The sequence below is a fragment of the Poecile atricapillus genome, chromosome Z (assembly GCF_030490865.1).
Source record: "Poecile atricapillus isolate bPoeAtr1 chromosome Z, bPoeAtr1.hap1, whole genome shotgun sequence".
Classification (NCBI taxonomy): domain Eukaryota; kingdom Metazoa; phylum Chordata; class Aves; order Passeriformes; family Paridae; genus Poecile; species Poecile atricapillus.
In genome coordinates, this window is record NC_081289.1 from 145,512,291 (window position 1) to 145,656,469 (window position 144,179).

The following is a 144,179-nucleotide window of genomic DNA, read 5'->3' on the forward strand; positions in this document are numbered from 1 at the left end:
TCATTCAGAAATCCTAGGTGTCTTTGAAGTTATCAGATATTGATGTTGTATCTCATTTGGCCACAGGGTTTGGGAAGTCAACATGTATCCTCTGTAGCACAGCACAGCCAGCTACTGCTTCATCATGTTTTTTTAGGTCCTAGGTTATTTCATACCAGCACAGAATGGTTTGGGTTCGAAGGGACCTTGCAGATCATCTTGTTCCACGGGCAGGGACACCTTCCACTAAACCAAATTGCTCAACCTCCTTTGTTCTATTTAGCAGACAGATGACAGATACCACTGAGATGTTGCTGTCTCTGCACATGAACGTCCTTGTGAGGATGCTGAACCCCTCACACACATTCAGAAACCTTAAGGGAGATGCTTACGTTCTCATACTGCAGCCTCAAATCCAAATGGGACTGGCAGCCATTTGTACCTAACTGCTAATGTCCAAAATGTGCTGAGCTACATGGTTTGAGAAACATGTGGACCTGGAGCGAGTCCAGAGGAGGTGATGGAGCTGCTGCCAGGGCTGGAGCCCTTCTGCTCTGGTGCCAGCCTGGGAGAGCTGGGAGTGTTCACCTGGAGAAGAGAATGCTCCAAGGAGACCTCACTGAAGGCTTTCAGTACCTAAGGGGATATTACAAAAAGATGGAGAGCAACTTTTTGCACAGCAGATAGTGAAAGGACAAGGGGAGATTGTTTTAAACTACAAAAAGAAAATATTTAGATTAGACTTTTGGAAGAAATCATTCCCTTCGAGGGTGGGCAGGCCCTAGCACAGGTTTCCCAGAGAAGCTGTGGATGCCCCTGGATCCCTGGAAGTGTCTAAGGCTGGGTTGGACAGGGCTTGGAGCAACCTGGGATAGTGGAAGGTGTCCCTGCCCATGTCAGGGGAGTGGAATGAGATGAACTTCCAACCTTCTAGCCCAGACCATTCTAGGATTCTGTGATTAATTAATAGGACATAGCAATATCCAGCTTTGGTGTCAGGGATCAAGTTTTACAATTTCTTTTACTAAAATCAAGTATTATTTCACAGAATTGTAAAATAGTTGGATTTGGATTTGGATGAGACCTTTAAAAGTCATCCAGTCTAACTCCCCTGCCAAAGGCAGGGATATCTTCAATGAGATTAGGTGTCTGAAAGCCCAGTCGAACCTGACCTTGAATGTTTCTAGGGTTGCAGCATCCACCAGCTCTCTGGCCAACCTGTGCCAGTGCTTCATCACCCTCATAAAAAAAACTTCTAATAACCCATCTAAATCAATGCTCTTCCTGGAGGTGCAGGCATCAGCTGGGAGCTCTTTCTAGAGCATTTGCACATCCTGCCTGCCTGCCTTCTCCACAACCACCCTGCTTCTCAGGTATCTTCTGGGCTCTGGGACTTCCAGCCCTGATGCTGCCTTCTTCCATTCACTTTCTTCCTCCTGCTGCTCGCAATTTCCTTTCCTAGAGAAAGGTTTATGCAAATGTTGGATTTTTGTGTGTGGGTGTGGGTGTGTTAGGGTCCCCCAGTACAAGCTGGCCAACCTTTTGACTGATTTCCACCACACCTGAAAGAGAAGCAGAGCTTCTGGAAATACAAAGTCAGTCTAGCTCCACGGCAAACAGCAGCTGCATTAGAGAAGACACGTGTTGTTAAGTGCTCTGCCAGGGAGAAAGGCAGGGAGAGCTCAGCCCTTATCAGCACTGCTTGGCTTCCTTGGCAGTAGATAAGGGGCAGGCAGCTGGCCAGCCAGAGTATACACATCCCTCAACCAGGCACAGCATGTGCTGCTCCAGACAGGAGGCCAAGACAAGTAGGCTGGGGACATAGAAGGGAGATTTGGATGTATCAGGAATCAGCCTTGGAGATAGGAGGAGAGGGAGCCACGAATCTGTTGCAGAGGAGAGGTGAAGGGAATGTCTGACGCAAATCCATATGAAAACTGAGCTTAATTAACTTACTCTTCATAGGAAAAAAAAAAAAAATCTCCCTGAATGCAGTGAAACCTCCACAAAACAAGTGCTGTGCTGGCTGAATAGTCTGTATACGTTTCCAGGCACAACAGGACTGGAACACCTTATCTTTCAAAAACATGATGGCAATCTCTCAGATGCTTTGCTTTGTCTGCAGAGGGGATCTTCTCCATTTCACTTCGCTGTTAATTTCATGACTAGCTTGAATCTCTAACGTTTGGGACTGGGTGAAAATGCTACCAAAAAATTAAGCCACATATCTGGAAAATCCAGGCACAAAAGAGGCAAGAGTGGGATTTTTGTGAGTCCACATTCTGTAGAAGGGCTAAATACTGTGAGGTGTTTCACCTGGCTGCTGGGAATGCCAACCCTGTTGAGGTGGGACCTGTGCCCAAGACACTGAATCATAACACCTACATCACTGAGTCCAGAAACCCTTTCAGTCTAGAAGATGAGCATGACTCTGGAGAGACAACTGCTGCGTTAGGGAGATGTGACCTCAGGTATAAAGGAAGTGGCTTGAAGTGGAGAAAAAAGATTATATATATCAAGTATCAAAAAGGCAAAAGCAAAAAAACCCCAGAGGATCGCAAACAGAGCAAATCCAGAATTGACCTTCTCACCCCAAAAAAACCCATTAAACTCCCATCTTGTGGCCTCCCACTCATAAAATCATAGAATGTTAAGGAGTTAGAAGTGACCTTAGAGTTCATCTAGTCCTGACCCCCACTGCCATGAGCAGGGACACCTTCCACTAGACCAGGCTGCCCCAAGCCCCATCCAGCCTGGCTTTGAGCACTTCCAGGGTTGGGGCATCCATGACCTCTTTGGGCAATATGCCCCAGTGTCTCACCACCCTCATAGAAAAGAATTCCTTTCTAATATCTAACCTAAAGATCACCTCTTTCAATTTCTACTCACTCCCCCTTGTCCTGTCACTGCAGTTTCTGACAGAGAGGCCCCCTCTGGCTTCCTCGTGGGCCCTTTTGGATACTGGAAGGTGCTGTGAGGTCTCCATACAACCTTCTCTCTTCCAGGCTGAACAGCCCCAGGGAACCTGCTGAGCATCACTGCAAGGGTCTCTGCAGGCAGAACAACCATGGCTTTCACAGACTGACGGATCCCCAAACATGCACTGTCCCAAACATTCCCTTGTGGTGACCCTGGGTCCCTGATGAGGTGAAGGAATTTGGTTTTCTTTCACCATTACCTCAACACAAATGATTAAAGCTTTGCAGAGACTGTTGAAGGCAGAAGCTAAAACCACCCCCAAGCCATGGGGGAAAAGAGCTGTGTTAAGAGTTACTGAGGATGGGGTGCACACAGCAGAGAGAGGCTGGCAAGTATCCGGGGCTGCCTTGTGGCCGTGTAACACCTCAGGACGCCTGGCCTGGAACTGTTGTGGGACATGGAGATTTGGGCATTTTGAATATATTTAGAACCACAAAATCGTTTAGGCTGGTGAAGCCCTCCAAGACCAGTGAGTCCTACCATTCCCTCAGCACTGCCAAGGCCACCACTGACCCATGTCCCACACATCCACATCCACATGGCTTTCAAATCCCTCCAGGGATGAAGATTCCACCACTGCCCTGGGCAGCTGTGCCAGGGCTGGACAAGCCTTCCCTGAAGGAATTTTCTCAATATCCAACCTCAACTTCGCCTGAGGCCGTTCCCTCTCCTCCTGTCCCTGTTCCCTGGCAGCACAGCCCGACCCCCCCGGCTGTCCCCTCCTGCCAGGGACTTGTGCAGAGCCACAAGGGCCCCCTGAGCCTCCTTTTCTCCAGGCTGAGCCCCTTTCCCAGCTCCCTCAGCCGCTCCTGGGGCTCCAGCCCCTTCCCCAGCTCCGTTCCCTGCCCTGGACACGCTCCAGCCCCTCGGTGTCTCTCCTGTGCTGAGGGGCCCAGAGCTGTCCCAGCACTGGAGGTGCCTCAGCAGCGCCGGCACAGGGAGGCAGTGGCTGCCCCGGTCACGGCGTGACACTATTGCCGGTAGGAGCCAGGTACCAGTGCCCACCCGTGCAGACCCCAGCTGGAGTCCAGCGGCAATTCCCACCGGGAATCGACGCACTTTTTCTCGGCTCGCACCGTGCCCGCCGCGGAAGGATACGGAGCCGGAGCGCCGCACTGCGGCTGCGCTGCTGCAGTTCACCCAAACCTCCGATAAGCCTCGATCAACCTCCCGCGGCGGGCGCGCGGGCTGTGACTGACAGTCAATCTAACCAATGAGCGCTGCGACCCCGACCCGCCTCCCTCGCCTCACGCCTGTTTCTTCCACTCCCCTTCCCTTGTCTTTTTTTCTAACGCTGCGGGAATTCCATTGGCGATCCTGGCTGCCAATTAGACTCTTAGACCAATCGCAGTGCGGCTCTTCAAGGAAAAGATAAACGCGGCCAATGGGCCGCTTCCCCGCCCAGCGGCGGGGGCGGGGCGGGCCGAGGGGCGGGCCCTCGGAGGAGGTAACGCTGAGGGAAGAGGCGGCGGCCGCACAGCACTCGGGGAGACGGAGGAGGATAAGGAAGGGGAGAGGAGGAAGAAGGAGAGGAAGGAGCGGTGGCTCTCGGCGGATCCTGGTGACTCCCGGTAGGTGCTGGTGGGTGCCGGGTCCGGGGTCCCTGCCCCATGGGCAGGGTCGCACCGCTGGCGCTGCGCGGGCCGTGAGGAACCGTCCGGGCCTGGTCCCAGCGGGGCCGGGGGCGCCTCCCTACGCCCTCGCCCTTTTTGTTGTGGTGGGACCCGGGCTGGGTTATCCTGCTCCCGCCGGCATTACCCCCGGGCTGTGGTGGGAGGGCCGGGCTGTGCCGCCCGTGTGTATGTGTGGGTGAGGGGAGGGGGAATAAAGAAGTTGTGCTGCTCCTTCCCTCCCTCGCTCTCTCCCTCCGTGCCCGGTGTGTTTTCCTTGCAGGAGTCCGCAGAATATGCCGAGCTGGAAGGGACCCGCGAGGATCATCGCGTCCAGCTCTTAGCGCTGCCCAGGACACCCCAATGTGTCTCGTGGACGTGCAGTCAGGGTTAGGTGTGCGAAACTCCGTGGAGTTTTGGAGGAGAAAGTTAGGAGCGGTGTGGGGTGAGGAGTTGTGTTTGGAGCTCGAAGTTTGTGTTTGGCATTGCGAGGCTTTGCCTCACCCTGTTGTCTGTCCCCTCTCCTTGTCTGCAGAGCCGCGGGTTTAAAATACACACAGCCCGCGTGAGACAGGACTTGAGATTACGATTTTATTCGTGCCTTTAATGCTGCAGCAGCCTGTGTGTTGTCAAAGGGCAGGGGTTGGTGGGATACTGGGGAGAAATTTATCCCTGCGAGGGTAGCTAGGCACTGACTCAGGTTGCCCAGAGAAGCTGTGGCAGCTCCATCCCTGGGTGTTGTTTGTAAACAAACACAACCTGGTAAGTGCCTCATCTGTCTCGATAAGTGCACGGGGAAAGGAAAGCTGTGTCGTGATAAGGGCAAGTGGTCGGTGTTGTTGCTGCAGAGTTGTGGAGTTCCTGCTTGTAGGGGTTCTTTTTTCTTTTTGTGGAGAGTGGAGGGGAAGAGAAGTGCAATACAGCGTGGTCTTTTAGTCGTCACTCTGAGGAAATGAAAGAACGGAAAAAAGCGTGTGAATGAGTGGAGAGCTCTTACGATGATTGTGGAGAGCTGTTGAACAGCTGGGATTCAGGCTGCAGGCTGGTCTTGTGTCTCTTTGGTTGTCCGTCACAGTCTCTGACTGAGAAAAACCCAGCACGTGTGTTGTGCTCTTTTCAAATGCTTGCGAGCGGGATAGCATTAGAAAAAAGTTTGTTTACTGGGTTCACCAAAGCAAGTGTCTCCAAAAAAACTGCAGCCTGTGTATATTGTGTGTGGAGCTCGTGCTATCACAGTCCACAGGCATAAACTAGTTAGATTCCATCGGTAGCGAGAGGTTTATAATAGCAGCTTGTTAGGAGACCACAGGTAACAGCAGGTTTTTCTTTTCTCAAGTGTTCTGTCTTAGCCTGGAGAGCTGTACTTTCCAACTGATTCATGACATTATTTCTGTCGGGGCTGGGCTCTGTATTGAGGGACTCACTAGTTGTTGCTCTGTTCTCCAGGCTGGGAAAGAAATACCAAGAAATACCCTCTGGTTGAGGTGAGAGGCCAGCAGAGCGAGGTTGCTTGTTTAGATTTTCTCATGCTTCATCGAGGTGTTGGTGCATGAGTGGGCTATTTGTGTGCTCATTCTGAGGCACAGCTTTCAAACTTCTAAAGTTTACAAGCTCTGGTGAACTCGGGGATGAGAGTGTGAGTAAAGGAGGTGTTTGTGAAGTCCCTTCCCCCCTTTGCTTAGCACTATCATGATGAAAGATAACGTAAGTTACAAATGCCTTTAAGAAGTGGAAGGGGAGGGTCTTGTTTAAGGTGGTTTCCACTTAAAGGTGAGTCTGAGCATATGTTGAGCAGCATATTGGGGTGTTGAAAAGAGTAACCTGGCAGCTGATTGTTGTTCTGCAGTTGTGTGGGTCAGATACAACGACAGTCACCAAAAGGAGTGTAAGTGTTTGAAGATCCAGTTTTCTTTATTGAAGAGGCTGGATGTGCGTCATAGAACCTTGGAGAAGAATTAATCAGTTTTGCTGAGGTTCTGTTTAACAGTAAAAGAAACAGGGCAATTGAAAAAAATGAGTTTAAAGAATTGGATTCTGAACTGTTCTCTTGTTTCCTTCTACCCAGCAGCTACATTCACCAACAAAATCAAATATGCTGGAATTGCACAGCACGTCTCCAAATGCAAGGCTCACCCTGGGTCCTCCTCCATCTTCCTGTTCCACTTGATCTTTCAGAAGTCTTGAGTACCAGTTGATATAATTGAGTTTATTTGAGCTCAGAAAACCCTCCCTGCAACTGAGGGCAACTTTAAAAACAAACCTTGTTTCCATCTTTCTAATCCCTTTCCCACAAAAGTACTTGGAGAACAGGCTTTGTAGTATATTCTGGGTAACAATGAAACTGAGCTCTGCTTGAGACTGAAGCAAATTCCTAAGTTTTGTTTGTATGAAGAACAGTACGCAAAGTTTTAATTATTATAAAAAGTATTCCAGAGTTTTCAAATGTATTCAATGCTCCCTTAATGGTTGTGCATGTAAATGCCCTGTAATTGAAAGCATCCATTTATGGGCCTGACTTGCTAAGTGAGCTGTAAATTCTGCTTTTCAGATTGGATTTAATGACTTTTATCATAAAGCCATAAACTGATTGTGAACTGTGCCGAGAGGCAAACAATACCTAAGCTTACTTTGCCAAAATATTTGTAATTGTTGATTTGTTAAACTGAATTGCTGCAGGTCATGCGATGGGATTAGGTTTTTGTAATAGAATGGAGAGTACAGGCAGCCCTGTGCTCAATATTCTCTGGGCTAGAAGAAATTGGCTACTGCAAAAACCTTCCTAAACATTCCTCTCCACCTCCAGTAATAGAAGCTTGGTGTCAAACAGTAAGCCTTCATTCCAGATGACTTTTTACTCTGATTATGTGTTTGACAGTCACAGTATGAAGACCAAGCAGAGACCGCAAGAGAGGAGCTCTTGAGTCTCCTGTCAGTTTAGTCTGGGGCTCGAGCTTGGTTTAAAACCCTGGAGCAATAAGAGGTTAACATCAGATACATAACATAATGGAACCCTGCTTATCAAGGGGGTGGGGGACTGGCTTGTCTGAGGTACATTAGGCCTCTATTGAAAGTGAACTGGCATTAGCTAATTGTTAAATACAATTGTTTGGGCTTTAACAAAGTGGAGGAGCTGCTAAGCTATAAACTGAAACAGGTACCTAGGTAACTGATAGCAGCTCTGTGAATATTCCTGTCAAATTTAGCCCAGGAGTATTTATTTTCTAAAATAATGAAGCTGACACTTGCCTGTTGCACATGGAAAATTTTAGTCAAAATTAATGAGGTGAGAAGGGCTTAAACTGCTGTGGTTTGGAGTGCTTAGTCACTGCTTTTCTGGGGCTGTTAATGTCCTTTGAGTTTTAAGAAGCAGTACTCTGATGTTGTTCATAATACTGAGTAAGTAGAAGAATTTTGCATCTTTTTAGAGACAGGTGGATTGGCCAGCTACAGTTGTGGTAACTTTCCTCTTCTGCAATTTTAGGAGAGTTGCTAAAATACCTTGGTCCCTCCAATAGTTTAACTAAAGGTCAGTTAAGTTGGCAACTCTTCCTTCTCATGTCTCCTGTTGCAGGCAATTTTTGTATGCCATGACTGCATGTTTTAGATGGAGTGCTAATTTTTTAATAGCAATACACCTTTTCATTACAGCACAGGCTACAGTTTGAGGTAGCCCTTAGCAATTGAAGAAAAATCCAGCTTCCCAAGCTTTTTTAAGATCATGATTATGCTTGTTTAGTTCTATATAAGAGAAATTTGAGTTCTCTCATTTGATTCATAAACTTCATGGAGTGATCAAGATACACAGTCATAATAGGTGAGTAACTATGTTTTCAATGAGTACGGTGCTGTAGCGTTTCAAGATGCATTGCAATTCTAGAGCGTAGCAAACATAAAAATGAATGTGTAAATTGCACCTCTGTATAGACATGGTTGAATTTCTCACTCTAAAGCTGGCTGAGAGGAGGAAATCCCTTTGCTCCTCCTGCCCTCCAAGGTCAAAAGTATCATGACTTGAACTTCATCAGCTTGTGTCAAAACAGAACCACGACCTTGGTCTTGCAGCTCGGAGCTCTGGTCTCTGAGCTGAGCTGGCCAGAGCTCCTTGGGATAGGAGCTCTCCAGAGCCATCCCCCTGCTGGGCTGATTGGCTGAAAACCTAAACTGGAGTCTGAGGGCATTAGTAGGGCTGAACTTCCCTTCCAAAGGGGAAAACAAACCCTAACACCCAAACCTCAGTGAGGGAATGCAGCCCTGCTCTGACCTGAGGAGGTAAGAATGAGCACCATATCAGTTTGTTTTTTTTTTTCTGGCAGTTCTTCAGAAAAGTATCACAAAACCAGGTGTCTGTTTGTATGAAATGAAAGAGTTAGCCCTCCTGGAATCTTGAAAGGCAGTTTTTGGAGGGATAGTGGGTGTGATAGACTTCCCTTGTCCTTTTCACTGAGTCATTTAAGCTGGAGTGTATTCTATCTGAATTGGAAAAGACTGACTTTGATTTTAAAGTTCATACTGAATTCAGGTGTACATTGTACACTTGGTGAAATTGATAAAGAATCTTGTCCAGATTCCAGAATTAATGAAAAAAACATTGCCTGTAAAAAAATCTCAAAAATGGGACTAAACAGGGAGGAAATGAGCTTGTAGACTTTCTTTCAAATACCACAAATTATTTTCCTCGATCTTCTTTCCTTAGGAGCTTAACTTTTGTCCTCTTTATTCCAGAAGAGCTCTTGCAAATGAAATTCTTTTAAGCCAGAATTCTTCTAGTAAAACCAGGAGAGATCAGATTTCTTTATTTCAAGTTTAAGATGAATAAGCAGACTGATATGAAATATGTTGCATAAGGCTTTAGAATAAATTAGCCAGAAATCACTTGATATTTTTGGTAGCACTAGTGTGTTTATAGTATGTTCCAGACATTCAGGAAAGGAAAATTTCCCTTGAAGATTTTAGTCTGCTAGCATGCTGCCCTTAAGGTTTTCTTCATCTTTTATGCTTAGTTATTGCAGGGATCATGGGCTTAATATTTAATACTTGTTCCAGAGAGCTGCAGTAGAATGGAATAATAGCAGACATGACTCAAACTTTGACTTTAGAAGTTGCCAACTATGACACTGTTTGACCAACTATAGAAACATGTGTGCATCAGGGAGCAGAGATATGCTGCGGGGGCAGAGATGAAACAAATACCACCAAAGTTAGGCAATTTGTAGCTTTTCCAGTCTTAAACTTTTGGGAGTAACATCACATGCTCTCTGTGTTCCAGCAATCTAAAGGAACTTTTGTACCTTTCTGGGTAACAGTGAGTACTCCCTGGGTATCCATAGCTGCAGTTTGAAGGCACAGTCTAGAGATGGACTGGGGATGGAAAGGGATGAAATGGAAGTTTTCTGCTATGGAACGTACTGCTGACCTGGTACTACTAGTTCAACTACAGTTGAGCTTGGAAAGGGATCTTGAAAATCTGCCTCCAGTTACTCACAGAGTACAGCACACCCTGAATCTTGGTGTGTTGTAGTGGATATTGCAAGTAGTACACAGGAAGGAAAAAAAAAAAATCAGATTTGGGCCATTGGGCCTCAGCAGAAGAGAGCAAAGGGGTCATGGTGCAAAGAGTAAGTGATGGTGAAGCACATCTGGGCTCCTTTTAAAAGCAAAGGCTGTGAGTACTCAGTTTTTTTGAGGGTGTTTGCTGTAAACTACAAGGGAATCACAAAAAAACACTTCGAGTAAGAGGGGTTGTTACATATTCAGCGTATATTTAATCTGAGGCCATTTTAGCAATGTGGAAATGTTTCTTGAGACATTGGTAAAGACTATGTTCTGTGTACGTTTTGGGGAAGAACATGTTTTACTTTTTTTTTAGTGGATGAAGAATGTGTACCAGGCAGAAATCTAGAGAAACATTTTTAGCAAGAGGCAAGTGTCAGCCGTGGCAGTGTATGCAATTATTGTTCTTTAGGAGATTAAAGCTTATTCTATTACGGTATCCATTTGAAGGTAAAAGTTATAATTGACGAATAGAAATGGGATTTGCTGGTCAAAAATGAGCTTTAACAGTGACTCTTAAACCCATTGGTATAAACAAGGTGTTTCTGATACCATCTGGGTGGGTACAGATAGAACTGAACACAGGTCTAGGGCTCCTTATTTTTATTTGAGCTCCTGACAAATGTTATGCAGCAGACGTGTGCAACCTGCCTTCTATCTCCAGTTCCTCATGAGGTGTAAATTTATGTCTTCATACTTTTTATTTAAATTATAATGTTGAGAGCTTTAGGATAATATGACCAAAGGGATAACTGCAAAGATAACCTTAGGCTGATGCAGGTTTTTTTTTCTGTGGTCCTTAGATTAGTCCTTATGCAGTGTCTTAAATACTCATAATTTAATCAAAAAACTAAAACTTTCAGGCTTGGCATCTGTCCAGGGGAACATCCCAAACTGTGTGAGCTGTTTTCAGATTTCTTTGTGATGAGAGGCTGAAAGTCCTCTAATTTGAGGGAGAAATGTGATTCAAGTCTACAGTTGTGAAGCTTGCAGACCGGGTGAATACAAATAGTTCTTCAGCAAAGTTTGCAGTGGTAGAACAAGAGTGACTTTCTGAAACTAGGAAGGGAATAAATTAAATTACTAAAAGTAGTTATTTTAGCAGTGGACAGCTAAATACTGCCACAGAGGTTGCAGTCTGCCACAAGAGGTTGTGAAGGCATGTTCAAAAGATGGTTAGATGGATTTGTGGACAGCAGGTCCATGAACTGCTTCTGATGGGAGTAAGTAGAAATGTAGCCTTTAATTTTGTGTTGTAACAGTTTAAACTGCTGAAGGATTGTGAGGATTGTGGACTGCAAGAAAACAGCCAGGTTCACATTTTCCTTGAGTAGCATGTCCTTTTGCCTCCTTAGGAGACTTTGGAGCACTAGGCTGATGCACCATTGCTGCTTTTTCATTGCAAAATCAACATTTATCCAAATTGCTCATAATTCAGCCCATTCATGCCTTGCAGGTTGCACTGTCTTCTCTAGGCTTGGAGCAGAGTGCCTTTTTCATAAATTAAGCTGGCTGAAATACTCTCATGTGAGTACTCATCACTATTGGCTGAAGTATTAAGCTGAATGAAGTCCTGTCCTACTTGTGTCACATTCTCTCTGCTCACCCTTTGAAAGATACAGCGCCACTACTGGAATAACTTACTGAAATTCTTATTGATAAGTCCTGGCAAATCCCTGACACGGCAAAACAATAGCTAGAAGGAAGGAGTTAGTTTAAGCCTCCCAGACTCCTAGCCTGCAGCTGTGATGTATGTTGTGTTTTTGTTAAATAGCTGTTAAGCTGTAAAAGTCATTGCTAGAAAGGGCTCTTTAAATGTGTCTCTTAGTGTTTTGGGGTTTTTTTTACAGTTAGTTTTCATGGAGGTAGCAGATTTTAACAATAATTTGTGCTTTTTGACATCTGCAGAAGCTGGATGAACACACAGCAAGGCAACTGTATAAAATTAAGTGTAGTATCAGGAAATTTCTGATTAGTTAGGCTTGAGCCTCCAGTCTTTTGGAAATGTGAAAAGAGATTTTTTTAAAATTTATTTTCCTCTGAGTATGTCAAAATCATATGTGAGTTCAAATATAGAGAAAAATTGAAATGTGTGGAATTTCTAAATTCCTTTGTGTTCCAAGTCTTAAGTTACTCAATATGCATTTGAAGCAGAAAGGCAAATCTTTGTTAAAAAAAAATCCAAACCACTGGAGAATACATAAAATTATATTTCATTCTTAGGGGAGAGAATACTGCAAAACTGAACCTCTCATCATAGGGAGTATTAAAAAGCTGAAAAGTTGGATAAAAGCATTGAGAATGTTTGAAAGGCCAAGAAGAATAGGCTCCAAAAGGCTGTTTAGTGCCTTGGTGGTAAATGAGACCTTTCTGCAGTCTGTGTTTTATAAGGCTGACAGTAAAAGGAGTATTCTGTGGCACTGAAAAGTGTCAAATTTAAAGCTAAAGAACAGAAAATACTCAGATAAGGATAAGAATTGGTGTGTGGATCACCAATGATAGTGGTAGTTGATTGCCTACATCTGTCAGCACTGAATTTAATGTTCAGATATTGTACCATCAGTTGCTACTTTTTGAAACAGGGTCTTAAAAGCCATAGAGGTTGTCTCCTTTAGTTCAGTCTTTCTGAATTTCTTGTGTTTGCCTCTGAAGTACCCAATGCTGGCCTTGCTCAAAGGCTGGTGTATTTTTATAAAGCTCCCAGTGTCTGCTGCACCCTGTTTTAGAAACTGAGTGTATTTCTTCAACCAGTGGAGGCCATGCAAGCCTGCATGTTTAATCTCTGGATCTGCTGGTGTACTCATTAGGGGTCTAATGTGTCTCACTGCCAGGCCCTCAAATGGTTCAGAACATGTCAGGCTGCTTAATTTGGCTTTGTCTCCAAAATAAATGATTTAAATTAAAGCACATTTCCAGCTATGCAGTCAACACTAGCACTGCAGTTGAAGTCTGGGGCTAGAGTTCTTTTTCCCACTCCAGTAATTCATCTGACATCACTTGTAGTACATCACTACCATGTGTGAGCAGCCTGTTAGCTTGAAAGAGAGCTAACTTGGCAAAAAACCCATAAAATTGGTGGGTTTTTACTCTTACCTGGCTGAATCTTTGTGTAAGAGCATTAGCGCTGGTGCTGAGGTGGTGGTGCCACAGGAAAGAAAGGAAGGGGAACTGGCCTTCCTGTGTCAAGAAGCTCTTATGTTGGCTTGACTCTTTATGATGCTGTAGAGTCCGAATCAGTGTTTCATTAAAAAATGTTGTCAATCAGTTTATTTTTCTTGTTTCCTGCAGCCAGGCCTCAAATGCAATGCTCAGCAAAACTTGCAGTTGGAGTTATTTGGGACAATTTGATAATAATTTAATGTTATTGGAAGAAGGAAATTTCTTTATAGTCTTGTGTGAAAATAAATGCTTTAACTTCTTGCCGGGGCCTGTACTGACAAAAATGTGCAACAGTTTAAATCTGAGAGAGGGCTGATCTGGATTGGGTATAAGGAGGAAATTCTTGTCTCTGAAGGTGGTTAGGTCATGGCACAGGTTTCCCAGAGCAGCTGTGGCTACCCCATCCCTGGAAGTGCTGCAGGCCAGGTTAGATGGAGCTCCGAGTAGCCTGGGATAGTGGAAGGTGTCCCTGCCATGGCAGAGAATGCAGCAAGATGATTTTTAACAGTCCTTTCCCAAACCACTCAGTGATCCTGTGATTTAGGATGGATTATTTTCAATGACTTGCATAAAATTACCAGTGTTGGTCTTGGTCCCTGTTAATTAGAACTTCTGTCTCTGTGACCCTGTGACTCTGTGACATTGCTTGCTTCACTCATATTTTTGGGTGCTCTGAGAAGCCAGTTTATGGAGATGTAATTTATATGAAACTGAAATGTCATGCCTGCTGAATATTCTGTTTTGTGAAGTTGCAAAGTTATGACTTAAATTACCTGTAGAATATAATCTAGTGTTTGTTGACTTTGCCCTCACTGAAACTGCAAAAATGTGAGAAGGCATAAATTAGCCGTCAGTGCTGTAGCCTGAAGTACCTCGAATCATGCCGTTGTGCAGGTGGGCGATTTCAGTAAGATGAAGTTGGTATATTTTGGAGAGATGTGGGGAGTGTGCCTGTACAGGTTGGAGAGGCACGTAAGCTGCCTTCAAAGCTCAAATCAAGTAGCCTGAAGGTAGTGCTAGCTTTTAGCTAAAGCAAGGTATTTTCAGCTGACTGAACTAACTTACACAGCTTGGGAATACGGGAACTTTCTGGAGTTCAAATACCCATTTGTTGCCTAGAAATAGGACCATTTTTTACTTCAAAGCTATGCTTTCATCCATAGGACCATTAATGTCCTTGAGCAATTTCTAACAGCTGTCTGCCTGTTGATTTCAGGTATTTTATTTTAATGCCTCAAACCAGTCTAATGGAAGCTGCAAAAGCAAGATGCTTTTTTCTAAGTGGCTATCATTTCTCTTTTGAATGATTTGAAGTGCATATTGCAGTGAATGCTAAACATAGCTCCTGTTTCAGCATCCCTTTTAATATTTCATTTTATATTAATATCCTGATCAGGATATTAAGGGAGTTATACTGAATGAAAGGCTATCAAAATTGAAAACAGACCGTTCTACTACCCTGATGCCTGCTAACTAAGATTTTAATTGTTCCTTTAGTGAATTTTGAAAGACTTGATTTTAAGGGCTGCCAGGTGAGAAGATTTATTATCTGTAGGCCGTTGAATTTTAGGGGGGAATGGGCTTATTACTAGACTTTGGGGGTAACCGAATTTGGTGTCCCCAAGGAAAAAAATTGGTAGTTATTTAAAACATGACCAAAAAAATGAGGAAAGATTTGTGACATGGCTGGCTGTTGGAAGGTTTCTGTCAAGCTATAATGACTAAATCACCTTCCAAACACAATTTCACCTGCTAAATTAATTTGGAGATGGGCAGAACATGCAGATATGTGTATGCAATTTGCCAGTCACTTGTGAAAAATACTAATAAAGTACTAAAACCGGCTAGCCCTGCTACAAAGCTAGACTCAAGTTACCTTCTGTATTTGCTGAAGTTTGCTTTAGTCAGAAAAGACTTGAGAAGAAATAAATTTTCTATTCTAACAGTAATCTTGGTCTGTGTTAGCTGTTGAAGAGCCTACAGCAAACTTGATCTCTTGATCTTTATTGATGAAGTATCTAACCATGGTGCAGACTACTTCTGAGCTATTTATTTATCTTTTTTATCTTTTTTTTTTTTTTTGGGGGGGGGTGGGGGATGCAGTATCCTGTGGCATTTGGCAGTAAAAGGTCCTAAGGCAGACAGGTGTTTGTTTCATGTGAAACCTCAATGGTAACATGTCTCTTGTTTTGGTTTGTGTTTTTAGGGATCAGACGGGAATCTCCAATTCATTGCTTGCCGAGTTTCCTGTCTGGTGAAAGTCATGTCATCCATATTGCCATTCACTCCACCAGTTGTGAAGAGACTTCTGGGGTGGAAAAAATCCGCTGGTGGCACTGCAGGGGCTGGTGGTAGTGAGCAGAATGGTCAGGAGGAAAAGTGGTGTGAGAAAGCAGTGAAAAGCTTAGTCAAGAAGCTAAAGAAAACAGGACAGCTGGATGAACTTGAGAAGGCAATTACCACTCAGAATTGCAATACAAAATGTGTGACAATACCAAGGTAAGTGCTGTTGTATTTGAAATTTTTACAGCCACTTAGGAAATGACTAAATGGATGCTCAGACCTTCTGTGAACAAATGACTAAAAAACCAGTTGCATGTTTTTGATTCTGTATTGGATTATTACAGTGCTTCCATATAACTGAATCACATGCTTTGTGAAGTCACAATTTAGTTACATTTCAATTTTCATTGATATGTAGGGTCCTGTTTGTATGTATTCTGAAGATTTCAGTTTAACACTGTTCTTAGTTTGTAGCACTGCCTTATGCTTTACATTTAATAACCCTGTCTATACCTGGGGAGGGGGAGCATGCTTGAGACAACACTTTCACTTCAAAAAATATCAAAAGACTAGTTTTTCCTTGGTCAACACTTCAGTAATCTAATTGTTTTCGGTTATATCTGCTAGTTGAAGTTGTGCAAGCTGCCTCCATTATCCCTTTTGAAGGGAAATTTTGTCTTTGGATGAAATTCAGGTTGTCTGAAGACCAGTTAATTTACTGTAATTATTGTTATTGTTTAATGAAAGCACTTTTTGTTTAATAACTTGGGGTACTTCTAGAATTGCTCTTCTGCTCCTGATACGTATAAACATTTAGATGAACAACCTGCATTCTACCCCTTTGACTTTCCCAGCTTAATTCATAGCAACTGCTGTGCGAGAGCAAGGGTTTGTAAGTATTATGCAGTCTGCTCTTGATTCATGTTGCACTGAGATCCCACTGGGGTGCCAGGGCAAGCTCATTGTGTGTGGCAGAAGTATCAAATCACTTCACAGGTGTGGTTTTCCATGGAAAAGTTAGAGGATCTCACTTTTCTGGGCATTTAAGTCACTTGATACCAAAATTATTTATAGAGGAGAGAAACTGCATCTGTTTTATGAACTTCATTTCAGTATTAGCACATTCATCCTAGCTACTTTTAAACTTTGTATTAATCATAGTGCAAACTAGATTTGACTGGTGCCACTAATGATTCCATATATCAAATGTATTGTAGCTGTTATCTGGTAATGATTTCAGCATTCTGTTTTCGATTTGACACAGCTGTCTGGGAAAGTCATAAGTATGCCCTGAATTAATGACTATATTAATTCTTTTTTTTTTCTTCCTCTTTTCTGTTCACCTTTTGTTTCTAATGCTGCCCTCTGCTTTTATTTTCTTCCCTAGAATATACCCAAAAAATTGTCTCTCCCTTCTGCCTTCTTCCTTTTTCCAATTGATTAAAAAACATTAGCACTTTCTTGTTTTAGTGTAGTATCAGCCAACTAAGATTGGAATCTGTAAGGTTATATATTTCTTGCGATTGCTCTGTGTATTTATCAAGTCTTTACTGAGACAAAGGTGAAGTACTTAATTGGAAGGTGTTTCATATGACAGAAGTTAAACACACTTGAAATAAAATGTGTATCTATGTTCTAGAGCTCTTGGATTTTATAGAGCTCTCCTGCAGGGATACTGGAGCAGTAGATAACTGCTACTTCAGAAAAATAGGTGTCTACAATGAATTTCATTAGAAGGTACTTGGAATATTCTAATACATCATTATTTTTGAGCTTCTATACTACTCGTAGTAGACTAGAGTATGCTTGCATGACCTTTTATGCTAAAGTAGACATAATAAATAATTCTTTAAAATGGAATACAAATATTCTGTGATCAGCAGTTCTTGCTTTTCTCTGTCTTCCGCTCAGCTGTAAAAAGAACTGGACCTGGATTTTACTTCTCTTGAGTTCCTTAAGAGTAAGCCAGAAAGAGTTCTTCAGGTGGTGTTGGCTATTATACAGGGTTTAATTTTAAACTAAAAAATGGTTTTGGCGTTAAGGGGCAGGGTGATATCAAGGTTGCCAGCAGTGCCATACAGAATTTTTGTGTTTCACAGCTGGGTTTTGTATTGTTAATATTACTTCACTTTGACAGCAGTATTCTGGGTTCCCAAGAAATAACCCAAGAAATAAATGTCAACTCAGTACTGTAATGACTTCTTGGAGATTCTGTTCTTAGATTTAGTAAGTTAATGAAACCACTGTTTGCGACCCACTTTAATGAGTGTCTTAAAGATCTGCAGATCAGCAGGGATAAATAATAAAATGCTGAATTTGAAACTTTTTTCCTTACTAGTCAGCAGGAAGTTTGTGGTGCCAAGCTGCTGAGATGCAGTTCTGATGTGACAGCTGGGCTAGCTTTCCAAATGTTGTTCTGCTTGGGGAGGGTTTTTGTGTGTGTTGGTGTTTTTAGCTAGCTTTAGTTTTACGTACTACTGCTTTTTAATTTGGTGTAGATATTGACAACTGTCATGGGATGATTCTGTTTGTCACTGTTGCATTATTCCTTCAAAAAAGTTTCAGTTGAAGTTTCACAAGTTTCTGGTCCCCTGGGAGATTTCCAGAGGGTTTGATACAGTGTTTAACTCTAGTATACTTTTTCATCATTGAAACCTAAAGCATCTAAACTCCCACAGACATTTCACCAAACTGGGAAGCAGCTTGAACAAAAGTTGTATTAAGTCACCTACTCAGAAATCTGCATTTCTTACTGTGTGTCATTGATGATCATGCTGAATCAGGTTTTTTCTGCTCCTGTGCTGTTTGTCAAGGTGACTGCACACTAAGGGAGGCTGATCCTATGTGTACTACACAAAAGCTGCTCATGTGGTAATTAACACAACTTCTTATGAGACTAATGGAGGTTCTGAGAAAGCAGAAGCAAACAGATGGAGTGGGTGTTGGCATTGCACAGCAGGACTGCTTAGCTCTTCATAAGTGGGTCAGTAATCTAGAGCAGAGGCTAAATAAGTACAGAAGTCCTTTCGACACTAGCCCTCTAAGTAATTTGTAGCTATCTTGCTGAATCCTCCCAGCAAGCCAGTAGGATTCTAATCACATAATCCCTGTGTATTCTGAAACTAAATTTTGGCACGTGAGTTCACTTTTCTAAAATACATAGTGAATTTGGTGGCATTTAAGAGCTTGTCTTCTTCCACTCTCATTCAGTTTTGACATGGGCAGATGATGCAGTCAGTGGAGAGACAGTGTGAGCATCCTTCTTCTAATGGAACAGTTTCTTCCTTCCTAGCCTTGATTATTCTTTTGAATCTTGGAATCCTAGAATAGTTTGGGTCGAAAGGAAGCTTGAAGATCATCTAGCTCCAGCTCTCCTCCCATGGCCATGTGCAGAGGCATCTTCCATGAGACCTGGTTCCTCAAAAGCCAGTCCAGAAGTTCTTTCTAACTAGTGATATCTGAAAGTCAAGCATTTAACAAACCAAACCATACCATGTAGTGAATAATGAACCGGCATATTGACAGTCTTATCTTTGTTATTTAAAAAGTTGTTTCAGTGGTAACAGCACAGAGAATTGGAATCCAAAGTATGGAAGCATCCCAGTATTTTTATGTGATGAGCTGAGTCATTTTCTGTCTCAAAAAGAGTACAGATACGCTTCATGCCTTATTTTTGCTTCTTTTAAATGAGACCAAAAAACAGTTGCATTTGTAATGTGCTTTATAATGTACAACTAATAAAAAGAGTTTGGTTGGGTCAGGTCTGGGATAATAGTGACCTGGACTGTTGTAGTTGCTATATTTTCAAAATTGGAAATAAATTAAAAAAACAAAAGCTAAGGGAAGGGAAGCATTGAATTTGGACAAATTTTTGTGGACATTAGTAGCAATAGTTACATTACAGCTCTTATATATAGTTGTTTTTGATCCTGTATAGTTAACACTTGAATCTCAGCTTTAATTGAAGGCCTTAGTTCCTGCAGAGGAGGTAATTTTTACTGCTGCTTTATATTAAATTGCATCACAAAAGCAGAGCAATGTTGAATGTTGATGGAAAGCACCCTGACAGATTTTTGGCGGAAGTGAGGTTTAAAAACCAGCTTTCTGAAACAGCAGCTCAAGAGGCTTTCTGCTGGGGTGCTGGTACCATGCAGGTGCCTCAGAATCTCAGGTGAAACACAGCAGTTGCTTCCGGAGCAGATCAAGGGCTAATACTCCTGTCAAGCTCTTGCTTTTTAGCCAGCTTTTCTATTACAGCGCTAGTATTATCTGGTCTTACATGTGCCCTCTGTCCCTGTTGTTGAACATGAGGAGAGCTGCCCTGTGCCATGGTTTAGAGAAGCTTATTTTTGCTTTTTTTTTTTTTGTTTGTTTTTTTTTTTTAGCTTCCTAATTTTGACTTGGAGAGTAAGAATGTAGATGATCTGTGGAATTTACACTCTATACTTAGATTTCTAGAGCACTTGGCTTCTGCTTCCGATATGAGTTGAATTCTCAATTTTTGTTCCATTCAGAATCAAAGAAAAAACCTTACAATGGATTCCATAGTTTTGGGAATGAGGAGGATCATGAGGGAGTGTTGGGAATGTGAAACAACAGCTACAAAATGAAGTGATTAGTTGGAATTACTGATCAACTTCATTAACATTGGTGCTTCTTAGAGTTTTTTTAGGATGAAGTAGTAATACTTCAAATATTTTAAAGCCGTACTTGTATGGCTTGCACTTCATCCAATAGTGAAGGCTGATAATTTTTTTAGCTGCTCCTATGGAATTGGTTAGACTCTGATTCTTCTGGGGAAATAAGGTGTTTTTTAAGGGTTGCATTCAGAATACCTTTCTGATATTCTTTCTTAAAGAATGTAAAAACACAGTAGCATTGATTATACATTGATAGCATCTGAAGGCTGTAATGTTTTTGGGTTTGGTTGTTGTTTGATTAGGGTTTTTTTGTGAAGTAAATATCCATGTGACTTCTGAGCCTGAAAGACTGCTCTTGATGCTGAAGTGAATAATGCTATTCACACTACTTCTCTTAGGCTTGCTTAAAGTATCCAGGAAATAAATCCAGTGTATCTTAATTTTGCTGTATTTCAGATGTATCAATGCCTTAGTACTTAAAACTTGAGAGTCTGATGAAAATTTATTAAACAGGTGAAAATAAGGCCATTTAACCTGATCAAAATCCTTGAAAGAAACTGTGTTTCTCCCTTTCCTCATTCCCTGCAGTGAGTTAGCCCCGTGAATAAGACAAGAGGCCTAGGCATGGCTTACAGCACATGTTAAAATTGTTTTCTGAAGGTTGGCTCTCTTTATTAGCTTCTCTGAGGCTCCAAACATGGAACTTACAGGTGCTGGTCACAGTGTCCGCACAAGAGTCAACAGCAGGAGTACACTGAGCAAAGAAATGCTCTGCTCAAAGATGGGAAAACTGGCTTGGAACTGCTATTTGAAAACAAACAAATACTTTAAAATTATGCTTTTTTGATGCCTTTCTCTCCACACAGCTGAGTAAAAAGTAAATCTAGGTGTATTGAGCACAGTTTGTATTGAAAAAAAAACAAACCCTTTTCTACCAGTTAGCGTGTGTTTTTGAATTTCCTGGGGACATTTGTCAGTAAAATGATCACAGTGCTGCATGCAGTAGCCTAGTTTTAGGAATGCTTTTGATCACTAATAGAGCAGACTTGTCAAGCTGATATGGCTTGTAGAATTGTTTTCAGGCTTTAATATCTTTCCCCAAAATAGGTTACTTCAGAGGAGAGTAGTACAGGTAGCCCTTAGTTCGTTCTCAGGTCAAAGCCATAGGACATGGGTGATCTCAGCAATTAAAATGGGGAGCAGGGAAAGTTTCTCTGGAAACTGTTCTAGGAGAGTTCCCAACATCTACTGGGCTGTAATTTAGTGAAGAGGACAGCAGTAGGCTCTTGGGTTGGCATAGTAGATCCTAGAATAACATTGCAATCCGGACGGAGGTGAAGCCTGTTTTCCCAGAAACAAAACTTGGCTCTGTCTGATAGTTTGTAGCAGAGATGGGAAAATTCAGTGTTCAAGCTGACTCTGGACACTTGTTCTTAATCACAGTTTAATATACAAAAAATGTCCTGAAACCATGCAGTGTTTCTCAGTCTCGATGCATTCAGTTAGATGTAAACTAGATTAGATTAGTTTAGTTAGATTTAGTTCTCTAAATGCATGAAAACTATAGTTGAACATCTTAAGCTTTCAAAATTGTGTATAAATATTTAAGACAATGCTTCAGAGTTCACTAAAGTACCATTTTCCTTGCTGAGATTACAGGAATAATATGGTCGTAAATCATTTGTTGATCAACTGACACCCTTTTCTCTTGCCAGGATTATTGAGGATGGAGCAGACCTCCCTCTGCTTTTTCTTTTGTTGGAATTTCAATTTTAAAAGTTATTTAGAACAAAACCAAAGAAAGTGGAAAGTTTCTAGAAGTATGGCAAGAAACAGCTGCGATTTTGGGGAGTATTGGCCAAGATTAGCTTCATCATCTTGTGCTCCTCCTTGTGATATCTGGTGCTGTGAATACTTCAGATGTGTTCATTGGAAAGGTGCAGCAGGGATGTCCTGGGGTGATTTGGATCAAACTGCTCTTACTCTGCAGTCCCATAATTACGGTGGAACTTAAATATTGACTTAAATATTGTTCACTGTAAAAGACAGTAGTTACAGGATGTAGTTATAGACAAAAGGATGCTGCCCTAATTATGCAAAATGACGTGTTCAAACTCTAGGCTGCAAAACACCTTTAGATGCTACGTGAACATACAATGGGAAGTAAAAATTCACATGATGTTTGACTTCAAGTCTCCCTGAAACTTAATGTCTTGAGTTTAGCAATTAATATGACAATGTTGGTAATGTTATCGTGTTAAATATGATTATTCCTTCTTTTATTAACCCTTTCAATATAATTTCCACATTATAGTCTAAAAACAAATTTTCTTAGTTTTCTATTTGATTCATGATGTTGCTATATTTTTATGTGTGGAGTAGGATGCAGGATTAATATGAGCATAAGGTAATGCTTTTTTTCTCTAATAGCTCAGTTTTCCTCTATTGCCAGTTCCTACTGGAATAGTCTCTCTCCAGGGATACCTTAGAGCTCCTTCAAGTACCTTAAATGTACTACAAGAGAGGGACTTTGGACAGGAGTGACAGGACACAGGCAATGGCTTCCCAGTGCCAGAGGGCAGGCCCAGCTGGGATATTGGGAAGGAATTGCTGGCTGGGAGGGTGGGCAGGCCCTGGCACAGGGTGCCCAGAGCAGCTGGGGCTGGCCCTGGATCCCTGCAGTGTCCAAGGCCAGGCTGGACAGGGCTTGGAGCAGCCTGGGACACTGGAAGGTGTCCCTGCCCACGGCAGGGGTTAGAATGGGATGAACTTTTTACTGAAGTTAAGAATAGCAATTGCATTCAAGTGTAATTGAGTGAGGTTTAATTACAAATTCTCAAATATAGCTGTTAACTTGTTTTGTGGCACAGCTGTGGCTGGTGGTGAGGAGTGAATTGCTGTAGCTGAGGTTAAGCTTTAGTGTAGACATAGCTCAGGTTACAGCATCTTAGAATGATGTCATCCTGGAAAAGGAAGTCTTAAGAGTATTAAACAGAGATACTTCAGGCTGCCAGTTTTAAGCTCGTGCAATTCAGGAAGCCATGTGACTTACCACAAAATTTGTTAGAGTTGGTGTGCCAAGCAAAGAGTATTGGCATGTCATTTGAGTTAGGTCAATGTGTAAAAATACAAATGTGCAAGATACTTAGCAAAATGCTGTATAGTTCAAAGGAGCTTGTTTCTCACGTCAGGAGGAAGAAATGTTGAGTTTTGAGGATTACATTGTATACTAACTGGAATTCTGGATAAAGGCTGGAGAATTGTGGTTTCTGGCCTTGGTTTTGCTGCCTTTTCCCAGGTGACCTAAGTTTTTAATCTACTGTCATTTTTTCTGTCTATAAGTGGAGTTTGTTTTCTTTTAAGGATTGCAATAATGTCGCCTTCACTGCAATAAGGCATATTAATTGTTTAGGAAGTAAACTTAAAGTATTTTTTGCTGTTGTAGTATCAGTGATGTGAAAGCAAATTTGAGGGTGAAAATGTGACTGGTTAGAATTTTTGAAAGTTCTTTGTTCAAGTTAATGCTGCTCTTCATTAGGATTCCCTTGATGGTAAGGTGCAGGAAAAGTCTGAACCAAAAGTAAGTGTTAAAGTTTGCTTGATTTTTTTTTTTTAATATGCAATTAATATTCAGATTAACAACTGATGCTGAGGGTATTTGTGTTTACTTGAGTAACTTATCTTCACAGTAAGTTCTGTTAGAAAGCTTTGACTAGTAAGAGTAATACCTGCATCTTGACAGTTCATGTTGCTGTTAAGAAGATGTATTAGTCACTCCAAAAAAATGTGTTGACTGTGCTTTATTGTAAATACTGAGCCCAAAATTATCTCATAAATAGTTGTTATTTTTTTGCCAATAAAGGAATCAGTTTTTACCCAGCCCCAGTCTATGCTAAACTATTCCCTAGCTTACTGTGGTAACTCATTCCTTTATAGCTGGCCTACTATTCAGTGTGGTGAAGATTTCTCTCCTCATTATATTCTTCTTCTGTAGAAGTCAGCCATTTTAGTTTTCTTGGTACTGTAACAAAACACCTGAATGCTGTTTTTACTAGTGTAAGTGCTTTATGACAACCCACCCAATTTTACAGGAAAAACTTCACAAATATGTAGCTTAGGCTGTTAGCCTAGGAAGAATTTATAGGCTAAACAAGATACTGCAGTTCCTTTACTGCTGAAGCTTTGAACACAAATAGCTGGTTAATAGGCTCCCTACTGATTTAATCCCACTTGTAATGTACACCTGCTAATTTAATAAAAGTAATTTCCCATGTCTTGTTTACTACTTGGGTTGTTTTTTTTTCACTTACTCTGACTCAGTTGCACTGCTGATTGGTGGAAAGCTTCTAAAATTTACTGTGTACAATGCCGTAAGTCTCATCATGAACAGCTTTCTTTGGCTTTTGTCATTTGCATTGTTTGAAGCCGACTGGCAGGATACAAGAGAACAATCGGGAGCTGGAGTAAGTTCACATCTCGCTGCATATGCTTTAAAATTGGCAGAAGAACAATGAGGTTGGGGAAATCCCCTTGAACAAGTACTGCACAGTAATCTGACTTCAGCATTTGTGCAGAAAAGATCCTCCAAACTGTGACTTTTCATTACAAAATGTACAAACAAGTCTTAGAACTAGAGTTGAAAATTTTCACTTAGAACCTTTACTCATAGTTGGAGGTAAGCAGACCCCTTTTTTGGTGCTTGTTTTGTGCTTTTCTTGAGTACTGGGTACTGGTATCTTGGGTACTGGGTACTTAGGTACTGGTACAAAAGCCTGGTGCAAATGAATCATACTCAGTTTTGCTTAAATGCAGAAATTGAAAGTTATTGTTTAGTTCAATTAGTGAATTACCTCCCAGAACTGATCTTTACTTCTCCTTAGTTTTGTGGAAGGCTTCAAGTTGAAGCCTTCCTCTGATACTTGCAATCATTTCAGCTCTCCTTGTAGTTTTGAAGTACCAGCTGATGTGGAATTTTACAGCTTTGTGACACAGAAGGTTGTGTTTGAAATGGTTTTTGACTCAGGTGTTTGGCTGGAAACACCTTGTCTCTTACAGATTACTCAAATGTTCATCTCATAGACTCCAACTACATTTCTCAGGAGTGGCTTCTGAATCTTGCCTTGTTTGCATAAACCAGCAGTGCAGCCTCCAGTCAGCCAAGCTCATTGATAATTCTTTATTCTCTTTATGTCCTAAATATCCCCTTCTGCTACAGTGGGGGGAACTTGAGTATACCCTTAACAGCTGTACCAGGGAAAGGAATTAAAATGTGTCCATACCCATGAATTCCACAAAACCAATCATAAAAATGCTTTTCCGGTTCTTCTGCATTTTAATTTTGAATGTTCTGTTTGTCCCACGTACCTGTCTTGCAGACTAATGCTGTGTCTAAACACAGTTAATACCCAAAAATTTGCTGTCCACTGTATGTCTCAATAAGATGAATACAGAAGGAAAACAGAAGGGCTCTACCTAGTGCAAGCTGCTTAAATGGCAGTCATTTAAAAAATTCTGTAATTCTGTTCACTGATGGGAAGACATTTTTACTGGAATCAAGTGCCAGTGTGTTTGTTGATCCTCTGGGAACTCCTCAATGTTTTGGCCAGCAACCACAGACATTCCAAGAAGGATTTAAGTAGCTTTCCTTTCAGCAAAATCCATGTATTCGTTAACTTAAATGTTAGTGTTCCTTGAGCCTTTGAAACTCCCATCTTTTTGGCTACCACAGGACAGAGAGCAGGGCAACTGCTACCTCAGCAGAGGGCAGATGATGGTAGATCAGGGCTGACTTCTGGTAGGTGGAGTGAGGAAAGGAAACTGTTGGATGTCCTGGGAAAGTGCTTTACCTGTTAAGCAATTGGATGTGAGGCAAGAGCACTTGTGGGCACGGTCTTGAGATGCGTGTTGTGGGTGTGGATCATGAGCAAGATGTCAGAGACTTCAGGACTTGGCTGAGGTCTTAACAGATCCTTTCTTCCTAAGCTCTAGTCAGCAAAGCTCAGGAAGTAAATTTGGTTCTCATTCTAGAGGTGTCTCCTACATATTCCAATTTTCTGATGACAGTGTCTGCTGTAGGGTCCCACATTCTCTTCTGGTCCTGAGGAGAGTGGAGACTTCTAGTTAGGCACCTTGGCTGTTACTTTGATTTTTGCCTTACTAAAAGCATATAAAGTAATATAATAACTAAGCAAACATGCAAGGGGCATATTAAAAATGAAATACTGCTTTATTCTATCTGAACAATGCAACTCTTAAAGGCTTTTTATTGCTTCCTTGCTAGTTGTGAAGTTTCTTTATTTTCATCTTGAAATATGGGCATTGTCAGTGTTGGTCATATCATTGTCAGACATAATTTTGTGGTTTTTTGGTTGGTGTTTCTTAAAGTTTTCATAAAGACAGTCTGTTGTTTGGGATATGGATCAAGGTCAGTGTATTCTCTTCTTCACCAGTTTTCTGCCAGCTCGGGCTGCAGCAGGGATTGTGGTGGCCTCCCTGCATTGAGCACTTCATAGCATTATCACCTTGGTTTTTCTTCTTGGGTTTTTCAAGATGGGTGTGTAATTCGTAGGGGCTGTTCAGAGGAAAGTTCAATTTGAAATGAGGTATTTAAAGATTCTATAACTGTTGTTCTAAGTGTAACCTTTTTACCAAGGTTACATACTTTTTGAGGACTGTGGACAAATACCTCGAAGGGCTAATCTCTCCCCTTCACTACCCCAAATAGGCAGTAGTTTGTGAAGGTTAATCAGAACATCTCATGTTTTCTCAGCTGTCCATCAGTTGCAAAATAGCCCACGCAAGTGGTAGCATCAGCCACTCACCCACTTGGAGGATGATGGATTACTTGAGAAAGATTACTTGACTTGGCCCTTGCTTGGTAACTGTACCTGTTAGCTTGTGGGGAAAGCTTTCATCACACCTACTGTGACTAATAGTGGTTAGAGAACTTGAGATAAAGGTCATTTTTAAATGTCTGTTGAAATGAATGATCTTCTGTGAGATTTGTCACCTGTTAACAAACCAATTTGTGGTGGATGTATCGGCTGGTATTGTGATATATAGCTCTTCATATACATGTACTTTGTTCTTGGATATTTCTGATTTTTAGTTCTGTAAAAAATTATACAGCCTTAACCTGTGAAAATGCACTGGGTGTCTTCTCAACCCACTGGCTGATATCGTAGAATACTTTAGGTTTCTAAAGATGTGAAACTGCAGCAGTTGGAAAAGCTTTATTGGATATAATAGTGCAACAAATGAAAGCAGTGTAGGAATTCCAAGTTACCATTTCAAGAAACATAAACATCCACATCCTCAGTGGTTGTGTGTTCATGTGGCAATAGGTTTTCCTGTATTGTGCATGGTCTTGTTTTTTGTAGGGTTTTATTTTTTCCCCTTTTTTGGTTGTTTTTTGGTTGTTTTTTGTTTGTTTGTTTTTTGTTTTGTTTTTTTTTAACTGGGTTCCCTCCATTGCTTAGTTAGTCTTTAGAGAACTGCCATTGTGTATGCTGTTGTACACTTGTTATCTTCACTAGATACAGGGCATCTAGGAGTGATTGGTTTTGATGGCTGATCTGGAACACGTGATTGGGGGCGGTTTTTCCTTGCTTAGGTTCTTCTTATCTCCAGTTAGACTGCTTCAGTGTTTGTGAGATGTAGAACTGCTGAAAGCTGTGGTGTTTGGTTGAGGGGAGGGAACTGCAGGGCAAGTTTCCCAGCAAAGCTGTTAGCTCATGATTTCCGTGGGCTGCTTTTGGATGCTCCACATCTTTGGTCTTTGAGCATAAGACTTGAGGCCAGCTCCCTGCTGAGTCTTGAAGGAGGGTGAGCTGCATTGCATGCCTTTTATTTCTCAGTCCTGACACCACCTCTGTGTTGCTTGACCTTGTCATTTAGAAGTTTTCAGCTATACTCCCCACCTGCCTTTGAGCTGAGAGTAGAAACTCCTTGATCAGATCTGTGTCTGAACAGACCATATGGACAATGAGAAAAGAAAGGAATATTTTACTTCAGCTTGGTTTCCATGGCATCCTGGGAAAATTGCTCTTTAACTTTGAGGTGCTATCCTTCCAGGATCTCCTAGCCTTGAGAGAAAAAATAAAGGTAGTGCTGATTGTTGTTGGCTGCTTTATTCTGTCTGACAGCACTGGGCTAGCATGTCAGGATTTGGGAGAAGGGAGGATAATAAAATGCTTTGAAGAGCCTTATATCTGTATTTTTGCCTATGTAGGCAGTTAGTTTCACATGTGACCAGGAAGAAGTGTGCCTTTAGAAAAGGCAACAGAAGCATATACTGTTCACCAAGATCACTTGTTGGCCTGGCACTCAGCAGAACTAGAGAAAACTAGCTACTGGCCCTGGAACAAGCACTGGGCAGCTCAAATGTTTGGCTCTAACAGTATCTTTGGTACATCACGTTCCACTTTTGTGTCCCCTGTGGACATCCTTGAAGTTTTAATCTGAAGTAAATGGGAGTTATTCAATGACTTTTTTTCTTTTCCCACAGTGTTAGGGAGGTTAATTGCATCCTGTGCCTCCTGCTTTTCTGGCTATTTTGATGTGTTAATTTTTTTAGCATACATCCATTTATAAGGAAGGTTATTAAGTCATTTTCCTTGGTTCAGATGCTGCATTTTGTATTTGATGTAATGGTTTTGAATATACTTTATAAAATTCTATGTAAACTTTATTCGTAAAAGCATTCTGAAAGATGAGAGGTTGTGTAATGGTTCCTGATTTATATTCCACTAAATATGCACATACATAAATGTATCTTTCTTGGCTGTAGTGTGTCCTGAATGTGCATGTAGAGCAGAGGGAGGCAGGGAGATAAGGTAGTGTTACAGTTTTCAGAAAGTAATCTGTGTCTTCTGCTTGAAGCATAAATTGGATTCTGGGGAAGGAGGAAAACCGATTTTTTAAAAAAATATTTTTTAGAAACTGTATAAGGCCAGTTGCTTAAATATATATATCTAAATATGTATAATAATATCTAAGGGGTTAGAGACACTTGAGGAAGCACTCCTAGTTGTAGGTGCTCAGTGCCCAGCCCACGTTTTTACTTTCGTTTTGTTGAGTTTGTGCTGAGAGAGAAACCTGTGCTTTCAGTTCTGCATAAAGATTCAGTTCATGGCTCTGTGAGACATTACTTAATGCCCTTTTTCTAGACTTGCTAGGCCCTGTTTCTCCTTTGATGAATGGGAGTTTCTGATGGCAAGCTACCTATAACTACCTAAACTATCCACCTATATTTATGTGTAAATACATGTAAATATTCATTTACTCTGGTTGCTAGTACTGGCCTTTAACAGAACTTTTCTAGGGGTCTGCTTTTCTAGCCTAGGATCTATCACAGAATCATCTCCATGGAAGAACCTTTGTCCAGCTCTTCTTAAGGGAGAGTGCCACTACAGAGCGGTGTAGATAATTTTCAAAAAGAATTCATACCTGTGCTTTTTATTTGGCATTTGTTAACTTATTAGCTCATCCCTCTAGCAGGTGATTGGAAGAGCAATCATTATTCATGTTGAATTACTGAATCTTTACATTTTCTGTTGCAAAATAATGAGATCAGGACCTCTGTAACTTGATGTCATTGACAAGTAGGAATGAATTGCTGTAGCTTTGAGTCATTCCATTTGATGAATGTGTGTGCCTGGTTCTGTACACTTAAGTGGGCAGATGACATTTTGTCACTGTAATATGGGATGCTGGAGATGCAAGTGAAAACATTGATCAGTTCTGCAGGGATGCAAGATAATTTGAAGGAGGAGTATGGTAGATATGTCATGAAAGGAACTCAGCATTTATGTCCTTATTGCAGGTTGTTTTGCTCCTAGGTGATCATAGTGCGAGTGACCTTTCCCCTGTCACCCCCAGGATGGGGGAAAGAAACATATGCAACGTGCATTTCAGTAGTTGAGACATTTAGATCAACAAGACTGCATTTTAGAGTATGTTTGTTCAGGCAGTTGGCTATGCAGCTAGCTGAGGTGCTACTTGGAAAGACAGGTAGTATAATTAGCATTGCTCCTCTCTGGTTTGTAGGCACTTCAGGCTGTGATAGGGAAAGGTGCTAATTGTCAGTATACAGAAAGGACTATCAAATCAGAATATAAAAGCAGTTATACATATTTTCATTTGAAACCCAGAATTAAGGAAACCATGATCAGGCAGGTTTGGTAGGAACTGTCTGTGCTGAGTACAATAGTCATGTACTCAGGTATGTATGTATGCCAGTGAACATTTTTAATTGCTGACTTAGTTTAATCTTTGTTACACCTAAGCCTTTCAATTCAGTCTTTCCTCTTACAGGAGACTTTGAGACTATTTCTGAACTAACTCCAAAGGCTTGGAGTTAGCTGTTAGCTATCTCCTTGGCTGTTCTTGAATCTCAGTTGCATCAGGAAGAAGGAAAATGGTATGAGAGGAAGGATTCTAGGATTCTGTTCTTCCATACATCAATTCAGTTGTCCTTTTCTCAATCGTAGAATGAGTGGAGTGCAATGGGCAGTGTGTTCACAGGACAGCAGCTTCAGTGTAGCCACACCAGTAATAAACTGGAGGCTGAATCAGTGTTGTGGTGTTCCTGCCTTGGTTTACAGCTCACTACATTGCTCTGAAGTCTTGGAGCTATGATTTTTTTAAAAAAGCAAAGGTACAGATCTTGTATACAAGGTACAGATCTCGAATTTGCAGACTTCAATATGTTTTCTCAGGTAAATTTTAGAGGCAGCCGTGAGCAATGCTAAAACACTGGCAATGCTCATTTGTTATGAGAAAATAAGTGACTATTTCTTACTGCTCTAACTCAAATTTGAATAGCTTGGTATAGCTCTTAAAGCAAATTTTCTGCCTCTTTTCTGCCTTCTTGACAAAATAACAGTCAAAGTTGTAAGCCTAGTAGTAAGTGTTAGGCTGGTATAAATGTGCCTGTGTGCTTGTATAAGTAACTTGTCTAATTCAAGTGAAAATCTGATCATTTTTATTGTTATTATTGTAGTATTTTTTCTTGTTTAGTCTTTGAATAAAAACAGAGGGGAAACAGTGTGAGGCTCACTTCTGTAAAGATACTGCATGAGAATTCTAGAACTGGAAAACTGACTTTGATTCTCATCTCCCATTTTGAAATAGGTAATGGAGTACTGTCACAGACTACTGAAATTATTTTTCATTTCAGCCACAGTTCCAGCACTACCAATGCCTCAGAAAATGTAGGGAAAGACAAATTAGTTTCAGTGGGAAAAAGGCTCATGATTATAAGATGCAGGAGAAAGGCAAATGGAGAAGATTGCCTTAAACATGAACTTGGCAGACTTGTTAGTGGCTGCAGATTCTGAAAGATGTGGAAGATTCAGGAAGGATATTAGGGGCTCAGTGTAATACTTCACAAATAAGCAAATTAAATGTCCAAGACCATTTCTGTAATGTTTTCTGTGTAACGTGGGCTTTGACTAGCACAATGCTATTTGCATTTCAGGTTTTATTTGTCATATTTCTAGTGCTACCACTTCAGGTAAAGAGGAGGCTGCTGACTGAACTCAGTGCCTTTTAGCTCTTTTAAGGCTGTTCCTCTTGCAGGACTTTAGAGAAAAAAGTGTGTAACTGCAGTTATATATTAATTGTCACAATGTTTAACAACTTCTTCATAGAGTTTCTGGTACTTCATATGTAAATATCTTTGAAGTGGTTCTGCCTCCTTTCATCTGATGTTTTACTTGTTGCAAGCACTTCTTTTAGTACAAGAAGTATCTTGAGCACACAGCATCGCCGACATTGTAAATATTGGTAGGATAGTTCGTTGTCCATTCTATTTCTCAGTAAAAATTGGTAATAAATTCATAGTAGCAACAATCTGTAATATACCTAGATCAGCCCAAGCACTGTGTATGATAGTTTTGGTGCACACAGGATACTGATTAGAACTCTGCTGACTTCAGGTTTTTCAGCTGCAGCCTCAGATCTCTGTAAAAATGAGTATTGTTGACAAGATCTATCACCTTTATCCCTGTTTATATCTCCTACTTTGCAAATGCTCTTGGGGAAAGTGCAAGGATGTCTTGGAGTATGTGCAGTGCTAGGTGTAGACACCAGCTTGTTGATTCTGTGGCCATGAATATCTGGACAATACTTACACATACTTGCTTGGATCTGCAAATCAGTACATCTGGCTTTTAACTGCATTGAGAAACTGATCCTAATTAAGCAGCCTATGTTGAGTACCAGTAGGCTTTAAGTACCAGTTGGCATCTGGACATGAGTGAGGGGATTGTGGATTGATCTGTGTATATACATCTCCAGCTGCTGATGTTTCAAGTTTAGAATTACTGCAGCCGCAAGCCAAGATGCAAATGTCTTTCTGTATTCACTGAGATGAGGTTGTGCTGTCACAGGTCATCTTATCCTGTTGAGTGTTCTCCTGCAGTGTCCTTTACCACCTAATCAGATCAAATACAAGAACTTTGTTTTGGGCAGTGTGTTCCAGTTGGTGGAACTGAAGGTCCATGTGTATTTTTGGACTCAGGAGGATCAGTATAGTGCATTTCTTTAAACTATTTCATTCATGTAGGTTTTCTTTTGTTACAGATTTTGATAGGGACATTATTCCTCTGGTAGAGATATGCTACATTAAAGCAATTTTATTGCTTACTCATGACTGTAGCACAAACTGTGCTTTGTCCATGTTCATTTGTCATGGGCAGATCAATAATTGATCTCCATTTCCAGGACTTGATAGTCCAGTTCTTGTAGTAGACTTACAGTTAGCTTTTGTTCCACTAAGGTAGTGGAGTGACGACTGGGAACATCATCTGTGCCATGCAGATAAGGCAATACAAATACTTTCAGATTATCTTCAGTAGTTGAGGTTTTCCTGTGTCCACATTTTACTTGTGTATGTCAGTGTTTTCTGTCTTACTGAATAAAGACAGCCAGTTTTGGCGTTTTGGCTGAAAATTGTGAAGCCTTGCTACAGCTCATTGCTGTGTAGGTAATTTCTTGCCCAGAGTACAGGTTTTTTGGAACTCAGATTTTCCTGTTAAAGGAAATGATGAAATGGAAGAAGTGAAGGCATACTGTGTACAGTAGCATGCTGATAGCCACATTAAAGAGTCTTCTTGCCAGAAATGTGCAGTATCATATGAGATGATGCTCCTCATAAGCAGATAAAAAGGTTTAAACACCAGCTCTTACAACCATTTCCATTCAGGGAAAGATTCTGACAGAAGTAGCTTTGATTCCAGCATGTATAAACTTGTCTGATCCTTTCTTGATCACATCATTCCTCTGGTCAGTCCTAAAGATGCCCAAACCCCAGTTGTTCCAGGTTTAGTGTGTAGCAGCTTAACCACATACCTGCTAGATTTGGACTTTTCCCTCAAAGTACCTGGGTCTTAAAGAGCAGTTCTTACTCCTTGCAAATAGTTTTTCAGCTTTTCTCCTTTCATTAGGAAATCGTTTTCTCTTGTTAGACCTCCACATCACCCGGGAAACTATGCCAAATTGGTGCTTTATATCCCTGGGGTCCCTTATAATAAATTCACTTACTTGTGGGATCTGCAAAAGTAACAATCTACTCTTCAAGCATGGAGTGCTAAAGGCCATGGTGATTTGCTTTTGGGAGCTACTGTTGGAAAGTGTTGAAAAGATAAAAAAATAGCTTTTGTATTGTTGACCACATGTTGACTTGTTTCTGTCAACAAATTGTTTAGTGAACAGCAGTGAAAATACTCTTTGGAATGAAAGTGTCCAGGAGAGATGAAGTACATTAGCTTTGAACTTGTGTTTTGGAGTATATTTAAACACTGTCTGCACAGAAAAGATTTAGGTACAGCAACACAGAAGCCAAATTATATTTTGAAAATGATGGTGGCTTACCAGTGATAACAGTGTACGGCAAATTCAAAACCAAACCCCTTGTTTGGTAAAATACAAAGCCTGAAGTGTGTTTCCAGGCTTCCAGGCTTCAGCTTGAGTGGTTACCAAAGGTGAAACGGTGATACATTTTGGCTGCCTCCCTCCTAATAAATTAAACGTGCCTGGGAACATTCCCAGGCACTGTCCAACTGGCTCAGGACTGCTTTGTCCATTCTCTTCAATCCTTAGCTAGCAGAGCAGGGGAGTTGCGTCTGAATTGTCCAGTGTGAGCGGGTCCCAGTGCTGTGAGACACACAAACCTGGGAATTGTGTGGGAGAGCAGTAATTGGCACAGCCTGGTGCTGGGGAATGTCCTAGCTGCTTTCTAGCATACGTGATCGTGTTCCAAGGCCTGGGAATATGTCCAGACAAGGCTTGACTTAAGAGTACAGATGTTAGTACTTGATTCTCCTGAAATCTTTATGAACTAAGGCATGGAAGTGGCTCTTTGCATTACACAGGATTTTGGATGCCTCAGAAAGGTAGATTTAGGAGTGAGTGATTCCTGTTTATTATGAGGCAGTAGTTTTGCACTACTAAAAATCTGTACCTCCTGTCTTACTTTCAGATGGTTTTAGTGCTGGTTAAAACATCTTTCAGAATTCAGTCACCTTTTAGCACCACCTTTCAGGGATGAGTAGACATGCCTGCCCTCTGTCAGGTGATGACTTGTGTATGAATGAACATACTGTGGCCTTTCATGGAAGTACTGTGTATGAACTGTGGATTTTAGGGTTGTGAGGAATTTAGTTTTGATCTGGTGTGCGTGTGTGTGAATTTTAAGAGTCTTGATTTATTGCTTGGGTGACGTGAGGAGGGGACGGTCTTGCACCTTGTAGGCAATGGATCTTTTATGTCAGCAGGAAGTAGAGAAACCTTTATTTCTTTAGACGTTTCTACCAGCAAACAGTAAAAGCTTTGTTGAGCTGACTTCACTGCTCATATGGAATGATTTCCTGCAGGCTCTTTCTTCTGTGTTTGATTGTGCGTTATTGGAGTTTAAGTATAGTCAGGGTGTAGATGAAACAATAAAACACTAATACTAATCCCAGCTCTAAGCAGATATGCATCCCAGAAGATAGCGTGTCATGTAAACCAATGACTTTGGAGCAGTTTTGCTGCTCTGACTGATCACTTTTCTGTGCCTCCTGGCCTTGCCTGGCCACCCTCCATGGTGCTTTGAGCTTCATTCCAAGCTGTGGCTCTGTCACACAATCCGCTTCAGGATACTCTTTGTCTTTCTGTAGGTAGTGGAATATGCTGTCAGCTTTGAATATTTATAGAGAGAAGGGGTTAGCAATATAAAGTACTGTTCATGTTCATCTTGTTTTGTCAAGGGCTATGAAATATTACTTCTGCATGTGCTGTGTCAAAAGCCTTGTGAACCAAATGCATGGCATGTCATGCTTCCACCAGTGATGCACCCCATGATTTTGGGAATGTGTAATCTGTGTGACAGCATCAGCTTTGGAGCACTGCTTTGTATGAGGGATCCAGTGCTCAAAGGTAGTGAGCTGTCAGAGCTCACTGTGTCAATTAATATGCAGCAGGCTTTGTGTCTGCTGATTGTTCTTCTAATTGCATGTACAGGATGCTCTATCTTACGAGCAGTCGTGGTGCGTATTTAAGGACACAGTACAAAGCAGAGATGCTCCCTGGTGTCCCACAGGCTGCCTGTGTGTCTTCAGGGCAACTGCTTCAATCGTTGCGAAGCTTCTGGCAGCCCACAGTTCTGACCACATCTTAGGAATGTGGAAAAGAGAGGCTGCAGGCCCTGCTGATGCAGCCGTGGGCAGGATCCCTCTTTGCCCACTCGTTCTGGAGAGCTGTGATGCTGCTTGAATCTGATGTGGATGCAGTTTGTTCAGGATGGTTGGTTTTTCTGAAGAGCAGGATCTGTGCCATAGAATGGGCCTTCATCTCTGGCTCTCTGCTGCTCTCTACTAGGCATAGTCATCTAGTACAAGATTTTACTTCAATCAGTAAACTTCAATCAGTAACTTTACAATCAGTAATGTATCAAAAAACCTTATTTTACTTAATATATTTATTTGTGATAAAAGCAGGTAATTTCCACCCACAGTTACATACTCCTTCTTAGTAGTGCTCATACAGCTACAGTGAATGGAAGTGATTTGTCTGAAAAGTAATTCAAAACATATATTTTCAGCCATGTTTGTTCTCAGGTCAGATTGGGTTTATTGATTTGGGTTGCTTCTCACATGCATGCACACTTCAGCCTCACTGGGACAGCATTAGAATTGAGCTGTGGTAGAGGCAAGAAGGAAGCAAGACCCATTTGTTGCCTTCACCAGTTGCCAACACTTAGGTTTTATTAAAAAGTCAGTGTGGAATTGAGGTGGTTGTCAGTCCTGAAAGTGGTTTCAAGTCCAGTGATGTGCTATCCGCCCTTTTGTTTTGTAACACTAATGAATTTTTCCCATGTAATGAGAAGAAATAAAAACAGCAACCTCACTTTTTTTAGGCACTCAATCCAAACTTGAGTCTGTTGGCTAAACTTGGTAATTTAAATTTCAGTCAACACTTATATTTAAAATCAGAAGTTTGGTGACCTTTGATTCTTCTACTGCAACTTTTCAGAGGCTGATAATTTTAAAGGCAATGTCGCAGCCAGCGTAATTCAGGCTGCATAATTAGGAAGCAGAGATTCAAGTTGCTTGTGAACCAAATTCTCTTCATTTCTGAGGTGCAAGGTTTAGTTGTACGTTACTTCTATAAAATAAATTGTCTGTTTTCGCTGTTCTGTTTCAGTGGTCACTAAGCAAGTATGTTATAGATCTGAGCTTCATTTATGCTTCTGAAAGTCTGCTGCCGGTTTACAACCCTACGCTGTTTTCTTGCTATGTTTAAATCTGCCTCTGCTTAAGTTTGTGTCTATGACTGAATGTAGCTTTATCTTTCCCATTGTGATCAGTTCCTTGAATCAGTTTGTTAAAGGCTTAGATGTCTTTCCTTTTCTCCTGCTTGATTTAGCAATTAAAGTTGTTACGTGATAGTTAAGGTACTACACTGTACATTCTGTTTTGCATATTTGTGTGAAAGAATATTTAGCTGTTTAATCAAGGAGAGTACAGAAGATAGTTAAATATCTGCTATAATGTGTTTTTCTTCAGAGTTTAAAGTTCTGTTTTTTGGAATAGCAGAAAATTAGTTTGTGCATGGAAAATGAGATTAATGCTGTAGTGGTGGTACTTGAACTTCAGATTGTGATGTTCAGTTTTGGATATACATGGCTTTTGTTTGAAGTCTTAGGGCAGTTTATGTTTAGAAACAAACAAAAACAAAAAACCACCAAATCCAACCCAGAAAGTACCTTTAAAATTGAATTTTGTAAAGAACTAGGCTGAGGAAGTTTTGCCTGTTTTAAGGAACATTGCAACTGTATCAAGTACTGAAAACCTGAGAACTTGTTCACCTTTAAAAACATTTATCATTTACCTTGAATCACTTGTTCCATTTTGATAGCCTCCTTCATATAGAAAATATAGCATGAGATGTCAGTTTAAATGCCAGTCTAACAGTGCTCTATCTTCTATGTGAAAGGAAGTATTCTGTACATTTTTCCATGTTTGACATCATGGTGTTTTGAATAACCATGTTCCATATTCATATCAATTTTTTGTTTTTGTTTTCAATTTATGCACAGCACTTGCTCTGAAATTTGGGGACTGAGTACACCAAACACGATAGATCAGTGGGATACAACAGGCCTTTACAGCTTCTCTGAACAAACCAGGTGAATATTCTGCCCTCTCTCGCATCATAAAAATCTTGTGGGAGGGTTTGGCTTTGGAGGGTCTGTAATGGGATGCTTTAGCTATAAAATAGACTACAATGATTCCTAGGCCTCTCATAGTACAGCATTTTGAAGTATTTCCTTGCCACTGTAGAAACCAGTGTGTTCACAGCTGATGTTTTGACCAATGAAACTCTTAATTCTACAATTATTCATTTTTCATGCCAGTGCTATTGAAAGAATGGGAAGACTTGTTAAATGCAAGCTCTAATGTGATTTGGTATTTATATTAATAAAGTTGGAAAACGTAATTCTTTAGACCTAATTTTGCAAAGTGTTTAAACTGCTTTGTATGCCACAAGCTTTCAGTTAAATCGTGCTAATTGGCTCTGATATGAGCTACTAAAGAATTGTTTGTAAATTCTTCAGTAGTTAATGGTGGGCAAATTCTAAACAGGGTCTTTATTTTTTCATGTCACATTACTTGATTTGTGTATTGAGGTTTGTCTCCCATCCCATAACAATCATAAACATCTGCATTTGTGTAAGCATATGCAGTCTGTCTTAAAACTAGCAAAACATTTTCAGCTGGTAGCAAGGCAGATGAAGTGAAGAAGATAAACTGTACAGCCCTTACAAGATATGCATTCATGTTTTTTGCATTGCAGTTACACTGCCATGTGGATCACTTGGGCAGCTGACTGCTTATAGGCTTATTTGCAGTCCTGTGGGAGTTCTTACGCTTAAAACCATAAAGCATCCATGCCACAGCAAAGCCTTGAGGTGCCTTTAGCAGTGGAAGGGACCATTTAAGTGTGTGATTTTATTTTTAACCACTGTCTTCTGCATTTAAAAAAAATTATATGAAGCAATCATTCTAAATACTTGGTTGGATGTAAGTGGCTTTTAATGAACTCTAAATTCACTGGCATTAATTTGAGCAGCTCAAAAATGAGTTGACATTGCTTGATACGATCATTTTCATTGCATTTGAAGCCTTTTAACTAGAGTATAAATGTCACTAGCAGAGTCAACGCACTGAATGCTGAGAATGAGCTGCCCGTGTGTGTACTCTGTTTCTGGAGTGATGGAGGCAGTCTGTAAATGCTTCTCAACGTCTTTCCCCTGCAGATCTCTCGATGGCCGTCTGCAGGTGTCTCACCGCAAGGGATTGCCACATGTCATTTACTGCCGCCTCTGGCGCTGGCCAGACCTTCACAGCCACCATGAACTTAAGGCAATTGAAAACTGTGAATATGCTTTTAATCTTAAAAAGGATGAAGTATGTGTAAACCCTTACCACTACCAGAGAGTGGAGACACCAGGTAGGAGAACTGCTTCTGGATTTCTGTGACAGTGTCTGTGTTCAGCATAATGTTTTAAATGAAAAATAAGAGAAAAGTGATGTCCTCTCTTGATAGGATTCTTTTTGAGATCATATCCCTGAAAGTTTTTAATAGTAAAGATACTGAAAAATCTTTACAAATATGTTTATAAACACTTATATGACTGCTAGCAGTTTCCAGTTGGCCAGGTGCAGTTCAGATTGAATAAGGCAAAAAAATTGATTTACCTTTCCTAATGTGGAATAGTCTTGTTTAAGACACCTCAGGAATCCCATCTCTTCTAGTAACAAGCTATGCAAATGTATTATTAGCAGTGCTAAGTTTCAGAAGATTTCAAAACATCTGAAGAAACTCGTAGATGTTTTAGGTTTTTTTTAATTTTAGCTCACAAACTCTTGTATTTTGATTACCAATGATTTTTGAATTTTGCCTTTCCAGTCTTGCCTCCCGTGCTCGTGCCACGGCACACTGAGATCCTAACGGAGCTGCCACCTCTGGATGACTATACCCATTCCATTCCTGAGAACACTAACTTTCCAGCTGGGATTGAACCACAGAGCAATTACATACCAGGTATTTTCTTAACTCCCACTGTAGACAGCATGTTCTGACACTGTGCCACTGGAACAAAGATGGTCATTTCATCCTTGTAAGTGATCAAATTAATTGAACGATTCACCACTAAATCAGATATAGTTGATTTTGTGTATTAATTCCAGTGGAAATACCTAAACACTGTTGTTTGCAGAACATGATTATGCATGAAACCATACTGCTGTCATTTCACAATAGCTTTCTTGGTTTCAGTAGCTTATTTGAGATTCAGAATGCTAATAAGTACAAAGCAGATCTTCACCTTATGCCTTAATCCTCTTTCACAAACATACAGGGGTTGCCAAATGCTGTGCGTTGGTGATTGAGTAATAAACTGATGCTCAATCTCATCCTATGTAATATGTGGAGAAAAAATTTTAAGTTGCAAAGCAGTGACTTAAAAAGTGTCTTGATCTGTAGTTCACATCAATAGTGGTCTGGTTTAGCTTTTTGTTACTATTGTATGCATATTGTTTTGTCTTTTTAGTATGAAAGAACAACTTAACAATATTGAACTGTTAAAGAATTTCTCCTTCCCCTCTTTGCCCCTTTTTCCACCCCAGAACAAACAACAATGTTAATCTGCTGCACCCAATACCCTGTTACCCTCGTTGAAATATAAAATCAGTGACCTTTTTTTTCAGCCCCAACTTCCTGTTTCCTATCTCTTCAGGAAGTTGCCTGCAGTGTAAAACCAAGTAAAGCTGAGGTTTGCTCATAAATGTTTAATGCATTCATGTTACAAATAAGCTGAAAATTCACATCTGGAGTCTCTGAAAGAATGAGATGACTGCCCCAAAACTCCAATATGTGCAATGTACAGATTGTACCTACAGGTCTTAAGCTGAATGTTGCTTGTGTTTTCTTTAAATATATCCAAGAATGGAAATGGCATTAAACAATCAATTAATTTGACCTTTCTGTTTAATTTTAGCCACATCTGTTGCCACGTTTACAGAGCAGTTTAAGGCGCTAGAAGTTGGTGTTGCTTTCTTAACTTGTGTATACTTTCTTGACTCACACTGAGGGCTTTTGATAACATTTGCAAATAGCTTACTGGAAAGCCACCTTCTCCAAATCCAGTGCTGTGGAAATGAGCTAAACTAGTTATTTGCAGGAAGTTTGCTCAAGGTGATTTTAGGAATTCACATGATCTTCAAATGTTTATGCAGGTTACTACACCTCCTCCTCTTTGACACTAACAGCCTCTTCCTGTGCTCATATCATGATATCTTACTTTATTAGACCTTGCTGGCTTAATCTGGAATGCTTGTTTGGGTTCTGATAAGCCTTGTGTGCCTTGAGAGAGCCTTCAGCAGAGAACCATTTTCTTCAGTGGTAAGGCAGGCTCACATCTGGAAGCTTTATACCTCAGTCCTGTCTCAGTACTTGATCTGCAAGAGAGCTTGGTGGTCATGAAGGTGCTGGGTGGCCTTTGGGAGCTGCGTGTTCCAGTTCAAGTTCTGTATGGGCTGAACTGCATCGGCCACACTTCTGGCAGCACTCAAGCTCTACTACCCATTTTCAGTGCCTCACCTGGGTGTTCATTTCCAGCTGTGTGGTGCTCAACCTCTGACCCTAAACTATTAACAGTGCTAGGTGGAGGAAATTATCTCTGTTCAGGCAGAGACTAGACATGGAAAACAATTTGTGCCAAAGAGCCTAGATTAGCAACTGGAAACAGGAGTCATGGGTTGGATTGGAAGTGTACAGACATTTTGCCACAGCTGTGGGCTTAACTATAGCTAAGGATTTGGAGAAGGGTGGAGTTCCCTTTATTGCAATGGATGCTGTAAAAATTTTCAAAACAGGTATGATTTTTGTAATCTTACTTCTTACTAGTGAAGATTTCCCTTAATCGTCCTTTTAAATTCTCACTTGAATTCTGTCACATCTATATTTAGCACACAGAATGAATCAAAGATAAAATTCTCTCAGTTCATTTTAATTTAATCAACTGACTTAATCTAGTTTCCTCTCACTGGTTTTCTTCTGATCTCACAATATTGCAGTACATCTCAGACATGATGCTTGTTATAATTTTATTTCTTAAGTCAAAAAGCTTTATCTTTAAATTTCTGCTATTTGGTAATAATGTAATTAAAGGTGTTTAACGCCTGGAAGCTTCAGAGACAAATCTAAGGTGATTGTAGAGATAGTTAGCTTCAAACACCTTCACTAAAAAAAACACAGGTTTTGCCTTTAATATGTAGGAAAAGACATTTGCCCAGTTCAAAGAAAATTATTTCCTGAAAGGCAGTTGTTTAACTCGTTATCTGGATTACAAAAGAACATTTTGAATGGAGAAGAGGAACATGCATACACTCCTGTGTTTTGAAGATATTTCTGAGGAATTCGACACAGTTTCTGGTATCAGAACGCTTCAAAGTTGGTACTGAATTTACTTTGGTCTGTGAAACTGTCTTTAAAGAAAGCTAGTTAAAAGAATAGATTATAGTTTTAATAGAGCTTAGATGTATTAGTAGTAATTATAATAGAACTTGTGCAGTGTTCTAAGTTAATATAGTTATAAATGAGTCAAATCAACTGTTGTGTATTGAAGAAATATGTATTTGGGGACTGAGCTGAAAAACAACCTTTAAATCTAACAACTTCAGTAAGGTGTGGGAGGGTATCTGACCTGATGGTTATCCTACATGAAGACAGCTCACATTATTTTTATGTGGAAATCAGCAGATGGTTTTTTTCATTTGTAATTCTACTAGATATGAAAGCTGTTGATCGCAATTGCAAAATTGTTACTCATTGTAGTGACAGCATCTTGTCTTAAATGGAACAAACAAGGATTCTGGTATTTATATAACTAATTTGAGCAATTGACTGACATACAAAAGAAGATACGTAGCAATAAGACAGGTAACATATTTGAAGTCCTACTTGAAGGAAAAAGGGACAGCAAAATGACATTCAGATTCAGTGTTCAGGTGTTACAGAGCTCATGAAGATGTCATGACAAAATGCACAAGAATTAGATCTTAGAGAAGGTTCCCTAGTCATTTTACAAATCAGTGGATTTTTCTGTTTTTTTTTATAGAAACACCTCCTCCAGGATATATCAGTGAAGATGGAGAAACAAGTGACCAGCAGCTGAACCAAAGCATGGATACAGGTAGCATTTATTTTTCATTACTTTCAAGGTTTTGTATTACTATCTGTGATACCTCTGCATAGGAGCATGAATTGAGCCCAAAAGATGGTGGCAGTTTTCCTCTTTAAAACATGGTGTTTTCTGCCTAAAATACCACTTTCAGTCTTTAATGAACAAAACCATTTTTGCCAGGGAAATGCTTTTAAAACATTCTGTGACATATTAAGTATATTACATTTGTTCTGTAACAGAGGTATGCAAGTCTAATTAAGACTTCACCAGAAACCCTTAAAATAGATTTTAATAGCTAATTGCTTTCAACCATTACCCAGTAAACGGGTTCATTGAAGCACAATGTCTGTTGGCCTAAACAAGTTACAGACAATCTGTGTTCTGAGAACCTGTCTCTAACTCTGACAAACTTACCACTTCTGTCATACTTCAAATTAATTCTTGTGTGGAAGGCTTTGTGGCAAAGGTAGCAGCATTTCTGCCCTTTTATGTAAGGGTTTCTAGATAATGTGGTTGACCTTAGAATTGGACAAAGCATGGTTAATGTGCTGGGTAAGAACCTCCTGCTGTGTGTTGGCAGCCTTAAGTGTGCTTGGTTAGCTAATGTTAGTAACCATTTTCAGTAAGTTGTAATCAGCTGCACCAGTTTCTGTAAGAACCTCAAAATTTTCTCACCGTGTGACAATAAATACCTTAATTAAAAGAAGCCTGACATCAGCAGTCACTGTAGGAATGTTTCTGTGAAAGCCTTTCTGTATTTTGCCACCTTGTGTGCAAACTGTTGGAGGGTTCATGTTTTTCTGAGTTTTTAAATTCCTCCTTCTGGGAAAGATACTTCCTCAAGTGAGGAAATCTAGCTTGCTCTTTTCTGGCGATCATAGAATCATAAATTATAGAATGGTTTGGGATAAAAGGGACCTTAGAGACCGTCTCTTTCCACCAGGGACACCTTCCACTACCCCAGGTTGCTCCCCGCACTGTCCAGCCTGGCCTTGGACACTTCCAGGTATGGAGCAGCCACAGCTTCTCTGGGAAACCTGTGCCAGGGCCTCACCATCCTCAACATAAAGATTTTTTTCCCAATATCTAATCTAAATCTCTCCTCTTTCAGTTTGAAGCCTTTCCCTCTTGTTCTGTCACTACCTGCTCTTGTAAACAGTCCCTTTCCAACTTTCTTGAAGGCTCCCTTCAGATACTGGAAGGTTTTTTCCAAGATAAAAGTTTTCCTTTGAGAACCAAAAGGCAATGTGTTTGCTTGTCTTATCCACTCTTTCTTATCTGCTTTTTTAGTGAATTTGGGAAGTCACTACCTTCTCACTGGAGAAGTGCATAAATAACGTTGAGAGTGTGCACGAAGTGGCAGAGGTCTGCCAAATACAACGCTAAGTTAATTGAATCTTTACAAGGAGGGGTGGGTATCCAGAAGTCTGGAAAATTGAATGAAATCATAATTCAGAGTAAGTGTGTGATATTCCAGAAAACTGAGGTTTCTTACTCTGAAAAACTTCAGTGTAAACCTGATTTAGATAATGGTTATGCTTACTGATCTGAAATAACAAAAACCATTTGCTCTGAAACCTGTCTGTCTTGCTTCAACAGGATCTCCAGCAGAGCTGTCTCCTAGTACTCTCTCTCCAGTTAATCATAGCCTGGGTAAGCTGGAAATACTTACAATTATTTCTTCATTTGTAGTGACTCTTCATTATATATGTAATTACTTTAAAAGTGAAAATGCACTATAAGAAATTAAGAGCTATATTAAGAGGTGACTGTTGGGTTGGCTTCCTGGTGTTAAATATAATGGGGCTGGGTTAATCACTTGTTAACAATTACTCTATTTCTGTACTTGTTGAGCTTGTAGCAAAGAGAGTGATATATTTGTGTGTGCAGGAATAGCATTTATAAAATGAATAGTTTAAAAGATGTTTGCCTGTCTGTAATGCTGCCCAGACTTGCTGTCTTCCTTGTGTGTGTGTTCTGCTGCTCTTCTCATGTACTGTTTCACCTGTAATCACAGCACAGTTGTTGCTCCCACATTAGTAGCCCACCTGCTTTGATCCAGTGCTATTGCTGTGTGTCTGTGTAAGTGCCTCAGGAAGATCAGATTGCCATGGGTTTGTTTAAGGAATGGTGACAGGATGTGACAGGAAAATGCAGAACGCTGAGTAAGTAATTAGGGTAGGTAAAAAGGGGGAGCAATGAAGTAAAAACCTGAGGATACACAGGGAAGATACTCTAGTAGGGGACAATAAAGTAGCCTAGAACTATCTTTTATCTAAAGAGACAGTGTAATACAAGACAATGTGATTTTCATATTATTTTTTTTCATTTTGTTGTTCGGTGTTTGGTAGTTTAATGTTTTCTTTAATGCTGACAATATGCTTGCAAGCTACAGAAAAGGCAACAGGAATGTCTCAAAGTCTGGTGCTCAGAGCCCCATTAGCTTAATCATTTTGCCAAGCAAAATGCAAGTACTGAACTAAATGAGCTGTGGTCAGATTAGATCACCCCTTCTTCCCCTCCTCCTTCCCTTGTGTGGAAGATTGAATTCCATTCTGTTTACTGAAGTAGGTAAAAAGGACAGCAAGCAAAATATAGTTTGAGTACTCTGAGGAGACTACTGCTGTCATTTCTGGGAGAGACAAATAGCAGAGTAGATCGATCTACTTTCAGCCTCAAAATTTGTGTTAAGCTTGGTTTTTAAAATTTTTTTTTAGACTTGCAACCAGTTACTTACTCGGAGCCTGCGTTTTGGTGTTCAATAGCATATTATGAATTGAATCAAAGAGTGGGAGAAACCTTCCATGCGTCTCAGCCTTCCCTGACTGTAGATGGCTTTACAGATCCATCAAATTCAGAGCGATTTTGTCTAGGTCTGCTTTCCAATGTAAACAGAAATGCTACAGTGGAAATGACAAGGCGACATATAGGTAAAGATCTCTGATCTTTTAACTATTTAATTTCATTTTGTTGGTTAAATTATCTGGAATGACCTAGGTAGGATGTGTATTGGGTTCCTTTCACCTTTGTGCAGCCAGCCATCAGCCCTATCTCTCAGGGCTTGTCAAGGATTGTTTGGTCTCTCTGGCTGAGAACAGAAGTGGAAAGACACAGAGTCACTCCTTCTGAAACTAGGGAGAAATGTAGCAGCCTCTGCCACTAGCTTGAATTGGGAGATGTAGTGATGAGCTGAAAGGAGCTGCCTTTCCTCACTCAGAGCTGGTGCCAGCTGCAGTCACACAGCTGTTGCACTGAGGGCAGCACAGGAGGAGCCCACTCTACTGTGTGGCAATCCTGTAGCTCACATTGCTGTTCTTGCCTTCTGGAAAGTGATGGTGCACCAAAGCATCCCTGGGGACAGGTTCACGGCCCCCAGACTCCTCAATGGGCCACCCTGCCCTGGGCAGCATTTATATTCAGAGTTGCTTGTTACTGAAATTTAAGCTTTATTTGCAAAATATTCCCATCTTGCTTAATTTACCGTAGTTTATGAAATGCAGAATGGACACTGATAGGATGAACTTCTGAATTCTTTTCCAAAATGGGAAAAGTTGCTATTGAGAACCCATTGTTTTGATGTGATTAAGATTTTCTTTGTAATGGTTAGTCAAGAATATTGTTGTCCACAATGCAGTGTCTGACTTTGGGTTCTTCAGTAAACTATCTTCTTTGTTGTTTTTTTTTTTCCTGGATACTTTTATTAGCAACATTTACGAGATATTTTCATTGTTGTTTTCACTTGCAGTGAAATTTAAGCCTCTTCTGTAGAACCAACTCCTTTTATGCCAATTCCAAATGTCAAATCCAAATGCTTGTCTAATGAAATTTTAGATGTGTGGAAACCCAGGCTGTGCCTCTGCTGACTGGTCAAAATGATCAATGATGAGGAAAAACAAAAATCTCATGAGCCCTTACTCTTTAATAGAGGAGCTCACATTTTGTTAGAAAAATTGTTTTAATGAAAAAGGCGAATGGAAACTATCACCTATAAAGTAGCTGTTAATTATAAATAGTTCTCTCTGGGAGATAAAGTGCACATTATTTACTTTCTGCTAGAAATAAACCATGCAGATTTGTTTTCCACTCAGAGAAACAGAACAAAATAACAATTTAAAGGTGGACAATTGAGGTTTTTTTTCACAGATTTTGTTTTTTTAATAGGGCTAAATGAAGTCATACTGTTTTTGTTAAAGCAGTACAGGGTATGCAGTGGGTTGTGAAATAGTGTGGGTGCATGCAAGCAGAGAGTGTTGCAGTGGTGATCTTGTGTTTTCTCTTTTGACCATAGTGGCCTGTGCTGCTTCACATACAATGCTTTAATATTGGCACAAGTTATAATTCCGTTTTTATGAACACTGCTTCGGAGCTTGGATTTGGTTACAAGCCATTATACGGCTGGAAAAGGCTCTTTCACTTTTGACCAAATATTATTCTGCTTTTCCTTCCTATATTGTGCATTCGTGGGAGAAAAATGCAATTTAATTGTGTTCTGCTCCTGCTACAGCTGTCAGCACAGCAGTGAGGTCCTGTAGATAATTGATTTCTGTTTCTGTTGTAAAGAAAAACCTTGGCCTTCTCTGAAAAATAAACTCCCTTGTTCCCTAATCTGCTTGTGTCATACCATAACAAGAGTTCCTTTGGATTTTACTGCAGGCAGGGGAGTGCGTCTGTATTACATTGGCGGAGAAGTTTTTGCCGAGTGCCTGAGTGATAGCGCGATCTTCGTTCAGAGCCCCAACTGTAATCAAAGATACGGCTGGCATCCTGCAACTGTGTGCAAAATTCCACCAGGTTGGTATCCTACCAAAGGTCTCGTGTGAAAATACCCGGTGGAGGTATTCACTAAATGACATTTGCTTCCCTTTCTTTGTAATTTCTTCATAGATTCAGGCTTCTGTGTAGCAAACGCAAGTGTATTCACTGACTGTACTTTTTTGACTTCTTTATAGGATGCAATCTAAAAATCTTTAATAACCAAGAATTTGCTGCTCTTCTGGCTCAATCTGTGAATCAGGGCTTTGAAGCAGTTTATCAGCTTACTAGAATGTGTACCATAAGAATGAGCTTTGTTAAAGGATGGGGGGCTGAATACAGGTAAGAAAAGAAAACCCTTTGTTCTTAAATATGGAATTAAGTTTTTTGTTCTTTCACTAATACCATTTCTGTCTGGCTTGAAAGCCATTCATACACACTTCTTGCTGCTATTGTGGATAGTCTTCCTGAAAATTGAACCCATATTTTCCTTTTTTTCTGCCCTTCAGCTATGGAACTGCTAAGTTAGAAAGTCCATAAACTGTTTCTAGTATTGCATTGAAGCCAGCTCTTGAGCAAGGAATGTCGTCAAAGTTCCGTTCCTTTGCTCAGCCCTGCTGGCTTGCATGTTGTGGTGAAATCTGCAACATCATCTTGGAGTTTCCAGTTGGTGCTGTGAGATTATTTGTTAGACTTGCAGTCATTCTGGTCTCTGTCCTGTTCTGCATGTAGCATGAGTTCTTCAGGCTGTGGTTCAGGATGGTACCCAGTGGAGAGACTTGCAGTGCATCTTGCAGAATGGAATAGCTGGAGAGCTTAGGGATGGCAAGTATTTTGGAACTGGCAGTGGAAAAAGCTTTGCAAGAAAGAGTAAGAGGACTCTGTTTATGTAGTAAAACTTCTAAAAACAGTCCTTTGAGTGGAAAAAAATAGCATTCTATCTGCTTTTGAATAGATTCCAATTGTGTTCTCTATTAACACAAATGAAAAGCTTTAGTTGAGGACAATGCCTGTTTTCAATGTAGTATGGAAATTCAAGAAGAGGAGGAATTGACTTCTAACTGAGCAGTTTTAAAGATTTCATTATTTTGGAGAGCTAGTGCTGTGGTTTTAAACAAATTTCTTAAACCTCTCTAGAAATTGTCCACTGAAAGAATGAAGTCTGAATACCCATGTCAATACCCTAATACAATGCATAATGATTTTTTTTTAAGCTATACCATTTCTGAAGTTGAATAATGATATGTAGGCTCCGCTTGGGTTGATTCCTTTACCTACTCTTGAAATGCATACATGTAAATAGCAGTGTCAGAATGTGGGGGAGGTTTCTCAGCTAAATGAAGCCAATTTTGTAATAGTCTAATGAGAAATTTGAGTAATGGAATAAATTGGTACCTCTTTGTTAGGAAGAGATACAGAAGAAAAAATCTGGCTCAGGTTTAAAGAGCTATTGGATTTGGCTCTGAAGGAGTATGTATACACTTAGGCATAATTAAATACAACATTCAAATCTGAGCAGAAGAAAGGCTTAATCAGTCAGATTATGTAGAGGCACCTTGAAGTAAGCAGTGTAAGTGCTCATTTAAAACTGTGGGGAGGCTTTTGTTAAAGTTACTTCTGAGTGGGGAGAATGTTGGTGGTTGATCTATAAGCTGTTTGTAGACCATAGGATTGAAAAAGATGCAGTGGTAGCATTGCCAAAATAGCACAAAAACTGGTTACTGACTCATGCTGAACTAATTTCCTTGCACCTCTCTTTAAGATGATGCTAATAAATTACTGATACACAAAGCTTGTAAATATGCTGCAGTTGGGATTAGAGCAAGAAGAGGTGGCTCTAACGACACAACCTTGAATTTAAATTAATGTAGTCTGACTTGTCAAAATGGACTAAGAAACACTGTAAACCCCATCACTCCTGTTAAAACATCTTCATTATTATGTGCTTCATTATTATGCCAAAAAAAACATTTCTCATAGAACAGGCTTAGGCAAAGGCAAAGCATTACTTGCATTTTAGGCATATGTGCATAAATGTGCAGGTATGGCAAGGTGATACGTTTTATAGGCTTGGTAGACAAAATACCTAACAAAGATTTTTGGTTTGTTACATGTTGGCCCAAATTTGGCATGGTAGAAGTTCAGATCACCAGTCAAATGTTCATGTTATTCATGGTCCAGGATCACCTTCTAAAGAAAGTTCAGCAGAGGTAATTAGTGATCTTTGAGCTGGAAATCTGTGGGTTGAAGAAGCTAAGATTTTAGCTTTCAGATGGTTGCTCAGTGACTGTCACTATTTTGTCAGTTTTTACCAGCCTGGTGCAAAGTGAGGATTGTTGAACAGAACTGGTTGTAAAATTTTGAGGAAGTGTGTTGTGAAACACACTGTAGTGGAGTTGACAGTGGTGGAATTATGAACTTCCTTCTTTGGGAGAGGATTCAAGAGTAAATGGAAGTGTATTTCCTGTGGTTTGGGTTTGTTTTTCTGTTGTATCACTTTGTTCTGGCATAGGCATTCAGGGCTGAGATAACTGTTTGGTGGAGTGCTGAAAGAGCACAGACCCCAGCTGCTGTCTGCTCCTAGAAAATGTGAAACTTTTGAAATCAATCTTCACTGTCTTAATCTCTCTGCCTTTCCAGTTCCTCTGTTTATATAAACTGATTTCCTTAAAGCAAAGGGCTGCAGTGCTGGCAGTAAAAATGAAGGAGCTAGGTTTGTGTCTGACTAATCTGCTGCCTTTGAATCTTGGGATAGCTGGAATTACTAGGAAAAACTGGCTTAGCAACCAGAGTCTTGTCAATCTAGTTAGGGAAAACTCCCATGCCTGGAGTGGATACAGTGAAATAGGATTTCTCAGGCAGTTTGTTTTGTCCAATACTGATTTCTTTACTTTGGAGATGAGAAGGAAGGGTTTTGAACAACAGGTCTCAGAAACAAAGGTACATGAGAGAAAGAATGAAGCTTTTATGGTTGTCTTTATGGTTCAGCTTTATTGAAGTTTTCTATATAATGTTTAAATAAGGGCTTCTATTGTAGAAAATTGTAGACAACTTAGTATAGCAGAGAAGGAAAACACAATTTCTACTTCAGTTGTTTGTGTGAGGATGTTGCATGTTCAAAACACATGTAGAAGTGTAAAATTACAGGAAATCAGAGATAAAGTTTGGCGTTCCTTTGAGATACCATCACTGAGCACAGTATAACCACACACCATGTTTTGATAGTGTTTCTGACGACATCTGCTGATTTCCTTGTACATTTATCATGTCATTTGCTCCAAAAAGCCAGAGCTTTTGATCACCATCAATGGTGTGCTGTTTGTCCATGGTGACAGTGCCGAGCCAAGGATTGCTATTCCGTATTTCTCAGTAGTTGTCTACAAAATTCAAATCCACTTATGCATGCAGACTCTTGAAAGGTTGAGATACAGAGGCACACAGTTGTTTGTGGTGTGAACACTGCATCACTTGGACAGCCTTCACTTCTGAAGTCTTCTGCATCACTTTAACCTTCACTGAATTTCTTTTTAGAAGTAAGGCTCTTGGTGTGGCACTTGAAGGAAATACTTGTGTTGTTATTCTCCAGGGTGAAATATCCTTGATGTATTATGGACAAACATGTAATTTCTGATGTGTCTTATATATGTGAAGTGCTTTGGAGCTCTGGGGCTTTTATTTTTCCTGGATAAAGTTCAGTAACAGTTATGGTAATGGTTGCAGATTTTTGTATCTCTGTGTACTAGATAGGAATAGAAACATATTTAATCACATGATGCAGAATTTTGTGGCAGCTGAACCTGCTTTCTGGCTGCAGTGGGTTGACCCTGGCTGGATTCCAGGCAGCCACCAAAGGATCTCTCTCACTCCCTTCCACAGCTGGACAGGGGAGAGAAAATAGAGCAAAAAGGTCATGAGATAAGGACCGTGAGAGACCCTCACCAAATACCATTGTGGGAAAAACAGGCTTGATCAGAGTTATTGAATGAATTTATTGCTAACACAAGCAGAGCAAGATAATGAGAATTAAAACACCTCCCTGCCTTGCCAGCTCTACTTCTCCCCCAGCTGCAAGGGGAGGTAGGAGTGTGTGTCTTGGTCAGTTCTTCACATGTTGTTCCTGCCACTGCTCAGGAAGAGAACTTGGAGTCCTTCCCCTGCTCCAGCATGGGGGTCCCTGTCACAGGAGACACTTTTACATGAACTTCTCCAGTGTGAATCCATCCTATGGGCAACAATTCCCCATGAACTTCTGCATCATGGGGCACTCTTCCATGGGGTACAGTCCTTCAAGGACAGGCTGCTCCAGCATGGGCTCCCCTTTCCACACAGAAGGATCACAGCCTCCCTTGGGCATCCCTCTGCTCCAGTGTGGGCTCCTCCAGGGGCTGCAGGTGCATCTCTGCATCCCTGTGCCCTCCATGGGCTGCAGGGGAATCTCAGCTCTGGCACCTGGAGCAGCTCCTGCCCCTCCTTCTCCACTGCCCTTGGTGTCTGCAGGGTTGTTCCTCTCACATGTTCTCACCCTGCTCTTCTGTGGCCACAATTAAAACTGGGCAACAACCTCATTTTTTTTTTCTTAAATGTTTTATCCCAGAGGCATCATCATTCCTAGCTGGCCCAGCCTTGACCAACATCATGTCTATCTTTGGAGCTGCCAAAGGATACCTCTGCCAGACATGGAGGAGGCTTCTGGTGGAAGCTCCCCTGCTACCAAAACCTGGTGACACCAACCCAATATAGTGACTTTTCCCTATTCTTTGTTTTCTAGGCGGCAGACGGTAACAAGCACTCCTTGCTGGATTGAGCTTCACCTGAACGGGCCTCTACAGTGGCTGGACAAAGTATTGACTCAGATGGGCTCCCCTTCAGTTCGCTGCTCCAGCATGTCCTAAAACTCTCCTCTCTCACCAGTGGGCTAAAAATAGAGTCCAGTCAACAGACTTAATATAACAGCTCGTCTGTCGTAGTATTTGTGTGTGGTCCCCATGAACTGTTTACTATCTAAAATGGTTTTTTAAAAATAAAAAAAAAAAAATGGAAAAGAAAAAAAAAAAAGAAAAGAAAAAACAGCACTTGAGGTCTCATCAGTTAAAGCACCTTGTGGATTCTGTTTCCTATACTCTGATACTAGATGAAAATTTAGTGTATAGAAAAGCCTTCTTCAGAAAGAAGGGACAGTTCTAAAGACTCTTTAATGGTGTTTTTTATTGGGTATATAATTGAGTGTCCTAATGGTTATCAATAACATGAATAGCTAAGTATATATACAGATAATGTATCACGATCTCAAATATCACAGTATTGTGCTGTTCTACATTTTAGTTCCCATAAACAGACATTTTGGTTTTTGATTGGGGCAGGTATCTCATAAAATTCCAAGACTTTGCTCCCTTATTCTTTTATATTTTTTTAATATAAGCAGGTTTTCAAGTTGTCCTAAACATAAAAAGACTTTCCTTATAGAAAAGCTGAATTTTTTGCTGCGTTCTTAAAGAGAAAATCCCTCCATTGGAAGGGAAAGAAATGTTTTGAGATTCATCTGTGAAGTCTTAAGACACTTTATATACTTAATGGGGCCTAAAATGAATTCATATTACAAATTCTGAGTGTCCATCACACTAGCAGTCTACTTTTTGATACCCATCTGAGTTGATGCATCTGTTGCCAGCAGTGTTACTGGCAGTGATGTAATTTGGGACTTTTTTTGTACTTTGGATCATTGAAATGAGTGGTTTTTCTCATGGACTGAGAATTTACCATGGCTTTGGATTTTTGATTAAGTGCACAAGGTTATTGGCTTACCCCTTACATCTGTATTTTTTTTCATTGAATAAGTCTTACCCCTTATCACCTGTATTTTTTTCATTTTTTCATGTGTCACTAAAAATAATGGGGTTTAGTTTTTGGAGCCGTATACCTTGAAAAATCATTTCCCGGGGTAAGCTAGACTCTTTTTGTTTAGGTTTTAAATAGATGCAGCTTCTTAACATATTTCAGTAACAGAATTTAAATTTCTTATCTGAGTCGCTTTTATAGTTTACTTACACACCAGATCATACGCATTCATTATGTCATAATGGGCCTTGTTATTAAAAGTAGTTGCTTCTGCAAAACCTCTAGAATAGTGGTTGCTGAGGTATGACCAGCGAAGGAGGACTTCCAGGTTCTTCATGACAGTGCATGTTATTGTGAACCCTTGGACACTACAGCTGCACCATATTAAAAATATTCTGAAATATATTCTACAAATAAGTCTGGGTTGGGGCTGGGTTGGGAAACTGTATAGAAGGGTTATTCTGACTTGAAAAATACACATCTTACTAACAATCTTGTGATCTAGCTGTCTGTCATTCTTTTGTTATTGTGGCAGTAGCAGGATTGCCTTTGTCTGTTTTTTTCCATTGTTTCATCAATTACACTAGTTCTGTACTTTGTAAGTACAGCTAGTGATAACTTAGCTTCGAGAACAAAAATGTGGCCAGTGTTACAGCTTTTAATCACTTGACTGAATTGATGATAGTGATGGATATTTTTATGCCATAATGACTAGGGCATAGAAGCAATACCAAAAATCAAGCCTTGAGAAAATGGGCCAGACACCTTTCAAAAATTGGCAAAGCAGTTACCAGTTTGTGCTAGTTTTACCAGTAGACTAATGTATTGGTAGAACTTGTGAATTTAAGAGATAAGCTTCATGCGTGTTGCATTTGCCTAATATGTGAATACACTAATAAAAGTTTTAATTCTCACAATGGCTGTTTGGTTGGTTTTTTGTTTTTTTTTTTTTAATTAATTGTTGTCTATATTTTTTTGTTGAAGGTTAGGAGTTGCCCTAATCCACCCAGTTAAATGGTAGAAGTGTTCTGCATGTGGTGGGTGGAAAGGTAGAGTTTAGATCTTAGTACCACTTTCCAAGCAGCTGTTGTGGAAGTTCTGGATCTCTGTGTGTTTGGTGCTACAGACTCCTACTCCTGATGGAGTTTATTAAAGCAGTTGTTTTTCCCTGCCACAATCAAATTGCATCCTACTGTCTCAGGTGTTTACTTTCACCTGTGAGACAGATAAGAGCAACTTGTCTGGGTCAGACTGACTTTTTTGAGCAGGTTGCAGCTTGAATCAGTTGGGTGGCCTAATTCTGTGGTCTCCTTGCTGTGGATTTCTGAACATGCCTTTCACCTGTGGCAGTGGTAGTTGCTTTGCCTTGAGCACTGCAGTGACCTTGATTGCCTCTTGTCAGGGCGAGTACTTGCAAGGAGAGTGCCAGGACCCTGCAGACACTGCCTGTGGTGCAGGACCATTCTGGGCTCTGTTGAAGTCACTGTTTCTGACTTCTGCTAGTACCACTGAAATGTTCTCAATGTCATTGCTGTTCCAGCTACAGCTTAGAGGCACGAGGGAACTTACCTGTGTTTGTAATGTTTACTTGTCTTTCATTTAAATGCCTTTGGCAGTTCTTGACTAACTTTAACTTACCCCTGTTTCTTAATCCAGTGCCTGACTTAGCCCACTGCTGTTCTGCTCTTCTTCAAAATCATGCAGATGACCCCAGCATCTTAATGCAGAATGCCTGTGGTACATAAGGAATGTGACTTCCTCACTCTCCTGCCAGTCAAAGTACTGATGTCCAAAATACAAAAAAAGTGAATTATTTTTTTTAATGAGGCTATTTTGCAAAAAAAAAGTCACCTAGCAAGCAGGGAGTACTCAAGCAGAGATGCTCTCAGTGAAGTATGGGGAGGCAGCTGCTTATCTGTATCACAGAGCTGGAAAAATTCTGTACAAACTTTGTGTAAGCATTGACTTCCGTGAACTAGGGTTCTGATCTCTCTTGTCACTAATCTAGTGACAACAGCACAAGGTGGTTGATGTAAACATCCAAGCCTAAAAATGATTTTGGAGGTGCCTTTTGGCAGCTTGGGAGTCATGAAGTTGACTTTTTAGAACCCTTCCTCCAAAGAAAAACTTGATTTAATTTATAAGTTGTCCCAGGGTTGGCTTTGAGAACCATGTCAAATGCATGGACTTTTGCATCTTTAAACTGTGAGAATTGATTGTAGAGTGTCATTATCTCTGCATGTTTCCCCCTTCCTTTTGCACGTGGCTCCTTTCTTGGTGGCAAGATCCCTGCAACAGGCATTCTCTACTCACATTTCAGCATTTTGTGTGGAGTCCTTTGACTTCGGGTGGTGCTATACAAATCTGGAACACCATGAGAGCTGTAGTGTTCTCTTGATTTTATTACAGGACATTGTGTTTAACCAGATCTTAACCCCCTTGAGGCCAATTGCAGGCAAGGAGAGTAAATAATTTAACTTCAGACTTCATATAAAATTGACAGGGAGAAGTAAAATCTGAATTTGGCTGTCTGGTAGCATAGGCTGTTGGCCAAGGAGCCTGTTTTAAGTGCATAAAGTAAATATAAATATCTGCCTTAAGAGGTTCTCTGATGCTATCAAAGTAGTTAGCTAAGATGTTTAAGAATAATAGGTTTAAACTAATTAACACTCAGCTAGAAATCACAACTACTATACTTCATCAAGCTCTTTGTTTTCATGTGTCCAACTTTTTTCATGTTGAAGTGGGAGTGTGTGAAGTTTGGGGGTTTGATAATCATCTGCAGCTCAGAATAGCTGGCACAATGAACTGTGTTTTGCTTTAGCCTTGAAACTTGTCACACTTCATTGTGGTTACAGCTTTTTTTTTTTTTTTTTTTTTAGCACTGCAAGCTGAAATTTTACTGCAGCTGGGTTTTGAGTTAAAATATTGTGAAATACAGGATTTCACTATACTCCACCCACATAGTGTTTTACTTGAGTATGGGGCACTGTTCTTTTTTACCAAAACAAGTTTGGCTAACCTAATTTCAGGGATGCTGAAGCTTCAGTGCTAGCTCTAAAGCATCAGTGAGGTACTGTCTGTGTTAAAAAAAAAATATAAAAATAGCAGATAACATGCCAGCTGCATTAGCAACCACTTCTGGAAGAGAGGAAGTTCCACCAGAGTCAAATCCTGTGGTCCCCCTGTCAGGCCAGCAATAGGAACAGATTCTGCCCCCACATGTCTTGGTAGGATTAGCGTGCACTTTGCACCGGTGTCGATCAAGGTCTTGTATTTTGTGGTTCTGATGTGCCAGGCCAACAAATCCACACAGTCCAAAAAATGGTTTTCCCTGACCTCTACCTGGCTAGAGGCAGGGCCCCTCTAAGCCTGGTTATCCTTCTTTTCCCTGGGCCTGTGGAGGTTCCTTCAAGGGGATCAGACATATCATCATCATCATCATCATCATCATCATCATCATGTGTGGCAGTTTGGCTACAGGCTACTGGAGCCGCTTTCTTTATGGTGGAACTTCCTCTCTGAGTCTTGCCCTCCTTCAGTTCACGTACCTGTTGTGCCAGAGCAGCTGTGGGTCTTCCATCCCACCTCCTGATGCTTTCCCCACAGTCACGCAGGAAGAACCACAGCTCGTGGGGTGTTCCTTCTCTCCCTGTCTGAGGGACTTCTGCGTTTGGTACAGAACTTCTCATCTATACTGCAGAGATTTGGAGAAAGCCCTCTTTGATCTCCTCACGGAGTTTCTTGTGATTCTCCTCCATCTTGTCTTCGAATTTCTGCAGATGTGTTTCCATGGCATGTGTGGGGCCATGCACGGCATCTGCAAATGCTTGGAGCTTCTTCGCCATATCCAGCGCGGTCTCATCTCTGTCATCCCACTTCATCATTGCTAAAGCAGAAGTGTATTCTTGTGGCTCGAGTCATACAAGTTTTTGCCACATCACGGATGTACATGGTACCAAGTCTGGATTCCTAGTGTCTAGGTCATCCAAAAAGACAATCTCTACTATTGCCATTTCTCTCAAGCGCTGAATCCCTTGTTCTATGATCTCCTAATGAGTTTTCTGCATATAGAGATCATCTGCACACAGATATCTTTGTGCCACACTTCTCAGGACCCGTCCCAGAGACTGTAAGGGTCAGCCCCCCTCATCATCCCCTGGTCGATAACCGGATCGTGTGACAGGGACCCCAGATGCCTCGCTTCAGTGCCATCCAGAACTGTAGCTTCACCTGCAGCATCCCACAGATGGACTAACCAACTAATTATAGATTCATCAGGTCGTCGAGTGTAATCCTTTCTCAGGCCATGAAGGTCCTTCAGGGAGAAAGGTTCACCAGCGCCTTCTGATTTTTGATCAGTTGCTGGTCTTGAGGGTCCTTCCCCCGCATCACCATCATCATCCACTGCCTGATAGGTTTTGGTTTTGTGTTTCATGCCTCTCATGGTAGGAGCAACAGGCATTGGCTTAGGCTCACTCATGGTAGGAACAACAGACATTGGTTTAGGCTCACTGTCTGGTTTAGCTGCTGGCTTGGGCTCACTGTCTGGCTTGGCTGCTGACTTGGCTGCAGCCTGATTGACTGGGATAGCTGCTGATTTATCTCCCTTCCCTACAGCATCTAGCAGCATGCAAAAAGCATACACCAGGGCCCAGCTTATTGCAATGAGATTTTTCTCCTTAGAGTCATCATGGCACTTCTCTTCCAGATATTTCCCCACTTCATCTGGGTTCTGAATTTGTTCATGGGGAAATTCCCAGGCTATAGGTTTAGAAAATTCCATCAGGGTCTGGTCTGTTCTCTCCCATTCCCCCCACCACTCAGTATTTTCCACAACTGGGTCCATGTGTGGGTCAGATCAGCCCCTCTGGACATCTCAGCCCTCATTCTAGACAAGCTGCAAACCCTATAGAGGAAGCTTACCACATGAAATACTAGTAAGGTGGTATTTCCTTGGCATCCAGGGGAAACTGAACATTTTCCAAAAGTGACATAACAGATTTGAAGGAGAAGAAGGAAAGAAAAGGCTGGGAAGCCTCAGCCCCTGCTGCTCCTCTAACAAACTGGTTGCAATTACTAAGAAACCCTCAAAACATGCACTGAAACTAGAACAGGAGGTAAAGTGAAGAAACAATAAACCATTCTAACAAACCCCAGTACCTTTGTTAACTCCCTATAAATCATTATCACCACACCCAGCAAAATAGCTACTCTAATCCATGCCCCTCTGCATGCCAGGGACAATACCGGAGCTCTCTCTGGATAGGAAAATATCCCAGGGATCAGAAAGGTGTTAACACCCCAAACAGGCCTAGGGAGTAGAGAGACATTCTGAACTATTGCTTAATTCCAATACAGAGTAAGTGAAACCAAAATGCAATCAGTACAGGCTTTTTCCACTTTCTGGAGCCACGTGTTGGGCGCCAAAATATTTGTCCTGGTTTGGGACAGATCTAGGAGGAAACTTCCCTAAGGGGTCTCCTCTAAAAAACAAATTCCAGCAGTCCCTCCCCCAACTGGTTCAGGAGAAAAATCTCCTTGGAGAAAAGTGGAAAAAGCCTTTATTTATTTCACAAGCAAAGTACTCACAGACATTAAAAAAAAAAAAAAATAAAAAAAATTATGAACAAAATTAAACAAAACAAAATTAAACAAAAATTAAAACAATGAAGCCTTCACTTGCTCTGAAGTGATGGAAAATTCAGAGACCCCTTTTGTGGTTCAGAGAGAGTCCTTTTGCAGATGTGGCTCGGTGTCTCCAAGCTCAGCCTGACATCCAGGCCCAGTATGCAGCTTTTGGGTGATTGTCTTGGTGTCCTGGACCATAGGAAAACCAAACAGTTCCATAGGGGAAAAAGGCCCCCCCTAGTCCTGGGAAAACTTTTCTTGCCTTGGCTAACAAGGAAAACCAGTGAAAATGCAAAGAGAAGCTCCTGGTCTGTCTCTCATTCTCCACTGCTGTGAGATTGGAGAGAACTGAACTCTTACCTCCATGTTTTCAATACAAGCTGCAAAAAAAATCTGCTCCCCCCACTGCTCTCTCTCTGGGCCTAGCTTGAAGCTACAAGACCATTTCTGGGCACACAGCAGATCAGGGGATAGAGGGTACACTGCATCATAAAGTCACCCCAGGACACCTGCTCAGAGACTTAATTTGCACCTTGTCTGAAGCTTTATCACTATTAAGAAAATATTAATGAAATGTGTTTTTCCTGACCACTTAAGTTTGGCTAGTGAACAACTATCATAAACCATATTAAAGGAGGGCTTTTAAATAACTCTTCAGTCATGTTGGTCCTCTTTTCCGTATCTCTTGGGTAAAAGTTCTCTGGGTACATCTCTTCTCTTGGGAAAGCAGGGTGTGTGGAGCAAGGTTCTTCTTGTCCTGGATTGTCACAGCTACAAGAACTAGAACCAAGGCTTCAAAGCTGAGAGCAGTCTTTGATGTTGCATTAGCTGTTGTTTCATTAACTGTAATCAGGATCAAATCTAGTTAGCTAGCAGAATAAAAATGAATGACAATGGAAATGTAGAGATGTCAGACCTTGGTGCTCTTGATCCTTCTCCCCCATGTAGAAGATCTAGTCAGAATGGATTTGATAAAGCCCAGTTGCTTGTCCTGTTTCTTTTGGAATAGGATCCAAAGTGTCTCTGGGCACAGACATTCTGGCCCTACTGTTTTCCCAGCAGGGCAAGGTGAAACGAAGCAAGCTTCTGACACTCTTGATTTTTCTGTTAGCAGCAGCATTTTTGCTCTATTTGCTTGCCTGAAACTGTAGTAAGGTATCATAAAGAATTTATGCCTCATGAATTAATTGAGCTTATGAGCAATGTGTACCTGAGGCTGCAAATTCAGTTTGATTTTAAAACTTACTCTGCTTTAAAGTCTAGTTTGCTTGCCTTTTCATTTTGAAGTAAAATTCCAAGAACAGCTGTTGTGCACTTAGTGTGGAGGATTATTGAATGTAGGTTGCCAGCAGTTGCAGTTTATCTTTGGGTAAAGAGTTGGATGCTCTCCAAGGGTTCATATTTAATCTTGGAGAGGAGCTGTTTAGAAGATGGTCACCTTTGATCAAGGAGTAACTACACAGTGAGACCAGAGCCTCAAACATGCAGCCAGTTTCTGAGAAAACTGGAGTAGAGGCAGGTCAAGCTGTAGAGCCAAGTCCTGGACCAGGGAACTGCAGACCCCCCCCAGCTACCTGCCACACACTCAGAACTCCTCAGAGATACCCAAGGGCTGGACAGATACACTGGAATTGTCTAGATGCATGAATTACTTTGAAATTACACCAATGCATAGTGAATTTAGAAGCACTTCAGAAGACGTGTCTCTTCCGTTTTTGTTGCTTGTCCTTGAAGGGTGGATCTGCAGAATTCACAGAGTGAAGCTGAGAAAAATGTGTGAGCTGTGTGTGGGGGTTACTCAGCACGGATTCCCCAGGGCTTTCACACCTGTGTGTTGGTGTATGTTTTCTTTCCCCTGTGGGATCGCTGATAAAGTCTGTGGTTAAAAACAAAAAGCCTCAGGCAGCAGAGGTGAACTTCTTGGGAGAGGGGCAGGACTTGATTGCAGTGAAGCTCTGGGAAGAATCACACTGATCCTGCTGTGCAGAGATTTGTGAGCTGGAAGAAGAATTACCCTGCTGGGTAACACCGTGTGGAGGACAGTGTGCTGTCACAGGGGTGCTGATTCAGGTACAGGCCCAAGTGAAATTTCCTACAGGCCTCAGCCAGGGTGTTCACAGACAGAATTAGCTCTGCTGTGTGCCTGTGCTGTGCTTCCTCATGTGCTTGGTGCCAAAGCTGGCAAAGGCAGAGGGAGCCTGGGCTGGTCTCCCCTACAGGCATAAATGGATGAAGGTCAACAAGGTCCACTTGAGAGCTGAATGAATAATCACTACCCAGGCTGCTGTCTAATAGTGGAAAAAGTGCTTTTGGCTTATGCTTTTGTTAGTGTTCTGATGAATGGCAAAGGGCATTAAGTTTGGTAGAGGTGCTGCAAGAAAAAAAAAAAAATAGCTGTAGTGAGAAACAAATATCTTTTGGATGAAGAGCTGTCAGGCATCTGAGGAGCTCAGCAGCTGTCAGGCACTGAGGCAGGCTGTGGGTTGGGATGCACTGTGGTCACTCTGGAGTGTCCACCTCCAGACTGGACATTGCTAGCAGGATCCTGGTTACAGGAGATGCATCTCCATCGTGGAGGTGTATATTCATAACCCAGCATCTCTTTTGGTACTTGGGCCTGGAAAGTGATAACATTAATTTAGAAACAGTAATCTCCTTCTAGACAAGTACACTCATCTTTTCTTCTACAGCTTCAGAAGTCTGAGAGTCCAATGGGAAGAAAAACCACAGCAATTAGCAATGCTGCTGTTTGTACTGATGGGAGGGAAAATGTCTTCATAACGCATGCAGACTTTGAGGTTTGTGCAGCATATGAAATTAAAATGGGCAAAGAGCCAGGGCTGAGAAACACTAAGGTTCAGTAAAACAGGAAAAGTGGTGGAGCTGAAAGAAAGAATGAGAGGGTGGCTGATGCTCAGCTTCAGCAGTGATACATGGTCACAAAGGCACCCTGAGCAGGTATCTGAGTGCTCGTGATATGCATCTGCTAGTTAAAGATCATAAAACTCATTTTCCTTTTGTTACAGCACTGAAGGAGCTGTTGGAGCACAGAAGCAGGTTTATCTAGTGACTAGGGGCTCAGTGTAGGTTCTTCTGGAGCAGCTTGAATTCAAGACTGAAGAATGACAGGATTTGCCCTTTCTCCTGACCACAAAGATAAGCAGTCTTATAAATATATAGAAATAAATAGCCCACAACCTCTGTGTCTGTTTGCTATAATTTCTGCATGAGTTTTTATTCTGAAGAAGACATTTTTTACTTTTTCTTTAGTGCTTAGACAATTATTGGGAGTGTTCAAGTGGTCCTTGGCAAATAGTGTGTCTCATCCTGTAGCATGAACGTGTTTTGTGGTGGGGTTTTGGGAGGGAGGGTTTTATTTTTGAGGAATTTAGAAGAGACTCTGACTTACTGAAAGTCTGCAAGACTTTTTTGTCTCCTGATTTTGCTCTTGAAACACTTAAACCCAGAGTTAGTGGGTTTTTGCGTGACAGCAGCCATGCTTGTAAAATGTGGAGAAAACACAATGCTCTTCTGAGGCCCTGAGGAAGAATATTAAAGAGGAAATTTTTCCAGAATACTTATTTGCCAATAGCAGGAAGTCCTATTAGGAAGAGGGGTTTAAAAAAGAGCTTCAAAGTTTTCTGCTTTAGAACAGGGTGGGGGAAGTAGGAATGGAATTAGCGTGCAAGTAACAGTCTAAATATTTTAATTGTGTTTGCATTGCACTTGGTTGAAACTTGTCTGGCTGATGAACCAAAGCCTTGATGAAGTGAAGCTTGAAGAGACTTAATTCCAAGCACAGGACACTTGGTCATAAATGTGCATTGTATTTTTAGCTTGCTGTGTCAACAGACACCCTTGTTCTGTGTGGTTTCATCTGGCTGACAAAAGCAGTGTGACAACGGTGTCCTCTCTCCACTGAAGACACTTGGAAGCAGGTCAGCCATTTGTTGAATTATTGATTTTGTGTGATGTAAGAAGCTAACTTGGTGCCTCTGGGAAGGCAGCTCTGATCTCTGTGCCATCCCAAGGACACAATCTCAAGGTCAGTACTCCCATTTCCCATGTGCACATTCACACATACCCTCTTGGACCTTATTTCTGATCATCTTGTTGGAATCAAGGGGGTCTAAGGGAGGTTTGCTTCAGTAATGCCATAATTACATGATAATGACCATAATTCGTGTATTCTCTCCGAGCTCCATCCACTGTCATGAGTTTACACAAGTGGACCCTTGGGAGTCAAAACCCTTCAGCTCATCCAAAAGGTGACTGTAAAACTTTGGGATCTGTTTGTAGCTACTGCTTCCCCCTGGCATGCCCTGGGGGCTGAGACACTTAGACGAGCAGGAAGATTGATTTGTCCTGACTTTGGGATGATGAGCAGAATTTTGGGAAGTTGTACCTCTCACCTGGGATAAGCAAAGATTCCCGATGTCTGCCCCCGGTCCCCAGGTCTGGTGCTGTCAAAAGAGCTGGGCAGGTTTAGAAGATGTCCTGTTAATTAGCACTGCAGTAGGTGGCACTGGTCATACCAATTGCTGTTGTGTCTGACTGCATGTCTAACAAAAAGTAATTCAGATTAATTTCCAGCTGTGGCCTGAGGAGCTCCAGTGTCCTGGCAGAGGGTGCTGCTAGCCTAAATTTGCCATGACCCTGCCAGAATCCATCTCCATGCACGAGCCAACTTTTGAAAAGGATTTATATTTCTTTGATATTAGGCCAAATCATTGAAAGTCATCTAATTAAGGAAAGGTCATCTAGTTAAGGAAGTGATTAAAAACAATGGAGGAGCAAGGGAGTAATTTGTGGACTTCTTCCCATGGCATGGGGTGATTTAATGGCAGATCCAGTTCAACCCAAAAGTCATTTACAGGATGCTGATACTGGTATGCCTGCATCCAAGGAGCTCTCTCTGTAAGACTTTTCCTCAGCTGTGATTGAGCCGGTTCTGAAACTGATGATTTCCAAGATGTGCCTTTTGAGGTGCACAGCAGGTGTTCCCCCCTCATTTTACATTCTCTACTGCCCTGTAGAGCACAGAGCAGCTGGCTTTGGTGAAACCTTGCCTTTCACTGAGTAGTATGGGATTTTTTAAATTTTGTGTTCTTGTTATCCATGTGGTCAAGAAAATGTCAACTCTGTGACAAGGCAGGTCCCTTAGAGCCTCCTCCCTACGGAAAAGAGACTGATTAAGTGCGCAGATTAAAAAGGAATTAAATACTCATACTGAACATGATCAAGGTAATACCATAATTTCAGAAGTTAAAAAAAGAGATCTCTTTTCTCAGCCTCACTCCCTTAAAAGGTGTTTGTAGGGGTTGTTCCATCCAGAAGAGGCATCAGATTCTCTCCACGCGGGCGTCAAACCTCCACTGCCACGGGAGGGAAAGCGATCTGCTCAAAGTCTGTGCGGAGGAGTGCCAAGGGAGGCAGGCTGTGATGAGCAGTATCTGTGTACAGATGGAAAGCAGATAAGAGCAGTCAGTGAGTAGTGTTTTATGCCCTTGTTTTGCTGGAGTCCTCGGGTACTTCTCGCCTGTGTCAGCCCTATGTGCTTTCAAACAAGGTTAAACTCCCGGGGAGTTTCTCTGTTGCCGTTACCCGAGGATGCATCTGCAGCAGCAGCATTTAAACCCACGTCTTCCTGCCTCCCAGCCTCAGGCTGATCTCACCAAGCCACGGTGTTTTCCTGACAGGGTACCACCATTGCCAGCCCATAGCTCTGAGTCATGGAGACTTTGAAGTGACTTGTGTGTGGCTACGGGGCTGTTTTGCTTTGTGCCCCCTTCCTTTGGCTCGTGGAGCTGGTTTGGTTTGAGCCCAGTGAGACCCATCAGGGTCTCTCTCTTGGTCCTCGGTGAATGAGGCAGTGTTGGAGATTTCTGGCTTTCTGACCAGCTGAAATGGGAAAGTATCATCTTCAAAGAGGCAAAACAATGAGAAACAGGTGTTGATGTTTATGGAACTGGTTGTTCTGTCAGCAGCAGACTGACTCTTTTTGCTCTGGGTAGTCTGGAATTTGTAGATGTGACACCACTACAAGCCACCCTTGCTGGGAGGGTAAAAGGTTTTGCACAAGGCCTGAGGACCTTCGCTGACCTTGATTCCTTATGTAAGAGAAGCTCATTTGACCTTGGTCATTAACCCAAGATGTGTTTCCACACAGGTCCAGTAGACAATCTGTGGACTTCTCATCTCACAGAGAAGGTGGGTGAGGATGGAAGGTGACACAGTGTGCTGTGTCACTGCCAGCAGGGTTCGAAATACAACCTGGAGGTTGTAACAGTGGAGAACTTTGAGGCAACACAAGCAGATTCTCACCTTGACTTTCATGTTGTGTCGAGAATAACTCATAATTGAAACAATTTGAGAATTGTTACTCTTAAAAAAAAAAAAATCATGCTTTGTTGATTAAAATGCTTTAAGAAGTTTAAAATATCAAGAAATTTATTGAAGAGTACTAGGTGATAGTTTTCAGTTTACACCAGAGAAACAAACAAATTTTTTTATATTTGGGTAAAACATGGAGAGAAATAAAACCACCAAGAACTTTTGACAAGAGTTGAAATATTACATGGGGAAGTGTTGATGATGTGGGGCTGTTGAATGAAAGCAAAGCAGACAATTTGGTCCCTTGGCCATCATTCCAGGCAGGCAGCCTCCCTCAGCTGATGTCACCCTATGTGTCTCCAGCTATTTCAAAATTAAATTTTGCTGACAAGCCTTCTGCTGAATATTTCTCTCTTTGAATCTTCCTTCCCCATGTAACATGGAAATTATCTCTTTCCACATGGGGTGGGCATTCAGCTCTGAAATTCCTCCAGCTGTGATTGTTTACATCACAGTAACTTCCCAAAACTGCTATATGAATTCAGGCATCTCTGTCCCTACCTCTTAATAACTGGATGGTCTTGTCCTCTAAAATTTGTCTGTGCTATGTTGTTCTTTAACTCTCCAACTTCATTTTTTTACCAGTTGGGGAAGCAATGTCTTGACCTGTGACATCTTCCCATCTCAAGATGGTTTGTCCAAAACCCTAGGTCTCACCAAGCCTAGGACAGCCAGAATTTGTGGGGGAAAAAAGCCGAAAAACCACAATTTTAAGGCATCCTACAGTGATGGCAGTCAAGTTGATGCAGTCTCTGGAAGGTGCCAAAATTTGACTGGAATCACGTGTTACTGTGAGAATGGAGTTTGTTAGAGCATCTTGTGGCTCTCTAGCAACTTGGTGCTGCAGATGACATCCCAGCCAGCCCCGTGGTCAGATGGTGGCTGTGGCTCGTGGCCACGTGGCCTCTGCTCTTTGCTTGGGGTCTCATCCTAAGCTTTGCTCCAGGTGCTCCCAGCTGGAGCTGTGCTCTCTCTACTCCCCTGCCAGGCTTCCCCACAACAACCTGGTCACTGAGGCAGGACCTGTTGGGTGCTTGGGAATGAAAGCCTGGTTCTCCCTGGGTTAGTGTTAGCAAACACCTTTTTTTCTGGTCGGAGGAGCTCATACCGGCAACTTCAGTAGCCTTGGCATGGTCCTGGTAGACCCAGAAATTTCACATTCATGCCCTGGAGCTCTGGGCTGTTTTAAAAGGCATCCATGCAAAGCTTTCTGGTCTGTCAACCACTGTTTGCTATATCAAAAACTATTACCTTTTCTTCTGTCAGGCAGTCCTGATTTCCCTGTGGGTTTGGGGTAAAGACAACAGGATTTCCTTCTCTCAGCAGCTCCCCTCCTGCTTGTCCTTGGGTGCTCTAGAAGATGATCTGAGTGGAGTTTTGCTTTATTTCCCACCAGATAGGGGATATATTTTGAAATTATTTCAAAGGCATGTGATGTGGGATTAGCCCAGTGTAAATAAACCCATCCTGCTTATTTCCCATGTGATTGGCAAAGGTGGATGCCTCTGCTTTTGAGCAGGGCCATGCCCAGGGTCATTCTGAGATGTTTTGGATTGCACGGCTGAACTTTCCTGGAATCTCTCAGGAGGCAGAGGGACAAACAGTGATAGGACCCGGGAGAATGGCTGGAGTTTTGTCAGAGGAGGGTTAGGTTGGATATCAGGAAAATTATATCCACTGCCCAGGCTCCCCAGGGAATGGTGACAGAGCTCCAGGAGCCTTTGGACAGCGCTGCCAGGGGTGCCCAGGCTGGGATTGTTGGGGTGTCTGTGCAGGGCCAGACAGACCAGGGAGCTGGACTTGGATGATATTTATGAGTCCATTCCAGCTGAGGACACTCTGTGATTCTGTGATTCCTGAGCTTTGCTGTTGCTCTGTGCAGCTCTGAAGAAGCCACCACGATGATGGTGATGATTCTGGCCAGTGAAGCAGAAATCTGGAGCCAGATTTCAGTGGCTGTCCCTGTGTGCAGGGCCCAGACTCTGCTCCAGGGGCCCACCAGAGGAACAGGCAGGGACTGAGCCCAGGGAGTTCCACCTGAACATGAGGAGAAACTTCTGCCCTGGGCAGAAGCTCAGAGAGTGCACTGGAGAGGCTGCTCAGAGAGTGTGAAGCCTCCTTCACTGGGCATATTCCAGAACCATCAGGATGCAATCCTGTTCCCTGTGCTCTGGCACGACCCTGCTGGAAAAAGGACGTGGGACCAGCACCCACTGCAGTCCCTTCCAGTCTCACCCATCCTGGGATCCTGTGGCTTATATTGCCCTCTTCATGTTGCAGTCTGCTGAACACTGGTGTCCCTGAAATCTCTGTGGGATAATCCCTGACCTCCTGATTTGCCAGAGATTTGCCCACTTGCTTCATCCTGAGTCTAAATTTCTGTACATCACAGCTGGGATGTCCCACAGGTCTCCTTGTTTGCTAACTCCTCTTCCCCTGTAGTACCAGAGGTCAGGGTAAGGAAATGGTGTCTCCTAGAAGCCACATGCCCCTCTTCCTCTTGCAGCTTCTGAGTGTTTTGGGACACCTGGTAGAGCCAGCAGCTTGTGTTTCTCCTCTGGCTCTTTTAGGATCTCCTGCCCTGGCTGTGGCTTGGGCATCTGTGTCCTTCATTTGTTTTCTTGGGCTGTCATGAGGGGATGGAGGAAACCAAACTCCTCATGGCTGACACAGCTGAGCTCTCAGGGAAGGAGCATTCCTCCAGAGTCTGCCCTCTTTGCTCATGTCTAACCCACCCAAGAGGTTGATCCTGTCATCCTCCACACCTTCTCCAAGCAGAGTCCCCTCACTGAAGCGCTGAGGGCGCTGGCAGTGCTGGGCTGAGCAGCTCCATGGCTGCGTTTTGGGCTGACCCTCTGCCCTTGGGATTGGTGGCACACGGGGACAGAGGGGATTAGGTGGGGATAGGATCACGCGTTGGTGAAAAGCAGCTGTACGGGCTGGTTGGAGTTCCCACCTGCATGTGTGGAGTCTGCTGGAGCTGGATTTCTCTTGTGTTCTGTCCGGAATTGTTCTGAAGGAACAATTAGAGAGATGTCACGGACCTTGATCCACCCACGCACTGAGCATGGTGCTGGTCCAGGCTCTGCAGAAGACAGCTCACCCTTCTCGTGTCTCCAGAGCTGTGCTGGGGTGGCTGCAGGAGGATACTGAGCAAACCCCCTGATCAGCCCATGAATAAATCTGTAAAAATATTGAAAATAAAGCAACTTTTACCATTTAATGACATATGAGGAAGATGAGTTTTTTTTCACACTGAGGGTGGGCAGACCCTGGCACACCAGCAGCTGGGGCTGGCCCTGGATCCCTGCAGTGTCCAAGGCCAGGCTGGACAGGGCTTGGAGCAGCCTGGGACACTGGAAGGTGTCCCTGCCATGGCAGGGGGCAGAACTGGATGAGCTTTAAGGTCCCTTCCAACCCAAACCATTCTGTGCTTTTGTGAGGTCATTCAGCTAAATGGTAATGGAGGGTCGGGGGGGAAAGGAAATAGTGAAAATTCTTTTGAATTATGCAGTGCCAATGGTCACTGGTGCACTAGGAACTTATGAAAACGATGCACACCAAAAACACCTCTAGAAAAGGGATCTGGGTCATGTTTGGTTTTTCTATTCTGATTATAGCAAACTGTCCTTGCAATTTAAGTCACATTTTATGGGGAGAAAAATCTGTGGTAGCCCCAAGCCATGAAAATTCAGATTTCATTTTATTTTTTAAGAAAAGAAAGCACACAGCAAAAGTTGAAATGAAAAAGCTAATGAAACCCATATCCCACCAAGCACTTGCACTGAAACTTTATAAACATGGAGGAAAATATTCTTAAGTAAGCTAATGCTCCTTGAATAAGGAGGACTTTCTGTGATCCACTCTGGCAAGGTTTGAACTATTCTGTATTTCAGGCACTCGGGAAAATAATGAGATTTTTATGTCAAATAATATTTTTCATATATTTTACTTAAAGCAATTCATTCCAGACTGATTTCTGAGCTGCTGCATCTGTTTCATGATATGCATCATTTTTATACTAGCTGTAAGGATCCAGATTCCAAAATTTTTAGGGTTTTGGGTTGTTTTGTTGTTTTTTTTTTTGGTTTTTTTTTCCACAGATAAATGTTAATCTGACAGGCAGGGCTTTCATTTCAAGTAGAAGGGTAAACATGTGAAGATTTCCCAGGAAATTTAATACACTGCAAGCTAAAAAAAAAAAAAAAAAAAAAAACCAAACCAAATAAACCACAAAAAAACCAAAAAGAAAAGGGTTGAAACCTCAAAATGCAGATGGGCATTATCACTGTAATGTTACGGATGGGGGAAGCCATCACACGTTGGATAAATGCTAGTTGGGGAGAAATAATTTTTAAAATTCCTGTCAGCTGGGACAAAAGTGATGTGTCTAAGCTCGCCGTGGCCTTGAGAAGCCGCAGAGAGACGTACGTGTGGCAGAGCACATCAAAACACCCCAGCTCCGATGGCGGGGAAAGTAAATTAAAGGAACAGGTTTGATCATAAACCTCCTGGAAAATATGAGGATATTAAAGCCGGCTGGATAATTAGCATAATTACATCATAGCAAATGCAAAGGAGATCATCTTAAGGGATATTGTATTGTGGGAGCTCGGCTTCGACTGGTAGTGCATGTTGAACGACAGACTAATAGACTGCTCCAGGGAACAGAGCAGTAAAATCTTGTTATGAATTTGTTTATCAAGAATGCAGAGATAGGGAGGAACAGCGCTGGCAGTTAGTTGGCTGAATTATTGCTTTTTTAACCTTGCTTTCGGCTGATAGTCTTTTGTCAACACCTGGGCATCCTATTTACTTTTGGGGCAGAGGGAAAAACAGGAGCTGGCAGAGGGCCTTGAGGCCACGAGCACTTTGTGCACCTGTGAAGCAGAGGACAGTTTTTGTGGCTGTTTCTTTCTCCTCTTGCCTTTGCCATGCTCTGCTTCTGGCTCTGCTGCTGCTTCAAGAAGTGGATCTGGCTCCTGCACCAGTGTTGATTTGTTTCCACAGAATCACAGAGATGTTTGGGTTGGTGGGAGACCTAAAATTTCATCCAGCTCCAACCCCTATCAAGGGCAGGGACACCTTCCACCATCCCAGGTCGCTCCAAGCCCCATCCAGCCTTGCCTTGGACTCTTCCAGGGATGGGGCAGCCCCAGCTTCTCTGGGAAACCTGTGCCAGCTCCTCTTTTCACCAAGGTGGGCGGAGGAGGGCAACTTAGAGACGATCAGGATCTACTGGGAAAATTTAAGATACTTTCTCCAGTATCCTGATTTGCTGCTTTGTGTGTTTTCTGAGTAACTTGAGAATGTCCCCCATGGGTTTTTGAGTTGTCATAATTGTGCCTGCACTGTTGTCAGTCCAGGCTCTCCCCTCCCATGGCATCTTGAACCCACCCAACAACGATCAACAACAACTTCAACAATTTAGGACATGTTTAACAGAGGATTGATCTTGTCCAGTCTTCGAGGGTCACCTCAGGGAAGATCCACACCTCTTACCCTGCCACAATGTGAGTTTGATGTTTCTCCTCTGTTTGGTCTGCCACCAGTGAACCAGCAACTCCTGGCCAGCCAGGAACCAGGGGTTCAGCCTGGCATGGGGAATGTGGCCAGTGTGAAAACTCTCCTTGGTGGCTTTCCCAGCTATGGAAGGGGTTGAAATACAATGGAAAATCTGGGAATAAATAACTGGGAATAAATCATTATAAATACTAATGCATTAGCCTGGGTAATGGGTGGCACTTCATATCACAATGCAGCTAACACCAAGCATCTTGGCAGTGTCCTGGGTCACAGAAGGATCAGGTTAGTTGGCTCCTCCATCAAACTACCAAAGTTTTTCTGCACAAGCATGTTCTGTCTGAGTTTCAGCGCTGGGATCATACTCTGGGCTTTTGGTGCTGTTGGTGTGGCATGAAAAGTACTGATTTACACCCTTTAGATGGTCTACTGCTTCCTACAGGAGTGCAAAACAATTCCAAAATCCTTTACAAGAGCTGAAGTTTCAAGCAATCTTTGCAATTCTTCTCCACTCTGGTGAGGCCCCATCTGGAGTTCTGCATCCAGCTCTGGGGTCCTCAGAAAGCTGAGGAGCTGCTGGACCAGGTCCAGAGGAGATCACGGAGATGCTCCAAGGGCTGAGAAGCTCTGCCATGGAGGCAGGCTGGGAGAACTTGGGTTGTTCTCCTGGAGAAGGGTCTGGGGACACCTCATTGCAGCCTCTCAGTCCTTCATGGGGTTCTGGAAGAATCGTGGACACAGATTATTTCTAGCAGGGCCTGATGTGACAGAACAAGGGGTGATGGCTTTAAACTGAAGGACTGTCAGTTTAGAGTACATGTAAGGAAAAAGGTCTTTATTCTGAGAGTGGTGAGGCCCTGGCACAGGGTGCCCAGAGCAGCTGGGGCTGCCCCTGGATCCCTGCAGTGTCCAAGGTGAGGTTGGACGGGGCTTGGAGCAACCTGGGACAGTGGAAGGTGTCCCTGCCCATGGCAGGGGATGGAATGAGATGAGCTTTAAGGTCCCTTCCAACCCAAACCATTCTGGGATTCTATTTCATGATTCCAAGTCATGTGGCATGCTAAGAAGATGCACTTGCAATATTGGATAGGACCAGTTTTTGTCTGGAGCAGCTTCTTGCTTCTGAGTGGGAAATTAAGGTGTGCATTTCTTTTCTTTCTCTGCCAGCAGCTTCCCTTCCAATGCATTTAGCACCAGAAGATCTTCCAAGCACTCTGGTTCCCTGATGAACGTGAATCCTGCCCCGTGTTTCGTTTGGCATCTGTGCTGGAGACTGCCAGGTCCTGAAAAAAAACAAACCAAAACATGTGCAGGAAACCTTCTGGTGCTGGTGTTATGCCAAGGTAGGTGCTAGTGCTGAATCGTGACACTGCCTAAAACCTCTCCTCTCCTGGGGTGGGATTTACAAGGGAAACTCTGGGTAGAAGGATCAATAAATAATGCTGCTCTCCCAGGTGGGATGAGATCCAGACCACAGACTTGAGAGACCAGAACAAGACCTAACAACTTGAGAATGTCTCCCATTGAGTCTTGGCAGCCTGCTGTGGTGTCCCAAAAACCAGCTTGTTCCTGGCAGGGGGGAAAGCTTCAGGAAAAACCTTCCCGTGTCTTCAGGCTCCCGTGGCTTTTCCCATGTGAGCAAAGGACAGGCGGCCTGCTGCCCGTGGGCAAGATGGTTAAACCCAGGGGGAACGCGCTCGGATTTCGCAGCTTTTGGCTGAATAAAATGAATAAAATGAAATATCCACCTGATGGCAGCAGAGAACGGGGAATGAGAGAGCCCGGGCTGGGTGCGCGGTCAGCAGCCCCGCTGGTGCATCGGGGCATTCCCAAGACGTGGAGCTTGGTCCTTGCATGGGCCGGGATGTCCCCTGTCCCTGGGAGAGCTGGCTCACATCATCCCTGTGTCCTTCTGGAGGGGAAAAGGCCGTGTGGGGGTCAGGTACCACTCTGGGGGTGCCAGGGCACGATGGAGTGCCTGGTGTGGTTGGGGGACGGCTTCTGCAGATGGAGCAGCATCTCCAAAATGCTTGTGCAGAGGGCTGTGGTGGCAGAGCTGCGGGCTGGGTGCCCGTGGTGGCTCCGGACATTGTCCCTTCAGCACGGTCCTGGTGCTGCCAGGGGTGGAGCAGCCGGGAATTCGGGAGCTGCCCGTCAGGTGCTCCAGCAAAAGAGCCCTCAAAGCAAAACCGGGGGGGATTGTTTTAGAAGGGACAGTAGAGCTTGTCTTAGTTTAGGGCAAATTAGGGAGGAAAACTCTGAATGGGGATTTCCCCAGGGAAATGCCCCTCCCCACCAACCGGTCCGGGAAAGGGAAAAAATTTCTTTGGAGAGAAGTGGAAAAAGCTGTTTATTTAACAGAAAATTGAATAATATTAAATAATAAAACCTCTTGCTGTTCGATGGGATGGCAAGTCTAGGAAGAAAAGTCCTTTTTATGTGGTGTAGCTCGGCTCGCTCAGGTTCTTATCAGTCCCTCCGGCGCTGGAAAGTGCCGAGGCCCAGGCCCCGGTGGGCCACAGGCGTGAGCTCCCGGGGTTTGGCTGAGTGTTCAGTCCAGAGCAGGCTTGCACAGATCCAAGAAAAAGGAAAAAAAAAAAACAAAGGTCCGGGGAATTCCTCTGCCTCAGCTAGCTAAAACTAACTAAAAGCCAGGGAGAAGCTCTGTCCTGCTGTCTGTCCGTGCTGCAGACAACACAGTCCAGGAGCGAGATGTGTGGGAGTTATATTTTCTTTAACACAAACTGCGGCTTCTTTTTCCCCCTCTTTTGCTCTCAGAGCCAGTCTTAAAGGTACAGAACTTAATATATAACATAAACCAGACGATTGGGGATACCAGTATCATAAAGTCACCCCAGGACAGAGCTGAAAATCAGGAGAAACGTTGGTACTAAAGCACGTCCTGGGGAAAAGGGCGAGACCAAGAACCACAGCTTGGAACAGGTGCCTTAGTGCAGAGCACAAATGGTTCCTTCAGGCCATGCCACCCAGCATCTTCCCAGGAACTGCTGGAACAGACAAGGATGTGGGAATTCCCACATGCCACAGGGTCACGGCAGAAATCTGTGGCACACTGTACTGAAGATAACTTTTTTTTCTCTTAACTGAAACTCTTGTTGAGGAATAATCCTCATCCTGTGACTTTTAACTTCTGTTCTGACAAAGTGTTTGGGCCATGGGGAGGGGATTTAAGAAAAGTTTTAGGGAATGTCTCAAAGGAACACTTTTTAAGCAAAATAGCTTTCTGTATTTGAAATGTTTTCCATTTTGAATTTGATTCTGTTGGGAAAAAATACTGTTTTAAGGGCTCAATTTGAAAAAAAGTGCAAAGCCTCTCCTGCATCTTCCCTCCCCAAACCCTGCTAGGATGTCCCCACCACTGCCATCAGCTCAGGTCACCAGCCAGGAGAGAGGACCATTAGCTGCCATAAAAACGTGGTGCTGCTTCATCCCAAAGCCCATTTCAAAACCAGCCAGGGAGTGGAAGATTGTTGCCATCCCAAAGGTAAATCCCACGCCTACCCCTAATGCCCAGGCTCTTGTTTTATGTGCTTCAAGGGAGAAAATTTTTTAAAAAAACAAAAAACACCAAAGGGGAAACAAACCCCGACATTTGTTCGAAAACTATTGCATTTATTGGAAACTACTAGGAAAAATTCCTCTGTGGAAAGGATTGTCCAGCCCTGGCAGAGCTGCCCAGGGCAGTGATGGAGTTTCCATCCCTGGAGAGGCTTAAAAGCCGTGTGGATGTGGCACTTGGGGCCATGGGGCAGCAGTGGGCTGGGCAGTGCTGGGAAATGCCTGGACTGGATGATCCTGGAGGGCTTTTCCAGCCTGAATAATTCTGTGATTCTGTGCTGGCACAGGTGTTGTACAAACTTTGAAAAAACAAATGCAGAAGGTCACTGCTGCCGCTGTTAGCTTTGAAGAGCTGGCTGGTCTTTGTGTGATTACTGGCCCACTGATGAGAATAATTAGAAAATAGTATTTATATCCACATGACCTTCCAGTGACCAAGTAATCAGAGCAACAGCACGTCATTGATTTGGTGTCGGGTGAAAACACAGTTGGGAACACGCAGTGACCAGCGGGAGGGCAGCCTTGTTTGAAGACCAAGGAAAGCTGAACAAGTTGATTTCAAAGATAAGCTCATTCTGCATTCAAAGTGAACCTTTAGCTAATAATATTAAATGCTAACAAAAGAGACTCTGGTCAGTTGCGGGTAATAAACTATTAATTGGAGCTTTGTCAGAAACGACTCTTGACCTTTGAGACAAGACAATGAGCAATTGGGGGTCCTTTGTTTCCATGCTCTTGACTCCAGCAGTGTCAAATGTTGGATACAGGTGAGTTATGTTGTTCATCCCCTTTGGGAAAGGTGATGCCCGGTAATTTGAGGATATTCAGCAACTTAGAAACTAATTAGTTTAAAATTAAATTTTCCACTCTGCCAGGCCAAGCACAATAAGACAAGGCCTTAAGACACAAGAGAGCACTTTAGAAAGGAGTAAAGGGTGACTGGGCACATGGAAGATCCCAGCATGCCTTTCAGGCAGGTCCAACCATCCTAATTAGGTGGAACAAAAAACTGTCCCCCCAGCTCCTGCAGACCTCAGCTGCTGCCAGTGCCTGTGGGATCTATCCCAGAGCCCTGAAAACTGCCAGGGCTGGGGGAGGTCCCCCTGGTATCCCCAAATCCTCCCCATGCACCACTTTTGGCATGGTCTCTGCCCACCTACACCTTCAGCTGGTTTTCACTCTCCTCCCTTGTGCTGTGCGCAGCAAGCTGGGAGGATAAAATGAGCTCAGCTGCCCAAATGGAGACCATTTACAAATTTTTTAAAAAATTAATTAAATTAATTGTGGGCAGAAATGATAGGTTTGCAAGGCACCACCGTGCCTGTTATATCCCACTGCTGATCTAGCTGAAATCTGCCTCTGAAGGGTGGAGACCCAAATCCCACCTCTTCCCTCCCACTTGGATTTCCTTCCTTGTCCCTCTTGCCCTCAAAGCCATGCTTTAGTTAAACCTAATGCTCCCCAAGGCCCTGGCACTGCCCCAGGTTTATGGGAGGGTGTTTGTGGGCTCCTTCCCACCCCATCATCCTCCTCCCAGCACTGAGGACATCTGCTCACCACAGGGGCCAGGGCCACATCTTCCCTTCTTGGCCAAACACGTGGCCACTGTGGGACGTGCTCAGTGTGCCCAGCTGGACACAAATGATGAGGAAGGTGAGCTTTTCTCACGGGATGTGCTTCACTGTCTAGAACCTGTCCACTGCACCAAAACTCAGCAAGTATTTTTAGGATTGGGCTCTAGTGGAGTAAAGCTTGCTAGGTAGGAATATACTCTTGAGTGTCCTCAGGTTATAATTAATTTGGGTTGCTAAAGAAAGGTGTTATTTTTTTTAAACAAAACAAAACAAAACCCAACAAAAAAACCACCAAAAACCAAAACAAAAGAACTCACCCCGCAAAACCACCACCAAAAAAAACCCCCAAACCAACCAAACAAAAAAAACCAACCAACAGAAAATCAACCAAAGCACAAAAATCTTCCTGGATGTCCTCAAACTACCTTTTGAAATACAAACAAGCCCAGGGAATGGTTATGTTAATAATGCTAAAAGCTGTTCCCAAGGCCCCAGAAGCCCCAAGCCCCTACTCCAAGCCAGCTCTGCACCATCATCCTCTGTCTTGTGGTTAACACCACTGAACGATGGAGAAACTGTAATTGTTCATAAGCAAAGTAGCACTTCCCAAAGTACAGTATTTGTTTAATGGATCATTAAACCAATATAAATAACGCTGAAGCATGCATGGAAGCAATGAGGATTTAAACGTAATTACACAGGGAAACTTGGAGTGTGACTGTCCGCTCTCAGAGGCTGTGGTTTGGAAGGGAGGGGATTAAACCAAGCTCAGGAGAGGTTTAACTCCCCAAACCACCCTTTTAAATGTTTGCATTTCTTTTCCTCTTAAAGAGAAAACTTTGAGGATGGGCTCTGACCTTTTTCCTTTGGTCCTGGAATGATTTCCTCTCTAATGATTTCATCAACATCAGTGACATTAAATTAAAAAGAAAAAAAGTAAATCATTGCTTCTATAGCTGTGGGAGTTGTTGGCAGTGAAATGAGTGGAAAAAAAACATGCCAACTCCGGAGAAGATTTTGGAGTTGTCCTAGTGCATCTGACATCTATAGATTCATCTTCCAGAGGGGGAACTCAATGACCATTTTAGTTGACCTGCTAGAGAATTTGCTTCAGTTTTGACTTGTTCAGGTATGTAGTTTGGTAGCTTACTGCAGGGCTTCTTGGTCTACAGCTAATTTATCTTTTTTTCTTTATTTTCTTTCTTTATTTCTTTTTTTTTTTTTTTCTTTTTTTTTCTTTTTTTCTCAGAAGAAGATCTCAGCATTGCAGGTGGAGGAAAGAAGCTAAAGCCCCATCTGAACCTTGGTCATCTCCAATCACTCTGACCTTTACTGCATGGGGAGATAATTTACTGCTCTGAAAATGCTACTTATCAGCCCCAGTGCAGCCTCCCTGGCTGGTGCAGACGTGCAATCAATGGAAGTTTGTTATTCTGTTCATTATTACTTAAGCTAACATAAACACATTTGCCAATAATCAAAAACATTGCACAGGAGAGCATCGTTGCAGCAATAATTTCCATGCTCTGTATACAGCATGGAGGAGCACTTGGGGGCTCCTAACACCTAAAATCTAACTCTAATCTGAGCAGTGGAAAACACAGCATCTTCAGGGTCCTCATCTCCAGGACCCTGAGTTTTAAAATGAACTTTTGGGAGCCCCTTGCAGAGGAAGGGCTCATTCAGGCATAGAACCCACATACGATGGTTTGGGTTGGAAGAGACTTTAATTTTCATCTCATTCCAGCCCTTCTGCCACTGTCAGGGAGGTCACCCACTAGACCAGGCTGCTCATGGCCCCACCCAGACAGTCCTTTGATGCCTGCTGGATGCACCATGAGGACACGAGGTCTTCATGGACCTCTGCTCCAGGCCCCCCATGCACTGGAGAGGAGTTAATATTCCTCTTTTTGCATCGAGAGTGAGTTCTGGGCTCTCTGCTGCATCTTGGTATCTAAGAGCCTGATTTTATCCCTCCTGTGCTTCTGGATGCCTGTGGGTCAATGGGATGTGGGGAGAGGGTGATCCCCACGGAGGGATGCTGTTCTCCAGCTCTTGCTTGAAGCCCTAACACGCTATAAACAACATCTGTGAAACCCTAACCTGCTTACTGTGTCCAGTCCACTAAGCTCTATTATTTTTTTTGACATCTAGAGGGACCTACCAACCTCTCTTGTAGGTCCTCACTCCTCCCCACTCTAATCCCAGCTCTGGAGCTCAGTGCTGCTTTCGGGCGCCAGCAACATCCAGGGGATGCAAGCAGAGCAGGCTGTGACACCCAGGGGTGCCCAGTGTGTGGGATTTCCCCGCCTTTCCCTGGGAAGTGAGAGGTGACAGCTTCTCCCACCTCCCTGCACCTGGAGAGGGCAGCAGAGAAAAGCAGAGCATCCTTGGCTGCGAGCGCCTGGATGGAGCAGGAGCAGCTGCGTTGCAGTATCCAAACACACTTCTCTGTGAGGAGGGTAATTTAGAGCAATTACACCGATTATTATTGCTTTTCTAATTAGTGCTTTTCCTACAGAATTAGCTGAGTGTTTATTAGGAGCCGCTTGTTGCCAATAGCTTAACTGCTTCAGTACCAGTTTTTATCAAACATTTGAGTGGCTTAATTTTATTATTATTTTTTTTTTCCCCCTCTCTGTGTAACTGGTTTTGTTATCTGGTTTCACATAAAAGCCCCAATTAAATATTCATTTTGCTTTGTTACATATGGCATTAAATTTTCATGAGCTGTATGTTCTCCTTGAATTTTGGGGGGGGTGAGCAGGGAGGAGAGGGGCGAAGTAACCCTTATTCTCTTAAAGGCAGGGATGCACATGTGTTTTTTGCTTTAGTGACACTGAGAGAACAGGGAAAACAAAAGAAAAAAAGAAAAATAAATCAACAGAAAAAGCCTTTTCTCACATCTTCTCTCAGAGTAGAGATCCAGCCTGAAACCCACCAGCTTAAAGGAAAAAAAAAATTTGTGAGGCAGGTAGAGTTTTGGTGTCCCTCTTTGCACTGTGGCACAAGGTTGCAGCATCAAGGCTGATCCCGGGAAAAAAAGGCTCCTTGGGGGCAGAGAAGGTGATTTTTCACTCTCAGCGCCTTCCCCCCATCTTTTTAAGTGTCTTTGAACAAGTTTTGTGGGTCTGCAGCCACACAATCCTTCCTCTGTTCAGTCAGGGTGTGAACTTGTATTCCTGGGAAGGGGCTACGTCTTAGAAATGCAGAGGGAAATGGTTGGGATCAGCAGTGGCTTGATCAGGGGATTAACAAAATTAGCAACAATTAAATCCTTCCCCTCCTCTCTGATGAGGGGGTAAGGATTTAAAGAGCAAAATTCTGACTTTTGATTTTGTTTTTTTTTTTTTTTAGCCATGAAATTTAAGTCATAACAGCAAAGATAAAACTTGCATTTGGAGCAAATTCTTTTGATATAGCCCATAAAAATCCAATTAAATACTTTCTCCAGAATAATACTTATTCTTAAGACACCTTAGAGGTTTTTTGTTTGGTTTCTTTTCCTTTTTTTAAAAAAAATTACGTGTTAACTATCAAGGGGAAATGTGGTTTTGTTTAATTTTTTGACCAATTCTCTTTGGTCATTTCTTAAGCAGTGTCATGACTTTGTATGAGATTTAAGCACCCCCATCTTTACCCTTAGAAAACAGTAATGCTTCCCAGCTGCACTTCAAATTGTAGAGGGAAACAAAAATGGGAAAATGAGCAAAAAGTATTATTCTCAGTTTCTCTTCCTCTGCCCTTGCTTTCGGGAGGCAGACAGGGGCGATGGGACTCGGAGCGCCAGGAAAAAGCTGTCACCTTTTTTCCTCCTACTACCCTCAAAATAAGACAAAATAATACTGTTGTTTTCAAAATCTTGCAGTATGAGTGTTTTTCATGACTTTTAACAGTGATACTGTGGGTTTTAACACAGGATGCAGAGGAATTCCCATGCCCTGCAGAAGGTGCAGGAATGAGAATGCGGGCTTCAGATCTTAATGAAAGGATTGAAATTATTATCCATAATAAAAAAGTTTCTAACTGGCGACATTTCTGCTAATTCTGGGTGTCACAGCCATGCCTGACTGCCTGTTGTGAGCGTAAAAAGCTGCCTTGAGCAAGGAAACACATTTTTTCCTGTTTGAGGGTAAAATAGGTTCAAAGTATTTGTCCAGCAAACCAAATGCCCTCGGTGTTTCTGGATGTGATCTGTACCACTGGTTTTATATACTATAATTAAATAACAAAATGCAACATGATTTAAGTAAAATTTTATGGTTTTGTGTACATCTTAGACATTATATATATATATATATATCTATTTAAAGACATATTTCTCCACAATATCAGGGCTCACGGAATAACTACTTGGCAAAACATTGACCAGAATACCAAATCCTCCGAATTATGTCCTACTTATGGGTTTCCAAAAGCGAGCTTTAGAATAAATTCCAGGGGATAAGTAGGATGGGAAATACACAGGCTAATATGTGTACACGCATCGCGAGCGGCGCCGCTGCAACGGCTCGAGCCGGGGAAGGCGGGAAGATAAATGAAATTCATAGTCAATACATCATTTCTTATCCCCCTCTTGGGGCAAAGGGTTCAGGTTTTGTTTGGTTTGGATTTTCTTTTTTTTTTTTTTTTTTTTTGCCTGTATTTGTCTGTGACTTCTTTGCAGCTATCCCTGAATGTGAGAGTAGGAGCAGGGGGACCTCGGGGTGCCTGGTGGGACCATCCCAACCTTCCCAGGGTCTTCAGGCAGACCCCTGAAACTTGGGGGTGTGACCCTCGTGAGGCACCAGAAATCCTGGCTATGGATAATGTCATATTTATTTTTTTTTCAATTTATTTTTTTTCAATTTTTTTTTCAATTTTTTTCAATTTATTTTTTTTTTTCAAAAGTCAGCTTCAATTCATAGTCTCTTCGCTTTAAATAGCAAATTTTAAACCAGGCTTAGCACCAGAGAACAGACAGAGCATATTAGAGGTGAATGAAAGCTGGAGGGGAACACCAATTGTTCCCATGTAAAAAGGTGAACGAATTCACTAAATAACATTTACTAAATTACATCAAATTAAACATATTTTTTCTAGAAACAAAACGGTCAAAAATTTAGAGGCAGAGTATCATTATAAGTTAATCTAAACGGCATATTTAAATTTCTAAATAGTGTTTTGAAATGATACAAAGTTACTTGGAAAATGTGAGGCTCTTGTCACCACTGCCGTCTTTGAAAAAAAAAAAAAAATTAAGTGAATGGAACATCCCTTTAAAATAATTTTTCTCATCTTTAAGAGAAAAACAAAACCCCTTTGCTCATGGGTTTCACATGCTGTTTTTCTCCCAATTATTTTCAGAAAATAAGGGGAACAATTCAATTTGATCCCTAGGACAGGGGATGGTTGGTGGGGAGGATTCCTGGGCAGGATGGACACTTGAATGGCTCATCTCTCCGCCAGCATCCAAGGCAAAGAGGTTTTTCTGCCCTGACTTTGCCTCCCTGTTAGTTTAAATATGTTGTTTTTGCAGGTAGCACAGATAGGTTTGGCATTCAATTTCTTGTCTCCTATCACATGCATCCATCCTGGGCTTGGACACTGCAGGGATCCAGGGCCAGCCCCAGCTGCTCTGGGCACCCTGTGCCAGGGCCTGCCCACCCTCCCAGCCAGCAATTCCTTCCCAATATCCCAGCTGGGCCTGCCCTCTGGCACTGGGAAGCCATTCCCCCTGGTCCCATTGCCACCTGACCTCATACAAAATCCCTCTGTCTTTCTTGTAGGATGAGATAAAATACTTCAGGAGAACAAAATTTCCTCGTATTTGCAACAACAGGGGAAAGTTGCATGATGAAGTGCCCAGAATTACTTTATCAAATTGTTAGCTAATTGAATTGTTGCTCAGACAGGCTGTGGCTATCCCATCCCTGGAATGTCCAAGGCCAGGTTGGACAGGGCTTGGAGCAACCTGGGATAGTGGAAGGTGTCCCTGCCCATGGCAGGGGAGTAGAGTGACACATCTTGAAGGTCCCTTCCAGCCCAACCATTCCAGGAATCTGTGATTTTATCTTCTCACAAGTCTTAAGTTGGGAAGGAGAAAGGACAAAGGACTACATTCAACTTGGGCAAAGCAAAAACCCCACAGCTGCATTTCATTCTTAAAAACTGTGTGGGTTAGACTTGGAAAAAAAAAAAAAAAAAAAAAAAAAGTATAGTGTATCGAAGGTAAAATAAATTATTTGGCATCCAGCAAATTTTGCATAGCTAACCAAAATTTCTCAGAGTTACAAATTCAAGGGAAGGTTTCTTGTTTAGACCAAAGCCTGAAAATCATAACCCTTGATTAGGTCTGTATTCCCAGTGAGTTTGTTTCTCTCTTAAGCACAAAGGTAAGAAGGCTTCTCCTCTGAACTGTATAGTCTGGGAACAGGATCACATGCAGGGGTCTCCAGAAGCCAGATCTTGGAGAGAATTTGGGGAATAAATGGGATCAAGAAACACACAGGCTAATACACAGAAGGTCAGCAAAGCTGTTCTCTTAAGAGTTTAAATAGAGCAAGGCAGCCTGGGATGAATTTTGACTGTTGCAAGTTTGATTGGTGCAAGTTCATTCCACCTGTGAGTCGCAGCTGGGATGCTGCTGTGGCCAGTGCTGTTGGAAGGACCAGCCCAGCCAGTGCTTTTGGTGGCCAAACAGGTACTGAGCAGGGGTTTGCTGCTTGGAGGGCTGTGCCTCATTTGGGAAATCATGGAATGGTTTGGCTTGGAAGGGACCTTAAAGACTCTGTCATTCCACCTCCCCTTCACTAGCCCAAATTGCTCCAAGCCACGTCTAATCTGGCCTTGAGCACTGCCAGGGGTGAAGTAAATGAACATGTGGAATCTGTGGGGTTTTTGGAGGAAGTGACCAATTTGAGATAGACATCAATGGTTTTCCAGCCACAGGCCACTGAAGCAATGATTTACAAACAGTGCTGTGCATGCAGGATTCTACTCTTCCCAGGCCAAATTTGACTGAGCAGCAGTCAAATCCAGGTCAACTCTGTTTTCACCTTGAGGCTGGCGAGGGAGTTTCTGGCAGAGCCCATTTTTCTGATTTCTCTAAACTGTGTTTTCCCACATGGAAGTGCACCCCTCACTTTGGAAGAGCCGTGACACCTTCTTTCCCTCAGGTGGCAGCCACCCCTCAGGGATGCCAGGCGTGAGGAGCACCTGGAAAACCCCAATTATGGAGGCTGATGAGCCCCCCACCCAAGGTGGGAAACATCCAGGGATGGTGAGCAACCCCTAAAAACCAGCATGGGCCGCCTTTAGGTGGCAAGCCAAGGGCACAGGACCTTTCTCCTCCAGCATGAAGATCAGACTGTGTCCCCGCAGGGTTTGGGTTGGAGGTTGGAAATCAAGCTGAGCTCCCTGGCCCGTGGCTCAGTGGCATGGAAATAGAAATGCCCCAGCAGGTTAAGAACTGGCTCCTCCACCTAAAGGATGGAAAGAAGGGGGAGAAAAAGCAAGAGAGAGAAAGAGCTGCTGCCATTGAATAATTGATGAGTTTCAGACCAATCAATGCGACAGCAGAGCAGGGCTAATTAAAGGTTTCTGAGGAATCCCTGTAGTAATTTACTTGAATGTAAGAAGTTCATATTCTCTCTCCCTTTTTTTCTCCTCCCTGTTCCCAGGAATTCCAGTTTTAGGCTTCGGCGGTCTCTAACCACCGCTCACTTTTCCCCTCCAGGGGGATGTTTGCTATGGAAATATGCAATTAATATTGCAGCGATCGTAATTGCTAATTATTAAAACAATGCTACCCCCTTTTTCATGGCCTACTTTCTTGCTCAAAATGATTTAAATAACAGGGAAAAGAAAAAAAAAAAAAAAGAAAAAAAAAGAAAAAAAGAGGCAGAGACAAGTGGCTCAGCTGAGCCAGGATTAAGCGCTGAGCATGGCTGGGTTTGGCTGTAATTCGGTGAATTCCCACATCTGCCTGAAAAGTAAGGGCAAGGTGATGCTGTCAGTGAGTGGCCCTTGCCATAACCCTGAGCCATGCCAAAAAAACACCTTGCAATGCCAGAACAATCTGAACCCATTTGGTGATGAGGGTATCTGGATGGTCTGCCTGTGTTTCTGAAGCAGCTGCTGTGGTGCTGTCCTGGTGCTGCCATGAAATATTAATAGTCAGTGATGAGGAATTAACTGTCAGAGGTGTTGGCTGTCAAGGGAAAGGTGAATCAGTCAGGGGAGAGGTGCTCAGTGCCAGGGACCTGGTCTGGGGAGAGGATGCAATTCCCTCCCACTCCTGGTCATGATTTGCCATCCCATTAAAAAAAAAATAAAGTAAAAAAAGAAAAAAAAAAAAAAGGTGGCTTTTTGGATAGCCCAGATGTTGGGATCCTGGGGGAGTCGAGCAGAGCACAGCCAGCTCAAGGTGCTTCCCACAGGACTTAAAACCCCAAGGTCAGACTTTTAGGAAATGGCCAGGGCAGGTTTAGTTATTGGGAAAATTTCTTCATGGAAGGGGCTCCAAAGCCCTGTCAGAGCTGCCCAGGGCAGTGGTGGAGTCCCCATCCCCGGAGGGATTTAAAAGTCATGTGGATGTGGCACTTGGGGACATGGGGCAGGGGTGGCCTGGGCAGTGCTGGGGAATGGCTGGACTCGATGAGCATAGAGGGCTTTTCCAACCTGAAGGATTGTGATTCTGTGAGGGTCAAGAGTTGAAATGTTGTGGGGCTGAGCTGCTCCCTATGCTCTGCATCCCCACCCACTGCTTGAGTCACCAGGCAGGGAAACTGGACTCAGCTAGGGCGGGATGGAGGGAGCTCAGACGTGGAATCACAGGAGGCTGCACGGATTTAGACCTAAATGAGAGGCCACGGTGAGAGCTGCCAGCACCTGGAGCACTTGTGGAACTCCTTGGAGCGCCTCAAATAACAGACTGCACTCACCAAGAGCGGTGTGAAGGACGCCGGGGTGGTTCCATCCACCCGCGTGAATGCGGAGGGACAAAGATGAAAATCCTGCTGCTGAGGGTGCTGGTGCTGAGTTCAGCCATCCATGCACTGAGAGCAGACTGCAGGGATCCAGGGGGGGTGGGGGTGGAATCTGCTGGGGGCTTCTGGAAGCAATGTATGCGGAAATAAGGCTTTAAAAAGTCCCTCTGTCTGTTGAGGCTAGAGACAGAGCTGTTTTCTCCCGCACATAAATGAAAGTAAAAAATTGTCAGGGTTATAATAAAACATGAAAGGCTTATGTATAAGCTAGGAAGCAAGGCTTTGAATGGGCTCCTGGTGGTCTCAGGTGGTGAAAGGTGTAGTTATAATACAGCGAGCAATTAGAAACAGGTTTGCTATTAACTGGCTTACTTTGCTGGCTGCTTTGATGGAGCTGACCTTTCCCTCCCAGCCTGTCCTGGAGCAAGTGACAGGTTGGAGAGTGCCTGGCCCTCACCCCTCCCTGTTAAGTACAGGTTTCAGTGCCATATCTTTTCCTGCTAGAGGCTTTGGTGTGTGTAGAGCTGATGGAGTGATGGTTGAGCCCTGCCCTCGTTGCAGCTCATAGGCAGTGCAAACCTGTGGTGGGGATGGCAGAAGGAATGGGCTGAGCTCCCTGTTGCTCCTTCAAGAGCAAAAAAAAAAGCCCTGCTGGGTCTGGGATGTTTAAGGAACTTTTTTTCTCTCTCTCATTACAGTGGGGTGCACCACCTCTAAAAATCCTTATGGGTTTTGTAGCATTGTCAAAGGTCCATTAGTGATTAGTTACTGGTTGATGTGCCTGGAATTTCTCCTATTTATCCTAAGAATGAATGGGAACCTCTGTTAAGAGACAAAAATTTTCCTGATTTGCTGAGTTTTTATTTTTAAAGGACTTGAACTAAGTAATCTTTTCCTGCAGCTCACAAAGCTGTCTGGAAGTTACCTGATCTAGTTTCAAATCCACCACTGATCCTGCTGGGATTTGGACCAGTAATTTGAAGAAAAGCTTTCTGCTGCTTTTCTTAGGTGTGCTCTGCTTTCCACCACCAGGCATCTTGTTGGGTGACCCGTGATGAAGAGGCAGAATGGGCAGGGGGTGGCTGTCTTCTGCAAAGAGACAAAGGGAATTGCTGCCAGTTCCAGTGGGTAAGGAACAATTGGTTTTGGGCTGGGCATGGCAGAGGTGGAAGAGCTGCTGCTGTTACAGCTCCAGCCAGGTGTCTCCTGTCTGCATTTTGATGTCCACCACACCTGAAGCTGCACTAAATAGAATATTATCAGTCATTCTGTCCACAATAAATGCCTGGTCCAGGGGTAGGTGTCCTTGTCCATAGCAGGAGGTGGAATGAGGTAAGTTTTAATGTCCATTCCAGCCCAAACCATTCTAGGATTCTGTGAAATAGAAAACCCAGGTACAGAAGCAACTGAGATGAGTCCCTTAAGGCTGCTGAAAAGCCAGGCAGGCATCAAAGTCTGCTACAGACCTTTTCTTAACCTTTTCTAACCCGCTAGTCTGAGCTTTAACCAGCACATCTTCCAAATCTGTTCCCCTCACTGGGTATGTTCCTCATTTCCATCACACCAGTAACACCTCTGTTGGAGTTTTGGGGAAGATCCATTGTCAATTATTTAAGAAAATTGCCACTGCTGGTTCTTGCAGACCTGAGCACCCCTCTGAAATGCTGCCAAGACCCACAGCAGGCTCCCAGTGCTCTCCCAAGCTGACTGATTACACCTTCACCCAGAGCTGGCAAATGAGAAGTTCAGATCTGCCCCTAAATTCTGAGGGTCTTGGAGCCCATCACGAGGTTTTGGGAGGAAATCAAAACATTCTCCTGTCCAGTGATGTGGGCCACCAAGCTGATGGAACCATGTGTGCCAGGATCCCACTCTGCTCCTGGGTAGCAGCAGATGGTCGAACAAACTCGACTGTTGAACCAGCAGAATTTTGGCAACAAGTTTGAGGACGTTTGCATTCAAATTTACACAGTTCGCCCTCCTGGATGGGGCTGTTTGTTAACAAAACAAACAGAAGGAGGCGAGGAGAAGCAACACCAAAGCAAAACCAGAGAAGGAGTGACCGTGCCTGGGTGCCAGGTGGTTTCCCATCACCCGTGGTGGGGTGCACAGGGAGGAGAGTCGGGCTTTCCGTGGCGACGGAGCAGCCTTAACGCTCACCCTGGGATGGAGGGGAGGAACTGGTTAAAGCCAGGGTGTATCAGCAGGATCCTGAGCGAGGGTGGTGAAGGATTGGTGGGCTGTAATGATGCGCAGGGGCTGTATGGAAATGCCCACCAGCCCTCGGCAGCGGCCGCGGCGCAGACGGGGGGACGCGGCACCGAGAGGCAGAGGGAGCGTTATTGATGCGCTCGCCTCGGGGAGGGAAGCGGATAATGGATGTGGGATGTTGGCCGTGCTTTGTCATCAAACGAGGGGCCTGAAAGATGGTGCACTGGAATATTATCAGTCATTCCTTGATCAAGATGTAATGCTCTCGGGGTCCTTTTCTTTCTCTCTTTCTCCCCCGCCGCAGTGGAGAATGCTTTTATTTCTCCCTCTTTGACCTTTCTGCTCCGGTGTTTGGGGTGCTTGGATCCATTCTGCGTTTAACCAAGAGAGCACTACCCTCCCCTCTTCTCTACCTCCCTTCCCCCATGCCTGAAGATACTGGTGCCAGCTCGAGGAAAACATGTTTCCTGGTTTGTGTGGCTTCATCTTGAAAAAGCCTCTTGCTTTTCACTCCCCCCCTACCCTGCCGTACTGTTAATAGGTTATGTGTATGCATACAAATACTTAAGTTTTATTTCTACGGTACTGTAGGTAAAAACAGTGCTTCCTAAACAAATTAAAAGGTCAGTCCCTGCTTTGGGATTGCCATAACACAGCAAGGGATGGCAAATAAGGGGTTTTATTACATCTCACCTGTATTTAGGCAAATCAAACAATTGCTTTTTTTACAACCCTGTGTAATGGCCTGATGCAACCAAATGAGACCTCTCTCCCGGGGAGTTTAAGCAGCATATTAGCTTTATCACTTGATGACCCATAAAATGGTTGTGCACCCCTTAGTGATTACCTGACTTACTCAGCACAGCTTGGCAGGGAGGATATTTAAACATTTTTTGCATTATCAGTTTCACAATGTCATAGTTCTAGTCATCAGCCTTTCAAAGGAGGTGGCTTTCCTTTACATCTTTATATGGGGTATTAGACCAAGGAAAAGGGGATTGGGAAGAGAAAAGTAAGGTTTCTCCACATCTTGGAGGTGGAAAAAGAATTTGGGGCATCTTCTCTTCCCGTCATGTCTCCTCTGATGGCATTTCATTGTGTGAATAATTCTGCAGTTGTGAACCTGGTGGAGTTGATGGACGGGATAAATGGAGAAATATTTCCTCTCCCACAAAGTGGCAGCAATTTGGTGTGTGCTGCAGAGTGGTGTTAAGATGCACAAGAGAAAAGAGGTGGGAATAAATGCTGCACATCATCCTTGCAGACTGCATGTGGCAGGAGAGCCCCAGTTCCTGGGCTGGTTTTCTGGGCTTCAGAGCTCTCCATCCACCCTTGCACGCTGCAGACAGTTCTTGTTGTGTTTATCATCACCTCTTCACTAACAATCTCTCAGCACAAGGTGCCACAACACCATGTTCGTGTCCTTTGGTATCTTGGTGAGGGTTCATTTGCAGAAATGCCAGGTTTGGGGCTGCTGCCAGGTGAAGGCTGTCCGCAGCAGGAGCAGATGCTGAGCAAACCCTCACCAGCATCCCATTGAGTCACCCCTCATAAAAAATGAGAAATGTTGCTTTTCTGCAGCTGACAAAGAAATCTGCAGTTAGAGAAACTCTCTGGGCTGGCATTAGAAGGAGCATTTCAAAGCATTCATGGTCAAACTTCTCCACTCTATCTGGGGCTGTTTCTCTTTCCTTGTCAATAATTCCCAAATAAAGAGTGTAAGTGATGTCAGCATCAGGGCTTGTCTGTAATTCCCCCACATTACAGCTGGAAATGTAGGAAAAAGTGATGCAAAAGGAATGTGCTCCAGAGAAGTTTTTGAGAGAACAGCAATAACCTTGGAGAAATGAGATCAAAAAACTGGGCCTTGGGACAAGGACTTAAAATGGCAATGCTTTTGAGCATCTCAGTTTTGGGGAGTTGCTTTGTGTGTAAAACAAGTAAGAGAAAAAGATTTATTTTTTTTTCCCATTTTGTTGAAAACTTCAAGGTTTCAGAATTCAGATTTTGCTGAATTTAGATAAAAATTTAAAATTGGATATATATTTATACCTTCTAAGAAAACCTCAGCTGATTATTTAATTGGAAAAAACCTCCTAAATTTAAATTTATATCTACTGAAGACCTGAAAAGAAGTATGACTTGAGATGAAATAAAATTTCTGGAGATGAGACATTTCAGTATTTTAAAAAGTTTTCTATTTCATTATAAAAAAAATAAAAAAATAAAAAAATTGTTGCAATCAGTATGACAAATACCTTGTGTTTGCCAAAAGTGCACAGTTCCTGGGAAATGTCTTCTAAGGATAAACTTATAAACCACTCTGCTTTTTAGGTAGGAACTTAGGGAGCTTTTTACTCTTGCTTTGGGTTTCTTATAGACAGCTTCCTACTGATTTTGTGGCCCAGAGTTCCCCCACACTTGCATGGACCACAACTGGGCTGCAACCTGAGGTCACGACTTCAATCTGCCAGTCCCTTAGAGGTGTTCTGGGTAGTCCTGAGGCATCTGGATACATCTGGTGGGGAATTCCATTCCCATCTGCTTTGCAGTTTGGCTTTGTACAACCTCTCTTGGTTGGAGGATGCCCTGAGACTCGCTGAGCTCCATCCAGCTGACCCACACCGTCGGAGAGTGGATGAGATGTTTGAGCACCAAGGCTACTCACAGCTCCTACAGCATGTTGCCAATGGGCCCAAATGTCACCAAACATACCAAATTTGTAGCTGAGCCCAAAATCACACCATTTATGGGCTGCAAAGGAGGTTAATAGTGTGATCTCTGCTGTTGGCCTCACTCACAGTGTCTCCACCTGCCAGTGCCCCAAGGAACACCCAAGAGTGATCTTCCAACCTTTGTGGAAAATTTTGTGGTGATGAGGGGAGACATCTTAAATAATTCTGAAACTGCACAGACCTCTGTGTTCCTACTGATCCTGTCTCATCAGTCACATTGAAACTTCACCAGTCTCTGTGGGAATTCAATAAGCAGGTACCACAAAGGGTTTGCATGGTGCGGTGATGGATCTTCTCTCCTGAAGTACGCACACTGAGCATATCAGCAGTAGGATTTACCCCCAAGAGATAGACCCCAGGCCTTAGTTACAGACCCCTGTCCTATTCCTTACCTTGTCACTGGTTCTTGCACTGGTTTGATCTCTGATGGCTGTGCAGGGAGCAGAACCTGGCAACCAGAGCAGGAGAGCGCTTTGAGGTTCTGTCACCAATTAACTGGAGTCACCTCAGGCAAGCCACTTGCTCCTGGATCACCAAAACTACACTGGCTCTTCAAATTTGTTGACACAGAAGGGTGACTGCGGGATTTTTGGAGGATTTTGACTCTTTGCTCGTGTCCCATTAATCTGGGTGTGCTTCCCTTTCAGCTGCTGAGTTTCAGAGGACTGGAGTGAGGGGAGGTGGAAAGGCTGCAGGGTTTCACACAGGAGCAATGAGAGAAGGTGTCACTTGGTGCTATCCACAGTGGCACTGGGATTCTTCTGTCCACTGGAGCAACATATCTGGGGACAGCTGTGGGAAAGGGGTCTGTACTAAAAGGATTGTTGGCAAGTACACGATGGGGAGTCCCATTTTCCTGGGAGGTGTCCTGCAGGTCAGAAGGAGGCGAGATGTCAGCTGCTACTTCCATTTCTAGTGACTGGTTTCTCAAAACCATCACTGATGCACAAGGAAACCATATTTCTTCCAACTTTATTTGGTAGACAGCTGGACCAGTTCCTTCCAATGAACTATTCATGAATTATGGTGGCAGTCACCACTGCTGGAGATGGTCAAGGAAGAACTGGACAACTGGACTGTCAAAGTCTGGTTCACAAGCTGGTGACCAGACAGAGATTGAACTCAGTGATATTGAAGGTCTTTTCCAGCCTAAATGATTCTGTAATTCTACTACTTCTAGATTTGACCCTATCTCCCCTTTAATATCTGATAAACGAATGTTAAGCAAGCCCATCCAGCCATCCTAAACTTTCCTTCTCTGGAAGACCTTTGAAGGGATCAAGACTGCTATTTGTGAGTCACCAACTGGAAAATAATCACGGCTGTGCTGAGGTGGAGTGGGCCCATCAGGCATTGAGTCCAGCTCCTGGCCCTGCACAGACACCCCAACAACCCCACCCTGCGCCTGGGAGCTCTGGCAGCCTTGGGGCTGTTGACCCATTTCTATTTTGTTTACAATAACCCACATTCTCTTCACCTATGCACCAAAGGCTGAAGCTTCTGTGCCCTTTTCCATTTATTGCTGCTCCATCAGAAACTACTATCACTTTAGAAATTACTTACATCATTTTTTTCAGCTTTCTTTTGGATGTCAAACCAAGCGATGATCCAGGAATCCAAGATAAATGAGTAAGTTTAAGCAATGTTTTTTTTGTTGTTGTTTTTTTGTTAGTCTTTGTATTACAACTTCACCCAAATGCTTCCTGAATCAGGACTCTGCTTTGGATTTGATAATTCTTTGATGATTTCTGAGACTTGGAGCAAACATTGCAGCTGGCTGCTGAGGGGCTCTGCTGGGGGGGCTAGTTTGTGGAAACAAATTCCTAACTATCCTGGTCTATAAATCCTGAGCCTAACACGGTGAGACTTTCATCAGTGAATTCACTCCCAGCATATTGGCATTTTAAGTTTTTGACAATCCCATTTAACCATCTATATTGATTGCAGGTTTGGGTATATACAAAGGAGTCTTTTTCAGGGGGAATTTGAATTCCATTGGAGTAGAAGGAAAGCCCCAGATCACGTCAACACACTTTGATACTTAATTGGCAATCCTGGGATAGTGTAACTTCAATTAAAGTGAAGTCATCCCACATACCTGTCTACTGACCTGAGCTCCTGCATGAACATGATGATGTTTGATAATGAGCATGGAGAGCACACAGTGTAACAGCCCGAGGTAATGAGTGTAACATAGGCACCCTTTCCTTTTGTTTTTATTTTTTGTTATTATTACTACTATTATTATTATTATTATTATTTCTTTCCCCTTGCAGTGGCTTTACCCACCTGTAATTGCAATAGCAGGAGGGAGCCAGGAGATATTTCTTTGCAGACGAGACAGTGGTTGTGTTATTATGGTGTATTATGTTACTTTCCATTAGACCAAAAACTTTTCATCTCTAACCCTAGGAGGTGACCTACAGTAAATACAGTGTCGTATTTAGCTTTTGTAAATAGCTTAGCTCTCATGAATGTTTTATAGTGGGGTAAATATCACATTCTCTCCACTTATTTACATCCGCACAGCATCACAGAAGACTTGTTGGTATTAAATATTAATTGTAAGCTTTAGTGAATCTATGCTTTTGTCAAGAGTGCACTGGGCCACACATCTTTTTTGGCCTCACACATTGAGAAACCGCATGATCTTCCGAAGAAAGAGCTGGAAGTGCATGATCAGAGTTTTTTAACCAAACTGGCCCCAGCTTGACGGCTGCAGCTCCCATTCCTTTCTCCCAGCCGGGAGGAGGGAGAGGAGTCACGGGCAGAGATGCACCTGGCTGACCCAACACTCTGGCCTCAGTCTCTGCACCTCTCACATCTCAAGGCAAGTCCCTGTGGAAGGATTTTAGGGATTTATGAAGGCCAGAAAGGATCAGCCAGTCTGGCTTCCTCCGTACCTCGGTCCAGTGACCTTCTTGATTGAGCCAAGAACTTGTGTCTGCCTGAAGTATATCTTACTGGGAAGCAACCACATTTCTGGCTGGAAGACATCAATCAGTGGTGAATCCACCATGTCCCCTGGTACACTGCTATTACTTGATGTCTTGTAATTAATTTTAGTATTGCCAATGATTTCTAATGCCATGCTGTGATTTTCCTGTTTTTTTGCTTCTAGACATGAATTTTTGTTGTGTCTTTCTTGGCAGATTTGCAGATCTTGTCTCATATCTTGCACTTTCCTCCTGGGAAGGGCAAGTTCTTGATGTTCTGATGGAGGGTAATAATTCCTCTCTTATACTGGATATGCCTAATGCATGGGGCTCTTGCTCTCTGTCTGTTTCAAACTGTCCAGGGCATTTTTTTGTATCTCAGTGAATTCCTGCATCTCATCTAATTTAGGGCTGGGGGATGTACTCAGTACTCCAGGATCAGTCTCTCCCTTGTGCATAAAAGCTGCTTTTTCAGCATTGAGTCTTCCTCCAGAGTGACCATGACCCATCACAAGTTTTGGTTTCAAAGATTTTTAATCCAACCCAGACTTTTTCAAAGATAATTTTTTGAGAAACTGCTCCAGAGTGAGAACTATTTTTGAATATGAACGACACTCTGAGATGTGCTGTCTTTACTGTCTGTGAACACAGCTTGTGTTTCCTCCTCAAACTTCAGTATGACTTTTCTCAGGCAATGGCCATGGATTATTGAGGACCCATGTGCTCTATACACCCAAATAAATTTCCAAAAGGCGTAATTTCAGACATGTAATTAGGAACAGAGATGTCAGCCTCTCTCTTACTGCTTGACTTCAGTAGCATCTCACCAACATAACATTAATTGACTTTGTGTTCACCCATATTGGTGTGTCTCTGTTGCTTCTCCCTGAGTCTCCCTGAGTCTCCCTGAATTATACAAATGTGGGAGAGCAGAAAACAGGAAAATTGGTTAAAGATCAGCAGAGGAAACAAGGGTCAATATCTTTGAGATTTTTTTTTTTTTTTTAAATATTCCTCCAGAATGTTTCATCTGCAGGAAGAATTCCTTCTTTTTCTGCCTGTTGCTGGTGCTGGTTGGGGTCATTGTTTATGCTCTGGCTGGTATTGGAAAGGTGGTTACTTAGACAAGGGGGAAAGATAGGGTAATGGAGTTTAACAGCATTGATTTTACATGGAAAGCTCATTCTGCACTTAAACCCCTCCTTTCCCCGTGAATACCTTATTTAAATGGTTGGTACATAATTTTTTAATGAGATGTTGCCTAATCCATCTGACCAAAGACTAGGAAAACTATGCACAAGAGGGACAAAAAGCCTCTGGTTTTGTTAACTGCCTGATTTTCTGATTTGTTGATTTTGGGGGCCTTTCCTTTGGCAAGAAATGCCTTTTCTGCCCCACCTGCCCCCACCCCATCAAAATGATTGCAGGGCTCAGAGCAGTTGCTGGTGCTTGCTGGAGTTTGTCAAGTGACTCCTAGCACAGAGCACCAGCCTCGTTATTTTTAACCAGTGCTAATCAAGTTGTGAAGCATCCATTATGCCCCTGGTCCAGGGGCAAACTAAACTACATTACAAAACACTTAAGCCCTGCAAAAAATTTCCTGACCTCTGAAATCTCTTATGACCTAGTTGCAGCTTCACAATGTCTAGCACTAATCTCTCCATTAAAGCCTTTTCACCTATTTCCTAAACTGCTGTACAATGTATGTATTTAGACAAAAGCAGCAGCTTTCAGAGCCATTAAAGGCTCAAGCCAAAAGTAAAGATGATTTTCTTATGGCTGAGGATGTCTGACAGCCTCGGGGGGTTGGACAGCACCATGTTCTTCAGCTGACCCTTATTTAAGACAACCTGTGAGTGTCAGGATTACGATGCTAAGATTACTGTGGTATTTAAATATTATGTTATTAGTCAAATACAGGCATGTATAAACCCAAGATAATTTGGGGGGAGAGAGGATTGGGGAAGGGGGGAATTCACTGTCAAGGCTCAGATTTAAGCTGCTAGATTCAGCTCACAACTGAGTCCTTAAAAATATGTTTTCTCCACTAATAAACTGCTTTTTATGTTTACTGAAACTTAAATAATTCCTCTCAAGCTTGGTGACTCTGCTTTCTTTTAATTCACCAATTACCTTTCTAATGGAATCAAGTGTGTTGCATTGGTTGGAGAATGTGTTAAATCCTCCTTTTCCCTTGCATGGAAGGAGAATCAGAAATCTGTGTTACTCTCCAGAATTTTTAAATTCCTGAAACTCTCAGAACTCTTACAAAAAACAGTCAAGAGCAGTCAGGGATTATCTCTCCTGGGGAAGAGCAAACCTGTCAAATGAGCAGAGGGACTGCTTTGCTGTGAAAAAACTAGGAAGAAAACCAAATTAAGAGTCTTTTCCAGACTCACCCTGATCCTTCAGCCTTTCCACAGGTAGAGCAAGGACCCAAATGAGGTCAGGGGAGTTGCCTTTATGATTTTGTTTTTCTCCATCAGGTGGGCAGACGGATAGGTCCAGCTGCCAGCAGCCCAGTCACTGATGTCTGAACGTGGACAGGCTGATTTCCACCTTGGCACAGGCACAGATCACCTGCTCTGCAAAAATAACTTTGCAAGAAATCATGATTCCATTTTTCCTGCCGGTTCCTGAAATTACAAGCCTGATGTGTCTGCACCACCTTTCCCTGTGGAGAAGCAGGACCCACACAAACCCCTCTGCAAGCCTCATTTCAGCTCTTTTACTTTTGAAACCACCCTTAAGGGAGACCCTAGTTTAGATCATCTCTGGGGCTCTTGGACTCATCCCCTGAAAAATCAGAATTCAGAGCCCCTCAAGACCTGGTGCAAAATGCAAGGTCCAGAGCAAGTTGTACTGGAGCAGCAAATGGACAGAAATGAGTTTCCAGGGAAGCCACTGGCATTGCCTGCACTGCCTGAGGTTGTGCCATTCGCCTTCCCCTATTCTCACACTTTTTATTGGAGTTATTTTAGTTGTCATTCTTCACAGTGCTGTGGTCTCAGGATCCAGTTAAGCAAAACCCCCATTATCCACACTACCTAACAGTGTGACATCTGTGAATGGCTTTCTAATTACTCAAATAAATCAGCATGATTGGAAATTCTTGAGATTTTATTGGGAAGGAAATTTATAGTAATTAAACCAAATTAATTTTGGATTTCTGTTAATCCAAAGAAGGTTTTGGAAGCTTTGGGTTAGACCTGCGCTTTCTCCCCCAAGTTATGTGGGTGAAAGAATGAGAAATTAATTGATTTTGGACAATAAGATGATAATAGAAGAATCTTTCAAATGAGCTTGCTATGCATCTTTCACCAATTGCAGAGTGTCTTTTCTGGCACCTAAAAATATCGTTCAGGGCTTTTACTAAAGATTCAAACAGACTGAAAGGAATCTTTTTTAATCAAAATAAAGAACCCTTTTTAATTACTCAGACTCCTTCACAGTTGGAGATAATAATTGTCTTACGTTCTTAAGTAGTGCTGTTATTAGCCTGCCCTGGGGCTCTTCTATTTTCCAGAAGTTGGCATCGCTCTCTGTTGAATGCCAGGATTGAGCGTGCATCAGCTTAAATATTTCTGTGTCCTCGATGCTGGGAATGATTTAGGTTGAACTCAGCCTCTCCCTTCAGTGCTGCCAGTCCCAAAATGCTTGCACACACCAAAAGGAACCACTCCTAAACACCAAGGGATGGCAAACCCACGTTCTGCAGAAAATTCTGTCTTCAGGTCCACCTGTAAGACCACCCTCTTTGTTTTTTCTCAAGCAATTTTTTAGTATTTTTTTTTTTTGGTTGGGTTTTTCTTTTGGTTTGGGGTGGGGAGGTTTGGCATACAAGTGCCAGTCAAGTGAACAAATATGTTTTTTTCTCTGTTTTTTGCTATGCATTTTAAACCTTCCCTCCAAGACTGATGGAGAGGGAAGGAGAGGATTCAGGCAGTGTCCACGTCCCTCCTCTGCAGCTGCACAGAGTGGAGGTTTGCAGACTGCTATGCAGCATTATCTGGGCAGGAGTATACATTTTTTGGGGGAAAAAACGGGATTTATGGGATCAGGGCCTGCTGTTCTTCATGAAGACCTCCTCAATGTCCACTAGAAATCCAACTGTTAATAAGTGACATAAAATTAACTGCTCTGGGTAGAGCATTGCAGACCCTGAGAAAGGATTTTGAATATTTATGCAGATTTTTGTGTCTTCTTTGTGCTCTTGGCCATGGATCTTCTGGGTCTATATTCACTTTTTTGTCAAAACACTTTTCAAGTGGACACTTTTGCTGTCTCTTTTTTTTTCATGGCTTCTTCTGATGCTGAGCAGCATTGTGTTTTCAATTGAAATTGATGTTAGTGAGAACAGAGTTAGCCAGAAAGCCTTTTGACTTATCACACACCAAAACACAGAATATAGGTGTAATATTGGTGGACTCAGATTCTGCCACTTCAGCAGCTGTAATCTTTTTGTCCACCAGGATTCTCAATCAAGCACTCCGTCCCTTTTCTCTCTGCAGGTGTAAAGGTGAAACAAAACCAGGCTCATCCCAAACTGCTGAGAGAAGAGGTTGGATGTGGAACCAAGGCATCCTGAGCCCCAGGTTACCACCTTCACCCTACCAGCTGTTCAGTTCAGCACATCCTGCCTGATTCAGCCTGTCTCCTTTACACCACCCTGAAATCACACAATAATTTTGGTTGGAAGGAACTCAGTGTGTTCAACTGCTGTGAGAGGGGAAAAACAAAAGTCCAGAAAAGTAAGTAATTCACCACACAGTGAATATTCACCACCCACTGAATATAAGAATGTCTACAGCGAGAGGGAAAGAGAAAAGAAAGGAAGAAGAGCATGGAGATGCTCCCTCTGTGAATGCAGAAGCCATGTGTTTTGGCCCAGTTATTCAGCAAGGGTGTGTGGTAAAGAACGAGTAAATCAGGTGCATCAGAGCATCCTCTGAGGCCATGGCACCTGAGATGGGTTTAGTGGAGGGCCAAAACCTTTAAATTAACAATTGTTGACTGTCTTTGATGGGGATCTTTGATGGGCTGCCCTGACAGGATGAAATGACGTTTCCATGTTTGATTATCCATTATTATTCCATATCAAAAGCAGAGGAAAGCCTTGTTCCATATTAGTGGAAATCAGAAACTGGTTTGGATATCTTGGTTTGGGAGATGACCTAAACTTGATGTACACCAGGAGCTGGTGTAACTGATGCATTGCAAACCCTTTGGCACAGCCAAGCAAAGACCTTCCACTGAGGCAACTTTATGGGCTTGAAATGCTTTCAGTAAATCAAGACAAGGCCTGGGTGAAAAAGCAGGAGGCAAAGAGTTAAGCTGCTTTCATGTTCCAGGTATTTTCCACTAAGGAAGCCCCATATCAGAGTGCTGTGTCTTTCTGAATGTGAGTTTAGACTGCTTTTGTGCTAATGCATTTATATTGTGATTGTGAAAAGCTTTTTTTAAAGAGGAAGATAAATCTTACCCAAATCTGATAATCATTTTTAAAAATCTCTGCTCTGAGATTTATGTTGCTTTTTTTCCCCCCCTCCCCCTGACTAAAAATAAAAAAAAAAAAAAAAAAGGAAAAAAAAAGAAATAAAAAGGAAAAACAACAACCCTACTGCATCAAAGACAGAAATAATGGCTTGTAAGTACTTAAAAGCTTATGGATAGGAAACTTAAAAAACTGGTCGGATTCAAACCAAATCCTATCAGATTTTCTTGGTTCTCATAAACCTTTAATCAGCTCCCATGGGGCATTTTTACTAACCATAAAACATGTGATTAGAAGACACATGAACTACTGGAATTATGACAGCGAGATGGGCTTTGACTTTAGTCCGACTTAAGGACGGCGGCGCAAGGAGCCGTGGCAGCGATCTGCCCCGGGAGGGAACGCTCCAGCTGCCATCACCAGAAGCCAAACTGGTGACAGGACCCTCACCCACCGTGTCTCAGCCCTGGGAGGGGCTCCCAGAGCCCAGACATCCTCCTGGACTGAACCTTGGGGTGCTGGTAGCCACCCATTATGTGGGTGTGCCACGGGGATGGGATGGCCCAGAGAGGAAAAGAGCAGAGGGCTGGGATGATCCCCATGGCAGGATGGAAAATGTGGTGCTTTTCCTAGCCTCTTCTGTAAGATGGCATCTGTCTGGCAAGTGCAAAAAGGGGGACCCAGGGTGCCTGGTGGCATCCTGCCCCATCCAGGTGCAGCCTATGAGCTTGACCCAGCCTCTTTCCATCTCAGAGCTTGGCTGGTTTAAAATACCAGTTTCCTGGATCATGAATTCCCTCATACAAGTCAAGGCTTTGGAGTTGAACCTAATTTAGTCAGGATCTCTGTGCACTTTTGTATGATTTATATCTGCTGGGGCACAGTCACTGAGACAGAAGAGGTTTTGAATTTGAATCTTAGCATCACAGAATGGTTTGGGTTGAAAAGATCTTGAAGCTGATTGTATTCCAAACACCCAGCCACGGGCAGGGACACCTTCCAGTAGACCACGTTGCTCAAATTAGGCTGCAAATGGCTCCTTGGCCCCTTTATGGGGGAAGATAAATATTTTGTAATTTAATTGTAAAGGTCCCATGCATCTGTAGGATAGAAATATGCTGTAAATAGCATAGAAATTGCCAGTATGATAAATATAATTTGGCATTCCTCTGTGTTAGGTGTTACTGACAAACGTGAAAATTCCTATTTCTGTCATTCACAAGCAGCCTTATTTGGAAAAACAACACAGTGTCTGGAGATGAAGAGGGCTTTTTAGGATATTAGTATATAGGCAAAGTTGCATGTCCTGTCCTTTTACCCCAGTGAATATGCAAGGCTGGCATTTTAAAGGAGAAACAGGTTTAGAATGTACAGACCTGATTGCCTGGTTGGGTAATTTCAGATTAGGGAGAACTGCTGATCTTTCATCTGACACCATTGCACGTCAAGCATCATCCCACAAAGCACATTTCTATGTGGATATGATAAAGATTCCACTTAAATAAAAAGAGCCAACGTTTTATCTCTGTTATGATAAAATCAAGCAACTTGAGTCTATTACTGAAGCCTAAACTAACATAATAACTTCAGCACACCAGGCAAAAATAATTCCAGGAATCCTGGGTATGTGACACTATTTTTCTAAGCTGCTGCAGGACTGCATACATAACTTTGTTCATCTGCTCTGGTCTTCTCCAAATTCTGCAGGAATTTTCTTGAGTGTATCTGGGGGGACTATACCAGTTTATGTTACACCAGCTACTGCAACAATCTTTGCTGCAAGATAAATTTGCAATTCCTAATGCTGTAATGTCTGCAGGGGGATTATTGTGTGTTAATGTGATTGGACTGTATAGTGGCTGGAACAATATGGAAATGATGGAAGAACCTGATACTGTGAATTACAAAATACAGAATCAGTGGTACAAGTGAGCACTGGGTAAAACATCAAACTCTGCAAGTGTAACTCAGAGGAAAGGTACAACTGGAAACACAAGGTTCATATCCAGAACAAGGTTCAGCTTAAAATCTTTCCTGTATTGGCTTCTGGGAGTTTGGTTTGGCCAGGTAGAAGGGGCATTGTGGCCATCAGCTGGGTCCAGTTGTCCTGAGAAGGGGTGGACACCCCATCCCTGGAAACATTTAAAATCAGGTGGATGGGGCCCTAAGCAAAGTGCTCTAGTGGAAAATGTGCCTGCAGGCGGCTGGAACGGAATGACCTTTGTGTTCCCTTCCAGCCCAACCCATTCCATGATTCCCGGGGGCAGGCAGAGTTTGGGAGGTGCTGGGACCCTCCCTGTGGTGGGACCCTTTGTGGTCTGAGACCCTCTTGAGTGAAAAGGGGCACAGTAATCATCTAAAGAACATCCTCTGCTCTGCTCTGGGCCACACATTGTGCATGCCAAGAGACAGCAGGTTGCCCCTCACCAGCCCCTCACACCATGTGGCCCTGATTTCTCCAAGGGGACTTGGGATATCAACCTGAGCAGCTTTGCAAGGGGCCAATTATCAGCCTTCTTTTTTTTATGTTTTTATTTTTTTCCCCCCTTGGTTTTGCAGATATTTCCTTGCAGTGCTGATCCCTTATCACTGCATAGGAACCATCTGAGGAGACAGAAGCAGTGGCCAATTTTTCACCATCCAGGTCACTGGAGAATGTGCCATTCTCTCTTCAGGGTGATTGCCTTCAGCCTGGCATCGCTTTGGAGAGCTGCTTGGACATGGTCCCAGCTACCCAGGCAGGTAGGAGTGGAGCTGAACTGCTGCCATCCTCTCCAGAGGTGCTGTGGCCAGGCTGGAGCATCACCACCCCAGAAGCCTCCACAGACGTTCCAGGGAAAGTGCTGAGTCAGCGTGCCCCGCTATTCCCAGCGCACAGGAAATTCGGGGGATGCCCAGAAAACGCAGCCCAGTTCTACAGGAGCCTCCCAGGTAAGAAACAGCTCCTCCATCAGGCCCGCAGGATATAGGTGCTCACCCGTTTTCCGGGAAGTTGGGCCAAAAAAAGACCCATTTCAACGTTTTTCCGCGCAGCCACGCGGCGTTTGCTCCCGCGGAATTACTTAGGTCACCCGGACTGGAGTCTTCAACACGCAGTGACTTTTAACAGGCAACATCTGACAGTACCAAAGCCCTTTGCAGCCCTGGGTGAAATTATGATAACAAGAGAAAAAAAGCTATTACTGCCACCATGCTTTCATTATGCAAATGATATTAAGATAGGCTGTGCAGATCGCCTGTGGCTATGCTATAATCTCCATGCAGTGATTATAATGTGTCAAACTTAGTCATTTTGATTATGACATGTTAATTACATGCCATCCTCATGCAGACATGAATATTACTCGCAGTCAAACAAAACACAAATTGGGGGCATTGTTTTTTTGTTGTTGTTGTTTCGTCTTTTTTTTTTTTTTTTTTTTTTTTTTTTTTTAGTTCTTGTTTTTGCTGGAAATTTTGATGATTAAATGGATTAAAAGATAAAGAGATATGTAACATTGTAAACTCATTAAACACTGGCCAAGCCATCCCTGGCTGCCTGGGTGGTGTGGGGGGCTTCTATCACAAAAAGAGTCTGCAGCTTTATTATTGGGGCTTTTTTTGTCACAGCAGGCTTGGTGTTTAAAAAAATATGTATTTTATAAACTGTAGAGCTGTGTAGGGTTGAAGAACAATTGAGTTTTTAACTCTTCATGGGGTTTATAAGAAGAAGGTGTAGATGGCCAGGGTACCCCCATTTCCACCATGGTGCAGTGTCCATGGTGGTCACCCTACTGTGGATGCTTCCCACGATCATCCTCAATTATCTTAATTTCAGAGGAATCTTTCTTTTTAATTAAATAATGTTCCAAAGTTTTCTGAGGACAAGCCCTTTTTCTTTCCTCTGACAGATCCTGCTTAATCCTCTTTGAGGAAGAACACTTTTTTTTTTTCCCTTATATTTTCCAGCAAAAAATGCGTTTTACGATGTTGCTATTTTGAATGTAGCTCACTGTAAAAAAAAAAAAATAGTTTCAGGGGAGATAGTTGAATAAAATATTCCCCCATGATGAAATATGCCATTAAATATAGAAACAGATCAGATATCAGATCTTCCCACCGAGATTCCCCTGGATGAGGTATCTAGGTAAGAGGCTGAATAACTGAGACACCTCAGCACGTATGGAAGGGAAGAAAAAAAGAAAAGGCACCCCACCAGGGAACAACACTTAACTAGACTTATAAATAGCTGGGATTGCAACTTGCCTGATTAATTTGGGGAAATAAACCTCACTGAAAGCTTTTTGCAAATTCATCAGATTTCCTTACTTTAGCCCTTGCTAATGTTTAAAAATAAAATATTGACATTAAAGCTAGGGCTTTGGTTTAGGTAATTAAGTGCTTTAAGTTACTGGTCCATTAAGAGGGATTTCTCTTAGTACTGTTTCCTCTAAAATAAGAAAAAGAAGGAAAAGAAAAAATAGGGATGATAGAAACCAAATAAAAATGTGCACAATAGACTATTTTTAGTTAAAATTTGTGTGATGGCAGGTGGGACAGAACTGAGAAGAGGGAAGGAGCCAAAGGACATCCAAACATCAAGGGAAAAGCTTAAAATTTAGAATTGTTTCACCCAGAAATCAACTTCCACCTAAATTCCTTGAAGAAAAGTAATAATAAAACTGGTTCTTTCTGGAGGGGCCAACATCACTTGAGAGATCTGTCATGAGTGTGATGAGCACAGCAGGGTTGATCTTGATTTTGGATGCATTTTGAAGCATCTGTGGTGTAGATTGTGATCAGTTACTATGATCAATAATTTTTAACTTCTTGCCATAGTCTCCGTTTTGGCAGCTCCGAGGTGAGTTGGCTCTTTGCTTTTTTTTAAAGAACAAAATAAATTTTAAATAAAATAAAAGGCATCCCCCTAAACATTGTGCTTTTACAGAGGGACATTTCAAGGCAAGTTTTACACAGGTTCTGCCCAGAGGGAAATTAAACTCTACATGTAAATGGAGATTACACACAAAGGAATCTATTACTTTCAATATTTCTCAGCAGGAGGGTTCAGAGTTATTTAAATAAGTTTAGATATTAAACCTAAAGTAGCCATTAAAGGGATGTGTATTTGTTTGCCTAGTTTTTATAGAATTTTTTTTTCTTTTCCAGCTGACTGAAAAATCCATTGCTTGCATGATGGTGAATATTTTTAATGCATAAAAAAAAAAAAATCAAAGAACTTTCAATATGACACTTCCTTTGAATTTTTAAGCACCAAATTACAGAATACTTATTATAGTAAAATGTCTTCTTTAGGAGAGATTAAACTGCAAACATTTGTTTTACTTTTTTTCCCTTTTTCCATCTATTCTCTAGAAGAGAGCTAATATAAACACTGACATTAAACCATATTGGCTATGTAAGGCACTTTGATTGTCATTGAGATTATTTTAAAAGTTATTTAGGTCCCCACGTTACATCTTTGCAACTGCATGGAAAATGTTTCACCATGTTTCTCTTTGCAATATTTCTTTGGGGATTCATAAATATTGATTGTACCGTAAAAAATTGATGGAATCTTGAAACAGACTGCAGTCTTGGTAGCTGGGGAATTTACTCAATTTTTCTCAATAGCTGCAGTCTATAAAAAGAGGAGATTTTGCAAATTGTTTCTCACCTTGTCTTTTTAGTATTTAATAGCTCTCAATTCTGAAGCCTCCTGAACCATGCGCCGGGTGCATTTTCCATCAAAGCTGTATCAGGCCTATTCAAAGGGAATTAAAAGGCGAGGTGTGACCAAGGGGTTAAACTGCCTTCACGGCTGGCAAACCTAACTTTCATTACTGGTGGCAGTGTAGAGCCATCCTACCGCTCCTTGTGCTAAAACTTTCATTAAAAAAAAAAAGAATCCATCAGTATTAATGGGTGCATGCAGAAGGAAAAACAACAACAACAAAAAAAATACCCAAAACAAACAAACAAACAAACACCCCCACCCCCCACCAAACAAAAAACACCATGACCAAAACCTTACAGGAATTTCTCTCAGTTAAAAACAGATTAAAAAACAAACAAACAAAAAGCCCTAAAGAATTAGGCATTTCCCTAGATGCCAAGGAATCCCTCAGCATCTTGTTGTTAAGCACAGGATATTCTCCTTTTGATGTGGAAGTGTTTTAGCTCCATTTCACCCAGGATTAGGCACAAAGAAGATGTTGGCAAAGCCCTGGGATGGGACCTGTGCCTAGAACCCAACATCCTTCGTGCTGTGCCACTCTACCACGTCCTTGCTGGATCTCCTTTGGCCAACACCTGGAATATTCTGGTAAATGCTGGGAGAGCTTGGTAAATGCTGCAAAGGTGACCAGCTTATTTCCTTCTTAAACCCCTGGTGAGACTTCCTCTGCTCCCCTGTGGTCACTGCCAAGTTTGGAGGCAGCAATGACTTCTTACTGGCTGGGTCCTGGCTGTGCTGACGGTGATTCCCTCTTCCCCAGCTGTAAATACACACTTCCCTTTGGATTATTTTGTTCTTCCAAGGAGAACATCAACAACAGCACTGGGCAGGTAGAGCTGTGCACAGGCAGCAGTACCTTTGCTTTGCTCCTAGTGCAATTAATGGGCACCCCATGAATAAACAGGAATACAGGGGACAGGATTATGGAGCACTGGTGGGCTTTGCTTTCGTTCAGTCAGGCTGGAAGCAGCCATGAGATTTTTTGACAGGTGATGCCTGGGTGTGCTGTGGACACATGTTTTGCTGGGAAGCTGCTCTGAAGGTCTGCCTGGGGTCAGAATTTTGAAAGGGTGCCAAAAAATGGGCTCAGTTGCAGGACCAGGAGCCATCTTTTCCTCCTCTATCACTCCAGGTCAAACCTGGCAGCAGTGTGAGATCTGGAGAGCAGATCACCACAGGCAGAGAAAAAAATCACTGATGAGTGGGCAAGAGTAGAGTAGAAATAACTAGCCCTTATGTTGTAAAAAACAACTTAGAGAAACATTTTCTGTCCTGGAACTTCTGCCCTCATATATTTAATTTGGTTCCTACACATCAGTGTCGGTTCCATCATGTAGATGCCCATGTCCCCAAGGGTCAGGCTAATGAGGAGCACTGAAACAATGAGCAGGTGGATCAGGCTGCAAAGACAGAGCTGCCAAAGATAATTTAGATTGGCAGCACAAGGGTGAGTTGTTCCTAGCTCAGGTCATTAGGCCACCTGTAAGTGGGCACGAGACTGCCGGGTGGATCTAACCATGGACAGCATTTCTCAGGTTATCCACGACTGTGAGATGTGTGCTGCCATCAAGCAGGCCAAGTGAGTGAAACCCCTGTGGTATGGTGAGCAATGGTCCAAATATAGGTTTGGGGAGGCCTGGCAGATTGACTACATCACACTGCCCCAAACCCGCCAAGGCAAGCGCTACGTGCTCACCATGGTAGAAGCCACCACTGGATGGTTGGAAACCCACCCTGTGCCTCATGCCACTACCCGTAACACCATCCTGAGACTTGAAAAGCAGGTCCTTTGGAGGCACGGCACCCCTGAGAGGATTGAGTCAGACAATGGGACTCATTTCAAGAACAGCCTTATAAACACCTGGGCTAGGGAACATGGCATTGAGTGGGTGTACCATATCCCCTACCATGCACCCGCTGCTGGAAAAGTTGAACGGTGCAATGGCCTGCTTAAAACCAGCTTGAAGGCACTGGGTGGGGGAACTTTCAAGAACTGGGAGATTAATTTAGCAAAAGCCACATGGTTAGTGAACACCCGAGGTTCCACTAACCGAGCAGGCCCAGCCCACTCTGAGCCCTTTAGAACAACAGATGGAGATAAGGTTCCAGTGGTACATATGAGAGGTATGCTGGGAAAAACTGTTTAGGTTAATTCTGCCTCCAGCAAAGACAATCCCAATCATGGGGCTGTCTTGGCTCAGGGACCTGGTTGCACTTGGTGGGTGATGCAAAAAGATGGAGAGACCCAGTACATACCTCAAGGGGACCTGGTTTTAGGGTGAACTACCCATGACACTGTGCTTGTATCTGTATCTGCATGTACATATGTATATAGTTAAGGCAGTGGGTGTTTGTATATAATTTAAAGGTTTAAAATTTGATGTAGCATTTTGGTATAGGAAAAACTTTGGGGTGGATAACATTGGGGATTAGGTGTCCTTCCTTTTGTTCTGGATCACCTATGGAATTTTTACCCATCAGTTGTGGTGAAAACCTGATTGCTGGTCAGGTCATTTGTTGGGTGCTTGAGAAACACGAGTTCAGCTGGGTCCATTGGGGAAGAGGAGCAGGAAAACGGGGGGGTGAGGGCAGCTGGGGGCTGGATGGTTTCATCAGCTTCAGAGCAGGACACTCGCTGGGAGCTGTGGTTGCCTAGGGAGAGGAATTCACCATCACCCAGATGGAGCTACTGCTTCCTTCTTCCTTCTTCCTTCTTCCTTCTTCCTTCTTCCTTCTTCCTTCTTCCTTCTTCCTTCTTCCTTCTTCCTTCTTCCTTCTTCCTTCTTCCTTCTTCCTTCTTCCTTCTTCCTTCATTTGTGGCCTCGCACCCCCTGTCCTGCCGGGACGTGTGGCAGTGCCAGGCACCACCGAGGAGCTGCTGATCCACCTCATCCACCAACCCAGGATCTCAGCTCATCCCTGCTGATCCACCTCATCCACCAGCCCAGGATCTCAGCTCATCCCTGCTGTTCCACCTCATCCACCAGCCCAGGATCTCAGCTCATCCCTGCTGATCCACCTCATCCACCAGCCCAGGATCTCAGCTCATCCCTGCTGTTCCACCTCATCCACCATCCCGGGATCTCAGCTCATCCCTGCTGTTCCACCTCATCCACCAGCCCAGGATCTCAGCTCATCCCTGCTGATCCACCTCATCCACCAGCCCAGGATCTCTGCTCATCCCTGCTGTTCCACCAGCCCAGGATCTCAGCTCATCCCTGCTGTTCCACCTCATCCACCAGCCCAGGATCTCAGCTCATCCCTGCTGTTGCACCTCATCCACCATCCCGGGATCTCAGCTCATCCCTGCTGTTCCACCTCATCCACCAGCCCAGGATCTCAGCTCATCCCTGCTGATCCACCTCATCCACCAGCCCAGGATCTCAGCTCATCCCTGCTGTTCCACCTCATCCACCAGCCCAGGATCTCAGCTCATCCCTGCTGTTGCACCTCATCCACCATCCCGGGATCTCAGCTCATCCCTGCTGTTCCACCTCATCCACCAGCCCAGGATCTCTGCTCATCCCTGCTGTTCCACCAGCCCAGGATCTCAGCTCATCCCTGCTGTTCTACCTCATCCACCAGCCCAGGATCTCAGCTCATCCCTGCTGTTCCACCTCATCCACCAGCCCAGGATCTCAGCTCATCCCTGCTGTTCCAGCTGAGTGTTCCTCAGAGCCCTGCAGGAGCACTGGGACTGCCAACCCGAGGGGGTTTGTGAAGCAAAACCTCTCCTCCATCCCTTCCTGTCTCGGCTGAGAAAGCTGTCATGGGGCCCCTGGTTCTGTTTTGTTGTTAATGCTGTAGTTATTGTTGTTTGTGTTATTCCTATCCCCAGATCTCTGCCTGAAAACCCATGGAATTCAAAATTATAGTAATTTGGAGGGAGAGGGTTTACATTTTCACTCTGAGGGAGGCCCTGCCCTCCCTAGCAGACACCTGTCTTCTAAACAAAGACAATCAGCTTACATATCATATATATATATATCTCTATATCTATATCTATATCTATATATATCTTCCATTCATATATATCACATATAAGAAACTGTCCTGCTGCTTGGAGGAAATACTGCAGTTATTCAAGAAGATAATGAATGTCTCTTTTTTAAGTAGGCCTCGAGGTACCCACAGGAGTCATCTGCAAGCTGTCCATCAGAAGTCCATCCAGGTGTCCAGAAGAAAAGTCCACAATCTGTCCCTCAGGGGTTCCATACAGAAGTTCCATCCAGAGCACATATCCTCAAGAAATCCATCAGGGACATGTGGGTAAAACACTGGGAGAAAACACTCTAATTATTCAAGAAGCTCATAAAACTCTCACTTTTTTTTTTTTTTTTTTAAGCAAGCTTCCAGGTGCCCAGAAAATAAGATCCACAAGGTGTCCATGAGGATTCCGTCTATGTGCCCAGAAGAAAGAATCTTCTCAAAGACCAGTGGATTTCCATGTACCTGGATTCCACCTGCTGCATCAGACTTTGAGCCAGCACAACAAAGCAAACATTTCCCATCTGACAAGGGATGCTTTTCCTCTTGGCTTCATAACCCATGGGCCTCAATTAGCAAAACCCAAAGAGATTTTGATACGCTTAAGCCAGGACATGTTCTGTAAGGAAAGCAGCCCTGCTGAAAAGGTTTCTGCTCCTGGGAGCCCTTTGCTGCTGCTTTTGGAGTGTAACAGCCACTTACATTAACATTAATGTGGGCTCAGTGTACGTAGGAGCTGCGGGAAATGCCTGCATCAACCTGGGCATGTCGCAGTAATGGGCTGTGAGGCCAGGTTTATGTGCTCAGTACTTTAAGGTTTCATCCTCCCAAAATGGAAACCCAAAGTTATCTGAGCTTAGATGAGCTGCTGTTGGCCTCAGCGTGAGCAGGGCTTGTGGTGGGACTGTAATTATGATGTTATGTGTGGCTTGTGGCCAGCCAAGGCTCACCTGTACACACCTGGACTCCACATGGCCCCATTTGTGCCCTCCCCATCTATTGCTCATCTCTTGCTGGCCTGGGACCTGATGCACAGTCTCTTTGCAAAGCCATAAATGGTTTGGATTGGAAGAGACCTTAAAGCTCATCTCAATCCAACCCTGTGCCATGGGCAGGGACACCTTCTGCTGGATCAGGCTGGTCACAGTCCCTGAGCAAGGCACAGCAGTGTCTTCACAGGAACTTGTGACATTAAATCTGCTCAGTACATGCTGCTTTAAAACAGCAAAGGCAACTGAAAGTCTGAAATTTATGGCCAGGGCTTTAATATAATCGAGAAGTGAAGGTGCAATGCTAGTGAAGGAAGGTGGGACAAGAGGGAGGGGATGTTTCTGCAGGGCTGTGTAGCCCCTGTGTTTGACCTCAAGGTTTAGCAAGGTGTTCACTCCTCCTTGAGCCTGGGGTTTGGCTGTGTCAGGGCATCAGGGGTGGACAGGCACAGTCCCAAGCACCAGCTAGCCCAGGCAGGCAGGGGATAGCCTGTTGATGGGATGGTGACTGCTCTGCCTGCATAACCCCAAGGCAGAGGGACCAGAGCCTGAAACAGAGGCTGTCCATGAGCCATCACAGCAGAGAGTGTGCAAGAGCACCTCCTTGACTCCAAACCTGGCAGCAACCAACCTCCCCAAACAGGTACTTTTATTAGCAAATAGCAGCAGCAATGACAGGAACAAATCCCACCCCAAGAACATTTGCATCTGGAAGATGGTATGGAGGACAAATCCCACCCCAAAAACATGCATGGACGCACGAGGTACCAGAGAACTGGGAGCAGGTTACCTGCAGTTACCCTAAAGAACCAACTCAAACTCCAGGAGAAATTGCTAAAATGCTGTGTTATTTTTGTAACTCTTGCTTTCCTTGCAGAAATATTTGTTGAGATTATTTATATATCCTATTATACTACTATTTTACATATTATGTTGTTATTTATAAACAGTATTAATATTTGGATGAGAGGACCTCCAGCTGTGCTAGAGGAGGTTTAGGCTGGGCATCAGGAGGAATTTCCTCACAGAAAATAGGATTACACATAGGAAGGGGTTTCCCAGGGAGGTGGTGGATTCCCCACCCCTGGAGGTGTTAAAAGCATGGCTGGACATGCCACTGGACATGGCACTCAGTGCTCTGGCCTGGGTGATGAGGTGGGGATTGGCACATGAAAAGTTGTGCTGCCAAGACCACTGCAGGGTGACAGGAATCAGAGGAGTGATGTTGCCACAGGGCAGCTCACCTTCATGAAGCAAATGGCAAAAAAGTGGAAAATTGTGAATATGGGGATCAGAGGAGGGGAATATTTATTGCAGCCTCTACAGGAATCTCCCTCAAATACAGATTAAACAGGCTGACCCTGGGGAATAGGATCATTCCAGCAAGTTGTGGAGGCACAAATGCAAGGTGAGTCAGGAAGAGCAGGCATGATGGTCCCCAAGGAGAACCCAAACTCGTTGCTCCAACCTCCCCATCCAGACTCAAGCCTCCTTCCAAGTTCTGGTAAAACCCCAGTAATCCATTCCTTCACCCTCTCTTCTGCCAGGACTGGAGCAGAGATGCTGCTTTTGCAAGGCACAGCACCGTGCTTTGATCTCCAGTTTTATGGTGATAGACACAAGCAAGATTTCTTCCTCCATTATATCCACACCCCCCCTCTCAAGCTCAGTGATGAGGGCAATCCTCAGCATTTAACATTATGCTAATCCCTGCCTCACTTGGAACCTGGCCAGTTCATTTTCATGCTACACTGCTCATTTCCAGCTTCTAACGTAGTTTTAAAGTTGCATTAAATAAAGAATGGATGTAAAAATCAAATTAATTACTGGACACTCCATGCTACTTAATTTTAAAGCTCCCATTCCACCAGTATTTCTTGTAATCGCAACAAGCTGTGGAGTGCCAGGATGGCCGTATTGCTCTTAAATACGTTGATTAGAGAAAAAATACGAAATGGAGACAAGTGTTGGAGCATTGATTTGCAATATTGTTTGGAGCTCTTATTTTCACTTTGCAGTTTGCGGCTGAGGGAGCTGGGAAAGGGGCTCAGCCTGGAGAAAAGGAGGCTCAGGGGGCCCTTGTGGCTCTGCACAAGTCCCTGGCAGGGAACAGGGACAGGAGGAGAGGGAACGGCCTCAGGTGAAGTTGAGGTTGGATATTGGGAAAATTCCTCCATGGAGAGGACTGTCCAGCCCTGGCACAGCTGCCCAGGGCATTGGTGCAGTCCCCATCCCTGGAGGGATTTAAAAACTGTGTGGATGTGGCACTTGGGGAATCGGGTCAGCGGTGGCCTGGGCAGTGCTGGGGAATGGTTGGACTTGATGGAATTAGATGACTTTTCTGATCTTAATGATTCTGTGATTCCATGATATTGTTCTTAGGAGAAAAAAAAACAAAATCATCTTGGATGACAGGTCCTAGGATTCAAAATGTACTCCATGTAAAACTGAGGGTTTCTGTGATGGCAAAATTAGGATGAATTCTAACACTCGAGGTCCTTCAGACAGCCCTATTTATTCAAGAACCTGTGTTTTAAAATTATATTTTATTGTCTATAAAATAGACAATTTAAATATAAATTATATTTAATATATAAAATATATTTATATTTTATTGTTGATGTTGCATGTTTAATCATTAAGAAATTCTAGTATTGTGTTTTTAAAGCTAGGCAGACAGTCAGAATTGACCAAAATTTGGAACTGTTTTACTATATATGTAACTTTCAAGGATGAGTGCATACTTTTGTTGGGTAAAGTGCCACAGATAATGTTGCTTGCCAAATCATAACCTTTTTTGTTTCCATTTAAATCTGTTCTATTGCTAAATCTGGACATCAGTAGTGAGACCTTCCTGTCTGCTCTTATAGAACACCTTGGTTTTTGCATTTTCTACTTGAGCTACTTCAATCCTTGCACTCCTCTATGCCAAATTTGGTTGGTTTTTTTTAATGCTAGGTTTGTGCTGAGGGTCTTTCTGCAGACCCTGCTGCCCACAGAGGTACAGCCACAGAAGGTTTGTCCTCCTGCAAATGGTATTTTTCTGATCCATGGGCTTTTCACACTTTGCCGGGGTGTGTGTGGGACTAACCCTGCATCTGCACTCTTCTGTAAATAAAAAGCAGTTTGGTAGTCCCAAAACACGCTCTCTTACAAACACCAAGCAGGGGGAGAATGCCTGAGAATTTCAAAGAAACCTGAGAGCACAGCATTGAACCAAGGCCTTAGAAACCACAGCTTATTTTTATCACTATGTTGCTATTTCATTATTTGTTAGAATGTAATATTTAATTTTAAGAAGGGGATGTATCTAGAATTCAGATTCTGATGGTTGAAAAGGATGAAGCAATGGCACAGAAGGGGTTACACCTGCACAGCCATTCTTCATGGTGCAACTTCTTCCAGGACCCACACAAAAACTTATTAAGCGGCTGCCTGTCACCTCTCCTTAATAAATAAGAATCTCTTTTCAGCCTCTTTGTCTCCTTCACCTCTGGGGCTGGCGTCCTGTAAACACACTGCCAATTAAACCTCACGTCTAGCAAGGCCACAACTAATGAAAAGCAATAGAGAATTCACTGCCTTTTAATGAGGAAAACATTGCTTTTTACAGGGAACAATTTATTGGGCCAATTCCCCCCGTCCATCACCCTGGGGAACTGCTGCCTTTTTTACCCCCTGTTTGTTACTTTGTCAAGCGCGTGTAAAATTGCACGCTGAACACAGAGGTGAAGGCTCTGACTCAATTTATGGTGTGACATCTCTGATCTTGCTCCCTGGATCAGTAAGCGATGCTGGCAATGATATGCATGGAAATTAATTACTGTGCCCGGCAGCGGTACAGCAGGCCCCTGCCGTTGATAATAGATCAGTTTGCAGGAGTTTGTTAGAGGGGCTGCTGCTGTTTGCTGTCACAGGCAGACAATGTCAGATAAGTGCAAACCACCACAACATCACCACGACCGTGGGAGGGGAAAGAGGCCCCTGGGAAAGGCACACCAGAAAAAAAAAATAAAATAAATAAATAAAAAAAAAAAAAAAAAAGGAGCGCAGTGCTTTTGGACTTCATTATTTTTTTTTTCTCTCTAAGAGCGAAGAGGAGGCATTATGTAAGAGTACCACAATGTTTGAGCAAGGGGAAACTCGTACCACTTCTACCAAGCTTGCACTATTGAAGTGATATATATATTTAAAAGGAGAAAAAATCAGATGGATGGAGAGGCCAAATTGAAACTAAGTAATACCGGGAATAAATTCTGGATAAAAACCTACAGGTCATATCATCCATGGTTATAATATGCATTAGCTCTGTTAGCTTTACAGCCCTTTTTCCTAGGATTTGCAGCTTAAAATGCATTCATAGAATCATGGAATCATAGCGTGGTTTGACTCGGAAAAAACCTTAAAGATCACCTGGTTCCAATCTAATATTTTAGCCACCCTATTTTGTCTCCTCTTCCTGACCAGACCACTTTTTTTTCCAGGTGGATGCAGCAGGTTTTACTTGGTTTAGCTCACCCATGGCTTAGAACATGAGCCATAAAATCTTCTTCGCAAGGTGTTTTTGTTTGTTATTTTTCATACAATTTTTCTAACACTTTGGTGTATCTAGTGAGAGATATCCTTTTCTCCTTGGTCCTTGGACTGTTCACATAGTCATGGACTTAATTTAAAATTTCCTTTATTTCTCACCATTTACTTCATGGTTTTGTACACCTTTTTTTTAGGCCCAGAAGAGCTCTGTGTTGTTTTGGGGACTAGAAAAATACAATATGATGGCCAGCTAAAAGCCCAGCACTGGGGTACCAAAGGCAAACAGGGATGATGACACACTTGGTCCAAACACAGCAAAATTCCCCACAAAAGTACTTATCCCAAAAAAATGGAGGACTCCAGCTCCAGTTAGTGGCATTGGAGTCCCTATTTCCAACCCAGTCACAGTACTTGTTTATTTTTATAACAAATATTTCCTGTTTGTAGCACTGATTTTCAGCTCACACTTGTTGAAGCAGCCATACAAGTCTCTAATGGGAAGAAGGACACCATAAAAATATGTTTGTAAAAAAGTGGGAAACCGAAAGAAATGGGCAGTAACAGCTATCTTGGAAAAGGAGGAGGATGGAGAGGAAACAGGGATACCCAGTAGCTGTTTTTGACACCTTGAGTGATGGCAGTGCTTGTTGATTCCACATCCCCACAGCTCTTGTGCTGTCACCCTCCACCCACTGCCACTTGGCTTTTGGTAGGGGAACATACCAGAAAAAAAGCAGGTGATTCAAAGAATAAATCATACATTTGGACCTACCTGGGCATCTTCTTTGACCCAGGTTGCATACACATCGAAGAGCAAAGTTTGGTTCTTCCTATTTACCCCTGACAGTGAAATCTAGAAACCGCCTGAAATGTATAAAATGTATAAAAAGCCCACAATTATTTTCAAAGGAAAAAAAAAAAAAAAAAAGGAGGCAGAGCTTTGAAAGATCATTTCTTTCCTAATGTGACTGTTAGATTTGGCTGGTTTAGCAATTAAACTTTTCCTTTATTTGTTACCCCTACAGACCCCTGGTTAGAATAGGATCCTGAAGTTGAGTCCGCCAGAGCATTGGGCTTACATGATTCAATTAACCTTTAAGGTAGCTCTGGAAGTTGGTACTCTAGGAGATCCTTTTGTTAATTGGCAGCCTGACACAGACAATTAAGTTTGATCAGATGAAGAGGGCATCAGGGACATCATTAGCATACTGTACTGAAGACTACGTGGTGTGTAAAAGTTGTTTAATTTCTGCCAAGGAAGAAAGTGGGGGGCTGGGGGAGCCCTCCTTGCACATACAGCATTCTGCTTATTAAATATTTCATTTCCCTTGCCATAAGCTGCAAATGTTCCCATTTTTTACCCCTCCTTTCTGGTTCCTTTGCACTGCAGTGAAATCCACTGAATGATCATTCCTCTCTTATTAAAACTTCTGCATTTCACTTGAAGTATTGCACTTAAAAAAACCTCCAAAAAGCCCTCAAGCAGCCAAAACAGCAACAAAACCAGCAGATTTGCTTCAGAGATGGTCACAAAGCCCATGGTGGATGGAGTAGGAGCAGGGTATGGTTAAAGTGGTTAAAGCTGAAGCTGTGCTGGTGACATCTTCAGATGTCCTTTGATCAGGGAATGACAGAAAAACATACCTGTGGCTCTTGGGCACAGTGGCTCTCATAAAAAAAAGGTGTCTGTACATCTCTGGGATGCAGAGGGGATGCTGGGCTGAGGAAGTCATGCTCCTCATGGCCATGCATGTCTTTGCAAAGGCAGGAAGAGCTGGAGGAGGTGAACCCACCACTAATGGGTTAGTGATTGAGAGTTGTTGTTTTTTTGCATTTGCCTTGCCTGTATTAACAATAGTTGCACAGTTGAGGCTATATTAGAAATGCATTTTCTTTTCAGGCACTACTGCAGAGCAGAATGGAGGTGAGCCGAATTATGGCTGTCTGCAAGGTTTAGTCACCACCACCATCCCACTGGATACAGATTTACAACACCTTGCTCACACCTGCTGCTGGGCAGTCCCTTTTGCTCTCTCTCCCTTCCCCAGCCCTTTTCCCGTAAGAGAGAAGACATAGAAACACGGAGTAGTTTGGCTTGTCAGGGGCATTAAATCCCATTCCACCCCCTGCCTTGGGCAGGGACACCTTCCACAATCCCAGGTTGCTCCCATCCAGCCTGGCCTTGGACACTTCCAGGGTGGGGCAGCCACAGCTGCTCTGGGAAACCTGTGCCAGGGGCTGCCCACCCTCACAGTACAGAATTTCTTCCCGGCATCTGACCTAAATCTCTCCTCTTTCAGTTTTAAACCATTCCCCTTTGTCCTATCAATACCTGCCTGAATAAAAGTTGCTCATCTTTTTTCTTAAGTACCCTATAAGCATCTGGAAAGGAAACAAGGTGCATAAAACCAGTAGGCACATGGTATCAGGGTTCTCTATCCTCGTACCACATAGGTAGGCTCTTTGCTTTCTCATTAGCCTTACACAGTTGCTTCAGCAATTATGATATATATTGCATAATTCTTATAGCATTAGCCTTGCTACATAAGTCATTAATGTGATAAGTTAGTGATAGCAGCAAATGTAGACTCTTGTGCTGTGATGCTAATAATATCTATGAGATTTTAGTCCTGATCCGGGGAGACTTTTTCAGCCCTTTACTGCTGTAGCATTGTGTAATGGAAAATTAATGGGAAGTTGCAAATGCAGAATGAGTATCTTTTTTGTTTGTTTGTTTTGTCGGCTTACCGTGCCCTTTGTAAGGTTGTTGCACAAGAACAAAAGAGCTGAAGATTAATCCAGACCAGTGTGCAACAGTGGCCAACACTCAGTGCCTTGGGGAGGACACAAGAACAGGGGGAACACACAGAGGCTCCTCCCCAGGATGCTCTTCCAGCCTCCAAAACCCTTTGGGTCCAAGTCCTTGTTTTCCACAGGTCCAGCCCCCAGCAGAGCACCATAGAGCCGATTACTCAGAATAGTAGCGCTTGTGTATGTTTACATTTTGCTCTATTTTATTAACATATTACAGCTCTCGATGTAATCTTTTCCTTCCGTGGAATGTGGAAGCTCTTTTGGACTCACCGAACTATTTCAGTACTTCAGCTGGTAAATAACAGGAGCAGGTGGTGAGGATCCATAGCTCTCCCATGGCGACTTGTAGGTGATTTCAAGCTGATGGGATGCAGCATCATATTCAGGTGGTAAGGTGATGCTACCTTTCCAAAAATGTCTCCAGGGTGTGTGGGCAGGCCATGAACATACTCACACAGTCACAGACACGCCACAGACAGCTGGCTGATGGATGAAGAGTCAGAAAAGGTCTTTGTATAGAGTTCCAGTGGGTGTTTATCAGATCCACAGCACTGAAGGGGTCCAGGGACAAAGATGAGAATGAGCTGAGGGTCTGGGTTTAAGTACAGGGAAGGAGGGGCTGGATCTGAGGTCAGGGTCCAATGGGTACAAAGGGAAATGGTGTGAAGGCGGGGCAAGGGGAGGCAGGGACCAATGGGATAAGCTGGGCGGAGCCCTGCACCACATGAGGACCAATGGGTGTGCAGGGAACAGAGAACATTCTAGGGGAACAAGCACAGAAGGGTAACAAAGGCAATCTGGGCCAATGAGGGATACAAATCCGGGGTACCTCAACATACAGCTGCAAAGGACTGTGGGGAGAAGCCTTTTGTCACCCTCAACTAATTTGCTAATTTACTAATGAACTAATGTTACTCTGACTGCTCAGCGTCCTTCTTTCCAGGGCATGGCGATTGTTGTTTCTCTGGCAGGCCCCTGGGCCTTCAGAATGGTAAGAGTGAAGAATATTGGAATGCTGGGCTTTTGAGGTGTTTTTACGAGTCTGTGCCAATAAACCCAAGCGTTGTTCTGCACTTACTGAAGGACTCAAGGCACTTGGTGAGAGACTCGGCAGCACTTGGAGTGACCAAGTCACCTCTTCACCTCTGCAGATCTTTTTCTGTCAAGGAGAAGGGATGGTCACTCTCCGAAGTAAACTGTCTCCTGTAAGCACCTCCTTTCAGGTGGGAGGAATCCAGGCAAGACTGTTCCCTACCTGGGGGACAAATCAGTCATGTGCTCATGGCCGAAGCCTGCTCACTCCTCCTGGTCAGTCAGGCATTCCAGTTTACTCCATGCTGCTTTCTACCTCCTTTTCCTGTGGGGGACTCCCCTCAAAAACAAAGCCATCGAATTGTTTAGGTTGGAAAAGGCCTGTGAAATTGTTGAGTCTGATTTTTAGCTGACCAAACAATGCTTAGAAATGGCTTTTCACCAGTCTTCGGTGGAGAAAATTTTGTAATGCAAAAATCTGTGGCTCTGCATCTCCTAACAGAGGCATCAGGGAGAGGCAAGGAAAGAGGCAGGAATGTCAGCAAGTTATGAGTTTTTGACAACTGACGTGAGCCTTCAGCTCAATAAATCAGTGAGAGGGTGTGTCAGGACATGAAATGATGGAAAAAACCATTTCTATGAAGAAATGGTAATTGTGCAGAGCTTAGCTGTGGAGCAGGACTTGTGGGCGCCTCCTGCAAACTCAGGGACAAACAGATGATTCCTGCTCCATCTCCCAGATTAGAAGCAGAAGAAAAGGGCAAAATGGCGATGGAAAATAAAAAGTGCATTGAAGTGCACTAGTGAGCTGTGCTGAGAGGCTGCCACTTGTGCAAACCTGTGAGCAGGTGTGGCCCTTGCATCGTGACTGAGTTGGCCTAGCTCTGCAGAACTGCAGAACAGGATGTTTTTGAACCATAGAGGAATAATACTTGAGATGTATTGGCTGTACAGTTTCATTAAGATGACATAATACCTTGGATAAATTATAATTTTATAATACCTTTGCATGCCACTGCTATTACTATTATGTTGTTTTATGACGGTGTTAATATACAGATGTTGCTTTAATCTGTTTTTTAATTTACTTTGTATATCCCCTACGTACATTTTGTCGTAAGGTAGTTTATTTTGTACCAGCTCATTTATTTTAAAAGTTGGAGGGTTTTTTTATATCACTGCTAGCATGCTAATGACATTTATACATGTGTTCTCTTTAATCTCTCCCCTAGTTGCCTGGTACAGAGCACAGATATTATCATTTCTCTGATTTTTCCAAGTGCTGAAAACTGTTTTATTAGGGGTTTTACTTTGAGGCTTAATTTTTTATTCTGAGGTTTATTAAGTACTGTATTTTGGTGTGGTAAACCTTGTGTTTTCACTGATATTTCCATCACAGGGTAAGTGTTATCACTGTAGAGGGGTTTAATCATGTTGCCGTCCATCTATCCTTCATTTGATGCTCCCTAGAAAACTCTGGAAAGGAGGATTTTTTTAGGGGATCACGTGTCCCCTCAATTTAGGGGTAAGGCAAAGGCAAAAAAATTAGGCTAAACTCCAGGAGTCACATCTAGTTAGGACCTGGATTTCTAAAGATCTAAGCAAGCCTAACCTCAGCCCAAGGAGCAGGATGTTCCTGTGCTTGGATACAGATGCCACACCCAGGCTGAAGGGGAATTTCTCCCAGCTGAAATCAAGTTGAGCAGGATCTTCAAGACTCCTTCCAACCTTAATCAATCTAAAATTCCATCACTTCCTATTTGGGGTCCTACCAATATGACAAGGTCAGACTGGGGAATAAAGACTCCAGGGCTGGAGGCTGGTGCAAAAAGATGGGGAGGCACAGCCTGGATTTCTGGAACTTGATGGATGATGCTGGTAAGAGGTTCTCTGTGTGTTTAGTTGCAGTGACAAAGTGAAGTCCCATCTCACAAGGACCTTAGTGCAGAGATGTGAAGGAGGGCCTGTGCTTATTGGGGGAAGAAGGAGGAGGGAGCAGAATCTTTCTGAGCATCTTCCCATTCTGGACTTCTCAAATTATGTCTAATTAAGTCTCTTGTCCGGAGTGTCATCAAATTAGCAAGTGAACAAATTGCACTGACTTTGGTGGGACGACTCTCTCATTTCATGCTGCCCTGCAGTGTGAGTGCTCTGTCTGTGGCTCTGCTTCGCTGAATTCCTGGTGAAACCCCTCCCAAAACAAGGACAAATGAGCATCCAGCCCTCACCACAGGCTTTGATTCTGCTGCCTCAATGCAATATCCTGCCAGAGCTCTCCAGCCTCCTCAGGGAGATCTTCTTGCTTTGCCTGAAATTTGTACATCGGGAAAGGCCTGAATATTTTTCCCATAACTTGGTGGGATGGAGCTTGAGAAATGCTGCTGTAGGTGGTTTTATGTTGCCAAAATGTACTTGCTATTTGATGATGTGGGCTTCGGAAGGCCTGCTGTTCCCAATTGTCCATTGCATATTAAGGATGGTTATAGCCAAGAAGACTTCTCTATTTATTTGCTCCCTTTTCACTGTGACTTTATTATGCATGAGCAGCTTGACTGTGATACTTCTTTTGTTTTACATTTTGCATTCATTAAAAACCAGTCATCTGCATATTTTGTGAACCCTCAGGGGTCTCTTCTCTCCTTGATGCATGCGTGCCAGTCCCATTAGCATGGATGGGAATTAGCAGCTCATGCTGAAGAAAAAAACACAGGCACACCTCCCTCTGTCCTCCTACTATTCAACTAGGATATTAAAAAAAAAAAAAAAAAAATCATTAAAGAGGATATTCAGTTTGTGTTAAAGAAAAAAAAGAAGGAAGAAAGGAAGAGAAGCTTGACCATGTATCTCAGGAGATTCTTTTTATAGCCCAAGGCTAAAGACCTCATAAACAGAGGATGTAAGTAACTTCAGCATCACTGAGATTTACGACACTGTCTTTACCAGTAAGTAAAGTGGGCCAGACTCCCCAGCTGAGAGGACAACTGATGTGGTGTGACTTGCATCCATACCAGTGCCCTCTTCCTCCCCGAGCCTTTTGACATGAGAGTGATGTCTGACAAAGCTTTATGTCCCTGTTTTGGTCCCTAAAAGTCACCAACAATGGTTTGACCCTGGTTTTGTCACCCTTAAAGTAGTTGCATGCTGTGCTGTGGTCCTCAGTGTCTCCTTGGTGGTGCTGAGGATGGGGATGAAGAAGTCAAGGGAGCTTCCTAGAAACAGTCAGTGGGGGATCTTGACCATCTCAAGACTGTTCCTCACCAAAATACTGAGCCAAGGGATCAAAGTGTCCAGGTAATGTTCTTGTGGTGGATGGGAAAGGCTGATCCTTCCCTTATCCCATTTTACAGAAGTCTGCTCTCCTCTCTCCCCTGCTCCTGTTGAGCAAGCGTTCAGGCTGTTCATTCTTGCTCCCTGGGAACAAAGAAGTGATTTATTTTTTTTCCATTTCAGTTAAAACTACTGGTGCATGGTGGCCTCTGGTACAGGGATCCCCTCTTTTCTCTGCCTTGTCTCCGAGGGTTAAAGCAATCAGGCTTCTCCACCCAGACAGAAGTTTTGTATAAAACCTCCCCTGCTCCTCTGTGTTTCAAGTTTGGCTGTTCCCCTTTCCACAAAAAATGTGCACAGGAAGACGCACAGAGAGATATGAATTTATTTTCTGCATTGTTAAAGCTTCAACATTGCCCTCAAATCATCCTGACACAAAGGCAATGCAGCTCGGTTCACCAACCAGCACATTTTGCCCTGAGCAAAGACACTTTCCCATGCATGGAATGATCTCCCACTGTTTCCCATAAGAGCACAGGGCTGGCTAGAGGAATTGAATCAAAAGCTTTCAGAGACAACAACCTGCCTGAAACAACTTGAAACAAATGAGGGCTTGGGATGCAGCTAGACAGTGATAGCTGGGGCCACGTGCTAATCGTGGGATTAAGCAATAATCTTGTTTTATTGTTGCTGCCATGGCTGGAGCATCCCATGCTCTGCTGAGCGTTCTCCTTGTCTTAGCAGCATGCTTTGAGGGCCAGGTGTGTCTGCCAATGTGTGGTACACTGGTCTGTGGTGGACACTGGCAGGGTTTGGCACAATGGGTGCTCTAGCAAGTCAGCCACATAGAGCCTGTCTTGTCTGGATGATGGTGGGTGGAGGGAGAGGGGTAAAGAGCTTTGGAAAATGGGACATTCTGTGTAGGACAATGTCCTGCCTGCTTGGCTCTGATGGTGGTCCAGTTGCTGTCTGAAGTTAGCACCATTTCAGGTGTCAGAGTGGGTGTCTGGCTGGAGAAGCCCAGTTCCCTAATGCTTCTCAACTCTGTATATCTCTGCTTTCTGTCTGCTGCTGCTGGTTCATATCCTCAGCAGCACTTTCTAACATCCAGCATGTCCTGGAAAAGATGCCCAAGGAGGCTGTGGTTGCCTCAAACCTGGAAGTGCTCAAGTTCAGGCTAGATGGGGCAACCTGGTCTAGTAGCAGGTGGCAGGGGCCCATGGCAGGGAGGCTGGAACTAGATTGGCATTTAGGGTCCCTTCTGACCCAAACCATTCTAGGATGCTTCGATCCAAAAGTGGAGAAACTACTTAGCAGGAATCCAAAGCCAAAGGAAATAATTTCCTAGGAGAGGAGATGTCACTCACCTCTTACTCAGGATCTATCTCATAATTTAGGCTGCTTGGAGACAGCCTACAGGTACTAGAACAAAATAACAGCCTCCCAATTCCTGCTTCACTTGTTTGGCCCATTGATTTTACTGATTTACAGATTTATCAGCTGACACCTGGAACAAAGGAAAATTTACATGATCATGATGAGTTGTGGGATTGTAAGCCATCTTTAGGTCAGCTCCAGAGCTTGGGGATTTTTCGTTATCTTTTGCATGAGGGTGGAGAATTGTAACTTACCTTTTAGGAAAAAGTTCTTCTCCCAGAGAGTGCTGGGACACTGAACAGGCTCCCCAGGGAATAGTTACAGTTCAAGGCTGCCAGAGCTCCAGGAGTGTTTGGGCAATGCTCCCAGGGATACACAGGGTGGGATTGTTGGGGTGTTTGTGCAGGCTGAGGAGCTGGACACAGTGATCCTTGTGTGGATCTTTGTACATTTCAGCATTGCAGATTTATCTTCATGCCTTGACTTACTTCAGCCCAGCTGTTTATTCTCAGCCTGTATCTTTTCTGGGATAACTTTGCTAAAACATCTCCCATTCAGGCTCTTGCTCATGCATACACCTCCTGCTGGTTCAGAGTTTCTGGTCATATCCCAGATTGTGCCTCAGCTGTCAGCGGAAGCAAGTCTGAAGAAAACTTGAATCCAGCACCACTGGCTTTCACTTACCCCCCCTAAAATAAAACAAACAAAACCAGAAAGGATGGGAAATGGTTTTACTGGAGCAGCATCAGCATCTCCATTTGTGAATAAGTTTCTTAAGAGAAGGAGGCTCCATTTAGATAAGAGGTACTGTCACTGGCCTTCATGTCTACAGCCCTCCACTACCAGCTTTGACTCAGCAGTCTGCAGCAGTAAATCATTAATGGCCCCTTAAAAAAGGCAAGCTAGTTCATAACACAAGTCTGAAGTGAGGAAAGGAGATGGGTGGAAGATCAGACTTTCCATTCCCAAAATAAAACATTGCAGCCATCCTGAGTATCTGGAGAGCGCACTGAAGGCCGCAGGCGTTCTCTCTGTTAAATGTTTGCCGCTCAAGTATTATTTGACAGAACATTTCTGGGACTTTATCTAAGCAGGATGGAGTAAGTGAAACATTTGGATGGGTCAATAGGACCATTTGCCAGAGTGGCTTGTTCTTAAATGGGAATCAAAAGCCGACAGAGGGAGGTCTGTAATGTTTGACTACTAAAAGCATTGCTCCAAAAGTGCAGCACTGTGCTGGCTCCAAGGGACCACTGTATGGCTTCTCTCACTGGCATTGCCAGGACAGGATTTCCTCCTCATTACCCACTGGACAAACTCCTGAGCATGAGCAGGGCAAAGAGGTGAGGTCTTGGTGTCTTTGTAGGTACCCGACAGTGCTGAGGAAAGGATCTGTGCGGATGTGAAAATATTCCCTCAAAATCACAGTTACGACTCATAGCATTTAGAACGGGTGTAGTCCAGCACAGATCAAATCATCTCCTCTGCAAACATCAGAGTTCAGGTCCAGCAGTACCCAGAAAACATTTTAACCTTCTCCCCAGCACTCAAAATTTCACTCATAGTTGTAATTAAATTACAGATAGTTCAGGGCCATCCACATATGCAAAGCCACCAGAAACAGAAAGAAGATTGTTCCACTGATCCTTGTGAAGACACTGCAGAAAGTGCCATTCTGTAGATGCAAAACCAAAGTAAAAACATTGTTTTATGAAATTTTAAAAAAAGAAAAGCAGTGAAATACTCAGTTATTTCAGGTTTCACTTAAAAGTGAATGGAGTTTTATTATCTTCCCAGATGTTTTTAAGGAAATTTTGGCTGGATTGACTTCAAGGTAAATTATTATTGTTAAGCACATAGGAGCAAGCCACTCTACAACCAATGAAGTCATTCAGGTGTAAGATAAATAAATGTTCTTCTAGGCACAAATTTGTGTTGTGCTGCTTCCTCCCAGCTTTTTGTGTTCATCTTCACTGGAAAAGCACAAGACACTAAAAAACCCTTGAATTAAGAGAAACATTACTTAGCAAAGTCTAAAACATTGGCGCATAATCGACATTATTCTCATAATGGATACAAAACACAGCTCTGTACCAGTTATTACAAAGAAAAGGAACCCTATCCCAGCTGAAATCAGGACAAAATTGCCAACAAAATTATGAAAAGTCCCTTGAAGGAGAGCCAGCAGTTCTTTTTGCATGAGAAGACTGGGTGAAGCAGAAAGATCCAGCAGCGAAGGGAAGGAGCTGGATCCAGGTGGGTGGTGTTGGTGTGTTGTGCATTCAGACTGCTCTGGTCCCCACCACAGGAGAGAGCTGAGGAAACTCAGAGGTCAGTGGGGTTCAGCCTATCGATTATCTTTAAAATATCAACAGTTGTTAAGGCTAATTCAGTATATGTGATGCTTCCTTTTTCAGCTCCCCAGAATTTCCATTTTTTTGATCCTCCTGAGTTGCTCTGTGCAAATTACCTCTCTTCCACGAGCTTATCTGCTTCCCCTTGAGCTCAGGCAGACTTTGAGAACCCAGAGAGGTTTCAGGAAGCCAGGCGTGACAAATAAGGGCGAGTTGGATTATTTTTTTATTTAATATTTTTAAATGATTATTATTTTAAATTATAAAGTGCAAAACACATCAGCAGCTAATTTTGATTTACAAATACGCTGGAGAAACCTGTAACCCCAGAGTGCTTTGTGAGCAGGGAGGGAGGCACAAAATTTGTCATGCCTGAGGAAGCACCCAGCTCCTCTGTACTCCCAAAATTTGCATCACACTGGGCAGGTGCACAGTGCAGCCCAAGCCCAGGGAATCCTGCCCTTGCTGGGGAATTGCTGCACTGCTTCCCACTGGTTTGTTTCAGATGTCTAAGTAGAATCCAAAAATTTAGAGCTCTGTGAAATGTTTTTTGATGTCTCTCTCCATTGTGTGAATTTAGAGGACCAGCCCCTCGCCTTTTGTCAAATATTGTTGGTTTTTTTTATTATATATCATAGAATCATGGAATAGTCTGGGTTGGAAGGGACCTTTAAAGGTCATCCAAGCCCCCTGCCATGAGCAGGGACACCTTCCCCTAGGTCAGGTTGGTCAAAGCCCCATTCAGCCAGGCCATGAATGTTTCCAGGCATGAGGCAACCACCAGCTCTCTGGGAAACCTCTTCTGTGTAAGTATCATGCTGTTAGAAACAACATTTGATCAAAAATTTCCTTTTTTATTTGTGATTTCCTGGGTTATACCTACCCTGGTTCCTGAGCAGCAGGATTTCTGAAAACTGTTTTCTCAAAACTTGCTTTCCTGATGTTTCTCTTCCATGTCTAATAATAAGGCTGAGTTCATCTTAGGGCTTAATTCCAGAAGACCATGATTGGGTGACTTCTTGTTTTATTTTTCAGTAGCTATTTTTCCCCACACACAGAAAATTTACAAGAACTTATTTGATATATTTCATATATTTGTGATTGCAAACTTTTTGCCATATTTTTTCGAGACTCTTTTAACAGCTTCAGAAATCATCAGCCTCGTTTCCTTTTGCAACATATTTGAAAATATTATTGTTGAAAGCATGGCATATTTCTTTAATTTGACAGCACATAAACATTAACAAAGATAGTCCCTGTCTTTCTGTATTTCTCCTGGAAATTATGCTAGCTTTTGTTTTCCCTTTAACCATTTGTATTTATGACCACCTTTTCCCTCAATGGGCAACAGGAAATGTCATACCAGGCAAGAACAGAATCTGGTAACCCTTTTTCTTTGGTCCTTGCAGTGCCTCCTGGTTTGCTGCTGTCTGCAAGATAAAGACTTTTACAGGATTTTCCGTAATCCTTGCGTGGCTGAGCTGGCTCAGACCAAGGGTCCAGTCCTCAGCCTCTGTTCTGAGATATATCAGAAATAATTTGTCTATTATTGGATTGGGTCTACTAATTTTCTGTGATGTTTTTGGCATGTAATTCTTAAGGAAATCACAGAATGGCTAAGGTTGGAATGGACCCCTGGAGGTAATTTAGTCCCACCTCCCTGCTCAAGCAGGGTTGTACCAGAGCATGTGGAAAAAGATTGTGTCCAAATGGTTCTTGAATATCTCCAGGAAAGGAGACTCCACGCCCTCTCTGGAACATCTGTTCTAGTGCACAGCCACTCATGGCAAAGAAATTCTGTCTCATATTCAGGTGGAACTTTGTGAGCATTAGAGATTTGCAGAAGAGCCAGCTGTCCTGCTACAATAGCTTTGGAATCTGTTTCTCACCCTGAAACACTGATTCCTACAAGTAAATTTTTTTTGGGTTGAGATGAAAAGGCCCCACAGAATATTTGCTGAAGAGAAAACTAGAAAGATCCTAAACCCAGGAAGTATGATTTTAGAAATCGGGTTTCGGGCAGCTTATGGCACTGCTTGCCCATTTGAGAAAACCCAAATATTTAGCTGAACTCTCAGGCTGATGTTTCTCTGCCATGGGCAGGGACACCTTCCACTGTCCCAGGCTGCTCCAAGCCCCATCCTTGGACACTGCAGGGATCCAGGGCCAGCCCCAGCTGCTTTGGGCACCCTGTGCCAGGGCCTGCCCACCCTCCCAGGGACAGGCATGGAGGAGGCTCCCACCTCTTCTGGCATTCACTCTTGTTTATCTTGCAGGATATAGTGATTAGGCCTTTGACACCAGTTTTTACTACTGCAGACATGACAAAAGAGTCCAGCCAGCACCAAAACCATGTCATGGACAGAGGTGGGACTCAATACCCATGCCCATTTTTTTTTTTCTATCTACATCTACCTTTCCCCCCCCAGCATCCACTTGGTGTGCAACTTGGATGGAGAAGAAAGGATTGAATTAGATCCAGCACTCAGAATTGGCTCCTACGGAGGTGGAGATCATAGTCAATGTGTATTTTCACTGACATGACAGGTTTGTTCAGCCTGGGTTGTTTGCCAGCCATAATTATAAACGTGGAGATGACTTTAAATGCAGGACCCCTCGCTCGCTCTGTTGTACCCTGGGTAGGCAGGAGGCATATTAAGAAATCACTCAGATAATTTTAAAGAGGATGGATTTGTGATTATGGTGTTTTGACCCACCTGGTAGCCTGCCCTTGGAGCTCTACTTAACAGGTCTTCCCTGTGTCTTTCCAAGCAGTTAATTTTGTGGCCAAGTCCCTGAACTCTCTTCCCATCCTTTTTTCACGTGTAGGGCTGTTTGCTTCTCTGCCATCCAGTCATCTTGCGAATGCTTGCTCAAGGACACCACGGAAGATTTGTGCTAATAATGAAAAGCTTGAAGGGGGCAAGAGATTTTGCCCAGGAAAAATAATGCCTGATCAAGTCTATTGTGTCTCTGTCCCATTGAGAAAGGGGAGCTAATAACAGAAAGGTTAGCTAACAGGATGGCTTTTGGGGGTTGTGGCCACGTGAATTAATGCATTAGGTTTGTCTAAGCAAAATTCTCAGCTACCTTGTAGGGATTCAGGGGTTTAGAGTATTTGCTTCTACATTTTTAGTTTACAAAGAGGCTTTCCTGGTCTTGCCATCTCCTTCTGTCACAGGCTGGTGGCCGGGAAAAGAGAGCAGAGTATTTCTGCACTGCTTCTTTGCTTAATATCGGGATATTTTCAGCAGCCAGTGGAGAATGCATTTCTAGGTTTAGGGGTTGAGGCTGGTGGGTTTTTTTTGGTTTTTTTTTTTCCTTTGTGTGTTTGTTTCTCTTTGCACCAGAAACCGCACGAAGGGGCCGGGAGGATTGTGCATTACATAAGAGTGGCCCTCCACGCTTTAATGTGGGTCTGCGCCGTGCCATGCAGTGAACATAATGTGTCCTCCCAGGGACAATTTGCATAAAGGATAAATAAGAGAATCACAATGTGAAGTTTATTCATTTTTAAATCCTGCAGCGTTTGTGATTGAAGGCCCAAGCTCAGATGTTTTCCTGATGTGTACCATTAAGAGTCAGGGCTTTGCCTAATGTCTCTTCTGTTACTGCAGGGAGATGTAATGTGCAGTATTTCTCCACACTGGAGTATCATTTTCAGTGTATACCACTCGGCTAGGGAGTGAGGAACTGCAGGCTGCATTATCTTGTACCGGGCCCACTCTCCTTAATTTGCTGTAACCGAGCCAGCACATTAAATACAAAACATATTGATGTTCTCTGAGAACCCTTGAGGGTCTTTACCCTTCCTTGTCAAAGGAACTGTGCAATCCAGGAGGAAAGAAAAAAGGCATTTTGCCATGGTGAAAATAGTTGCACTGCTGGCATGCCGTGGCTGACACGGTGCTGTGCTTCCATTTACTTCACTTAGAGGGGAAAGTCAAAACAAAAGCCATTTTACCTCCCAACTCCAGCTGAGGGTCAGCAAAGGGAAGTGATCTGAACCCTAGCTCAGGTGGTCTTGGCAGCAAGGGCATTCATACTGCACATTACTAAATAATTTGCTGAAGTCATAGAGTTGTAGAATGATTTAGGTTGGAAAAGACCCTTAAGAATATGGAATCATAGAATGGTTTGTTTTGGAAGGGATCTTACCAATCATCTAGTTCCAGCCATTAACCTAACAATACCAATTTTCAACACACAAAACTGTGTCCACTCAGGTGATCTCACAGATGAAAACTGGTGGTGAAAGGGTCTGGGTCTACCTGAGCACCACAGGCAGGAACCAGTACAAGATATCCCACCAGATCCTGATAGATGTTAGTAGGCTTGGACCAATGTGGTGACTCAGGTTCAGATCTGGTTTTAGTTCTCCTGTTTATTTTTGGGCCTGCTGCCAAAAAAAAAACCCCAACAAACAACCAACCAACAACAACAAAAAAGAATCTAAATAACTAGTGAGAAAAACAAGCAAGGGTGTGCAAAATCAGCCAGATCTGTCTTTGTCCTATCACCAGTAAAAAATGTGAAGACAAAAATCCCAGTGTTCTATGTCAGCTTGCAAGCATTAGCCCCATATCTCTGAAGATGGTTGCTTTGCATTATCCAAAGCGGGTTTTGTGGGGTTGGGGACTACAGTTTTAGCAGAAAGCTTTCAATGCGTCAAAAGGGAGCATTTGAAACTCTAAAAACTGCTTCTTCATCACCAGTGGGTTTGGGCTTTCTCAATCTCAATCTGAAATCTCTCTGGTTAGAGTGAAGTTGCTCTTCCCCTGTGTCTTCTGACGGTGGTGAACATCACCTCTCTCATTGTCACCAGAATTGAATGATTTGCATCCTGTGGATTTGTGGATTTGTAGATTTGCATCCTGTGATTGACAGTCTCTAGTAAACAGTAAGGGAATGAACTCAGCTAAAAGATTTTCTGGTTTTGGAAGAATTTGTAAGGTCCGTCGTGTTGCCCCTGTTGAGGTTCTCTAAGGTAAAAATTTCAGCATTCCCATATTCAGAAGGTCTCTGCCCTCAGCCTGATGGTGCTCATGAAATTTGTAAAGACTGGATAATCTTGGAGATTATTATAAGCTTTTATGATCAATTTTGGATGAAACAAAGAAATAGAATAAAAAATGTATCAGGGAAACACTTGGAGGCTCACACACATGGATAGTAAGTTAATAGTGGCTCCCTTAAGAAATCAGTTAACTGTAACAAAGTAGAATTAATACTATTATGAAGTTCCTCTGAAAATCGTGCATAGTGCAAATCTTTTTACTGGCTACGCAGTTTACTGGGTAAATTTCCTGCATATTTATCCATTTTTACACCAAATCATGAACTTCTTACTGGATTAACTGAGAGCTATCATTCATCTTGAGCTCTGAAAGCTAAATCCAGAAGGGAAGGTGTGACACAGTACTGCACCATGCCCTTGAGGAGGGAGTTTAGGCTGGGTGTGTTGGGCACATTTCTCTGTGAACAGCAACACACTTTTCCCAGCGTCAGGGTGAGTGATTTGAGATGACACAAACTTAAACTTAAGATCCAGGATAGAAGGTAGACCATGGGTAAACCATGCTGCCAGAAACACAGCCATGAACCAACATTCTTTTAGACAACAAAACCCTATAAAGATTGCAAAAGTATCCCTTTGAAGGGGGGAAAACACCAAAACAAAGCCAAAATGGAATTTTCAATCTTGAAACTGTTTTGGTTTGGTTTGGTTTTCTTACAGAAAACTCATGTCTGGCTCATTAAGTTACATGATATTTGCCATGGGTAATTTTTATTCCAAACCATTTTATGGCAATCTAACCTCAATCCTTCTGATCCTGTGCAATCATTTATTGTCTGTAGTATCAGAAACCTCTGGAGTGGTGGGGTAATACCCCGCAGCCATCAGCTGTAGGGGGATTTTTGGCTGCAGATGCCAGTACTACCCTTTTCAGCATGGAGGGAAAAATTTTATATGAATCAGAAGATATTTTCTAAAGTAAAATAGAGGAGTGTGGAGGGAATGTCCTTGGCAAGAAAGTGCTGTCATTTACAGCAGTAGTAAGGAGCAGTTCTTAGTTTGGATTGTTTGAAAGAATTCTGTGGCTAAACCAACAGTAACCATTCCTTTACATGGATCAGGAAGACTGATTTTCCATCTAGAAAAGAGGGACTTTTTCCCTGCCTATGTGACTGGCTAGGCCCTCTTGAAGCCAGTTGGTGCACTCATGGAGCCCAGAAGAAATAAGCAGGAAATAAATGCTTGCAGATAAGATGCTGACTTTTTGGGGTTGGGCTTTAGTGTTTATTTCGTGGCGTTTCAAAAACAATTTTTTGTTGGGATTTCTTTTTGGTTTTTGTTTGTGGTTTTATTTTGTTTTGTTATTTGTTTGGGGGGTTGTTGGGTTGGGTTGGGTTGGGTTGGGTTGGGTTGGGTTGGGTTGGGTTGGGTTGGGTTGGGTTGGGTTGGGTTGGGTTGGGTTGGCGGGCTTTTTGTTGAATTATCTTTGTTTTTACTGCACTGTGTTGATGCCCATGACTCAGACTGACCAGCAGCTGCTCATTGCTGAGCTGCTTGGAGACTCTGCCCGTGTGCTGTGGGCAAGCACAGTTTGTTGGAGAACTGCTGGATCTGTCTCCACAACCTCCCACCCCAGCTCCTGCTCACCCTGGGCTACTTCTGATTCCTCCTGTCCACTCCTCCTCCTTACCTTACCTGGCAGCAGCTCCCCACTGCCACCAAAGCACCCCCAAAACCTCTGCACAGATAACATGGGTTTGTTCTGTGTTGGAGGTGTACAAGAACCAGCCCATAACAGCAGTAAAACCTTGGCTGTTTAATTCACCTGTGGCCCATGCACCCTGGAGAGGCTCTTCCATGATCAGCAAATTTCCCATTAGAGCCAACAAATGCCATCTCCTGTTGCCAACAGTTTTTTACAGTATTGAGGTCCTTGTTTTGAAAACCAATTAATGAAAATCCTGAAGAAAGTAGATATTGTCTTGGGCTGCTTGTGCTATGGCACAACACAGTTTTCGCTGACGTCTCAAAAAAAAAATATTTTTCTTTAAATTGCCTTTTTTATTACAACTAGGCTCTGTATTACATGGGCTCTGTAGGGCATTTTCATAGAATCCCAGAATGGTTTGGGTTAGCAGTGACTTTAAATATCATCTAGTTCCAACCCTTTTCCATGGGTAGGAACATCTTCAACTAGACCAGGTTGTTCCAGCCTGCCCTGGGACACCAGGCTCACCCCCAAGCTGTGTGCACAGCACCTGGCACGACAAAGAGCTTGAGTCCAGGGCCCCTACACAGTGCTGGAAGGGAATTTCAAAAAAATACTTTAAAGTCAGCATTGTTTTTCCTCCTTTGGAGAGTAAATGCAGCAGAAATTTGTTGTGTGAACTGGATTGATCAGGGGAGATTTCTTGTTATTCATAGTAAAATTCATCTGTGGGAATTTCACAAGTCCTCGTGTAAGATGGGAAGCAGCAGCAGGTTATTAATTCAGGCAATGACATCCCTTAGACAATCAGGAGGCTGGTTTTGAATCTCTGGTAGCTCCAAAATACAGAGATGATAACTTTTCTTCTCCCTGCTCCAGCTGATGCACCCCAGTTCTCTCCCTAGTGCCAGGACCTCAGGAGCACCTCAGGAAGGAGCAGGACTGTGGTGCTGGGACATCTTGCTTTCAAGACAAGGGATGTACACGCTTTCCCTCAGCACTGAACCCTCATCCAGGCCACCTCACCCCACAGCCTCCTCCCAGAGCCACCAGCTTCAACATCTGCTCCGTGTGATGCCCACCTGGGGAAGTAAACGCAAAAAATACCAGTGGAGACCTCCAAAGCAGGTTTAAAAATCGAGTGGTTGATTCATCCATGTCTTCCGTGCAAAATGCACCCCAACTTCAGCCTCTGCCTCTGTTTTCCCCCTCCCCATCACCCCAGCAAATCCCTAACCCTCGTGGCTTAGTCCTAGCTAGGTGAGTTTGCGTGTGTCTGTGTATGTCTGCCTATTTTTTTTTTTCCGGAGTGACTTGTTTGTGCTGTCATCAGCCGTTGTTTTGGTAAATGGTGAGTTAAACAGATATATCCAAGCGTAAAATCTAAAAAATGTTCCCTGTGGGCGCCTGGGGGGTGTTGTTTGAAATCAACTACATATCAATTGAGCGGCGGCGAGCGGATCCGATGATAAATTCCAGTCCACAGACGCCTTATAAATTACATTTTTTTGTTCACGATCTAGCCTCATCTCAGCTCCCCAGAGGCCCTTAGACTGAGAACTATGATTGTGTTGGAGAAATGTTTGCTCAGCTTGAGCGATGCCATTAGTGTTACATGTGCCAGGCCGCTCTTGCCGGCACCCCCCACTTCCACCCCTCCATTCCCCCCAGTCCCAATCCGATCCCCCTCCCTCTTCCCGCCTTCCACAAAATGCAATATGTGCCTGGTAATTTTTCTGTTCATTATCTCATTGTTTTCTGTAAGTACAAGGTTAGATTGAATTACTGCAGGCTCTATTGTCTATTTGTAATTCTCCTTCCATGCCGTGCTACTAATGAATGGGCAATTTAGTCAAATCTTTGTAACGGCTTCTTCTGTGCGTCAGCCACTTAATTACTCTGAGCTTTTCTCACTGCTGCTTTATTGCATGGAAACTCTGGCTGCTTCCAGGTCTTTGCTAGGGGATCTCCAGCTCCAATAGGAGGAAAAAATAACCATAACAATAACCAGCCCGGATTATCTTGATTTCTTGGCGTAGCGGCATCCTTGCCGCACAGGACTTGCCCCTCCCGGGTGGTTTATTTGTTCTGGAGTTGGTTACAAACACGGGTTTGTTATTGTGTGTGCACAGAGGAAACTGTCACTGTGTAAATTAGGCAAAGTGCATCTAAGGTGAAGGTGGTAGAGATCTTTCAATGAGATGAGACACGGAGAAAAAAGGGAAAAATAAAAAATGCGCGGGACCTCGTTATATGGGATATACCCCACTCCATGCAATTCCACTGAAACCCAGGTGCCAACCTCAAACTGCTTCAGGATCTCCAAAATAACTTGGTTTTGCTACCAGAGGTAGAAATAGTGCTCTTTCTGTTTGTTTGCAAAAAGGATACGTTCACCTTTTTGTTTAGCATCCCACATTTCAATCTGCAAATCAGGGGCAGGGCGTGGGAATAAATAAATTTTAAAATCCATTTAATAGAATTAATCTTGATCATTTGTAGCTAGGATTAGGTAGGTAGGAATGTCTAGAGTGCTTTACAGCAGCTCCTTTTCCTTAATAAGAGGATACAAAGAATGGAAGTGAGTGGAAATAAAGGAGCTTGAAAAGAAGTACTGTGAAATATAAATAATACTGTGACAGTTTATCTCCATGCATGATCTGACTTGCCTGTTTAAATTTCTAAAGGGATTCTATTCCTCTCTTCAGTGACTGAAATTCTTGGAGGCTGATGGAGTGCAGGATAATGGGCAGGTGGGCCCTATGAGTATCTGAGCTCTACTTTTTCTGTGTGTTTAAACTGGACGCAAATACTAAAATCACATCTTTAGTAAACTGTACTGCCTCTTTATAACATAACTGTATTTTACTTTCTTCACTTTTGTGCAGGGTGTATTGTCTCCATGGAAAAAAATATGCTTTAATTCTCTCTGATCCTGTTCCCATTTATATCTATGTGTTGTTGCCAGAAATCCAAACCTCTGGTTGTAGTTTTTTGGTCACGTTTCTCAATTTTTAATTCAAAATTGAAACTTTGAATTTGTTCAGGGATTCATTAATTTGTGTCAAGTTGACCTTTTACAGAGGGTTTCATATCCATATAACAGACAGGCATAAACTTCCTATTGATTTTGCACAGAGGATCTGCATGCTCAGTGATTTAAACAGACATTTAATACATAAACAGTAAGTTCAACAATATAAACATCTTTTCTTTCCAGTTCCTGTGACTGGAAAAGAAATTCCAATTAAAATTCTGTTTTGCAGAATTTTTAGGGAATGTGGAAGCTCTTGAAAGCTTTGCAAGAATATGAAAAGGCTGATAACAAATTACTGTAATTATTAATGATTAGAAAGGTCTCTCAAAAGGCTTTCCAAGGGATTTTCCCATAGGGGAATTTCCAAACCCCTGGAGACAGATTGCTGAAAAGAGCTCCATGCTGAACACCAGCACAAATGCATGGTGGGGGATTGAGAGATTTTGGCTAATGCTCATGTTTTGACCCTAGAAATCAAAATCTTCCCCAGTGCAGGAGCTGTTGGCATGTGGAGAGGGGCACATGGCAGGGTGGTGGGTGTGCCTGGGACAACCTGCACTGTCCACCCCACGAGTTCCTGGCTGCTCTCTTGTCCCTTGGCTGGGATTTGCTTTGCCAGCTCTTATGGTGGGGCTGACTTGGCCTTCACACGTGTGGCTTTAGTCCCTCACTCTTCCCCAGACCACCCTAAGGTGGCCATCCAATACAGATTGTCCACAGCCAGAGTTGGGTTGTGACCTCTTGGGAATCTCCTCCTAAAAGCTGAAAGTTCTTAGATTTCAGCAGAAATTAAAATAACCCAGTTTTGACACGATTGCAAACAAAACTGACTGCAGAGATGCCACAAAATTTGGCCAGAGCACAAATGTGAAACTCTGGAAACCTCCAAAGCAAATTCTTGTATGAGTAAATCTTCATTTTAATCACAGCAGTGTGGCCAGGTCAGGCTGACATTTTTTTCCCTCTTCAGGCCTAGGGAAGCGTGCTGAGCTCATTGTGACCCTAACACCATCCCAGCATTCTGCTTCTCTTGCCCTGTCCCCATGCACATGTGCTCCTCTTGCAGTGCTCCTTCCTCTCCTCGTGCACAGGCTGGTCTTTGTGTCCAGCTTGGAAAAAAAGTTTTGCCCTGGGGTAGGACAAGGGTGATGGCTGTAAACTGAAGGAGGATCTATTTAGATGAGATACAAGGAAGAAGATTTTTCACAACAAGGGTGGTAAAACACCATCACAGGGTGCCCAGAGCAGCTGTGGCTGCCCCACCCTGGAAGTGTCCAAGGCCAGTTTGGATGGGGAGCAGCCTGGGATAGTGGAAGGTGTCCCTGTCCATGGGTGAAACTGAATGAGTTTTAAGGCCCCTTCCAGGGTTCTGTGGCCATGGCATGGCATGGCTGTGTCAGGAGGGGTTGTCCAGGGGCTGTCAGTGGCCCCTTGACTGCTCTGCTGCAGTGCTTTGTGTGGAGGAATAAGGGGATTTCTGCCAGCATCTGGATCAGTGAGTGCTGGATTTCTAACCACCCCTTTCCTGTGCCACTCACAGAACTGAAAACAGCACAGGCCTTCAGAAACACATACCATTAAATAAAAGCTTATTTCTATTTGTGTTTATAGAATAGCTGAAAGTGGGGAGGCAGCCTGAGAGCAAGCTGGTGCCTCGTAGACCCAGATAGGCTCTTTGCCTGCTTTGTTATAATACTTCATTGGAACTGACACATTGATAGCCACAGTTTTTCTAGGAAGTGACCTTCATGCTGCCCATTGATTCCCAGTGGCCATCAACTCCTTGCAATTGGAATGACAGGCCAGGTTAAAGGTCAGTCCTTAAATAAAGCTTCTGGATTACTAAACACCTGAAGTTCAAATGAAAATGGAAATCCGCACCTCATTTTATGTGACATGTTACTGCTAATGACACTTCGGGATCTTAAACGGCTCCTGCTCTTTAACTCATGTGCATGTTTCACTCGATAACCCCTTAAACCAGCTCCTTTCTCTGCCACTGCTGGACCCTAACAGGACAGGCAGCAGGGAAAAACAATCTTCCTGGGATATATGGCATCTGCGGGGAAAAAAAAAAAAAAAAGCATTCTCAGGAAAAGACATCAGAACCAATTAAAACATTTGCCTTTCAAGTGATGGCCAGAAACAATCATTCCCTTAATTAAGATTCACAGTAAAAGGATTTTATTTACATGAGCTGTGGCATTAAAAAGACCCCAGTTGTGCAGCCGTGGAAGTTGGATGTGTTGTGTTTGCCCGTGCACCATGGGGCAGTGCTGGACCTCTTGGGTGTGCCTGGCTGTGGGGATGGGTGGTGGGGTGTCTGCACAGCAAAAACAGAGGGTTGTTGTCTCCCCATCTTACAGAGCTGCTGCTTCAGTCATCCTCGTGCTGAGCCTTGCTCCCACAGCCCTCAGTCAGCCTTGGTGAGACCCAGAGCTCCATCTGTGGGGCATTCAGGGGTACCCAGGGCTCCCTGTGCCCTCCCCAAGGGACCTTCCTGAGGATGGTGCTCTCAAATGTACCTCTTTGTCTTCTCTGGGTTTTTATTTATTTTCTGCACCTTAACCTAGGTGGGAGATGTCAGAAAGGGGAGTAAACTTGTCATTGCATTCATGAACATTTATACTTATTCTGAAGCTTCTGCCAAGAATACTTTGACAGATTCTGCTCATTCACTTCAATGTTATTATAACATCTCTGGTTTCCAGCTGAGGTTAGCATACCCTTGTGCCAGATGCAGTATGTGCTCCCTGTGAGATGCAGTGCCTGCCCCAAAATTCACACAGTCTAGATAATAACATGAAGCTGTTTGCTGCAGGGTAGGTTCATCTTCTGCAGTGTGTCAGGTCAGTGGGTGCCAGAACCTGCTGGACACATCAGCATGCTCATACTTCTCTATCCATAGTCCCCAGTCTTTAATAAAGACTTTAATTAAAGGTTTCTGAGGTTCCTCACTAGCACTGCAGCTCACTGGCATGGTATAGACTGATCCAATGCAGGGCTGCCTTGTCCAGAATATTTTCTTGGAGGGATCTCTGGACCACTCTAAACACAAGTTGTGCCTGGAAATTGACTGAGGCCCAAACGCAGACAAGGTCTGTTCTGACACTCTGAGATGTAGTGACCAGGTTTCCATGCCTCTTTAATTTGCCTTGGAAATTTGCTTCAAACTGCACCAGGAGAGGTTTAGATTGGATATTAGGGGAGATTTCTTCATTCAAAGGGCTGCCCAGCCCTGGAAAAGGCTGCCAAGGGCAGTGGTGGAGTCGTCATTCCTGGAGGGGTTTAAAACCCGTGTGGATGTGTCACTTGAGGACGTGTTGGTGGTGGCCTTGGCAGTGCTGGGCTGGACTTGGTGAACTTAGAGAGCTTTTCCAATCTAAGTAATTCTATGACTCCATAATATTTATCATCAAATTTCCAAATACAATCCTATGTGCGTGCATCAGTGTTTGTTGGATGATACTTCCATTGCTTTGGAGTATCAGCGTTGGCACAAGTGGCTGGATGAGGAGGGAAAGGAAAAAGGAAAGGAAAAAGGAAAGGAAAGAGGAAAGGGAGAAGGCAAGGGAGAAGGCAAGGCAGAAGGCAAGGAAAGGCAAGGAAAGGCAAGGAAAGGCAAGGAAAAGGAAAAGGAAAAGGAAAAGGAAAAGGAAAAGGAAAAGGAAAAGGAAAAGGAAAAGGAAAAGGAAAAGGAAAAGGAAAAGGAAAAGGAAAAGGAAAGGAAAAAGGAAAGGAAAGTTTGCCTTAATCTCAAAACCTCACAGGTCCTCTACAGCCTCTCATGTATACACTGTTACATCACCTAGATGAAGCTTTTTTTGGAAGGTAGGCATCTGGAATATAGATGGATATCTTTTGTTTAGAAACAAGTACCAGAATTAATAATTCCACATGTACTGACCGTTCCTAAGCGTGGAACTCCACCAGGAGGCATCGCACAGATCGCATGGATGTGGCATTTTGGGATATTGTTTAATGGTGAACATAGTGGTGCTGAATTGATGTCTGGATTTAGTGATCTTAGAGGGCTTTTCCACCCTTAACAATTCCATGATTTTGTGATCAATATCTGAATATGCAGCAGGTTGTGGTCACTTCTTCTTCAAGGTCCCTGCTGTCTCTGCCGCTGTTCTTTTTGGGTCCCGTGGTCTTTTTGGAGGGTTCCTGGTGCCTGTCTGCAGCAGGAACGGTTTAGTTGCTGTCCAGGCTGGTTTCTCCTGCCGAGGGGCTGGGGGCTGGGTGGACAAGGGGCTGAGTGATGCTCTTGTTTCCCAGCGTGGTGCCCACAGGCAGCAGCCGTGGGGAGACGGAGCTGCCGCGCCGTAACCGTCCAGGTGATGAATTGTCCCCGGTCCCCGCCGCTGTCAGCCTGACACCGCTCACCAGCACTAAATTAATCCAAACAACACCGTGCAGCCTGCACGCTGCCAGGGCCTGCTGCTGCCCAGCTAATAAAGCAGGGATAGCAGAGCCACTGAGCACCGTTTCGTGAAGCGCTTAAAACGCTTGTAAACGGGCTGGGAGCACTTACACCAAAATGTGAGTTTGCTGGCTGTCTGCTTCAAGCATTTGTTGGTTTTGGTGGTGCTTCTTAATGTCAATACTGGGATTGCTGGCGCGACTTCCAGATTTCTAAGGCAATCATTTAAAATGTGGGAGAAACAAATTAGCTCAGTCCCAGCCAAAAACAGGAAATAAACTTAAAAGATTAGGTAATTTCTCCAAATAACCCTTGTTACTATTGTTCTGTTCATTTTGTAAAAAAAAAAACAAAACCAAAACCTAGCTTCACCTGGTAAAATCCAAGGAAACCTGTGTAACATTGGAATAATAGAACTTGTTTCAAACAATCTTCCAAAAAATGTTTAAAATGCTTCCCCTGGCCAGAGACCTTACACTGAATTTCAGCGAGCAGCAAATTTTTTGTGGCCAGTGTTATAAATCAAAGCTGAGTTTCTAATGAAAGTGCTGACACAACTTTAACTGTAATGGTACTTTCAGGCAAAACTGTAAAGAAATTGGAGCAGTACACTCGGTATTCTTGTGCCACGTCCAGAACTGGCTTTTTTTTTTTTTACCTTCCTCTTGAGCCTTTCTCTGCTTGAGAGCAATGCTGAAATAAGTGTAATTGTCATATAATGTGGAATGGGAGATATCTGCTATACCTAGTGAAATGCTATGATATAAACCCTCTTTATCAGAAATATCAAGAGAAAAAATGGTCAATATTTTTTTAATGATTTCTCTGTGAATAAACAACTCTGTCTGTGAGTAGCTCCCAGATCACTCAGCATCATATTTGCTCCCTGAGTGGACAACTGAAATGTTAAAAATATTAAAAAAGGAAAGAGTAGCCAATATTCAAAAACTCTTCCTGGTAGAACATCTATGTAGAGCAGCCTTTTGGCCTTTTACTCCAAGATTCATGACATCTGGGTGAAAACTGGGTGAAACTGCAAAATGGGCAAGTGATGTAATTTTGGGAGGATCAATGGTCTCAGGGTAGCTCCTTGTTCATTAAAGCTTGCACAAGAGATGTTCCAAAGGACATTGGGGTTGGTGGAAATTAGGATTCTTGTCAAGACAATGCACAGCCACTTTTAAAGATGCTAAACCATCTTCAGGAATTTAGAATTACTGTCTAGCTGCTGACCCTGCAATGCAGTGTCCTGCAGGGAGGATGGGAGCTCTTTATTTTTGCTTTCCTCAGCCACAACGTGACATTCACATTATTTTCTATTGAATGGTGGATCTGCATTTATCTCTCCAAGGCTGAGTTACTTGAGTTAATGTCTTTAGGGGATGTTTTTCTGTTGGGTATGAGCTAGAAGGGAACCTGGCTTGCTCTCCCACTGCAGTTTTACTTCCCTAGTGGTTACAAGGGTGAAAGTTGGTTTGTCCCTCTGTTTACAATTCTAATATGTTTGGATTAAAATTCAATGTTGTTCAAAGATGGGCACCTCTGAGGACCACCTTGGAGCCCCACAAGGCCTGTGGGAAAGACTGTGGCTCCAAATCTCAGCAGCTGGAAGTGGGAAGAGCTGAAATCCTTGTCATTGTCCAGTTGGGGTCCTAAATGAGAGTTGTTGGATGCCTACTGGTGCTCAGTCTTTTTGCCTCTTGAAAACTATTGCTGAGTAAAATAGTGTCACTTGTCCCTTTACTGACAGCCACCACAGTTTTAAAAGGTGGCAGGAAAATAATTCACAGAGATGTTTTTCAGGAATGACTGATTTTTGGACTCAAATATTAAAAGGAAGAAATGAATTTATGAGAGTATAAATCCCCTCCTGTTGTTTCAGAATATTTGGTGGCTTGGAAATCATGAGTTTATAGGTCAAATGGGACATTTCAAAGGCTCTCAACCAAAACACCTTGCTTCTTCGGAAGATTTTCTAACAAAAGCAAAGGAAAAGTGGAAGTGGAGAGGACATTTCAAGCCAAAAAGGTCCATGCTCTAATGGGCTGAGAGTCATCTGTTCTGTATGCTCATTTATACCCACTGTGAACCCTCTAGAGGAAAAAAATGAAGCCTTTTTGTTTCAAACAGTGTGCCATGAACCATTCTGACTTTTTTTCCAATCAGGTGACAGCACTCTGAATTTCCAAAAAGTTCTGTTGACCCTTAAGTGCATTTCTTCACAAGTAACCCCATTTATTTAAACAAGCAAAACACACCCAAAATTAAAAAACTCGATGTTCCTGACGCTCAGTGTTTATTGTTACCTCTCTCTCTCTTTCTTTGCCTCCTTTGGGCTCAATTCTCTGTGGATACAACTTTTCTCTAGTCTCTCAGCCTTCTTTGGGCTGAATTCTCTGTAGATACAGCTTCTCTATAGTTCCCCAGCCTTCTCTGGGCTGAATTCTTCTGGGATCCTCCCTCGTGGGGAGTTCCACTTATCTCAGTTTTTATGATTCGAAGTAAACTCTTGAGCTCGTTAGAATCTTGTTTCTCGTGTTTATTGAAGGATCCTTACAAAACTTAACAGGTCTCTCCAGGCTGGTTACAAGGTTAATCTTTGCAATCTGGTACATTTCTTTCTTCTGATGGTACAAACAAGGCCTTGTGGCTCACTTCATGTTTGATACACAAAATGGCCCTGAACTACGCAGTTCTTTTATCTTTATACCTATTTTTACCCAATTAACAATAGACACGTATATTATTTTTCTTAATGACTCAATGACCCATCACCTCTGTGATGCACTGTGGCATTTTCTATCCAATCACTCACTATTACCCAAAAACCTCCAGGAGAAGAACATGAAGAAGAAAGAAGAAGGGACAAGAGACAACACCCTAAATCCTCCATCTTGTCTCCTGTTCTCTAAACTACTTTTTCACCCAGTGATTTAAGAAACTTTCTAATCTACACACCTACCTTTCCTATCTAACTTTAGCATTTGTTTTCATGTATCATCATGAAAACATGATCATGAATTTCATATTATATGAAATTCAGTGTTTTCCTGAATCTCAGAACTAAACACTAAAAACAAGGGCACACAGTCTGTATCTCAGACTCCAACATTTATAAATATCACCATATATGTGATATGTGTGATATTCTGATTAAACTATTATTTTGAGTTTTATATTATTATTTATATAATAACATATTAATATAATAATATAAATATTATTATATTCATATAATATACAATATATATTTCCTATATATATTATATATATGTATTATGGCTATATGTAATATATTATATACCATATATCATATGGTATCTATTATCTATTATCTATTATCTATTATATGTTATCTATTATCTATTATATATTATATGTTATATGTTATATATTATATTATATGTTATATGTTTTATGTTAATATTATATGTTATATATTATATATTACATATAAATATTTATAATATGTAAAAATATTATATAAAATTTTATATCATTATTTATAATATAGAATTTTATATTATTATTTATTTTATTTTATTTTATTTTATTTTATTTTATTATTAGCACTTCAGGCCAGTGAGATAGCTTCTGAGTCCAGAGGCCCAGGACTCTTCATGCTTTGTATGTTGACCTTAACTTTTCCATCTAAAAGGCAGAGCAAGAAATGGACATGTGGCCCCAGCATCCCCCTATGACTATGTCCAGTAACAGCAGTAAATTCCAAAACCAAAGTAGCTGATATGAGGCAGTTTTAGTAGAATTTTTTTTATAAAACCTATGCTTCTGCTGTATCTCTCTTGGTGCTTTTATAAGATCTCACAATGACCCCTGAATTTTCCAAAATACTATGCCCAGGATCCTGTTCTTTGGCTTTCAGTCTGGCATCAAAACTTGTGGTTTTATTTCTGTTACATTGAAAGGAATGAAATTTTAATACAGTACTGTGTATTTACTTTATCTGCTTGTCTTTACAAATCACTCCACAATCCCCGGGTTTGGTATGAGACAGAGACAGAGAGAGAGCAAGAAGTAGTATTTATAGTAAAACATGGGTAGTCAATAGCATGTGGGAAAACAACTGAATCTGAAAATGGTCCCAAAGGTAATTTGCAAATCTGCTGAAATCCCGAACAAGCTTTGATTTAACCGAAGCTTGAAATGGCTTTTATTTACTGTCTATTGTGGAATAAATGACATCTCATAAACAGGCTTTATCCATTACCACAGAATGGCGATCACTGTGTTAGGGACATTTTATCCTCTTGATATAAAACAAGATATGCTATAGTGTGTTATTACAAATAGAAAAATCAATGCCGAGACACACACCTCTGAAATTTCATTTTTGCGGAACCCCATTTTCAAAAAATGTATTCTCTAATAAAAACGTCTCCATAACCAGGGGGATTTACAAAACACTGAGCAACAAAGAACAATAACAAACAATGAATAAAGTGGCTCCATCCTGAGTCTTTTTGCTGTACATTAGTCACACACTTGCATACATTTCAGAGCGCTGAGCAAAGCTCCCACTAGGCAGGGAAGCAAACCAGCTGAATTACCTTCACTTTTAAGCGCTTTCTGGAGAACACATGCTGCATGCCAAGTTGTGCTGGAGAGGAAAACTTTGTGGTAAAAAAAGCCTGATGCAGGGATGGAGTAATCCAAAGAAAGACTTCCCTTATTTTACCCAAAGTCTGGATCAAAAAGCTAGCTAAAAGCTGGTGTTTTTTTTGGCTGAGACTGGTGTTGGCAGTTTTCATTCACAACAGGTCTGATAGATTTGCCCCTATTCGCTGTTCATTACTTAATGCTGATTCATAAAACTCTCGTTCTTTGATAAATTTTCACCTGAAAATGCCTGAAAACAGATTTTCTCCAGTCAGTCAGTTATGAATTGTTCAGAATGTCCACTCCCACTGCACATAACTGACCCCCCAAAGATGATATTGTAACTGGAGTCTGACTGGATGCCTGTAATGCTAAAATTACATGAAGTAGTGAATGTAAAATAACGAACAGTGATTGCATTGATCTTTTCTTTTCTTCTTCTTTTTTTTTTTTTTTTTTTTTTTCCTAATGCATGATTATTTGTCACTGGAATTTATGATTCTTCTGAGATTTTGAGACTCATCAATCAAGTGAGTGAAACGGGGATTGAGTCTTCCCCAACACCATAGCATATGAGCTGTATATGATTGTGAAGTGACTTCCCTGAACACTCCTGAAAATGCAGATAAATTGCTTTTGAATTATTCAGTTGCCAGAAATCAAGACCAGATAGCCACCTTTGGTGGGTCAACAGTATCCCAGGGATGTGAAGCTGAGTAAGGAGAGAAGCCCTACTCTTGC

At 42.9% G+C, this 144,179-nt stretch overlaps 1 protein-coding gene across 7 annotated transcripts; it reads left to right on the forward strand.

Moving 5' to 3' along the window:
- Positions 1-4,382: 4,382 nt before the first annotated feature.
- SMAD2 (SMAD family member 2) lies at positions 4,383-54,433 on the forward strand. 7 transcript variants are annotated; one of them, XM_058828216.1, is made up of 12 exons: positions 4,383-4,529; positions 15,484-15,776; positions 37,782-37,871; positions 39,003-39,196; positions 39,656-39,790; positions 42,867-42,941; positions 43,876-43,938; positions 44,532-44,585; positions 45,650-45,862; positions 47,586-47,723; positions 47,882-48,026; positions 52,453-54,433. In XM_058828216.1, the coding sequence occupies exons 2-12, from the start codon at positions 15,541-15,543 to the stop codon at positions 52,574-52,576; spliced, it is 1,467 nt and encodes a 488-aa protein (XP_058684199.1). In that variant the 5' UTR covers positions 4,383-4,529; positions 15,484-15,540; the 3' UTR covers positions 52,577-54,433. The 7 variants fall into 7 exon arrangements, with proteins under 7 accessions (XP_058684199.1, XP_058684204.1, XP_058684201.1 ...); XM_058828217.1 differs by lacking the exon at positions 4,383-4,529 and adding an exon at positions 11,585-11,645; XM_058828221.1 differs by lacking the exon at positions 45,650-45,862.
- The last annotated feature ends 89,746 nt before the right edge of the window (positions 54,434-144,179 follow it).

Bases quoted from the DNA above. Each gene is read 5' to 3' on its own strand.
- SMAD2 (XM_058828216.1), top strand. From the start codon at position 15,541: ATGTCATCCATATTGCCATTCACTCCACCAGTTGTGAAGAGACTTCTG. The intron at 39,197-39,655 runs GTAGGAGAACTG...TTGCCTTTCCAG, and splicing joins CCAGAGAGTGGAGACACCAG to TCTTGCCTCCCGTGCTCGTG. The intron at 39,791-42,866 runs GTATTTTCTTAA...TTTTTTTTATAG, and splicing joins ACAGAGCAATTACATACCAG to AAACACCTCCTCCAGGATAT.